We start from the raw sequence: 144179 nt of genomic DNA on the forward strand, positions 1-144179 counted from the left end.
ATGTTTCCCAAAGTGAACAGTAGTCCAGGAGGAACTACAGGGTGTCTGCTTTCTTTTTCTACTATAAACCTCTTGCTGATAAGTTGTCATTCATGGAAGCTCACTTTACTACAAAGCTGTAATCCTCACTGTTTGGAGGGGGCAGTCAGTATAGGATGATTATTAAAGTGACAGTAAGTGGTCCTAAAAAAATCTTGTGAATAACGAAAATATTTTATGCAAGTTCCCACTACTGCAATAAACTGCAGTTTTGGAGGGAATTTTTTTTTAAAATTCTCATAAGGGGAAATCTGATTCCTGTAACAGATGATTTTCTTATGTTAACGTTATAACGTGGTTGAGTGTTAGTTTTCCCGATTTGATTCTTATAAGCAGTGAATTCTTATGCAGTTTAATTCAACCTATTGGCGATGATTGGTGACTTGGTGTTAATTAGTGATAGCTTGCATGATATTACATTTTGCAAAAAAGAAAAATTCCTACAATTTTACTTGAAAATGAAAAAATCCCTATATTATATTTCTAAAAACACTTTTATATTTATTTTTGTATGGAATTTGGATCCACACGAAAACCTCCCTGATTGTCATTCTCCAAAACTGACAGTCATGTTAAAAATATCAATTCATTGAATCACAGTTTAGAATCAATACTGTTCACAAAATTTAACAATTATCTTCATAAATATGCTCGTTAATAAAATAAAAGAAAACCACATAAAAGTACATCTCTTTGAAAATAGATCTGAAAAAACTCTTCCCCCCCCCCCTGAATTCCCTTTAATAATTAATTTGAATCATGAATAAGATTAAACTAATTTTTTCTGATTGAATATTTCTAGAAAGTAGACTGTATTACTTAATATTCAGAGAACTTTCAATTTATTACAATTGAGAGTTCCTCCTTCAAAAATGTACAAAGAAAATTGTTGATATTGCAAGAAATACTGTAGCTTCTAATCATGTAAAGATACAATATATATTGGCTCTGCGCATGAGCAGGTCGATCAAAATGTTAGCTATATGTGCAACTTTGGATTGATTTTCAGTTGATTTTAAATTACTTTCGTGTTTTTCAAAAAAGTAAATTCTGAACCTTTTTTAAAAAATTCCAGTTTACTATGTTGATGAAATATTTGGTTTGGAAAAAGTATTAATGATTTTTTGCCCACCCTGTGATTTTGATGCTATGTCATATGCAGTTTCTGTCATACCCTAAGCTTAGTCACGGTTTAATTTAATATTATTTTTTCTACTTCAATTTTAGTTTCTAATTTTCTTATAATTTTTGTGAATTTTTACAATATTTTGAATTGAAATTTGCTTTTATTCAATGATAATAAAATATTTCTCTGAGTAAATTTAGTGTCTTAAGATTTTCTTTTAGATGCTATTTTTATTTATGAAAATTTCTCCCCCAGAGCCTTGATTTATCTTCATTAGGGTAATGTTAATTGATTTTATCATGCTCTTCAAGACTCTTTTATTTATAAAATTTTGATAATTTGTGGAATCCTGAAATTACCCTGATTTTCACATCATGGTATTTTGGTAACATATTTGGTATTTATCACTGAAAAATCAAAAATTTATTCCTGAACTTGTCATAAAAAGTTACCAGTAGTGCGGAAATAAAAAGGTTGATTTTTAGTAGGTTATTTAAAGGTGAATATGTCTTCGAAAAAAAGTTTATTAAACACACAGGGGGTGGATGAGAAGTCTTGGACACATTTTACAAATTAATAAATCAACCAAATGACATTGAAAAAAATGCTTTACACTATCATTGCCTAGTTTTTTTGATAAACTATAAAAAATATATTCAAATTTCACTCACAAGTTGCACTCGATGCATAAAAATGTAACACAAACCATGCATAATTAATGTTTATGACAATTTGTGTTATATATATTAATATATAACACATATATACTGCACTTTTCAATATAAGCTTTTTTACTCGGACTACATATAAATGGGTGAAAAATTGCTCATGTTTTAATATAGTTTTATATAATGTAAATTGTTATAAACATAAATTATATACTGTTTGTGTTACGTTGAGTCTTTCATTTTATAGAACCAATTGTGAAAGAAACTCAAACCTTTTTTTTTTTAACTAAAAAAAAAAACCTCTTAAGCCATGACAAGTATAAACCGCACCTTTTTATATCAATTGGTTGATTTATTATTAATTTTTTAAATCTGTTCAGGATTTCTTGTCTGCTCTGTATGCTGAAGGTAAAAGGCACTTTGTTTACAGCTAATTAATAATACTATTAATTTGCTGTACTTCTGTTTCACTGCAGAGGTATAGGACACTAATCACTTTATAAAACAAGCAAGCTATATAGAAAGACACATGCACAAAATCAAGTTTAAACTACTCTCCTGTAAAATTTCCCTTTTGTGACACTGCCATTTACCTCCAGCATACAGATATATACAGGGGGCATAGGTAACAAGGCACATGGCATTTTACTGGCGAATTGTTATCCCAGAAACTTACTTCTATTTAGAAAATGTAACTGAATAACCTGTGAACCTCAGATACGTGATGTTTCGAGGGCTTATATTTTTATAAAATAAAGAAAACTATTTTATACAGACACCCTGTGCTCTCACTAATCAAAAGTGTTTCCCCTATCTGTCCCAAGGCCAACAAAAAAAAAATTTGGCATTTTCAAGAGTAATATTTGAAGAGAAAAAAAAAGCAAAATAAATGGGGGGGGGAGCATTTTCCATCATAACTTTCCTGATTTTTAAAATTATATTTTGGTGAATATTGCATTTAGAAATGTAAAATTTCTTTTGTTGGCCTCAGGAGAGAGAGGGCAACAACTTTCTAATTGGGTTTTTTGAGCACAGGGTGTCCACAAAAAAAGTTTTTATCTTATAACTATACAACCCCTTGCGACATATCTGAGTACTATGTTATTTAGATGCACCCTGTATACTGAAAGTACATTTAACAAAAGAAAACGGTTTCAGTTTTCAAATTATATTTTATTTTTACATTAACAAAACATACTCTGAAAATTCTATGCGAATTACAAAATTTTAGATTTGAAATTAACCAAACCTGAAAAATAAAGTCTAATTGAATATATGTTTGATATTTACTCAATCAGAAATATTTAATGAACATGACAGATGAAGGATAAAGTCTCTGGTACTTGGTACAGCAGCTTGATCACATAACACAGAGCTATACTCTCATAGGTATCAATTGCTTTTAAGAATTTGCTGCATCTGTCTGTTATTTCACACAACAACCCATTCTCCTGACCCATTATGATTATTGTTCACATCATTTGAATCAGCAGTATCTGATCGTTGTCTCTGCTGCGAGTTCTTTTTCATTTGCAACTGGTGCCTCAAGTTATCACGCAACTGTAATAAGCCTTCCTAGAATAAAAACCATTTTTTTCTCCCTTAGAATGAAATCATCAGTTTACAAGCATAATTTGTTCCATAAACATGCACATAATCCAAAACACTTGTATACTGAATTAAACTATCCTAACATTAGTTCAAAATTTTTGCAGTCTTGTAAAGCATTAGTTAAACCAAATTGTTCATAACTCAAAGTTTTACTATATTTGGATATGCAGTATAAATGATAAATGTAACAAAACCTAAGAATATTTACCTTCTCTTTTCTCAGTTGCAAATATTCTTCAATATATTTACTTGACTCCATCTGCTCTTGGTATTCCTTTTGCAATTTGGATCTTTAAATATAAAAGATCAAGAAATTGTGTACTGAAGATACAATAATTCTCTGAAATTACAGTTATTTAAACCCTAACTTATGATCGAAACCGATTTTCTTGAAACAAAGGAAAAAGCTCTAAATATATATACACAGTCAAATTTCTCTATCTTGAAACTGATGAGACCAACAAAAATTTTGAGGTAAAAATTTTTGCGTAAGAAAAAAACATGTAAAGAAAAAAATTTTTAATTGACAGAAACTGAAATGCTAGATGTCACTACATGCTTATTAAATTTTTTTTGTCAAGTTACACAATTAATATTCAATTGCGTAACTTGTAAATACTCAGAAGTATATTTAATTTTTTTTTGTTCAATGCAATTTTTATTTACATACTTTATTTAAAATATGTAAGCTTACAGGGCTCCCACTCAAAAAGTATGATGGGGGTGGGTATCCCGCTTAGACAACATAATCATAGCATAACAAAAAAAAACCCAAAAAAATTCCACTATTATTTTTTTCATACCACTATTTCAGTATCCTATAAGATTGACTTCGGTCAAAGCAAAATGACAAAAATGACAGTTACGAAAACAATTTGTGGCCAGAACAGTATTAGCAACCACACATAATTATTTTCTCTGTGTCCCTCCTCACAAAATATATATATATTTTTTAGAGTCTTCCACAGTCCAGTGTGTCAACTCTCTTCGACAATGCGCAGTGAATTATGATGCTCTTTCGAGACCTTTTTCAAAAGCACAGGGCTAAAAATGTAAATTACAAGCTCAGATGTAAATAAGTCAAGGTGAACCGGATGGTTTTACTGCGTTGCTATCTATTTTTTAAAGGGATTTGTTTTCATTTTACTGTTCAATACCAATGTAATCGTTTTTGAAAAATGCAACTTTCATTTCTAGCTCTTTGTTGAATGTTATAAACATTGTTTAAGCCTCTGCATGCCCTAAAAATACAGAAGACAATTAAATGCTATTGGGTAGCATAAGAATCACCAAACCTAGAACAGGCCTATGTATCCAACTGCTTAGGCAAATGCACCATGATTTTGAATGATGAATGTTAGTTACTGTCCAAGACCATGGAAAGTAAACATAAAATTATTTTTTTCATCCAGACAGTAATTTTTAATGACTACTTTACTTGTTGAACCCTCAAACTAAGCAAATGAAAAATTAATAAACCAAATGCCCCCTCCCCCCCCCCAAAAAAAAGGTTGAAAACGATACCATTTCTGCTTTGGCAGAATCATTAATTGTAGTCTACAAAATTTGTACTGTTTAGCAATTTATCTATGATTCCTTGCTCAATTAAAACCAATTACACAAATTTTGTAGATAGGATTTGGTAAAAAAAGGACAAAACCAGGACATTTTACCGAAAAGTAAGACGAATGGAAGCCCTGAAGCTTAGGATTTTTTTTTGGATTTTAGTTTTATTGGCGCAAGGACCAATTAGATCAAACTGTGCCAATGTAAGCTTAGATTGTTGCATATTTGTTACTCTTTGAGCCAGTGGAGAACAACCTCATCTATACTAGCAAGAATTGTAAATAATTTGGGCCTTATTTTCTCAATTTGCTCCTGAAAACGATGCATTTTTACAGCATGTTCAGCATTCTTTACTGTCACTTTTTTATCTAATTCTTTTGTATCATCATCTGCTGTATTTTCATCACCCTAGTCGGCCATACATTCAGCAATAATTTTGGTTATTCAAGTCAAAATGAAATTTTGAGATTCAAATGTTTTTTAATGTTGATGGGCATAATTCTTATGTCCTTAGTATTCTTAAATTTCATCTTCAGCATTGTTCTGAGAATCTGTGGAGTTTCCAAATCATTAGATTCTAGTGGTTGTGAACCACTAGATCTAATCCATTGCTGTGGCATCACAGTCGTTAACCTCTACCCATGACCCAACCCATTAGTTTTATTCATAGTTAAGCCCAATATGCTTATCAGTTTTGCGTACCTGTGCTATAAGCATAAGGAGATACAGACTCAATCAAAAGGAACCGGTGATAAGCAAGAAGTTGCCCTCTCCTCTGTGTGCTACACTTTTTTTTTTGCAGAGGCATCTGATCATAATGGGTTGCATTACCATCACAAATATCCTTTCTTATCAGTTTCTTTCACCTCCAAAAAAGAAAAAAAGAACAGGTTTGTGCAAAAAGAAAAAGGAATATCAGTGTTTTCTTCTTACTACCATCATGGCTTGGCCTTCAAGGTAAAGAGTTTTTGGGGAAATGCTTTGAGACAAAAAAGTGAAAATGCATTGATTTAGTACAGTAAATGCATGAATTTTTTTCTTTTTTGAGATATAACTGTTTGAGAAAAAATTGTTTCAAGAAAGAGATTTGACTATATATGGATGGCCCAGTTCAAAAAGGCAATAACTCAGCATCTTTGAGTTACGCACGCCATGAGAATGGTGAAAATGCCTCTTCATATTACACAACAGCAACAACTCCTAACTCTGCTTATATGCTTCCTACTATAATTAAATCTGAGTGGATTCCCATTCAGTTCCATACAAAGTGAATATTTAAAATGCAGGTATCTCAAAACATAGAATTTTGAGTTGTCTTTTTGAATTAGACCATTGATATATGAGCCAAATTCATTAAGAAGAAGAAAAGTATGGAAATAAACAACATATGAACAAGTAACCAGAACTGTTAAAATTCTGATGTATAAATATGTTTCCAGCACTTGCCAAATGACTGCAATCAATAGAACTAACTGTAGACAATATACACAACAGAGGGTGTTTCTCCAGATGAAATATATACAGTTTGACCTGATAAGGGACACCCACTGGACCGAAAATTTTGTCCACAAACAAGGAGTATCCTGGATAGTTAATATCTTGAGGCCTGTTGACTTAATTCAGTAAAGTTCAAAATGTCTGTTAAAGATATCAGCTAAAGGAAGTGTCCATTCCAGAGGTTCTACAACATTCTATTTTTTCTTATCTTTCTTAATTTTTCCCCTTTCCTATTTTCTAGCCACCTTGGGCAATTTGCTTGTTGTGGCTTCAAAATTTTTATTTGCAACAGTAGAAAATAAATTCAGATAAACTCACTTGCGCTCTTTCAGAATGGAAGTCTCTTTTTTGAGTTCAAGATACTCTTCGGCAAGTTTGCGATGCTCTTCAAAAATTTCTACAGATTCTTTAACATTCTGCACTGGTTGTAGAGGCTGAACACATAAGAGAGAGAACGTTTAACAATAATATATACGGGATATATTTTTTCCTTACACAAAACTTATTTTATTAATATTTGCTTTTTCAAAAATGTTTATCTCTGGTGGTGAAGAGGAAGCACCTTATGATTTTTAGCAACAAAGCTTATTTAAAATTTCTCAAACTCCAATAAACTAAACTGAAATTAGATCACAGGATAAGAGAAATTGTTTATTAGGTTTATTGAATGGATTGATTTGCCAGAACCAATCGTGAGGTTCTTCAAGAATAATTAACATTTTTTAAAAATTGATTGAATATGTGTATAAGGTTGGGATTACACTAGAAAAGTTTGATAAAATCCTTTTATAAAACTTGAAAAATCTAGCAAATAAAGCCCATAGGTGACATTCAAGCAAATGTAACCCATAATCTTACTGGTTGAATTTTTCAAATTTTGTAAAAGAATTTTTAGAAAACTTTTAAATTGCCGAGTGCAATCTCGGCTTAAAGCTGGGATTATACTATAAAAATTCAATAAAATATCTTTTACAAAACTTGAAAAAACAACCAATAAACCTATTGGTTACATTTGCTCAAATGTAACTGATGCATTTATTGGTTGCATTTTTCAAGTTTTATAGTGCAATCCTGGCCTAAGAGTTTTATATGATCAACTTGAGTTGCATAACTGCTCAACACTGATTTTATTGCTAAAGATATTTCAATGATTTCAGGGTGACTTTTGGGCACTGATTCCGAATCTGACATTGGCTTTGTCAGATTGGCTCTAGTTCTTGAGATAAAGTGAAAATTAAATTTCCATAAGTCCTATATAAGCAACATACAGATCACATCGAAACTGTGTGATCAATAATAAACTTAAGATCAATACATATAGACTACTGATATCTGATGATGATTAAAATTTAATAATATAGTGAATAAAATATTTTGAAAGTACGAATTTGACTCAAAAATTAGTGACTGCTGATTACATTGAGATGTTAAACATATGCATCTAAAAAACTGGAATGATGAAAACACCAGTTTTCAAACCAAAAGCCCCAATACACCCTAAAACCATTAAAATTTTCTAACTTAAAATCATTATTACTATTTTTTGAGCAGTAGAGTGGTTCTTATGATCCTTTCTTTTCTAATAAGTTAATTTTTTCTCATAGCTAACTCAATAAAAATAATAATTAACCTGCAGTTTGGGATCCAATGAATAGTATGAATTTCCACCAGAAACTTGAGTGATATGATCCTCATTTCCTGTATTGGGAAGTAATGCAATTTTTTTATAACAATGATTCCAGTAAAATAATCATTCAAATTCAGCACTTATTATTATTAACTTTCAAATTTAATGTATCATAGATATGGAAGAAACGTTACATTATTGTGACACCACACCTTATGAAAAATTGCCTAATAACATTTAAAACTAGCAGAAATTGCTTTGCACATGAGTTTGGTACCTGTGAAAAATTTCTTGACAAAAGTCTAGTCTTTCTGTTTGGTAGCGAATGTTTCTTTTACACATATCAAAAGTATCCCTTTTAAACTAGAAAAAACACCTGTCACTGCCTGGGTTTCCACCATATACTAGGAACATTACAGAAATAATAAACCATTGCAAAAAAAGTCCTCTTGTCCCCGTGAGGGCAGAGATGAATTTTTTTTCCTAAAACATCAACATCTCTTCACTCAGCCAGTTTTCCATATCTGTCATATTAAAAAGTCTCGCCACAGAGAGCAACAGTCCTACAACAATAAATTATTCAATCATTACACTTCACTCATAGTTAGAAAAACTGGTGGCAGATGGCAGCACTACACATAACAAGCATTACACAGAAACAAACTTCATGTCAGGTTTCACTACATGTACATTCCAACATGTACCAATTCGTTAGAGGTTCCGCAGAGGAATATGGACGAGGTGCATATGTGGTTAGTAGTAGTATCTTTCATATTAACAAGGGAGAGTGACGTCGTTCATCATATGCCGCCATCTGGTGGTCCTGATGTCATCTGTGAGCTATTAGCGGAATGCTGCTACCATCCATTGCACGGAGCCATTCAGCATATACATAAGCTCTGAGGTGGGGAGGTTCTATCTGCCTTCATAGCTTCAGTTGGTGGAGCACTCGTCCGGCAAACAAGAGACCGGGGTTCATGTCCCTGTGAGGACAGAGATGAATTTTCCTTTCCTGAAACATCAATTTTTCCTCATTCAGTCAGTTTTCCATATCTGTCGCATTGCAAAAGGGTAAACATATTTGAAACAAATTGTTTGGGAACCATGGCAAACTAAGTAAACATTCTAACAGTCATTGTTGTGGCCCACACAAGAATCATTGTTTCCTCAAAGTTTGTAAATTTTAAGGGAAAGAAATAAAGTAGCAAAATGTGATAAGTAGAGCCCGGAAGTTTAGATACTAAAAATGCCTAAAATAGACACTAAAAAAAGACATTTATAATTTTTGGAAGGAAGAAAAAATAAGTGAAATCAAAGGTAGCAAGGGTCCAAAAACTAGCTGAAAAATTGGTTGCACTTAATCCGTCTGTTGTTATAGTTATAGTGACTGCATTATTATCCAAATTAAATTGTGATTTCAAATCCAAAATAAAATGTTACTAGACCCCCTCAGGATTAGGCCAATTCCAGGGCCACCATTTCCAGATATGGAGTCGGTAGAGAAAATGATCTGTGGGGCTCTTTCTTTGAGTTGCGAATAATTCTTGTTTATTTGTTGAATTATTTGAAATAATCATTATCATTTCTATAGTTGAAACATGTCTACCTTGTTCTACTTTTGTAAAAAGGATAAATTAATTTTTTTATTATATTACCATGTATGCTGGATTTCTTCAAGCACGGGACCCTGTGTGTCCGCATCTGTCACACACCCCTGAGGGCGACTCTTGTTAATTTAATAGAATACTAAACATATATGTTTAATAAATAGTCATGGTTGTTTGCAGTGCATTTATGGTGTAAAAAATCAAAGCAGCATGGGCCCCCAGAGCCCTGTCTGCTCCTACTCCACCTTGTGTGAGCCATGACATCAATTCAAGACATATTGGGACAACTATTGGTCCGCTATACACATACAACACAGTCTAATGCCTAAGCGAGATATATTATGTAAAGCCTGTGGGGAAGCAAAAATTTCTAGAAATAGAAATACAATTGAATGACCAACGTTAGTTGGATATTTGTTGAAGAGTTTGTTTGTAGAAGTCAAAGTTGTCATTATTATTCCAAAGTTGGGTCAACATTGAACCACTGCTATGTCGTGGTTCCTTTTTGCAATTTTGGGTCAACTAACGTCAGTCGTTCAATTGCATTATCAAAAATTTGTAATTTTCCTTTGCTTTTCTAACACGAGATGCATTCATCTAAAACAAAATCATTCACGTTTAACATCATCTGGTCAAAGCAAAGTTAATGCATGTCAACACCAATCTCTCAGATCACTTGTTCGTGTATAAATGGAGTTGGGCTTTCTGATGATAATTAACAATGAGTCAGAGATGCCTCTGGATTCTAATTTACCTGGGTTCCGGGACCCAGGTTATTTGAAAAATCTGGGTCCTTTTTGAGTGAAAGTGGGTCCCTTTGAAAAAAAAAATTTATCTTGAAAAAAATTATGCCCCCCCCCCCCCATAATTCATTGGTATCTCTATGAATTTTCTTCCAGCGTGCCCCAGGTCTTTGATCACCTGCTCATATTTCTTCGTTGAGACTGAGCTGTGTGTCATGTTCTGGGTAAGAGAAGAAGTTATCCGTGAATCAAGTAATTCATTTCTCCCTTTCCCCCCCGGAGATCAAAAATTACAAATATTTTTGTAGAGAATTAAAATATTGGAATAAAATTTCTTTTATACTATCTGTGAAGAATTAGATACTTGTGCTCCTCCAAAAGCCGATTCTGCTTACACACCCATGATTTTAGCGATGCGAAACGGTGACTACCGCATAGCAGCTAGATGACAAAACTGTGGATATTCAAGGTTGAGTTTTGACAGATTCGGTTTTTTCCCACGATATCGGGAAGGTTTTACAATTTGAACGGGTGTTCCAATCCTTTACGATTTAAAAAAACGTGCATTCGCAATATTGTAGCAACAAGGCGAATTTACACCGTATAGACGCTGTCTTTGAATGCCGGCCGATAGCCGTGAAAGTACCGTAATTTCCTGTATATAACCGGAAGGGAGAAAATCTGCAGGGTAATAAGAAATCTGAAATTTGAAACTTCTGTACACGTCCCCTCATTTAGGGAAGCAACTAGAGAGATCCCTCATCTTATTCTTCAACAACCCATGTGTATATCAAAACAGTACAGTGTACAAAGTAGTAAAACCAGTTTTTCAATGTCGCGTGATCATGATCTACGGTGAAAAGTGTTGGGGAGAGGTTTTTCTCTCTACTTTTTCTTCTTAGAACTAGGAAAGAACGCGTCCCGGAGGAAGCGTGAACAAAATGTTTACACATCCTTTTCCGAAATTCCGGGTATTTGACGCGTTATAGCGCATCATTGGGATCTCTGATGAATGTTTGAAAAGAGTAATTCCTTCGAAGTTCTGAATGCTCAAAATACCCAAGTTTTACATATTATGGCCTCAAATTCACTAATAAACTTAAAACTGTGTTAAAATAGGCATTTATGGCACAGAAATTTAAAAAAAGGCATTTTTACCAAAAAAGTTTGAAAATAGGCAAAAAAAATCATTTATGGCATTTTGCCTGAACTTCCAGGCTCTAGTGATAAGTATAAAATGCAGACAGGAAGATGACTAATTATAATACTGGAAAAATTTTACACTCACTTTGTTCTGTAATACTTGTAACAGGTGGATAGGAATTAGTTGACCACTTTGTACTATGTGAGTCATAAGAACCACTTCTTCTGTGTCCTTATCAGAAAAAAAAAATTGACATACATTCAATGAAGAAAAATCTCAATGCTGGGAAAGAAAAAAATAATTTTTCATGGGGAGCAAAAATGTCCTATATAGCAGTGCTCTTCAACCAATTTTACACCTGCGGGCAGGTTAAAAAACATTATATAATTTCAGACTGGCTGAAATGGGATAAATAATTTGCAGACCTACCGGTGAACAAAACAAATAAAAACCAATACCAAGACAGTATTTGATTCGTTAAATCTAGGATTATGAACTGCTACATGAATTGGACAAAATGGTTTGCAGACTGACAGTTCAAGACCACCGTCGTATACCATAATAAAATCTACAATTATATATGTAGTTACTAGCTGTTACCCCATGGCTTCACTCATATGGATTTGGTAATTTGAAAATTATTTGGCAATGATCTCTCCTCCCCCAATATAACATTTGAACACCTCATGACCTCCTTGGGGGTGGAATTTCGAGAAATCCCATTTTAGTGGGTATCTACATTATAAAATATAATGCAGACTAAATTCAATATTTATGGCTTCAGCAAATTGCTCCATATAACCTTTGAACCTCCCTTAGAGGGTTGAATTTTGAAAATCTCCGCCGTAGTGGGTATCTACATTACAAAATGAAAATACTGACCAAATTTCATATTTATAGCTTCAGTGGTTTCAGCTCAGTGCCATTCCTCTATACAACTTTTAGACTCCCCTTATGACCCCTTTAGGGGTTGAATTTCGAAAACTCCTTTTTAGTAAGTCTTTACGTCATGAAATAAAACTACTGATCGAATTTCATATTTATAGCTCTAGCTATTTCAGCTTTACTATGATGAATCAGTCAGGGCAGGTCATCTTATATATAGATTTATGGTGCATATACAAAGGTTTTATGAAGCTGTTTGATTTATATATATATACATAAGTTAAATTAAATTATATAGCAAATTAAAAGAATTATTTAATCATTTATTTATATAGCTATATACTCAGTACTTGCACAGAAGACATGATTCATACTAAATCAATTAAATTTTTAGGCCAGACAAACTGAAAGGTTTGTTAAACTAATACTGCAATTAAAGTCTATTATTTATTCAAATACAATGCCACGGCAAAACGCCCAACGAGGTAGCCGAGAAAATATTTATGCAATATTGTAAGCGGAGACCTATACAAAACAATGTGTCAATACAAATCAAGATAGAGATATTGCTTTATGTCATACAAAAGAAAAAGTAAAATCTAGCATAAATGCTGTGGAATCAGATCATTATTTACCTAAATGTGGTTGAGGCTTTACACTGATATGACTGAAATCTGCAGAGTGCCTCTTCTTATCATCTTTGGAAAACGCACTGGGTAAGTCTGGAGGACAAGTTTGCATAGCATCTCCAACGGTAAACAATTGGTTTGTTGCCTCCTTTAGGGAAGGGGGAGGGGGCATGCAAAAAATAATATGACCATAATGTGTTAAAATTAATGTATTAAAACACACACAAATATTTAGAAGATTTAAAGCATCTGAAATCTTTTATTTTTCTGTTTCACAACTCTGACCATTATGTTTGAGGTTTGCTAGAAAATATCATATCATAATTGTTTGTGCGTAAACAAATGCAGCTAGGGAGATGTGGTTTGGTGCATGTATGTAGGCAATCTTAGTGCACATGCTTAGATTTTTTCCTGCCTGTACACCACTTATGAGTTAAGAAGTGCAAGTCAGTGCCATCAGATTTTTGGTTTTTGACAAAATGACACTGCATTAAATTTTATGTAAAATTTGGCGATTCCCAAGTGAAACGATCTGAAATTTTCAACAGGCTTTCTGAGACAAAGTTATGGCACCACACAAGTAAAGGTGCGGTACAACCACTTGAAAGATGGCATCACATCAGTGGAGAGTAAAGCATGAAAGCATGTTCTGGTAAGCTCTCAGCATCCAGATACAAGATCATTATTGACCAAATGGGGATCCTGGAGACCCAAATGGAAGATACTCGAATCATAATTAGAAACTTGCAGACGAGGCAAGCATCAGCCTATGATCCATTCATTCCATTTTGACTGAGGTTTTAGGCATCAAGAGAATCTCAGCAAAGTTTGTGCCTAAGCTGCTAACAATCAAGCAAAAGCAACTCCATTTAGAGATTGCACAGGACATGCAGGAGACTGTGAATAGTGATCCTAACTTCCTCAACACGGTGATCACTGGCGATGAGTCCCAGGTTTATGATCCAGAAACCAAATTACAGTCATCACAATAGAATCATCCAACATCCCTGAGGTTAAAAAAGCAAAGTGTGTCGTGAATCATCAGGAGTATGCACCATCATCAGCAATGAGTAGTACTAAGAGGTTCTCCGTAGCCTTCCATGATGTGAGATGCAAATGGCCGTACCTGTGGCCAGTGAGAAGTTCCATCACAATAGTGCACCTGCCCACTTGTCACGTTTGACACAATTTTCTGGATAAACACATGTCTGTGCTTCATCAGGATCCCTACTCTCTCAACATGACCCCATGTGACATCTGGCTTTTCTCCAAGTGGAAAATTTCAGTTCTGAAAATATTTCATACAGAATGCGATAGACCAGCTACACAGACCTCAAAAGAGGCATTCCAGAGCTGCTGCTGATAATGGAAGAACCATTGGGAGAAGTGTGTGACAGCTCAAGGGAACTACTCTGAAGGAGATTAGTACAAGATTATCGTATCTGAATAAGAGTATTTTTTAAGACATAATATCCTATATTTTTTAAGCAAAAACATTATTATTTCTTTTCCTATAACTCCTTTGTGGTCGTTGATCAAGTTAGCACTGATTCTACCGACCAAACTTCTTTCACATTTCCTTAAATGTTTTGTCAATGTCTATTTACTCTTTGAAGAAAAAAAAAAGAAAAGCTTGCATACCAAATCATTTACAGTTTGAATGGTTCGATAGCCACTACTTCTAGTTTCATCATTATACGAACTGTCGTCAAATATCATATTTTCTTCATCTTCATCCGAGTCAGACACTGTTGATTATAAAGAATTCACAATCAAATATAAAGAAAATACAGAAATACACTCTACTGAATTAGAAATGATCAAAACAACCTTTTTTTCTCTCTCTCTTTCTCTCATTTGAATATCAAACTCATTTAATTGTTATATAAATACTTTATAGTGTGCAACATAGGATAGCTAATGTGTGTCTAATAGACAGGTCTGAACATCACTTTCACTGTGCATTTATCATCATAAATCAAGATCCCGATTTTCATTGATCAATTTTAGCATTTTTACACCTAAATTTTTATAGAAGCATCTTCTCATACTTTTCATTGCTGCACTAATGCTTGGCTTGTTTTTGTTAACTGGCTGACAATTTTTGATAATAATCATTGATAAACTAGTCACTGCAAAATACTAAAATGCTTGCAATGTCTGTTTTTATTGAAAATTTAAATTTTATCAGAAAAAAACAGACACTTTCTAGTGGCCAAAAAAAATTATTATATACAGAGACTTATGCACTAGGGTGCTTACCTATTGGAGAGTACATTAGTTGGTCACCAAAGTGATTTTGATTAGCTATTGCAGGCTACTTAGGTGGTTTTGCAAAAGATTGTAGAGCTCAGCTAATGTGAATAGTGTTGGAGTTTTCTTTTTTAAAATTTTAAGTAATGTAATGAGATTTTACAACAAGAGCCAAGATCATGATTCCCAATAGCACCAATCTTGGTTCGACTATATAATGTTATTAACCGCTTAGCGTCCAGAGTAGGAAAATCTATGTCCCAACTAGGATACTCTGGTTGGAAGAATGTTCAGTTAAAAAAAATTTAGACAAAGGAATCTCTGTTTCTTGTTAAATGCCAGTCATTCGTGACATATTCTTACAATAGGTTTGAGTTTCTCCAGACATCAAGTGACTCCAAGAGCCACCTTCAGCCTGCAAGCTCTGGGGTGAGAATATATACTGTAAAAAGTTTATTGCAATATGAGGGTTCTGAGTCTAAAGTCTGTTCTTTAACAACAGCAACCATGTGACAAAACTTTTTTGTATACATTTTCAATCACACACTTACCTCTATAATTCAAACAAGTGAGAGGCTTCTCAGCTCCTTTGAAATATTTACACAGTTCTGTCAATTCATCAACAATTTCAGCCATTGATGGCCTAGTGTTTGGATCTTTAGCCCAACAACTAAAATAGAAATCAATAGATGTAGCATGGATGACAGGTAATCAAGATTAAATGACATATACATGTATTATAGATATATATAAAATGATATATCTATAATACATAATTTTGCAAAGTTTGAACCATATACTAAATAAAAAACTACCAAGGAATTAAAAATTATGTAATACCATGAATTAAGGTAAAGAAAAATCCACAATAAGCATAGAAAAACTTAAACACACATTTAAAATTCAAATAAAACCCCCTGTTTTTTCCCCCAGTGTTTCCCCCTTCTAAATAATTCATCAATACTTTGCACGAAATTTTTACATTACCTTGTCATAAGCCTTTCAATAGGCTTTGGACAACCTTTTATCAATGGTGGCCTTTTGCCTGTAGAAAAAAAAAAAAAAAAAATTGAGCGTTAATACCATGGCTGGATAGAATTCACACCACCATATAATCATTTGACATGAATAAATTAATAAACTGTACTCGGGTAATCATTACAAAGGCGATGTATCATTTCCTTTGATATCAAAAAAGAAAATGCTGAATGCTTAGAGAAATTGATGAAAATTGTAAATAATTTGATAGCAGACGAAATATTGGGTAGAATGTGTAATCTTATGGGCTTTGAATAAAAAAGAGCAATGCATACAATGGCTGACTGGTCACATTTCTGAACTTGTGGAGACCAGTGATAAATGGAAATGTCAGACAGAAAAGATAGACATTTCTGTATAAATCAGACATTGTTCGGTTGATCAAAAACTGGATGATCAGGCCAAATGAACTACAAAATTATCAAACCCAGCTGATTACATGTTTGAGTCGTGAGCAAATATACTCAGTCATTCACATAAATTGTTCTTAATTTAGAATTAGAATTTCAATAGATTCAATTAACATTTGTTTCTCATAGCTTTATTTTTTACTTTTCTTTTATCAATGTTTGAAATCATTTGCATAGATTTAAAAACATTAGTTATTCATACACACTGAAAGTCTGTTATAACAAGAGCTCACGATTAAACAGTTCTTAACCCTTCGTCTTCCACAGACCCTTTGTGCCATTAAGATGAAGGCCAAGGACCTCCCTTTGCCAGTAAGATAAAGGCGATACAGACACCATCTGAGAATAATATTCAGTATATGCTTCAGTATATACTGTTTTCTGTCCAAGCACACAGACACCCTTGAAAACTCTCCCAGGTTAAGAAACACTACAATAGAAAGAAGAACTGTCGTTATAACTGACTTAGAAATGATAAGTATGACTAACACTAGCTCATTGTACAGTGCATCGCAAATCACTTGAAATATTGAGATTCTTGTTATAAGCCATACTGGTTATATCAGACTTTCACCGTATTTTATGTACATGAAAAATTACATAGTTAGCACAATTATTGATGTCTTTGCTTTTTTTCACATTTTATCAGCGTAAATTTAATAAAATTCAACCCAACACCTTTTGAATTTAGGGAATTTAAATTTAATATGTGTTGATATGCTATGTATAAACTTACCATTATGAACACCCCACATAATTCCAAATGCGTTGACACATTCATTATCATGGAATGGCTTCTTTCGTGTAAGTACTTCCCACAAAATGATTGACCAGCTAAATATATCACACTTCTCACTGTATTGAGAACCTGAATTTAAAAATTAAATAAATACTACTCGAAAAAATATATTTCATAACCAAATTTAAATGGTAAATAAAATTGGACCACTGATCACATATTTTGTGCTATACAGTGAAATCTCACAACAACAATACTCGATATAAAATAAATCTCCTACAACAATACTCGATATAAGATAAATCTTCTACAACAATACTTGATATAAATTTCTTACAGCAATTTTTCACAAGGCTTGGAAATGCCTGTAGTCCAATATTAAACTACCGCCTCTCGATATAAGGATATTCCCTCTCTAGTGATAATTTTTCTTGGTTCGTAGAATATTATTATCAAGATTTCACTGTATAAGCTTGGCATTAGATCATCTCATACATAAAATCTAGACTATGGTATATTTTAGACATCAGTACTTTGGGTCTCCCGCTGTGATCAGGATATTGTTATCACGTTTAACTTGGATGCTCAATATCGGAATTGCATTTGGCATCTCAAACCTGGAGCAATTTCTAAACAGTGCATAAGGTGGTCAGGGAAGTTTGCTACCTCTGTTTTAATATGGCATTGCATCAATGCTAAGAGCCAAAGGGAGGCTTTATATTTTGAACGGAAGAGTGATTTCCGATGGGTATCAAGAAATTCTGAACTACTGTATGCTATCGTTGGCCGAAGATTTACTGGATGATGATTTTATCTTCCTAAAAGATTGTGGATCTTGTCATATTTCAAAGAAGGAAGAGTGATTTCCAATGGGTATCAAGAAATTCTGAACTACTGTATGCTATCGTTGGCCGAAGATTTACTGGATGATGATTTTATCTTAATAAAAGATTGTGCATCTTGTCATATTTCAAAGTCAACCTTGGCTCAAAGAAAAATATCTGAAGTTGATTCCTTGGCCATTGAATTCACCAGATTCTAGCCCTACAGTGAATTTTTAGGGTTGTCATGAAGCAATACCTTCAAACATTTACCCCAAAGGACAAAACTCAACTTCTGGCAAGTTTGAGGACCATGTGGAATAGTATCAGTAAAAATGACTAAAAAACAAATGAATAACATGAGAAATCGTTTACAAGAAATTATTAAGGCTAAGAGAGAGATGTTACAAAATGTTTAATAACTCATTGTTTCCTTTATGTGAGTGATTTATTTTAATTTTTGTAAGATTATCATAATTTTGTGACTTTTCTGAAATGCCAATTTCTCTAATATTTGTAAAGTTCCAATTTTTATTTGTCTATCACATTCTTCTACAAGGCATGTAGAATCATTCAATGTAGTTTGAAAATTGAGAACATTCTAATTCCAGTGAAATAAATATAATTTGGTAATCATGTAATGCATTTTTTTTAATTATTCTAATTGTTTGAATCAGAGCTGTAGTTGCATAAAAGTAGGACTGGAATCACCTAAAATTTTGAACTGTTTAATCAAAAATTTTTAATTGATTAATAGAACTATAGATCAAATATTTTTCATAACTATATAATATTAATTGCTGCTATAAAAAGATACCTCATTCATTTCATGCACCTATTTGCTAGATGTAAACGAATATAGGAACTTCACTTATCGGAGCAATTTGATATGCTGCACATATTTTGTCAAAACTTGAATTTTGTTTTTTTTATCAGTTTTATAAGGTTAGTCACAGATTTTGAAACTACTTTCAATCATACTATATAGAAACTCCTACCAAATGGTACATGTGAGGAGAGGAGCTAATGCTTCCAAGAATATGAAAAACTAATGTAATAGTGGGAACAATAAAGTTTGGTCCCACCTTCTGAAATTCCCATCGAATTCAATTTGAAACTGAAATCATCAGTTTTTGTTGAATGAACTTGTAATTCCCCATGCTGAAAAATTTGATCAAAATATTGATTTAAATATTTTAAAATATAGTCACTTATTCAAAATGTCATATAAAGGTACATAATTTAAGACATCTAATTCGTTTCATTCAACAAATCAATATAAATGAGAAAATTTTTATGCAAATTTTAATCAGATTGATCAATTCAATTAACTCAACTAAACTTTTTAATTGTAATTAACAACTGATTGATTAATTCACCCTATTGATTGAACCAGCCCTACATGAAAGTATAAGAAATCTAGTGAAACTTGAAAGAAAACCATTCAACCCATGAGAAAATGACAAGTTGAAAAAAAATTCAATTGTGAAAGAACTGATGTAAAATTCAAACAAACGCTTGAAATAAGGTCTCAATATTCCAAGCAAAACTATACAGCATATGAATAAGTTTCAGTTACAATAAGCAAGGCAATATCTATCCACCATTCAGTAAAAAAGTTTAAGCAATCATAAATGAAATCAGACCGTTCTACAAGAGATCGATAAAATCAACAAAAATAAAAAAATTTGTCTAGAAAAATTTTCTAATAAAAAATTCAATCACATAAGTTATATACCTTCAAAGACTTCAGGTGCCATCCAAGCGGCACTTCCTTTATTATTTGTCATTAGGGTATGGCAATCACAAGCAGTTCCGAAATCACATATTTTCAAAACTGTTCCACAATTGACTAGAAGTAAACTGTGAAATTTTTGTTTTAATTGCACAGATTCAAAAATTAATTAATTAAGAAGAAAATTATCTTCAAGTTTACCGTGCACATGAAACATGAAGTTCACACATACATATAAAGTCAATAATATACGCAGCCAAACTCTAATAACTTTTTAAAAGTATGGATTTCTTAAATAATTATAACCTCTCACATGTAATATATTTTCCAATATATATTACTCTACAAACTGAAATCAGTAATTTCAATTTTCAATAACTTGACACAATATCAATTGGTGGGTAACAGTTCATAACAAAAAATATTAACATAAAATATGATCATAACAGTTCATAAAAAATTTCACATGTTTATTAACATGGTTTACATATACACAGCAATCAACAAGTATTTCATAGAAATCAAAGACATCAATACACATCATGGCTTGTCGCTCTGAGTGGGTATAATAGGTATAGCCAAGCCTGGTTTTTGCCAACACACACAAATTTTTAATCTATCTATTATAGGTAAGACTGAATATATCACCTCTTTGTGGGGGCCAGGTTTGAGTACCCTGTAGATTTTTTATGGGTGCTTAATATAGAGAATCACGTCACATACTAGGATGCAATTGTGCTATATTCATGAAAAAAATAATGCTATTGAAAAGCAAATTTAAGAATTTCAATTTTTAAAGAAAATAATGAAAATCCATAGCCCTTACAGATTCAAATACCTATTATAGAATATTTAGATGATTAATTAAATAATGGAAATTTCTTTATGAATTTTATATACTTACTTGGGAGGCTTAAGATCTCTATGCACCAATGGTTTAGGCTTCATATTATGGAGATAAGCAACACCAACAGCACATTGCCGAATCCAGCTCATTGCATGAGCAGCTGTGTATTCTACTCCCTTTGAACAGTGTAAAACTAAGAAGAAAAAAAAGGTTTACTAAAAGAAATCAGAGAAATTAAAGAAGAAAAACTCACGGAAGTAATTGTATAACTGTTTCTCTTTTTGTGTATGTAGATCAATTTCACATGCTAAAATGTCACAGTGAATTGAAATGAGCATTTTACAATGTATCCAAAATACTCATAATACATTATAAGTTCTTTTATCATGCAACAGCTACAAAAATCAAAATAAAACAATACCTCAGCTAAAGAACGCTTCAGCTAACAAAAATTCTTTTCACGGTTTCTCAGCCTTGGCTAACAAATACGGATCCGCTTAACAAATATTTTTCTTGATATGGTTGTACATGCTAACCTAACACAATCACGTTCTGATATGAAATTTTACACAAGGATTAGTCACTCAAACCCTATTAATTTTTGTTCACGAAATCACTTTCCAGATACATCTCCATTTCTCTTTCATAATATTTTTGAATCATTTCACTTAAAACAAAAGATTAAGCTAAGAAAGAATGTACTAAAAAAGTTTATAAATATTTTCAGGTGCACATTTAAAATTCTTGACATCAAACTATATAGTTTAGATACATGTTCTTTCAGTGTAAAACTCAGCATTAAACTGAATGGTCTGGACATTCTAGGAGCTTATCTTTTCCATCTGCATAAATGAGTCAGGGAATGGAACCACCCCCACCGCATAGATGGACAGCAATGAATTCTACTGAGTTACATAGTGTAAAATGAAAATTCTCATATATCGAATTGTGTCATTATTTAGTTTTGTCTTTTTGTGCTTTTTTGGGTGTTTTATAAAACATATCTTTAAATTTTGGGCAGTATCTGGAACGAATGAAATAATTTTCCATAGAAACATATGGGAAATCTTGTTTTGGCTAACGACGGTTTCAGCTTAGGAATGAGATTCTGGAACAAATTATCTTAATTAACCAAGGTATCACTGCACTGGTGCAAAAACATGGAATGAGAAATTGAATGTACCATTATACAGGGATCCACCTTCAGCATATTCCATTACGAGGCAAACCTAAAATTAAGAAAATGACAGCTCACTATTATGACGTTAAATGAAATCATAAATTCTGTGAGTTCACAGCTTTTAAATTTTATTAAGAATTAAAATATCACAAATTAAAATACCAAATTCTGTTATTGTTAAAAGGAAGGATCAATTAAAATCAATTAAAAAGGATTAAAATTTTGTTCAAGTAAAAAATATATATATAAGTGGAACCTTTCTTCCTTTATCTTTTATCACAATACAATCTGTTTCTATATTAAACTCATTTACTACATGCTCTATTAAGGTATCATACAAATATAGCTTTATTTGCCATAACGTGGTAATGGAAACATTCTACAAGATCTGTGTAAACACAAGAAAATTAATAGAAAAATTAAGTATCCACTTAGTGCCTTCAAACACCATATTTGACGATTTCGAACCAAATATATATATAAATTTAGTTTACTCTTTTTTTCTCTCTTTAATAATATATAAGGAATGAGTCAGAACTAAAAAAAATTATCTAGTATTAACGTTTCATGCCTATCTTGTATGTGGAAGCTGAACTGTATCATAAGATATTTGTAACGACAACTCATGAAGGTACATTTTTTTTAATTACAATACATAGTACATATGTTTCATCGAAAACTTATGTCAACTTCTGAGTTAAATAATTAGCAGAAGCAAAAAATTGGGTTTTTTTTCTCTTTCTTTAATGAATAAAAATACAGTGCACGCAGCTTAGTGTGATCACATCAGGATTCAGGGTTTCTGATAACAATAGATAACTACATCCAAAAAAAAATCCTGGTTGCAAGTATGATGACCATATGTCCTGTTTGGTTGAATGGGACACATGGAAACGGCACAACTCTGTTCTTCTTTCCAACGTAACAGGTATTTCAAAATTTTGAATTGCACACTTTATTTTTTCAATTGGTATAAAATGGGATTTTCCCCTATTTTAAACTAAAATCCTTTTTCTATTTAGAAATAGTAAGAGGTTAGAATGGAACTGTCGAACGTGTATCACACAGTATGGTACATTTTATAATGTATATATACAGTAATTTCTATAGATCAATTTGTGAAGGTATGTCTTCCTTCCAAGGAACTGTGAATGTAGTTAGCTGGAAGAAACTGGCCATGAACTGAAGAAAGGGACTTTATTTTACTTCACACGTCTTCACTATAGGATAAGAAATTGCAGAAGCGTTATATCTACATGGATCATAGAGTCTACTACTGCCTGAATAGGACATTTTGAACCTGAGTATGGAAATATTTGTTGATAAGGGAGTTTTTGATTTTCTATGTAGTCTTGCAGATTGATAATTATAACTTACAGGGGGAAAAAAGAGTTTGGTTCAACCTTAGTTTCAAAATGTACAAAAAACATTTATACCATATAAGTCCTGATAACTATAAACAAATTTTCTTTTCCATGATATATTTGGACTGTCCCGTACTTGTATTACATTATCCATGATTTTAATAAGTGACGTCGACTGTATTTACTATTAATGTAAAAACAAAAACTTACTGGCATTTTTGTACAGGCACCATATAATCTCACAATATTTGGATGGCTGACTCGAGATAGCAACTGAACCTGTGCAAGAATTAATGATACATATCATGTTAAGCAATCAATTCCTTGTAGCAAACTCATTCAATCTTGAAATTACATTACTCAAAAATAATATGTTAAAAAAAAGGCAATAGTTAGGCCACATTTTCTTTTTTTAAAAATCAAAGACCTTCTATCAATCAATGATATTGTATGATCAATGAATGATGATGAAATGGATGTGTAATTTCCACAAGGTGAATTATCCTATATGTATAATTCAATTTAAAAAAAAACTACATTGTTTTAACTCATCATGAGGTCCCACGTATATTTGAATCTACTTGGCAAATACATGGTCCAAAAATTCCATTATACCAATCTTTTTTTTTTTTCGGTTTTTAAAAATTACATCTTTAAGTGTCATATTTAAGTATAAAATATGGTTATATATAAGTACCATACTTTTTTATCTAAAAAGAGTTGATTCCTTGGCGGTGTCATTTTTTGAGAGATGCTGAAATTTTACGTGTTCAGAGATTTATAAAAACGCACCAAACTGAGGGAATCAAAAATAAAATTTAAGGAAAAAGACCTATTCAACTTTGCTAAGTTGAAATTCTATCTGTTTTTGATGACAGTAATGCCAAGGCAAACTGTATATTGTACCCTTAATTAACAATTTTGGGTAATCAAAAAAATCCCCTCTAATTAATTGCATTGCTATGTTTATGTATTGTTTCAATTTAAAAATATGCTAACAGCACCTATTTCCATCCGTGTTTGTAAAAAAAATATATTTCAATACGTTATGGGGGATGAACCATAGAGAGTTAAAATTACATGGCTTGAGCCATTAACCATCTGCCATGGTTATACCACCACATCATTTTAAATCACTTTTTATGACTGCCAATGACAAAAACCATCTTATTTATGGGGAAAAAAAAAACAGGCACTTCCCTGTTAAAGCAGCCTTCTAGAGAAAGAGGAACTGGTTTGTTTGATAATTAAGGCTAATAAATGTCAATTTTAATCCTGATTTAACCAGTCATATGGCCAATTAATTCTACTTTCTTCTCTTTTTTAAAAGTTTGACGCTAATAAATATATTTTCTTGATTAAAATTTTTTATGAATACATTGAAACTGATTTCATCATGTTCTTAAGAGTGTTTTTAAATCATCAACAAAGAAAATTATGATAGTTGAAATAATTAGTAATTAATTTTCAAAAGTGAAATAATTAGACCGAAAAATCGTCATGACCACATATGCTGTCCTGGCGGGATGACTGGTTAAAATGAAAAATCGTCCAGTTTCTTTCTTGCCAAAGCTATTATAACAGGAAAGTACCAAAATAAATTTCACATCGTTAAGAAAAGTCATACTTCCACAATGAAAGCTTTTTTCTCTTGCTCAGTCTCAATCATCTTGACTGCAACATCCAAGTTCCGCCATTTGCCTTTTCTCACTGTACCAAAGTTGCCTTTGCCTACCACCTAAACAAAAAGTTGATAAAAGAATAAAAATAAATTATCTATTATCAGTAGCTTAACATACAATTAGCCCATAACTTTCAATTACAAGGTTTCTTTTTGTTTTCAACATTGTATCAGTATCTAAAACGGTGATCCCCAAACCGTATGCTATGAGATTAGCTCAGTAAAAATGAATATTCTTTTCAGAAAAACTACTTGGACCTTCACAGTACCATAGAACCCCACTAATTCAAACTAATTGAGACCAGGAAATATTCGGATTACCAAAGTTCATCTTTTCAACATGATTTTTTTACATGTAGGGGGGGGGGTCATTCAAGTATTACATCAGCATTGATGGGGGAGGGAGGAGGTTTTCGATTTGCTGACTTTTGATGGGAAGGGGGGTTGGATGATGCTTACGTAATCAACCAAAATTTATGAAGATATGAAATATTCTTAATGGCATCTTATTCGGTGCGCCAAAAACGAAAAAAACCTTTTATTGGGCACCTGAACTAACATTCTCCCTATTAAGTGCGCTTAATAGGGAGAGTATAATTAATATACAAATACAACGCCACAACAGCAAATTGCCCAATGAGGCGGCTGACTTAAGAACATCATGGATCCCCGAGCCATTTTTTGGAGGCCCTACCTACTACTACTACACCACACATGCACCCCCCACACTTAAGCCCCCGTGCTCTGGAACTGTGCCACGCATCACTCAAGTATCCGTAATTATGCCACGGATCACTTAAGTAAATTGAGAATGTTCCGCAGGTAATTTGAGTGATGTAGAACCGCACTGGAGGCCCCCCTCTTAAGTGCTCTAAAATTGGGCCACATGTCACTCAAGGGATCTCTAAATGTGCCACGGATCATTTAAGTGTTCTGTAACTGTGTCACGAGTTACTTAAGTGATCTTAGAATGTGAAAGTGATCTTTGAGGCGTACTTCACTGATCTGAAAATGTGCCACGGGCCACAAAAATGCTCTGGAATTGTGCCACGAGTCATTTAAACAATTTGTAAATGTGCTGCTTAGTTCATTTTTACAAAATTGGGTTTGGGGGCAAGCTACATCAGATAACCTTCAGGGCCACATTTGGTCCGCAGGTCGAGGGTTTACCATATATGGCTTATAGGGTGGGGCGCAATGAATCCATTCCTAAAGAGAAAATTTGAGTTCTTTCTTACCCTTCAAATAGCATTGAAATTATATGTTATTACAACTAATTTCTATTACAGGTATTTTCTTTTGAAATGTTTTTTTTCGTTAATTTTTTGCAATAAAACAATAATTTTTTTTGTCTGGGGGGGGGGGCGAATGAGCCCCATGCCCTCCTCTCCTGCGTACGATTTGGATCCTACCAATATGCGTTACGAGGTAGGGAGCAATGCTGACACGAGTGGGGTCAGTTTTTTTTACTTTTACTGATGGGGGCTGACGTGAATTTGCTCACGTAACACTTGAACAGCCCCTAAGATAACAGTTTGACCCGAGTACAGTCCTTTAGGCACAAGATGAGGTTTGGATAAGTCACATCATGTTGGATGATTTTATTTTTTTCCTTTTTAGATAAAGCAATTGTGCATCAAGAATCTTTTGTTGGCGATTGAGCTTTCACATTTTGCTTTTCCTAAAAAAGAATAGATATCACTTACCCAAGTCTCAAATCATGGTTGGAGAACTATGCATATCTTCACTACTCAGAAATACAGAACAGCAGACTCTTGATTATCAAACACAAACAATTATAGATACACTTTATAATTGAGATGAAAAAAAATTCTTTAAATCATCACAGGACTGAGTTTTTAAGCACTGTATTTAACTTCAATATATTTTGTAACTGCAAGTTCATTTTTCGAGTTGTTTTGTTATAAAACATAATTATTAGGTTCGCAATGTGTAAAATTATACCATAGTTTGACGTTTAATTGGCTTTTTCCTTAACCCCCCCCCCCCCCATTATCGGGTATTTACACTTATACAATGTTCTGCCGGTCCGTTAATGTCAGATGAGCGAGACTCTACTATGTAATACAGTTTTGACCACTCATTCCAAAAGTTTGCTTCTCACGTGCAGAAATGGGACACCTGCAGAGGGCCCACAAATTTTCAGGGCCCCAAAATTGGCTGTCTTTCACATGTTAGGTTCAGTCCCCCTTTCCCCTGCATATGCCTCTGCCACAAAGACTATATATAGGGGGGGGGGGGGAGGACCTAAAAAATTCATATTTGGCCAGAGCCGAAACTTATGAGGAACAGGCCCCACTTATTCCTCTAAATTAACCCCCCACCCACAAAAAAATATGTCTGTGTCTGAGTGACACTTTTGGTTGCTCACATGCTTTCACACCCTCTAAGATGTTTTCATCTACAGTTCACTAGGTCACTCTCTGGGTTGCTCACTTGCTTGCACAGTTTTGGTCACTCGCATGCTTGCACTTTCTCTAGATCATTCTTTGGTCACTCTGGCATGGGCTCTTTTTTTATCACTCTTGTGGTTGTGCACTGACCTAGTGTCTCTATCGGTCACTCACATGCTTGTATACTGTTTTGTTAACTCATGCTTACACAATCTCTAGCTTACTCTTGTGATCACTCTTACCTAGTCTTTCTTTTTGTAACTCACATACTGAAACACTGTTTTCATTGCTCGTATACTTAGTTCACTCTTTTGGTCACTCACTGAGTTGTCCCTCACTCTCTAGGCAAATCCGATTTATGGTTCTGCTACCTTTATCTCATTTTACTCTAATTTTCTTGGCCACTTATACATCAAATAGCCCACTTAGCACCCTGTAAATATGCCTCTGGTTCCTACCGCACGTATACCAAATGGCCGAGTGAAAATATACATGGGAAGAGTGTCCTAATGGCAAGGCTATTGCCAGAGACTTTTTTTCATGAGGGATTTCTATGAAAGCATTTAATTGCTATTGCCATCATTTATTGCAAACTTGTGAGGGGTGGATCAGGTAGGATGTCCAGGGTGACTGTGTATGGGTTGGGTCTTTTTCTTATTCTGAGAGGGAATTTTTTTTGTTTTGTTTTTCGAGCTGTTAGATTAAAAGTTCAGATTAGTAGGATTTGAGTGCAATAACTCTTATTTTAAATAAGACGCTTTTGCAAATTTCCAAAGATGGCCAAAGTCCATGCCAACCACTGAAAGTATCAATAAAAAGTGATACTATATGATAGTATCCATATAATTATGTGTATTATCTTAGTGAGAGTAAAAACTTTGTTTGTCGTTATTTAAGTTATAAAATATACAATTTCAAATGAGAACTATCAAACTTACTCCTTCCAGTTTGATTTCATTGAAATCAATTTCTTCGACAAATGATCTACTCATTTCCATGATTGCCGGTAATTAGAGGAACTGGTTTTTAAGTTGAAACAAATTATTTGATTAACCTCGTAATTATCTCGATTACTTTTCATGTGTGATCATCATAATCTCCCCTTTTATATATTTTTCAGTCCATATATATTCATTCAATGACAAAAACTTATTAAAAACTAAATAACAAGTCATCATTTGTTATTTTTAAATTTGTGGAATTCTATAACAATCTGATATTGTTTAGCTTCTAAAAAAAAAATTAAAATATACACTAAATAACTTTATTTTGTCAACACATCATCATAACGTATACACAAACACACAGTTACAGTTACAGTTACAGTTGAATTAAGCAGGGCTATCGGCTGCAGAGACCATTCCCTGGCTGGGAGAGAGAAGTGTGAGGTAGGTAATAAAATAAAGAAAATTGAAAATTCAAAACAACAACAGTAGTAGATTACTACAAAAACAAAAAGAATGGAAATGGGATGATATGAAAAAGAAAATCTTCAGATCTAGGGGACGATGCTAGATCACTTTTGTGAGTTATGAGATGTAGTCCCAGGATGAGTGTGTGTTTAGGTTGGAAAGGACCTCAAAACCAGAAAGAAATGTTAAATAAATCTTTTACTTAACGAAATGAATTTTTCGAAATGACCAATCGATATACGGAGGTTGGACGCCATGAAGGTAGGCCAAGATTTAATGGGAGGAGAGGACGCAAAAAAGGATGGAATGCGATGACGCATGAAGCGGGAGCAGTTGAAAAGAAAATGGGTCGCAGTTTCCGGAAGTTGGCAGTGTGAACAGAGAGGGCTGTTAACTTTTTTGATGAAAAACAAGTAAGCATTAAGAGGCGCTCTATCACAGATTAACTTGTAAAAGAGGCGTTCAAATTTTGAATTAGAGAAGAGATGAGAAATCTGATTACAACAGTTGAAGAAAATTTGAAAGTCAGGAATAGTGGAATTAAGCGAATCAGATGTATATTGACGAAATGAGAGTCGTAACATAGATCGTAGGTCCTCTGGATAAAGAGCCGGCGTTACGTAAGGACTGGGAGAGGAGGAAAGCGAACGAACATAGCTGTCAATAGACTCGTTCAAATCTATCCCAGAATGTGCAGGGACCCAAATTAAAGAGATATGGCAGGTATAAGAACAAACCATTAGAAGTTGGGAATAAAGGAGGTGGATGACTGTGGGAGAGTGATTGGAGAATTCATTAATCGCATGAAGAACTGATTTAGCATCCGAAAAAAGGACCACGGGTTGGCCCCTGGTGGGGATAAATGATCTCAAGCCCATAGTGATAGCTAGAGCTTCTCCTGTAAATATAGAGGAGTGAGAGTGAATCCACCATGCTCTCATACTATTCGTAGAGGGGCAAAAAGCACCGCAGACAACATTAGAATTTTTAGACGCATCAGTAGCGATGATGATCGTTGAACGGTCTAAAGATTTCAAGAAATTTTGAAAGAGGATGTTGATTATATTCTTATGTCTATGTTGTTGAAAATCCAGGTCATCAGTGACAACCGAAATTTTGTTCGAAATCCAAGGATAGAAAGAGTAGATTGGTCTGAGAGTTTGGGAGAACGAGAAATTAAGGAAACTGAAAAATTGGGAAAGTCTGATTTTCAGTTTGGGAGCAATATGTGAAAAAATTGAATTGAAGTTATCAGCACAGCCTTGAGTAGGAGAAGCAGCAGCCTGAATACATGCAATTCCATTTCTAAGAAGAAGAATTTCCTCCAGAGTGGGGAGTGCTAAAATGGTACGCATCTTGAGTATTCTAGTAGAAAGTGGTAGGCCCAAGGTAGCTCTCATTGCAGAATGATACATAGTATCCAATTTCGAACGGTTAGTTTTAGCTGCATTTAACCATACTATGGAACCATATCCTAAAAGAGCTGAAATGATGTTAATGAAAATAGGTTTCACAATAGAACAAGGAATATTTCTGGAAAAATGGTGAAGAGAACGACAAATATTGAGAGTGAAAGTGCAACGAGATCTGAGATGATTAATTTGTTTTTTCCAGATTAAAGAACGGTCTAAATAAATACCTAGGACTTTAAGGTAGGGATCAAACGGGATACTATTTCCATTGATTTGGAAATTCGGAACATATGAAGTGGGATTCCGAGATAAAATCGTAAAACGAGATTTCGAAAGCGAGATGGACAGACCACTGTCCTCCGCCCACCTAAGGATACAATTAATTGCAGACATCATACGAGCCTCCATATAGGCTTCACAGTTAGATTTATACATGATGAAAATATCATCTGCATACACAAAAAGTTTAATGTCGGGCGGTAAGTAGGTGACAATATCAAGAGTGAAGAGAGAAAATAAGATAGGAGACAATGTTGAGCCCTGTAATAATCCTGAACAAGGTGAAAACTTATTGGACGGGCAACCACGCCAGTGAATGAAATGATCCCGTCCACCCAAATAATTAGATAACCAAAGTAAAAAGCGACCATTCAAACCCATTCTCGCCAGTTTATGTAACAAAAAGGAGTGTTGGGTTGAATCATATGCTTTATTGATATCAAAAGCAAGAAGATAACAGGTCTTAGATTGGCGGAAGGCATCTGAGGTATAAGAAACAATATCTCTGAGACAGGCCTCGGCAGAGGTTTTTGGACGGAAGCCGTAGAAACAGTTTGGAAAAATTTTGAACCGTAGGCAAATCCAATTAAGACGAAACAGAATAATGCGTTCGAAAATTTTGTTTATGGAATTGATCAATGTGATAGGGCGAAAAGAACTCGGATGCGATGGGGATTTGCCAGGTTTTTGAATAAAAATAATTTTACCCTCTTTGAAAGAATATGGAATTATGGCAGAAGTCCAAATCCTATTGAAGGCGGGCAAAAATTCCAAGCCTTTAGCAGAGAGATATTTAAAAGCGTGAAGAGGAATGTGATCAGGACCAGGTGCAGTAGATTTTCCGGATCTTATGGCTCTGCGAAGTTCCTGAAAAGAGAAATCCGCATCTAGACATTGTTGAAAACAATGGTGGGGACCAGTGAATTGATTCGGAGGAGGGAGGGAAATGTTACACAAACACACAACACAAACATTCCATCTCTCTTTTATATCATTTTAAAGCGGCTTAGCATCGTCCCCTAAGCCTGAAGACTTCTTCTCCATCTCATATAACATCTCCATCTGCGTTTGTTTCGTCTGGTTTGTGTTTTTTTTTTTTTTTTTTTTTTCTTTTCTTTTTTTCATACCCTTCTGAAGAAGAAGGAAGAATGGAAATTGCTGAAATTTCTATGTGTTCTGTGATTGTTGAAAACTCTTTTGTTAGTACATTTTTATAACATATTCTATGCTCTTTGTGGAAGTTTCTTTCTCTAACAGGGGATGGCCCGAAGGCATAAAGCCCTGTATAATTGAAGAAGAAGAAGAAGAAGATCTCTCTTAAATTAGTAAGGAGCAAGGGAATCATAATTTAATAATTTACAGAAGTATCAATTATTTATGTATATTGGATATTATAAAAAATTTTAATTGACAACTATGAATAATTTTATTTTAAATATCTGTATTTAATCAATATTTTGCCTCAAAATTAATTAGTTTCTAATTTTGTAAAAGAATTTAAGAAAAACACAATAATGATCTGGCAACACTGCGATTGCCTTACGCATGTAAACAAACAAAACAAGGGTTCTTGGACTAGAGTGTGTTTAATGTAATGTATATTTTATTACGGAAATTTTAATGTAATTAATGTTTTCCTAATGACTGTAGACATTCATAAATGCGTGATTTGTATTTTGGAAGAATGTTTTTATTGATTTAGAATAATTGAAAGGGTGTGTTTATATGATACGTTTTTGAAATCTCGTTGAGTATATTTTTCCTTGTTCTGATCATTGCACCTTCAAAGTTATGCGTCAGCTGCGTGATTACCCATTAAAAGAATTAATAAGTAATGAGAAAAATTGTTTACCATAATTTCATGGTTAAAGAGAAGAAACAATCGCAATGACCTTAATTATTTAATATGAAAACTACATGGCTATATGTATGTCACAAGATTTAAAGCTCGAGAAAACGCTTATGCGGAAAAAGTAAATAGTAAAATACGGAAAAAATCCGATATAACGTGTACTGCTTATAACGAGGGATTTGCAAGTGATTGTCAAATAACTAATGTTGAAGATAAAAAAAATATTCTGTTACAGCGTGTTGAAAATTAAGAAGCATTCGCTATAACGTCAAGACTTCTCAAAAAAAGCTATTTTTTCCTTCTCTATTTGTAAAAATTACTCTCAGATGCTTTGAACAATGAATGGATATAGAAAAATCAAATTGTTTTAACCCCTTCCTAATTTGCACATGGGTTATGTGATAATATTAAGCCAGGTTTTCCTAGGAGCAGGTTTTTTTTGCATTGCTTAAACCAAATGGAACTTTTTCACATTGGCTGAAGTGTCCAAATTTATCGCACTGTGGGTGTTGTGTTTTTCACCAGCTGTTATGTTGTCTTCATGTTCCAGTCTGAAGAGAAGATTGGCGAAATGCGCTCTGCACAACACATTTGACTACTCCGGCAGCAGTTGACCAATCACATCCAATATAAAGCTCTGGCATGAGGCATATTGTGCTCTGTAGGAAAACAACACACTGCTTTTCCTATTGGGAAATAGCCAGCATATCGTTCTGAGTGATTCACATTACACGTGATGCAAAAAACCTCTTTCCTGGAAAACCTGGCTTTGTTCAACTAGGCCATAGAACTTTCAGTTTAAAGTCGTTTCCAAATGACTAAAAAACAATCTTGTTAAAAATACTTTCTGATTAGTGAGAAAATGTTGATTAATTCATTCAGCCATGGAAGTGATATAATACTATGCAAAAGTGTCTTAGAAAATTAAATTGTATGAAACCAAATATTCAATTTCTTGACTAGAGTTCTGTTCATTCATTAACGTTAGAACAGAATGATCTAAAATATGTTTTAATGCTGGTAAAGTAGCCATTTTCTACAGTTTTATAAGCCTAACAGAGTAAAATATGGAAATTTTCCTTATAATGAGAAGTCTGTTATAACAATTTTTCTTGTGATTGTGAACTGTCGCGAGAAAAACAACAGTGTAACAGACTTTTACTGTAGTAGCTGTTATTGATAGCAACTGAAGAACAATATGCGTAACTCAAACAATAAGTTAGAAACAGGATTGAATAATAAGTTATGTCAACCTATGAATCTTTATTTATTGGTTTTACCATTGTGTCAGTTTCTTTTGAGAAATCATGAAAAACAAACAAAGAAAATGCAGAATTGATGTGGCTCCACTGAGCAATGACTAAAATTGACAATGGTTGATTGAGTCTGAACAATGTATGGCTAAAATTTTCCTACATGTGCAGTGGCATTTTGTGCTGCACCATGTTAATTGGTTTTTACAAGTAAACTACTGTATTTCTCAGAAAAAGTGCTGCAGTGCTCAGAAAAAATTGAAATATATTGGCAAGCTTAATATAAGTCCTATATCTGTGTCTCTTCAGCATTTTTCTGGAACAAAATTTAATCTGATCCATTTGAATGCTGTTTACTTGCATTCTACAAACATATATTTGTTTAAAAGTGCTTGCAAAACATTAAAAGCTAATTTTGAATCATTTAAAAAGTTTAAACAACTTAAATGTGAATGTTATTTATTGATGTTCATAGGGAATTTTGGAACGACTATAGTACTACCCCTTTGTGGCAGCCTGTTGGTGATTTTTTTTTTCTTTTGTGGGAAAGGGGTCTGAAAAAGCACATCACATTCTCCTAGAGTGAAACAGACACAACAATAGAAAACGGAAAAAACGATGACAATGTTAGAAACAAACAAACAAAATTCTTTAGACTAAATGAGGGTCGAGATTGAAAATGAAACTGTGTTAATACAGGAATGAGGTTAAAAATATAACATCCTTGACTAAAATTGGGATTGAGATTGAAAATTAAAAACAGTTAAAAAGAGAAAAAACCATAAGAAGAGAAAATGGAAAAAATAACCTACTTTAAAAACCATTTGCTTTTGTGCGCAACATTGTTATTTTAATAATTTTGTTCATATATTTTTGTTCTCTGATCAAACACATAAGTACCAGGAACAATGTCTGACAATAATAACATTCCCAATTGTATCAAGAGAATATTAATCTATAATGTGCTTATGTTCTCCTTGGATAACTCAGAAAATCTGTCTGATAGATCTTTTAATTTGCGACTGGACTGGTCAAACCTGCTATAGTTGGTCACCTGAATTATGAAGTACTTTCACAAGTATCAAAAATGTTACATATACAGTAAAACCTTGTTAAGTCGTCACCCCGGTTAAGTCATCATTTTTCTTCAGACCCTTCCAGCTCTCATAGACCACAATGTTGTTAAACCCTCGTTTACTCGTGGCTAATTTCAGTTAACTCGTCACTATGAAAATATTTGAGAAAGTGGAACAGACTATTTTTATGGCTCCCATTTAAAAAAGAGCTTGTTAACCGCATTGCCATCTGCTTAAAAGTCACCGTAAAGTCCTATGTACCCAAATGGAACAGTTTAAGTAACGAAAGTTACTCTGGGGAAGTTCATTTGCCGACTAAGGTTTTTGGAACGTTGGGGACTGTTCAAGCTAGATCTCACTTCTGCATGGGCTCTACTAGAGAAACTGGAAAAACCATGAGACATCCAGGCTCTGTCGCAAGAAGCAACGTAAGCACTTTGCCCCCCCCCCCCCCAGGGCACATCTCCCTCCGGCAAAACCAAAATTTATTGTTACGTCAAAGATTACACATAATGCAAAGAAATCAAAAATTATGTAAATCAAAGAATCAAATTAATCAAGTTAAAGTCAAAGTGCAACGGGCACGGATAATAAATAGTCATAGAAAGCATGGGCTCTACTAATTTAGGGCTTGAAATTTAAACAAAATATCTTTGTTGAAAAAAATTAGACATTCTTTCCGAAGTGTGTTGAGGTCTTCTGTTTACTTTTCCCTGCCCAGGGCCCCTCCACCAAGTCAAAAGTGTTCGAGATTGCTTTGTAGTTGTATCATGAACTACTGATGAAGAATTAAAATACTAAAAAATATATATATATATTAAATTAGATGTCTATGTAAAATTAATGTGCAATAGAGAGTTCTATTATGAAGAAAAGCTACTTAAATCCTTAGACTAACAGTTGCTCTGTTGGTCTAAATTAAAAATTACTATGTAGTATAAATCAAAGTGTACAGTACATTTCACCACAATAATTTAAGTAATAAGAGATAAAAAAGATAAAAAAAATTGCTATTATTTATTCTTTCGCGATCTATAAATTTTATTAATATTGTTATTTTGATTCATACTTTAATAAATTTCACGTAACTTTAAATTTATACGATTTTCGCAACATTGCCCATTGAAACTGACACCACTCCGCTTAAGCCGGCATAATTTTTCGATAACTTGAGGTGACAAGTTATCGAGGTTTTACTGTAGTTCAGTATCTTTTGCTCTAATGAATACATACATTAAATTTTATAATTTTCTAGTTCCATGAATAAGTGGATAGCATGGCAGATGAAGATGAAAAAGATGTGAAGAAACATGTGTCTGAGCTGAAGATCGATGAAGTACTTGCTGACTTTTTCATTAAAAAGATGATTAAGAAAAAAAAATCATCGCTTGAAAAGAAGAAGAAACATCGGAAAAAGACTAAGCATAAACGCAGCCGTTACAGCTCATCATCTATCAGTGGTTATGACAGTGACAGTCATAATGAATCAAGGACTAAGAAAGAAAAATATAAACGAAAAAGTAGCCATCATCATAGTCGAAGCAGTAGTATTGACCATAATAAAAAAAGACTAACGTCGGACCTCAAGAAAGAGAAATCCGGGGATCAAAATTTCATCAATCAGGATAGTTCCTTTCAAAACGTAAGACTGTGTGACATTATTCTACATATTTGTTTTTTTGTAGTTCATAAACATTCCTTTTCTTTTCACACCATAAATTAATCTCATTTCATATTCTTAGTGGGAACAAAAGGCGGGAAGAATGACATTGCCTATATCAGCTCAGCTTTAATCAAAATAGTATTTTCAAACTTTGGATTTTTACATGCTATTAGATGTCATGTAGTAATTTAATACAGGATGGGCAAAAACTCCGTAGAAACTTTACAAATTCATAAAAACCAGAAAAATAACCGAAATAAAAAAACCGTTTGCAGGGTTAACATTGCTAGGTCACAGGAATTTTTTTAAGACAGAAACTCAAAAAACAGCTGATAGGTAGTGCTGACGTACACAAGTCAAAGAAAAGATATGCAAATAACAAACAGAATGCCTCCAAATCGTTTATTACAGCAGTATGTGTTCCACATAACCACCACCACAGGGGATAACACATTGCAAGCGAGTCATAAATCCAGCAATGGCAGAGTGCAGCAGGTCCACATACACAGTTTATAACGGTGAACTGGTTGTGGATTAGGTGCGCAAATTCTTATAACCATCTCATTTTCATTTTTTTTTTTTTTAAATAACGTGATCCTCACGTATTCCCAAGGGATCAGCATGATCCCTCCAAGGAATTTGTTAGTGTTAGTAAACATCCATGCCCGAACCAGGATTCGAACTCAGACCTGCACAGTGAGAAGCTAGTTCCCTAACCACTCGACTGCCAGGCGACATATTCCCATCGAAGTCACTCATACCAATGCCACCTATTGGCTGAGGTTTTTTTCCAGTCTTAAAAAAATTTTTGTGACCTTGCAAAGCTAACCCTGCAGCCGTTTTTTTTATTTCGGTTATTTAAGTTTTAGTCAGGACAATACACAATTTTCAGAATATATGTTAAAATGTTTACCAACATATCAAAAGTGTCAATAAGTTCTGCAAAAATAGAAATGTCCAAAATTATTTTGTATTTTTTTTTCTGAGGAATAAAAATTCTTGGAAATAGGAAATTTTCTCTCTGTTTCTTCTAAGAAATTTGTCTGGCATTAAATTTTTTTCCCTGATTTGTCAAGCTCCAGTATAAGAGCTAAATTACTTTTCCGTAGACCTTATTCAACTAAGTCAATGTTCCTCTCGTCTCTAATCAGTATGACTCTACTTTCAAGTTCTCAGCAATTTTTTTTTTACTCTAATTTAGGAAAACCAAAAGGTAAAATTAATGTCCGGCAAAGAAATATCACCAGGAGGGAGTAAAGATCATCTCTCTAGTCATAATTCATCGAAGAAAACCTGCGAAATAGAATGTAAAGGGTTTAGTGTAGTACATGATGAAAAATTCATTTCATCTGAAGTTCATGAAGAGGATTATGGTACGTTTGGTTGCAGTTTACCTCCTGATAACATTACAGACAATTTAAAAAATGGTAATGACGGACATCACGAAACTATAAAATCAAATATCCATAATGAAAAAGATAAAGATGGATTTGAAGTTGCTCATCATGAAAATTCTTCACCTAGTGCATCTGGAAATGTATCATTTGTTGAAAAGAAAATTCCAGATACTCAAAATGCTAATGATGCTGTTAGTTTGTCAGTTGCAATCACCGAAAATGAGTCTTTAGAACATGAAACAAATACTAAAAACGATAGTTCAAATAAATCGACAAAACAAGAAAATGTACAGAACGATTTGGATTCTGGCAATCCCAAAGACAATCTATCAAATGATCATGACACTACTGACAATAAAAAAGGAAAACGTGAGAAGTCAAGGCATGATTCAGGATCATCTCATGCAGAAAGACACGAGAAGAGGAAAAAACATTCAAAGAAACATTCCAGAGACTCAAGTCCCAAACGTTCCCGGTATCACCATCATCATAATGATGAAAGACGCAGGGAAAGGAGGAGACATTCAAAAGACTCTACACCTGAGCGATCTAGAAGCTCTCACCACAGATATAGACATGAGCAAAAGAAACGTAGGGACAGACACTCAAGAGATTCATCTTCAGACTATGATCATCGGGAAAAAGGCAGAAAATCCAGCAGGGACAGGTAAAAACCAATGTTTTTTTATCTTTCAATATCTTTAACTGTTTATTTTCATGTTTTTTCTTTCATCTGGACTTTGTATTTCATGATTACATTTTCAAAAATTAGTCAACTTGCTCTCTACCCATAAGTTATGGATGCAGTAGAATCCAAATGATCTGGGGGATAATGGGTCCAGAGCTATGTCAAACTTGCAACACTCCATGCTGCTGCATGAGCAAACAAAGAGCCCAGACCCATAGCTAGAAATTTCATTTGGAAGGGAACTAAAGTGATAGAATGATCGATTTGGCCATCTTTCCTCTTTTTCCAGTAATTTTCCCACATTTTGGAGAGGGGGGCCAGACCACTAATCCTCTTCCCCCCCCCCCCCATCCTCTCTACGGCCTTGCAAGAGCCACAACTTGCATATGATTGTAATAAATGATTGTTACATGACCTGAAAAGGGGTGAAGAGGGAAATTGGACAGAATGAATGATGAAAAGGAGCAAGGAGCAGGCCAAGTTATCAATAGTGGTAGTACATTACGAATGCATTTAGTTACGATTGTTTGAGGGCAATAATTAAAAAGAACAATTGCTTGTGCATTGTGGAAAATGAATGTTGCTTTAACATGTAATCAACAAAAATTCACTTTATCCAATCCAATCTTCTTAGGTCTAGGCTGTGCTCAATTAACATAAATTAGTTTTAAAAATAAGTGCACGAAAATCATAATAAAAACAAGACATTAAATTGCTTCTAAAACAAGATTAGGTACTTTGCATTATTTTGATCCAATTGCTAGTGAGGGCATAGCATGGGCATTGCAGATCATGGCGACAAACAAGCTGAAGTGATAGAGATTGTACAGGATCATCAGTGGATATTGCAGGTATTAGAGCAGTGGTTCCCAAATGGGGATGCGGGCACCACTAGGAGTACGGGAGAGCATTTTTAGGGGTGCGAGATGGAAAAAATTTACAACATGTTGACTGATTATTCAGGAAAATTTAAATAGTGATAAAAATTTAATTTATCGATTCCTAAAAAAATATCAATCATACTAATATTTTGACTCCTGTTCGCAAAAATGTGTTGTACAAATTTTGAGCTGTAAAACTACCGTTTTCAATCAGCGATCGTACTTGTTTTCCAGAACTGAGGAAGAAATGCCATTATTTACCTAAACTACTTCAATAAGAGAAAGAATTCATAGAAATTAATTATCGGATATTTAATATAATCAATTATAGAAAAAAAACTGAATTTTCTTACTTATAAAAAACTTATCATCCAATGGGGGTGCGGGAAGGTAAGTCACCTGGCTCTAGAGGGGTTCGGGGGGAAGAAACACATTGGGAACCACTGTATTAGAGGCAATCAAGCTGAAATGATGAAAATTGTCCAGGATCATCAGTGAACACTGCAGACTTTGATGAACATCAAGGTGAAGGAATATAGATTGTCATTTCGTTATTGTAATTACTGCATTATGAAATTTTGATGAAATACAGGTCTGCATAATACGGGATGTGTTTTTTAAGTAAGTACCATTTTGAAATTCTGCCACTGCAGCGCTGCGGTTGGCGTTCTGCACACGCACGCAGTGTACCTACATCTGTTGACAAACCACTAGCGCATTACGGAAACATTCGACCATGTTTAAGTTTGTTTGTGAATATTTAAAATGCCTCCGCAGATTAAGATTGCCTCCGACTGTTGGCAAACCACTAGCGCATTACGGAAACATTCGACCATGTTTAAATTTGTTTGTGAATATTTAAAATGCCTCCGCAGATTAAGATTGCCTCCGACTGTGAAATACGCGCTGTGATTCGTTTTCTTAGTGCCGTGAAAGCGGCTGAATTTCATCATGAGATCAGTGAAGTTTATGAAGGAAACATTATGAGCGATGTAATGGTAGGGAAATGTGTTAGAGCTTTTAAAGATAGCTGCACAAATGTCCATGATGAGGAACGAAGTGGGCGACCTTCTATCATTATTGAAGATTTGGTGCAGAAAGTTGAAAAAAATTAAGGGAGGACAGACGCTTTATGATTTCGACATTATCTATTTCCTCAAATTTCCAGAATTGTTCTCTATGAAATTGTGACAGAACGCTTCAATTGTCGAAAGTTGTACAATCAAAAACAAATGGCGTGGCATGTTGAGTAATCGGATCGTTTTGCTTCATGACAATGCCCGTCCACATGTGGCTAATCGAACCAAAAATCTCATCGCCTCATTTCGTCGGGAACAACTTGATCAACCTCCGTACAGTCCCTATCTAGCACCCAGTGACTACCACATGTTCCTGCATTTGAAGAAGCATCTGGATTGGTCAGTGCCATGACGACGATGATGAGGTCAAAATCGCCATGTTGCAGTGGTTGTCAAATCAGGGGGCAGACTTCTATGAGGATGGGATTCTAAAGCTGGTTGTACGATATGATAAATGCCTTAATATTGGTGGAAATTATGTTGGAAAGTAGATTAAGGTACAGGGTTTCATGTAAAAAAAATTTGTTAAGGAAAGTCAACTTGTTTTATTTTTATTTCAAAACGGCACTTACTTAAAAAACATGCTACATACAAAGAGCAAATGGTGTAGCCCAAGAACTGACCTTTTTCGTGTATGGGCTACATAAGTACCATATTTTAATGTGTATAAAGAACCTCCTGAGTTTTTTTGGGTTTTTAATTTGGAAGAAAGTGTATATCAAAGGTATTAAAAATAGATATTTTTTATTCATCACAAAGACCCTCTTTAAATTCCTAATGACTGTCATCCAATGCATCACAATCAGCTACATAAACTAGTTATTATCATCATCACTCTTCTGGTAAATTGCAAGGAATTGAATAATTTGTTAATATCTGTGATACTAACCGGGCAGAAGAAACCCCCCTTATTTTTGGGGGACTCAATTTTTTGGCAAAAGCGGGGGGGGGGGGGGTTTAAAATACAGTAAATATACATGCACAAAATTAGATTGTCATATTTGCTACGGTATGACAATGATCTTGTTGTAATTTGCGAAGAGAAAGACTTGATCTAGTACATAGTTTCTCAAACTTTTTATTTCACCATGCCCTTCTTCAATTTTTTTTTCTCCCATTGCCCCCAAGTCATGCTAACCCATAGGATCGTATACCCATAGCTTCTACCCCCCCCCCCCCACAGAGTAGTGATGATGGGCAAACTGCTGCCCACCAAAGGTGTTCCAGTAGAAAAGCATTGATATTAAGCTGCCATGAGCTGCTTGGGATTTATTTTTAATTTAGCACAACAGAATAAAAAAATCCCAGTGATGTATTGACTTAAAATATTTATTTCCAACTGTAACATGATTGTACTTTGAAGATTGTGACATGCAACTTGTGTGCATGTAAACCAAACATCTGATCAGGGGAAAAAGCAAGTGAGTGAGTATTGCACAGCTTTTCATACTCTTGGTGGCTGACGTCATATGTTGCACAGTGTTGCCACAGATACCCTCAACACAACGGATACCTAGGCTGACCATATTTCCGTCATAAAATGCAGGTAACAGGAAAATCAAGATCCATATTTGTACACAAATTATCATCAAAAAATTGTCAAAGACAAGTAAAGTTGCCAACTATAGCTGAAACTGCTGAATTCGCAATGGCATGAAGTGGGGAGCTTCCACAAGACGCAGTGAGTGAAATTTCGTGTAATTCACTAAATAAAATGCATATATGACATGAATGTCGCTCTCCACTTGTTAATACAAGATATACAGAAGACTGGATGTTGTGAAGATATTTATTATTTGAGATGTTAATTTTTTAAGGAAGGAAAAAACTCATCTCTGCCTCTACCGGGAGTCGAAAATTAACATCTCAAATAATAAATATCTTCACAACATCCAGTCTTCTGTATATCTTGTATTAACAAGTGGAGAGCGACATTCATGTCATATACACTGCTGGCCACCGTAAATGCAACACCCTGAAGGAAGCATGCAAATAATATGAAATTTACAACATGCATTAGCGGAGGTGCGATATGCAAATGATTGGAATTTCAGCGCAGACGCACATCACGCGCGCCTGTGGCGCCACTTCAAAGCGCTATTTAAGGCTTGGAGATTTGGACGATTTGAAGTACGGCAATTGTGTTTTTCTTGTGGTTTTTTCAAAAAAACGATCAATTATGCCTCGTAGAAAACAGCGATCATCTTTTGATCAAGTATCCGAGTTCGACAGAGGAAGGATAGTGGCCTACCGAGATTGTGGATTATCTTTCAGGGAAATCGGTAGTCGTGTTGGACGAAACCTAACAACTGTAATGCGGATATGTGAACATTGGATGCAGGCGGGTACGACGGACCGATGTGTTCGATCGCATCCACCTCAGTGCACCACTTCACGTGGTGACAGGCGTATTGTGCGTATGGCAGTGATGGATCGCTCAGCCACATCACAAACCATAGCACAGCACATTCAGTCTGTACCGCATCATCCAGTGTCTGCGCAGTACCATTTGACGCCGTTTACAGCAGAGTGGTCTGTCCGCAAGATGTCCATTGCTTCATCTACCCTTGACGCAGAACCACAGACGTCTCCGCTGCCCAATGGTGCGATGAAAGAAGGATGTGGATGGCACAATGGAATGAAATTGTCTTTACTGACGAGTCACGCTTCTGTCTGCAACACCACGATGGTCGGGTTCGAGTCTGGAGACACCGCGGAGAGAGGATGCTGAACAGCTGCGTTATGCACCGCCACACTGGTCCTGCACCGGGTATTATGGTATGGGGCGGTATTGGATATCACTCTCGCACTCCTCTAGTACGCATTGCCGGTACTTTAAAAAGCCAACGCTACATCTCCGAGGTGTTGGAGCCAGTTGTCCTTCCTTACCTTCAGGGCTTGCCCACAGCCATATTTCAACAGGATAATGTGTGACCACACGTGGCATGCATTGTCCAAAGGTTCTTCGTCAATCGCCAGATTGAATTGCTTCCCTGGCCAGCTCGCACTCCGGATCTTTCGCAGATAGAAAACATGTGGTCCATGGTTGCTCAACGATTGACCCAGATTACATCCCCAGCTGCCACACCAGATCAACTTTGGCAACGCGTGGAAGCTGCTTGGTCTGCTGTACCCCAAGAACACATCCAAAGTCTCTTTGAATCAATGCCGAGGCGTGTGGCAGCGGTGATCTCCAACAATTGCGGCTACTCTGGCTACTGATTTTGGCAGGAACCACACTTCACAGAAGTCTATAAATTTAATCATTTGATGCTTGGTCAACATGTTATCTACAAAATAAATATTGTTGTGATATCTCTTGTCTTTCTTGGTGTTGCAATTTGGGTGGCCAGCAGTGTATATAGCCCTCTGGTGGCTCGTCGTCCATGAGCTATTAGCTGCTCGGTTTCACCGTCCATTGCACAGTTCTGTTCGGCATATATATACGCTCTAGCGAAGGAAAATCTCTATCTCCTCCGTAGCTTAGTGGTCAGAGCACTCGTCCGGCAATCGAGGGACCCGGGTTTGACTCCCGGTAGAGGCAGAGATGAGTTTTTTCCTTCCTTCCTTAAAAAATTAACATCTCAAATAATAAATATCTTCACAACATCCAGTCTTCTGTATATCTTGTAAAATGCATATGCTTGACAAATATGTGACATGAAACATATGACTATATTTAATTATGATATAAATTATATTATGATAATTATGACTAATTCATGAAAAAAAAAAAACGTAGTTCTTGATTTCAAAAGTTCAAGTGAGCATCATTGAAAATAAGGGAGAAAACGGAAAATTTTATAAAAAAAGTTGGGACATCCAAAATTACGGAAATGCCCCATAAATTACATGTCACACGCACGCATGGTCCAACTATACATACAAGTTTCTGGCCCGTGAGCAACAGAAATGCTGCATATCTGGCTTGCGGATTGAAGAGTTTGCGCAATATTTGGGAAACACTGATCTAGTACATGTGAAGATAAATGGTTTTTTCCCCTTTAATCTTCCACAGGTATCAGAGTTCACATCGATCACCATCACCAAATGCCCAGAATAAGTTTGACAAGGCTAAACTTCTTGAGATAGCCAGACGGAATGCATTGTCTCTACTAGAAACAGGAGCTCTGCCTGAAGTATTTCAATCTGAAGCAGTCAAAAAGGGAATCAGCACCACACTTAAGTCTGGTGGAAAATCGGTCGAAGAACTAACTGGTTAGCTTTATTTTCTTGTTGAACTTATTTTTTTTAAATCCTATTTTGATTTCACTTATTTTCTGCATCTTGAAATAGAGTAGTAGACTGCAGGTAAACAACAGCTTAATAATTTTTTTTTATGTATTTTTCTCTAAAACAAAAAAGTTCCCGTGAAATTTCTACTTTTCGAAAGAAATGATTGGAATACTATCTGATGATTAGAATATTAGGTGTTTATCTGTGATATGATTAACATTTAATTTAAAAAATTGTTTTGCTCATGAATTTCTTTAAATTTCATCAATTTCTGTTAATGAAATTAAATTACAATTGTGTGAAAATCACAACAAAGTAATTAGGTACCTGGAAATTTTTCAGTAATAATTGGCTACTGAAGTGTATTTACAAGGGTATTTAGTAGTCTATCATCCAGCATGGCAAGCTCAGAAAGGTGGGAAATTTGGAGAACAATTGGTCAAGTAATTAGTAGAAAGGCAGAAAAAAATTTGTCTCACCCACCTAATCTGCCTCTGTGTAGGTCAGTAAGTGTGGACCTAACACGTGACCTAGGGAGTTTGTAAGCATGTGAAAGGAATAAAAGAGTGACCTAGAGAGCAAGAAACCAGGTCATGAGTTATAGAGTTTGCAAGCATATGAGTGATCAAAAGAGCGATTTAGAACGTGTGCAAGCATGTGAGTAACCAAAATAGTGTGCAATCATGGGAATGGCCAAAAGAGTGACCTAGAGAGAGAGAGGACCAGATCAGGAGCATGTGCAAGCATATGAGTGACCAAAACAGTTTGCAATCATGGATTAAAAAAAAGAGTGACCTAAAGAGCGAAGACCAGGTCAGTGATTGACCAAAAGAGTGACAGAGAAAGTGTTTGAGCATAGGAGTGGCCCAGAAAGTGTGTAAGCATAGGAGGGATCTCGAGGGACCAGGTCACTGACTGATAAAGTCTGCAAGCATGTGAGTAACCAAAGCAGAGTGACTCAGGGACAGAGGCCAATCAGGTTATAGCCCAGGCTGGTTAATTTGAAGAGTGAGTGCTCAAGAAAATTAGGCTAGAGTGGGAGGAAGGTGGCAAAACAATAAATCCGCCGCTGCTTGACTGTATTATGTCAGAATTGTAAGTGATGTATGACTTTCAAATTGGTAATGTTCAGAAATTTTTCAAAGGAAAAGTAATTTTTTTATCAGTAAAAATTATTGACAAATTATCCTGAGGAATTCAATTGATGTTTTTCCTGGATCATCTTTTTTTCATTGAATTTCATAGTAATCAAAAATTTTGTTTTGACTTGTTTATAAAAATTATAACTGAATAATATAGAACTAGTCTCATGTGGCTCAAATGTTTTTTTGTTTTTTTTTGTAGAATTTTGTACTGCTTTGTCCAAAAGAGAAAATAATCCAGATGATCCAAACAAAGAAGGGACTGCTTTAGATGAAGAAATGCCATTTATACGTAATCCTTTCAAGCTTAGAGAAACATCTGAAATAAAGCTAAATATCAGAGTAATTTTTTTTAAGTATATAATTTTGAGTTTTTACACCTTCAGTCTTGTGTATAAAAATCTGGGCTCCTGGCGGTATTGATTGATTTAAGATTGGATAGATGAAAATGACTATGAGACGAAAATTTTTATTTTAACCTTTCCTTTTATCCTTTCAGAATTCTGTTCCTATTCCCATAGAATCTCATGCTGAGAAAGTAGCCAAAAATGTGAGAGCATTGAGTCAGCAGTTTCCAGTTTCTAGTGGAGATCAGCATCGACAAAAAGAACTGGAATGGATTCCAGTGGAGAAAGAGGAGGAGCCAAAACCAACTAAAGCTTTGAGCTCTAAGCAACACAGCAATGTGAAGCCAAAGAACACATCTGTCACACCTCAGCCTGTTGAGACATCACAACCACCACCTCCTCCTCCTCTACCAATACCAACTGATTCGGTTTCTGATCCAGCAGTTACAGCAACATTCCAGACCACCTACCCAACCCATTTATATAATCAGCCAGTGACTCAGCCTGAAATTTTAGTCAGTTCCTATGATATTACTATAGGCCAAACACCAGCCCCATCGACTAATGTAAGAAATTAATTTATTTTTAATGTAGTTACCACACAGTGTTTTAAGTACATAGAAACATTATTTGTCACGCTTATAAACCTTTACAATGCATTTTTAAGTACTTCCTTGGATGATGTATAACAGTGGTAGCCAATAGCCATTGTGCGGTTATCATGCTGGACTTTCATCATTAGAATCCAGGTTTGAACTCTGTTGGCAGTATAGTAGTGGTCAGCTGAAGGTAGTTTCCTGCGGTTTCTGAACTTCAAGGTGTGAATGCAAGTGGTCCCCCCCCCCCATTTAAAAAATCTCTTCACAGAGAGCAGGCAGATCTTCAATAGTATGCGTACATAACATAAAAATTAAAACATTTGCCATTTGTACTTCAACATATTGAAGACAGGTGGCAGCACTCCAACAAGGGACAAAACAAGGCAACATAAATATGTTAGGGCCATGCATATACATACTTACACAGCATATTCCTATATGTGCCGATTTGTTTGAAATTCCACAGAGGAATGGGTATGAGTTACATATGCAGTAGTAGTCATGGTTGCCATTATCTTTATCATAAATCTTATATGAGAAAATTTATTACTGAGATGAATGAGGGGAAAAAGTGTTTTCTGACCGTACCATATTTTTACCAATAGAAAGCAGCTTAAATACATTTCTTCCAAGTAAATAATAAATTATATGTTATTAAGTCCAATATTGGCCATTGGCATTCAAGCTGCAGGATCAACCAAAAGGCAGAAGTCCCAATTTCCCGGTTAAACATAGGACACAGTTGCTTTACCAACTCATATCTTTTATTACAAGAGAGTCAACCAGAGTTCGTTGACCATTGCTCATGCTTCTATATGCTCACATCCCTGGCATCATTTTACTGCTGCTTTTGGTCACAATCATCACTCGATTCGTGACATTTTATCCTATCAGTGCAATGCATTTCACATTTTTAGATTCATCTAAGCCGTTGGTTTTTACGACAAATGGATAGTTTTCTACATTTTGTGTCATTGTTTTTATACAATGCATCTGTTTCATTACATACAAATTATTCATCATTTCATTTTATTTTTAATTAGTCATTTGGTGCAGCTTGACCAGATGGATCATTGCACCAAAATAAAACACCAAAATCCAATCCTTCTCAGTCTGCAGTCCATATGTGTTTCTATTTTCTTTTATGAATACCTTTCGCAGAGTAACATACGTTATACAGCGTAGGTACACATTATGCATCCCTAAGCCAGACTTATGCGAGTTTACTTGTCCATGTCAGAAAAGTACTTAATGTTTCTTTTTTAATATGTTGCCAATTTATTGTGTAGAGAGCATTTCATTGGAATTTTAAATTTCTATAATTGTACAGGAAGGTAAATGTTCGTTTATGTAAATTTTTATATTTATACAAACATACAGAAGAAAATAATGTTTTTGTTTTGAAATTTCAGTGAGCAAAACTTTTTTTAAAATTTTATTTTTTTACAAAAGTGATGAGCTTCAAATTAAGTATTGATGACAATCTATTGATAATAGTCCGATATCAGGTATTTTACTTTTTCGGCAGTGTGTGTATATATACAACAATAATGTTATGCTCTCCCATTATAGAACATAAAAACTTTTTCATAGACCTTTAAACATAATGAAAAGCAACTCTGCTGCGAGATAATTATTCTGACACTTTATATAATTTGTGAATTTTTTACATCTTCTGTCCATCTCTTTTAATTTTATGCGTTAAATATCATATTTATGTGTATTCAAGTATACATAGTTTTGTTGTTAATCGTGAGTAATTTTTCATTATTAACCCCTTTATGATCATTGACGTAATATTGTGTCCAAATGCCAGTGGAATAAGTTCAATCTAGCTGACTGTTTCTTCATCCTCTTTTTTCCTCATCACGAAGCTTTATTGTAATCCTATGTGAAACAAAGTTGTGTATGTTCTCCCTCTCTCTCCTCCCCAGCTTTTCTTCCCCCTCCTCATTCTCCATGGCATTCCTCACCCCCCACATATAACGTATCTTTCTCAGAACTAATCCTTCTATTATATACTGTACATGGAATTGAGAAATAGACCACATAGGTGAGTGCAAAAAAAGCAAGGTACTGTACATCTCTTATCTCTCTGTAACTCTCTTATCTAATTATCTACTGTCTGTACTGTTCCTCCCCCACCCCTTATTGCTTTTTTCTTTCCCTTTTTTTGATGTGCGAACAAGGCTACCATATTTATCACATACACATCTAATACAGATCATTGAAATTTATCGCCATCAACTTGTACGGAAGAGGTTAATTCTTAGTATTCAAAAATGGCCAGTAAAAAGGTATGAAAACCAGTGAGTTGTGAAATCATAGAATAAAGTAATACTTCGGCTTACAAACTTTGGCTAACAAAGATTTTTTCAGTCTCGGCTAACGAATACAGATTTGGCTAACAAACATTTTTGTTGATCTAACACAGCCACTTTGTGAGCTGAAATTTCACGCAAATCATCAGAATTACTATCACTCGCCCCAATTAGTTCATGTCTGCTTCGGAATCAGTTTCCAGATATACCTACTTTTCTCATTCATAATGTTTTTCAACTATTTCATGCCAAATAAAAGATTTGGATAGAAAATGCTTTAGAAAGCTGATAGAAAATGCTTTAAAAAAAAAAGATGCCTAGACTTGAATGTTTTCAGTGCACACAGTAAAATTCTTGACATCAAACTGAATGGTCTGGATACATGGTCTTAGCGTCTTAGTATTTGTTAACATTTATCAAATTTGAATGTATTAAACAATTTTCCGTAGAAACCTATGGGAAATCATGTTTAGGGTAACAGATTTTGGCTTACGAATGTGTCTGGAACAAATATATTTGTTAGCTCAGATATCGCTGTACATACAACAAAGAAATTTATTAAAATGTGTATGTTTGAATTCTAATTGCAATAGAAATTGAATTATAGACATCAAATTTTAAATTAATGGGGCATTTTGCTGGTAAATTAATAAATTAAAAAGATTCTTAAGTGATAGGATTTAATACATCCATGATCAATCTTCAACACTTTTATGGGGTTTGAATTATATTTGTGAAACTTATGTTTGAATTAGTTTTTAGTTTTAAAGCCATTGAATAAATTGTAGTACATTTCGTAATTATTTTCTTTCAGTCAACTGATATCAATGACATCATAACAAGGAGATTCAAAGCCATCGTGAGATTAAATGAGAATCCCAATGATGCAACAGCTAGGATGGATTTGGAGCAAGCTGAATTACAGGTTATTAGCACAAAATCTGATACTTTTAACTGTGTTGGTCAGTAAAAAATTCTGTTATTTGTCTAGAAGATACTTCTGTCTCTTTCTATTTATCCGAGAGGATTTTTAATTAACTGCCACTTGGATCTCCGGGAATGATTTTTTTTTCTTTTCTCTTAGGCACAGTCATGGATACAGTCCCAACAAGTACCTGGCCAGTTCACAGGTAGCACAAATGCAAAATTTTTGACAGTGCAGCAATTATGTGGACCACATCCAGTATGGGTGAAAAAGGTTTGTGATGGTACAAATTGATTATCGTGATTCTATAGCTGTGTGTATCATTTTTTCCATTTGTCTTCTACGGTGGTGATTTTTACCAATGCCTTTTTTTTGCTTTTTTAAATCATACAATATTTTTATTACAAGGGCATCTAGCCTTATCATACTACAGTGGTTTGCATTTCCAAATCACTCTAATATTAGAAAGTTTAAAATTACTAATTAAAAAAATATCAATGATTGGGTGCCACACAAAAAGAGCTTTAGAAAACATGTACAGAAAAATTAGTATAGATAGAAATGATTTGTAGTGCATAAATTCAGCCTCACTAAGAAATAAAAGATGAGCCAATAACTATAGAAATTCAAGTAGAGAGAATTTATATATATGTACTGTATTCCCCTACATTGTCCGGCATGCTGTAAAAATCAGGGATACCAGTTTTTTGAATATTGAAGTTTGGTACATTCCTGGCATGCTGGAAAGAGCGAGGTTCAATGAGGATCATAGAATACATTTAAATGATCAATATCAATTTATATTAATACTTAATAAATAAGAAAATCGGAATAAAATAATAGTTTTTCTCTTAAGTAAATGTGTTTTGTCAAGGAATTTGATAACAATGATGAAAATTGATCATTTACTTATTTCTCTAATTTAGTTACCATCAACCTTGATACAAAGTATGAATACTGTATTTTGCATGTTTTTCTGCATGCTGATATATTAAAGAAATATGCTGTTGCTTTTGTATTGCAACATCATGTTTTGTGGTAGAATATTCAAATTTTTTGTTCTCCTTATTCCAATTTTGAATTCATGATTTATGCAAAAGTATGCTGCAATCTTATATTGTTTTTATTAAACTCATCTAATCGATGCGAAATTTTTTGATAAATCAATATTTGTTATAGCAAACATAAAGCTCTAACAATCTGAACGTAATTCATACAACAGATTGAATCCTAAAATGCAGAGGAAAAGACAAGGTCCAAATCAGCAAGTTAATGGATTTTTAGAGTTTGGAATATCTAAGAATTATCCAGACTCTGTTGCTTGAAATTTTTGGTATGCCAGAAAATATGGGTATTCCAGGCATGCTCGTCTCCCTCATTGTTTCCCCGGAAAATGCTGGTCTTCCTTGCTGTTTGCCAGCTAATGCAGGGGGAATACAGTAATTTTATAAATTTCAGATATTAAATACATTTGCATCACCCATTATGATCACTGAATAGGTAAAGATCAGTGGTATCAAAAAATTTACCTCAAGTAGATTGTGCACAGATATATTTTTTAGCATTTAAGTAAATTATTCATTCATACAATTTAGATTTATTGTGTGTATCTATTACCTAAGAAATTTTAGAAAAGTAATGATGATGCAGATATGAATGCTCCATTTAATCACAGGATGTTTTCAACACTGATTGTGATAAGTGATAACACTTCAAGAATTATTTCCTTCATGATTTCTCTTGTGACTATGTGTAGTTTGAATTAACAGTTCAATATTAGTTTTAATTGAAAATAGTTAACCTCCTTTTGTAAACTTTTTTTTGTACAACTACCATACTGCTACTTTTTTTTTTCAGTTCAAATTTCTGTGCATTAATGATTCAATATCTGCATCCATTATTTTTCTGAGAAAGTCATGTCATATTTCTGCTTCTTTCTGCAGCAAGCTGTCATTTGGCTCATTACAACTTATTAGCCTTATTATATGTGAGTGCTGCATTGGAATATGAGTTATTTCTGTGTGGCCTTCAGGTGTATGTATAATTTTTTTATCAACTCTTACATCTTTCATGAAAATTCAAATGTTTTATTTCTGGTGCCATCTTTGCAATCAATTAATGAATAAAATTACTTCCAAAATAGATTTGTAAAACAGTGATTAAAGATTTCCACTTTTTTTGGAGACATGTTTGGATTGTATGTAATTGATATAGCTGAACCTCTTTATTAAAAAAAAACAATTTCTCTTCACTAATTCAATATAATTTTTCATACTTATCTCAGTGCATTTTTTCTTCTGAAATGGTAATTGTAAACTTTTTGTGCCAAGTGAATCACTGTGTGTATTGGCAAAATACAAGACATTCTAATGCAGATGTTGAGATATTCTTTTGTGCTATCTTTGAAAAAAGAATAGCAGTCTTTTGCTAAATCGGAGGAATATAGTCTAATCTCCCCTCCTGATTATAAGGTAATGAAACAACAGTCAGGAAAGGAAAAATTCAGCTGTAGATCCTCGCACTCAAACACAAAGTATGTATTAGAAGTTGAACAAAGGTTGAATTAGCCCCCTTTTTTTTTTAAATTCCGATAGGTCAGTTTTTCAGTCAGATTGATCAGTTTCTCATCTTCATTTTTCATGCTAATTCCTCCCTTGTATACAAAACTGCATTATGAGTCTTTGAACCAACTTTGCTTCTTAACCAAATTTTTGCTATTAATGCTGCAACATTGAAAACAAACCTAAAGGGGTGATGAAGTTTTGTCAAACCATTTGAATTACAGTCATTCCTCATTAAATGTATTATCTTCCTCAAAGTGAATTATTTTGATATCATAAAAGTGGTGAAATATAGTGGATTTATTTTTTTGGCGGTTCTTGCATTTACTTTTTATTTTCATATTCATTTCCTCAAGGTTTTCTTTTTAAATCCTTTGTTAAATCTGAGCTACCGTGGAAAACCTGCTTGTTAAAGACGTCAAAATTGCTGTACAGTTAGCATTGTACAAAACCAAATGCATTAATTTGCACTTTAAATCCAGATGAGCTTGTTATGAACAGGTCCAACTGTAGTCAATTTGATGGTCTTAGAATTTTTATTTGCTTAAATGTGAAAAAAGAAGGAAAATCTTAAGATATGTTTATATATTTTCAACTTGCTTTCTAATCATCACATTTTCAAACAACTGTCATTGCGCGGATCAATTTATGCTATATATGAACTGGACAGGTCAATATTCATGATTAAATAGCGTATATAAATTGCTGATAGGCACCAAATAAAATAATTTGGATTTTTGTGGTTGATTTAAGAGAGAGAAAAAATTAGTGAAATGATAGCTTGTTGCAGGCACTGTTTCAAATCAGCTTACGGAAAGTGTGTACAGTTGTGAAAAATCAGCGAGAATATCTCTTCAGATTCTTCATCAACTGCCGTTGAAACAAGTTTGAAGATATCCTACTGTGGTAAGGTATGAGTATTGTAAAAAAATTATACTACCCTTTTGCAACAGGGTTGCATATTCTTTTGATGATGATTTCTATCCATTATTGTGCTCAAAGTGATATAATTATTTTTATAGATGTCATTTTTGGCATATAAAAGGTTTTTGTGTCTGAATACTTTCCTATTTTTAAATGCTGTAGACTTCATCATGGATTAGATAACCACATTACATGTTTGTTCATAATGATTGCAGTGGTTTTGGCTGATTAGACAATATGTTGTAATAGTTTTCATTTCCTTCACTGAAATCAATTCATCAATCACTTAATCAATTAGTTGATAAACAAAATTCACAGTTTCACGTGTATTGACCTTATAAAAAGGTTTATCGTAATACATTTTGATGTATCACACAAAAAGGAGCAATACCAAAAACCTTCATCAACACTTTTAGTGACCAGGAAGTTCAGAATACCAATATTATTTGATGTCCCTGGAGGAACTAAAATATGTGACAAGTTTAAAAATATATTGAAGGATAATTTGAGCCAAAATATTGAAAAAATACATTGTTGTAGCAGTTTCAAAATCTCCTAAAAAATCGTTATAGAGGGGCTTATCATTGTATCAAGAGGCGTTTAACATTAGACTATAGGAGATTCCAAACAAGATTTGAAAAAACATCATTGTAGAGAGATTTATTGTTATGTCATGTATTGCTGTAGCAAAGTTGTACTGTATAAACAAAATTTTTCCCAGTATTATGATTTAGGTCCATTCCATACTTTGAGAAAGTGATAATAATATCCAAATAATAACAATAACATTATCTGTGATTCCAATAAGTGGTTCCAATACTGTAGCTGTAAAATGACTCATTATTGTGTCCAAATAACTTCGACACAAACGTTGAATCATGATTCATCTGGATACACTGGTGTATGCAAGGGGGAAAGGGTTGAATAAAAATTGAAAAACCCTTTGAAGATCCTTTGTATGTTACTGAGTATATACAGTGATCTCACTTATACACCCTCTCATTTATACAGTTCTCTCAGTTATATGACTGTTTTCTGAGCTCCTGGCCAAAGGGATAGGAAAATAATTTTCTTTTTCATTTATAAGACATGTTGTGATGCACCTCTTAGTCATAAGTTGCAGAAAGTTCCGATTTTTTTGTTCCCCCTCCTTTTAAAAATGATTTTTCCATTAGTCTTAACAGATTTTCAATGAAGAAGCTTTCATGTGTAACTAAACGTGTTATATTTGTTTCCAAGAGCATATTCTCTTCTCTCCTTGGAATATCCCTGTTAATGATTGACTGGTCATCAATAAGAATTTGTTCCTTATGAAGGTTTTTCTCCATTCTGTACAATGTTCATGGTGGAATTCTTGTACCCACACACACCATCACCTTGTTCAATGTGGCTTATCAGTAACAGTTGACCAGACTCCTTCACAAATGATAGGGATTTCAACTGAAGGGGTCAGTTGAATTGATGTGATAGGATTAAGAACTTGCAACCAATAGCAAAATGTTTTAGAAAGATGGCACATTTTTGTTCTCCTAAGAGGTTACATTTCATGCTTGACTACTCATTCCAGCTTTCCTACATTTCCCATACATAAAATAGGTAAATGAAAGCAATTATTGATTCACAATTCAAAATGAATGAATGTTTGATGATAACTGAGTTTGGAGGGCTACAAAGCATTGCATCTGAAATGAATATGACAACATGAAGAGATCAACGCAGAGGATAATTGGAAAACAAAAATTCAGAGACAGAAGAAGTTTTCGTAGGACTAGAAACTCTTTGTAATTTTTACACTACATAATTTTAGCAACTAACTCCTGATTGTTCAGATCGAAAAGACAGCTTTCCAGGATAGATGGCAAAAAGACAGTTAAATTTCAAGTTGCTTTATATGATTTTGATGAAGAAATATTATCATATGTTCCGAGAATGAAATCAGAGAGTATTTATATTATAAAATTTAATGCACTTGCATCTGTCAATTTCCATGTCATAGATATTTTTTGAGTGCATCTTTTCTTGATTTTCACTAAAATGTCTCACTTATCCATCTTTTTTTCCTCGTTTCCTTGTACCAAGGTAAGTTGGTAAGTCTGACAGATGCTTTGTAAACATATCATTTTGGACATACATTTCTGTGAATGTTGACATTTACGTACTCCAATTGGTAAAATCCTGTTTTTTTTTAATGAATTAATTAATCATCATGAATTATTAGTCCCTCTGATGCTAATTATTCATTAATTAATAGCTTGAAATGAGAAGATTTGCTATAATTTACATCATCACTGCTAAAAATTTTATTACTAAATTTTTCAAAATAGGTGCACTGAATGGTTGGCAGAATTAATTAATCAGTTTATCAATTAATGATAGATATTAATATAAGCATCAGGAACTTATACGCTCATGATAATTTATTCATTAGTAAATTATCAATTAATTAATTATCCGAGTGAAACACTATACTGTGGGAATTCCACAAAGAATAGTTGAGGGTTCCCATGGCCAGCAGGTATCTTAGGGGCGCGATAGCCCAAGGTCGATAAGATACTTGCCCTAAAGTACCAAAGGATGTTTAGAGGTGTCACGAGTTCGATACCCGGTTTGTCCTTGTCAGAAAACTTTCTTGACACAAGGGTACAACAGAAACAGCGACATGACTGCAGAAAAAATTGCTACTGCAGGAAGTCCCCCATCAAGGGGTTAGCGACTGTGAGTATAAAAAAAGGCTGCCGTTCGGAATCAGCAATAAATTGTAGGTCCCGGTCTAATTAGTCTTCGTGTGCAGAAAATGACCGTGGTGTGACAAAAATGATTGAATGACCCATGGCCAGCATCTCCTATTTTGGTTTTATGTAATAAATTTCTTTTATCATATCGGCTTAGTGCAGGAACCAATAATTTCATAATGGTTAATTGATTCATTAAAAAAAGGCTTTAGCTGATCGAGGTGGGTAAATGGCAGCATTAATGTCATAAGAGTTGGTAGTGACGCAACCTGTAGAAGTTGTTTATATACGGAAGAAACAGCTACTCACTTTCTTTGTGAATGTGAAATGTACTCTGCACATAGGTTTCAGCACTTTGGTCGTGTCATTTGATTGAACCATGGGAGCTTTAAGACATTCCTATTAGATCTCTGCTGAACTTTGCTTCAGCTACAGGCCTGTATTAAAGACTTGTATTTTTTTTTTTTGGGGGGGGGGGGAATAGTGCAATAGACCTCTGGTCACAGTGTTAGGTTCAGTGGAACCACCCACCCATAAGTCTAAATCTAAATGGCAGCATTTAGTGAAAGTCTGAAATAGAAACATTCACAAGCATTTTTCCTACTTTTACCAACTTAGCTTGGTAAAACCTTGGTAAAGATTTTCATGCTTCCAGACTTTTACCTCGTAACATATCCTATATATATGTACAATTTTTCTTTTTTTTGCTGATTGTAATACAACTATACATGCAAAAATTTCATGCTTTAAAATTCTACAAAAAATGTATTGAATCTCTGTAGCATAATTTTCCATTGAAACGACACTTTTTTCTGTGGTTCCCAACTTCAAGGCGCGAATGCGAGTTGCTATCGCCCTTAAAAATTCTCACTACAGCGAGCAACAGGCCTATAATGACCAGTGCCATCTTAAGGCATGGGCCCACCCCGGCAACCTCAAGAGAAAATAGTGCCTCACAAAAATGAGATCTGGTTGAAATTTTCGAGAATTCACCTGGTAAGGGCCTCGGAAAAATCACTTGGCCCGGGGGCCCATGATGCTCTGAAGACTGCCCTGACAATGATGCAATCATTCAATCATTACACTTCACTCATAGTTTAAAAAATTGATGGCAGATGATTGCACTGCACATAACACATTATCCAGAAGCAAACTTTGCGTCAGGTTCGCTACATATAATGCGCATTCCAACATGTATCAATTTGTTACAGAGGAATATGGACGAAGTGCATGTGTGGTTCAGTAGTGAAATGACAAATTCTCAAAATGAATTGATATTTTTTTGAAGTCAGAATTTTTCATCTTGCTTATACCCATTAATTTCAGGACACCCTGACAAAAGCAGCGCCAGTCACTGAGGGAAAGGGAATGAGCCTTCTTAAAAAGATGGGTTGGAACCCTGGCGAAGGGCTCGGTAAAAACAAGGAAGGCACTCTGGAACCTCTGAGCATCAACATAAAAACTGACAAGAAAGGTGAGATGTGTTGTTTTTTTTGTATACTGAATCTACTTTGATAATTTAATTCAGATTTAATTGATAACGATAGTGTCTACAGGGTGTTTCAAAAAAACATTGCAAAAATGAAAGAGAAATTCATTCGTACGATAACAATCCGAAATGACATAGGAACTTAGGTGCACAAATGCCATCCAGAGCCACTACAAGGAGTTGTTGCATCACAAAGTTTTAAAGCAATCCCGAACTCACACAAGTGTGTGCACCCAACAGCAACCATGTAGTTGTAATTCTGATGACATAAATATGTTAGGGACCACACATACACTCAAGACACATTCTGGCGTATATCAATTCTTTAGAAATTCTGCAGAGAAATGTGTATGAGGTGCACGTACAGTTAAGTAGTAGTAGCAACATAGGCAGAGATAGACTTGGTAGTCTGGGGGGGGGGGGCAAGATGATGATGATGATGTCAATTGATATATACATTAGATCAGTCCACTCCACTTTTGATGCTGGGGGCAATGTCCCCCCTCCCTTCCTCGTATCTCCACCCATGAGTAGCAAGCATGCAGTCCATGCAGTGTCGATGTAATGCTTTTTGGCAATGCAGTAAAAGCACAAAGATCTATAAAAATGCTAAATTAATTGAATAAAGTACATGAGACAACAGCTTTTTCAAAAGTGTGCTTTTGAATGGTATCAAATTGGTACAAAATGTGTACTGGAAAAAAGCAAACACCATAATAAAACATCTGTTTTCCCAATGTTAATGTTTGTATCAGAAGACTCCATTTCAGCACTTTTTGCATTATAGATAGATATTCGTAATGTTAGATATTTATTAGTTAAATATCTTTATAGCAGTCAAAATGGCCACTACCATAGTTCTAGGTAGAACTTCATTTTACAAACTAAACTAAGAAACCTAGAATATTCATACTTTAGGAATTTAAGAGCCTGAACAAGACAAGAAAAGTCATAAAATTTCAAGTACCTGAGATAAACTGTATGGGTGTAATCACATGTCAAAATAGGTTTGTGTCAAAATGATGCTTTCGTTCTAGTATTTATGACTGTGAATTTTTTTTTTTTTTTACATTTTGTATTTTCATACTGTATGTAAAAGGTATCATTGCTTGAACATATTTGCCAAAATCCGTTGTTTCAGTGCAGCAAAGTCTTGCATCTACTTGACGATGAGTAGTAGATCAGATTTTACCAAACTTTTTGATCATTGCCCCCTCCCCACTTTCTTTAGAAATTTTTTCTCTCACCCCCCCCCCTCCCCCAACGCAAGTTAACCCATAGGATCCTGTTATAACCCCCTTCTGGACCATTCCATTGTCCCTTAGGAAACACTGCTGTAGATAGTCGCACTAAGGCTTCTCCTCAATCCATTATAACGCAGTGTTAAGGTACTCCAATGCCTTACTAGCTGATGGTCCCACATCTGGTTTGGTAGCAATGTTGCCGTTATCAGTATGTTCTCTCACACTTAAAATTAGTTCATTGTCACAGAGAATTTGGAATCCGGGGTGGTGCGTAGAATCACATACCAGCCACTCTCCTACATCCTCTGCACTGCACTTGGAATAGCCAGGAATTTTCACTATGATGTCGCTTATAAATTAAACTGCCGCTTCATCCTCCTTTTCACAGCCTTTTCTCTCTCCTTTTAGTGTGACCACTGAAAGTGATGAGACTGGTGACTTATTATCTGTGTATTTGTAAGCTATTGAATAGCTTACCCCCCAGGTGGTTGTAAATTCTAACACGATTGATATGTTTAAAGAACAATATGATAAACATGTTAGGGTAAATCGAGAAGCTGTCCATACTTAGAATAAAACAACCATAAATACATTTTATAGACATTGTATAATATTTTATCATGTGTATATATTGTTTGTAGTTGCATTTTTAATTGGTTTGCTGTATTTTAGAAATATATGGCATCCATATTTGTTATGGGCATATTTTTCTCAGCCACCTTGTTGGGCATTTTGACTGTTATGGCCTTGTATTTGTATATTGTTATGCTAGCACACTTTTTTGTCATTCACGAAAAAAAACTTTTAAAATGTTGATTTTGCTGGTTTCTTTTTTTTTTCTCCTTAAAGCAATCCATATGGGGATAAACTGGGATCTGTGGATAATTGGAATTCTACTATATAAGTTTTTATTTCATTCAAAATTAATCTCAGAATCTAAACACAGAATGTGGCAGCTCAGAGTGTAAAGATGCTCGCTTACAGTGTCAAAGGATGTTCTGAAATATTCTGACTTTGATATCCACCCAGCCCTTATCAGAATCTTTCTTGACACATAGGTTGAACACAAATGTTGACAAGATGTTGCCCCCCCCCCCTCCACAAAACATTTAGTTAGAGTAATAATCTTTCGGCAGGAGACATGGGGGCAAAAAACATTGCCATTCAGAATCTGCTGAAAACTGTAGGTCTTGGTATAATTTGCCATTGTGTGCAACAATAAATAAATCACCACAGTATGTAAAAATGATCTAATGAATCTAAATACTGTAACCCTTCATCACACACATGTTGAGTGACAAAGAAAAGTGACAACTTTATCTTTTGTAGTGTCAGTTGAATTTTCAAGATCATCCAAATGCTAACGAGGAGTGTTGCAACAAGAGGCTGCTGTATAAAAGCATTACCCAATTGGAAGCGCCCATTTGAAGGGAGGCGATGGGACAAAAAAGGTTGGGGAAACTATGATCTAGAATCTAGATCATAGTCTCCCAAACTTTTTGTTCCATCGCCCCCTTCATCAGAAATTTTTTCCTCTCATCGCCTCCCAACTGAAGTAAACCCATAGGATCCTATGTTAAATCAGTAGGTTCTATTGTCCCCTTGGACCATTCCATCGCCCACCAGGGGGCGATATTGTCCACTTTGGGAAACGCTGATCTAGATAATCAATGCTAAATCTTTTCGAACATGTATAAAGGGTTCCCAGTGACCTGGAGAGTCATGGAAAATGCAAAATATTTGGCAAAAGTCACATGGAAAAGTTCTGTGAAGAAAAAAAAACTCGACAAACAATAATTAAAAATTTGTAAAGTTTAGATTTCAAATTATACAGGGTGGACGAAAAGTCCTGGACACATTTGAAAAACTAATAAAAAATCAACCACTTTTGCAATAAAAAGGTTTGCACTAAAATATTTATCCTGGCCTAGTTTATTTTTTCCAAATTAAGAAAAATTGTTCAAATTTTCACTTGTAGATGGCGCTGTGTCAGGAGAAACTTGCAGGAAAAAAAAACACATAAAATACCACACAAACAGTTCATAATTAATGTTTATGATGATTTATGTTACATAAAACTACCACATTTCAATATGAGTGAGCCTTTGTAGCTTGGCCTACATCTGAATGGGTGGAAGAATGGTCATGTTGAAACGTGGTAGTTTTATGTAAAGCAAATCATCATAAACATTAACTATGAACTGTTCCTGTTGTATTTTATGCTTTATGTCCAGGTTTTTCATGACGCAGTGACATCCATGAATAAAAGTTTGAACAATTTTTTTAATTTGAAAAAAAAAACTGTAAGCCATAAAATTATTTTAGTGAAAACCACACCTTTTTTATGACGATTGTTAGATTTATTAATTTTTAAAAGACTTATGTTATTGCCCACCCTCTATTTCTTCCAGAGTTTTGGTCAGGAAAGTGTCCAAACAGATTTTGCTGAGAACCCTGATATAGCAAATTCAAAACATATAGCTGTGATATTGTATGCTTAACGCAGAGCATAAGCAAAAGAAAACAACTCAAATAATGTCACATATTTCATCATCAAAATTATAAAAACTATTCGTCTTATCTCTAGGGTTTCTTGCCCAAGGTGAAGGGGCACCTCAGAACAAACCTTTACCAGTACTTGGCGATATCAGTAGTAAGTGTAATTTTATATTTTCTGTGAGGCATAGTATTTGTTGGAGTATAAAGTATAGTTATTAAAACATAATTGTGGCCATGATCAACTGGCCAAAGTCACTGTGACCATATGACTTGTATTTCATGGCATGTCCTCTGTGTTTTTGGCAGTTATATAATATCTACAATAATGGGTATATTAATTATTAATCAACATTTCAGAAAAGCACCCAGTTTCAATATTGATGGAGCTATGTAGCAAGAGGAAGTGGCTTCCACCAACATATACAGTCGTTCTTGAATCAGGACCAATTCATCGACGAAATTTCCTTTTCAAAGTGAGTCCGTTATAAATGTCATTAGCATACAGAGTTTCTAATGATACTTTGTGTCATTAGGATTTCTGTATTGCAAGAACTGATAAAATTTTCTCACAAGAAGAGTTTTGAGTGTTTGAGACGTTATCAGAGAGAATAACATATTTGCATTAATGGTACTTTATTTCCCGAGCAGCTAACTCCTGTAAAAAAAAATATCATTGTACGTATTTCATGAACTCATTTCTATCCAAGTTGTTAATAATTTATTTTTTGCATCAAAGAGGGGTTTTTTTGTTTTGTTGGCTGTCCTTTCATATGCCTGATGGTGCAATCCTGCCAGCGTGTAATTAGCAGGGCTAAACGAGCTAAAAGTTGATAACCAGCAGAGGGTTAGTTTTAAGCTTTTCATACAAGACACAAACAATCAGATGGAAATGGAGATAAATTTTAGATGCAAAATTCAAGACCTCTGCAGGTAACTTACAGTGCAGGGAAGTACACTACAGAAGAACTTGATTATTCCTTGCTTTGAGTGTATATTATATGCTGAACGGTTGTCAATGACAGTACGTTGGTAGCCATCTGGTGCCAATGGCATTGATAATGTTCTCAGTTATGTCTGACTGTCCATTTTACAGTTTCATTTAGTGGATATATGCAACAAGGAAGGAAAAATTACCAGTGCTTCTGTAGCCTAGTGGTGTAGTGCACTCACTAGTATTACGAGAAGATTATTTGATTCTCTGTAGAAGACAAATTTTTTTTCCAAAATCCATCTCTGCATTGTATCGTTATCCGTACCTTGTATGAATGGTGGAAAGTGACACCATCTCTATCATGGCTCTAGGCCCTACTGATAGAAAACATTTACAGTCATACCTCGGTTCACAAATGCCTCAGCTTACAAATTTTTGTGTTTAATGAAGATTTCTTTTAATGATTTTTCTGTTTCTCAGCCAATAAACATTTTTATTAATATGGATGCACACGCTAACATAAAATAGACTACAGTGTATGTTGTTGTTGTAAGCTGAATATTCTGTCTAGTTGTCATCAGAATTATTGTCACTTGAAGCCGAATTAATGCATGTCCACCTCAGAATGTTTTTACTGATTTACTTCTCTTTCTGAAAGTTTTTGAATTTTTCCATGTGAAACAAAACATTCAGTTAATGAAAAAAAGGAGTCTATATTTCAAGAGCACAAACATTCGTAAAATGCAGTTGACTGGGTTGTGTTAACACCAGCTTTAGTTGACTGTAGCTGGTGTGTACATAGTAATAAAAAGATTTCTCTCTTCAGTACCTCATTTTCCTATAAATTCTCATTCATCGTATTTTGATGCTGTTCAGCCTTCAGTCAGTGTTTTCTGTTTTATAACACTCCTTGGTGTCTTAACCCTTAAAGTTTCAATCCTGAGATATCTCATCAAACGTGATCTGCTTTATTCTGGTCACCCCGAAATATCTTAGATTCTTAATTCTCTTTTATTTCCAATGTGGCAGTTATAATGTAGATCAGGAAAGTTTTAAAAACTGCTTGAAGGGTTAAAAAAAACATCTTTAAATTTTGGACAGTACCTGAAATGAATTGAACGATTTTTTATAGAAACCTATGGAGAATCACATTTTGGCTAATAAGTTTCTTGAAATTATCTTCGTTAGTCATGGTATCACTGTACTTGATTCTCACATTTGATTTTTACTTGTGGTCCTCTTAGAATATCTTAGTTCTCTCTCAGGGCTTGACAAATCCCATTCACCATGTCACCGTGGCGACTAGAAAATCAGTTTCGATGCAAAAAGTACACCTAAAATTTTCTAATGTGATTGCTAAATTGGAGTCTGAGGTAATACATACATTACACAATAATCATTTTTTGATATTGTTATGGGGGAGTTAATGAAGTTCCTGAAGAGTAAAAATAAAGCACTATTTAGGACCCTATTGCTGGAGCAAAAATCAAGCTTAGCTCCTAAGAAATTTTACTGGCACCTAAATATTTTTTCGATTGGTCAAGCTCTGTATTAGTTCGAGAAAACACTGAAAAAACACATTCATAACATAGCATTTCGATGGGACAAAGTAATTTAACAGTAGGCTTAAAAGGTGTTTGGGGAAGAGTGCTCAAAAAATCAGCTAACAATTTTGATGGAAAAGGGAGTGAATTTTTGAAGAAATCAGTGGCAAATATATTGGATTTAGATGAAAATGTGGACATTGTCCACTCAATTAAGGTAGAATTAATGAAGACTGCATCGAGTTAACATCTACTTGAAGTAGCTGAAAAAGAAAGAAAAAAAGATTTGTGCGAGAGTTGACAGCATTTCATGTGAGAAATTTATCTCTGGCTTTTAATAAAATGCATAGTTTTTTAAAAACTGAATAAAAATGCAACCAGATTTTAAAAAGTAGAAAGAGAAATCCAGGATGAATATTAACATGTGTGAGAAAAAAATAGACGCTGTTCAATCTTTATTTTGATTTTTTCCCTCTATATTAAAACAAAGTTTATGATGTAACCTCGAATCAGTGACAAGAAGAAAAAAATGCAATGCATTTTCCTTACTTCTAGGCTGTATATTTTGTTTTAAATGGGGCCATTTCCAACCTTTCATTCAGCGCAACTTATGCACAATGTTCGGAGAGGATCCAGTTTGTAAGCTGGGAAGTGGTTGCAAATCCTATTCCTCTATTCTGTTCTTTCATGTATATCAAGATTGTGAACAAACGTTTAATTATTGTAGTGTACAATCAATCCCACTTTGTATGACTTATTTTCATGACCCCCAACTCTAACTACAGTAAAAGTCTGTTATACTGAGTATGGCTTATAATGAGAATTTGCTATTATGAGTGATCATATTTTTTCTTTCTCTTTCTTCAAGAATTTTACATGAAATGAAGACTAGAAAGAGTGGAATTTTTTTAAATCTCTTCACCCTGTTCATAAGTGTTTATAAACGAGGCATGTCAGTACCTTCCCATAGATAAGAGAAGACCACTTCTGTATCTTGTTATTTATATAGGAGGTGGGAAAATCCATTTTATCTGTAGGTGTGTTAATTGGGCTCAACCTCTGGTTTTTACATCGTTTCCCCCTAAAAAATCCTTTCTCGGAATTCTTCGAAATTTGGACACACGGCAAAAAAGGTTTTAACCCTTTAAGCCCATAAACAGCTAACTCTAGATGCATATTTCAGCAAAAATAGTTTGAGACATCTTTCATAATGACAATTTTCCCTCTGGTTGTGAACTGTCATTATAACAGACTTTTACTGTAATTATCAAGATTTCCTGTTTTATGTATTTTCCTGCTTGCAACATTTTTTCATGACAGTTTTTTGAAAAATGTTACAAGTGGGATCTGCTGTATTTTCATTTCACAGGAATATTTAGCTTTGTATTCACTAAAAAACAATTTGCAGGTGGAAGTGAATAATGTGGAATATAAACCTGCTGTATCCCGCCCGAACAAGAAACAAGCAAAAGCGGAGTGTGCTCTCGTTTGCCTGCAAGCTTTGGGAGTTGTCTCAGATGATTACAAAATGGTTTGATAATTGAAAATATTCAACATCCATGCCTGTTTCATTTGAAGATGTTTTTTAGGGCTTTATTCATTTGAACGATCATGGATTAAAGATGATTTGTACATACTCAAATAAATGTGAATATTTTTCCCTTCATAAATTCAAAGAAAACAGAGAATCACTGTTCTTTATTTTTCGTGTATAAGTTTAAAGAAACATCAATTAACATAAATAAAATATAACATAATCAAAAAAAATTATATCAATATATTTGCCATAATGTTATATTTGAATCCTTTGACCCTGTGGCGAACATATTTGTAACACTATCATTAGTTTTATCACCAAAAAACGTGAGGCACTGGACAGAGTGTTCATGGAAATTCAAAACAGCTAGAGGCTTCAAGGTTTTCCAGCTAAAAATGCATATCCTTCCATCCCACCCACCCGTAACTAGTATCTTGCCATCTGGACGAATACCAACTGTGTTTACACCCTGAGATTTAAGTTGTATCTGTTGTTTTTTCACCAGCATCAAGTTTTCGTCTAAGGTCCAAGTCTGGATGTTTTCTTCGGCAGAACCACTAACGCCTCGCATGTAGTATTTGGGATCGAAATCAATGCAGAAGATTGGTTCCATGTGACATTTTAATTCTGAGACAACACAATCATCAGTAGTGTTCCATAATAGTAGCATGCCATCTTCATATCCACAGAGCATTAACAACTGACTTTTCATCTCAATAACTTTCAAACACATGCTCATCCCATGTGTTTGCTTTTTTGTTTCTGAAATCAGTGATCCATTTACATAACCATATTTTTTTACTTCGCCATCATCCGAAGGAACCAAAATATGAATATCAGAGTTCATGACTAACATATTGCAGTTACAAAAACTGGTCTCAGATGATGGTATCCTACCTGTAAGATTAAAAAAAAACAACTAGTTATTCCTTTATCAAACGCAATCAATCTCTTAGATTAGCTTATGAAAATCTGCCTCTCCCCCCCCCCCCACAAGGTTGGGAATTAACTAAAGTATTTGAACTTGTTTTGATTTTGTATCAGATACTTTACTGTGGTTAACTGAAGCAATAATAACTAAATAATCTACTGTGGGTCACATATAGATAGCAGGAAAATAAAATGGTTGGTATGCTTAATGCTTTGAAGGCAGCAGAAGCGAAAAACCACCTGTTCAGAAAATTTTTCCCCAACTGGGTGGTTGGCTGATTTTAAAAAATATTTTTTCTAAGAGTCAGCAAAGTTATATTAGACGGCAGTACAAAAAACATTTTTTTAATGACTTATATGTCAACAAGCTTTAGCTACAAGGGAGATAATTTTGTGGTTTTCTCATTTAATTTAAAAAACATATGATTCATAATCTGGACAAAACTTATAAACTTTCAGCTTCGTACTCTATTATTTGCTAAAATCATAAAGTCAATTTATATATATATTTTTCATTCACAAAGTTTTTAAGTGGTTTCATGGGTAAACCACCGCACACAAAGAACTGCAAAGTGTGGCGTTTTGTTGTTGCTATGCTATAATATGATATGTTTGAAAGTTGGGAGACTGAATTATGTGGTTTTAGGAAAGTTGGTGTCCTTCCTTTTTTCTGAAGAAAAAGACAATGTAACATTCACATACATAATAAAGATGTGCCTTTTATAGTACCAAAGAGGAGCCGGAGCCCTCACTGAAATAGCACCATGTGCAATACTTGTGAAGTTCCCAACTTCAAGGCGTGAATGCGAGCCAAAAAAATCTCTCCTTAATTTAATAAATTTTTCTCAGAAATTCTGGCCAAAATAGAGGCAGGGCTCCCACTCATCCTACTTCTCTACCTAATCTTAGCAATAAAATTTGTGTAATTGATTTTATTTGAGCAGGTAATCATCTATATATTGCCAAATATTACAAATGTAGATTGCAATTAATGATTCCGCCGAAATAGAAATTGTATGGTTTTTAAGGTTATTTGAGGGTGTATGCAGACAATATGGTTTATTTTTTCATTTGCTTAGTTTGAGGGTTCAACAAGTAGAGTAGTCATTAAAAACTTCTGTCTGGATAGAAAAAATAATTTTGTATTTAGTACTTCGTGATCTTGGACAGTAATATTCATTATTCAAAATTATGGTGCACATTTTGTTATAGGTGAAACAACAGTTTGCATTACAAAGCAGTTGGATGCATAGGCCTATTCTAGGTTTGTAGCATTCAATTGTCTTCTGTGCTTTTAGGGCATGCATAGGCATAAACAATATTTACAATGCTCAGCAAAAAGCTAAGAATGAAAGTGCTTCATTTTTCAAAAAAACATTACACTGGTATTGAACAGTAAAATGAAAACAAATCCCTTTAAAAAATGGATGGAAATGCAGTAAAACCTTCCGGTTCACCTTGACTTAATGCATATTGTGAGGAGAGACAGAAAAAATTCATCTGTGGTTGCTAGTACCTCATTTTGGTCAAAAGTTGTCCGTGTCATTTTGCTTTGACTTGAGTCAATCTTATAGGATACTGAAATATTGGAATTTTTTTTATTATGCTATGATTATGTTGTGTAAGGGGGTACCTTTCCCTGTCCTACTTTTTAGTCCTGCTTTTTCCAATTTTTCGAGTGAGAGCCCTGTAGAGATGAAATCCAAAAAAAAACTTCAATATAGTACATTATGAAATATCAGTTTTTTTTTTCTCATTTCACCCCACTACCTGAAGATTGGACTTCCCAGGAATTAACCTTCAACCCTTCTTTACAGAGAAACAAAAGAAGAAAGAGCAGGAATCTGTTCCTTTTTGTTTAAAGAACACAATAAAGCCATTCCGAATGTACATGGGAAGGTTTCGGCAATTGGTGTTGCACCAACATCATAAAACATGCTGTCCGCGTATTTAGATTTCAGTGAAAGAAAATTAAAAAACTTTTTTGTTCTTTGTTTTGACAACTAAAGAATGGCAGATCATCTGAAGAGAAAATGCTTTTCCTCAATTAGTGAAAAAATAACAATTTCGACAGAATTCGATAAAAATGTTAGATTCCTTGATAAACTCCTATCAAGCAATTTTTTCATGCATCCTGACTTTTATTCTTTAGAAAAGACTTACAAAGGATAAAATTGATAACATAAACCGAAAAGTCTTTTTAACTATAAACTATTTTAAAAAATTCAAATAATAATTTTTTTTTCTCGTATTATGATATTGGTCAGTTCCGTACTTTGCAAAAGTTATAACAATAATCGAATTATAACATTATCTGGGATTCTAATAAGCGATGTAGTATAAATTGTCATGTAAAAAGTAGGCCTATAATTTTGTAATTAAATTCATAGGATGTAATTTCTCTGCATTTTGTATGACTGTATAAGTCATATATATAATAAGCTTATATATATTTTTCTAGTCTTGTTGAGACTTAGAGATTTGACTGGATTATCTTATCAATAGAGAATAAGTTGAAAAGAATAACTATATTTATTATATATTCATATCCTCAGGGTTGTAAAATGTCTAGCATCAGCCCTGTATGACTATAATGGAGAAAACCACATTTTTTCAACTTACGTAACACAGACCATTCGCCTTCATGAAATGACCAGATATTGACGTAACCATTCCTTCCTTGACTCAGAACATTTTCTAGATGTGAAGAAAGCCAAACTATTATCTTTCCATTGTGACCAAATAGTTTATGGATGACTCGCTTAGTCTAAATGAATATGAACAAAATGTTTTAACGATTCAAGTAATCATAACACATCATAATTCTCTTTTAATGCAATCTATATTACAATTTTCACAGTACTCTGCAAAGATAGAAAACACAACGTGAAATAGGCAAATGGAAAAATTGTATGTTGGGTTTTCAGTTCCTGTGCCAGAAACGTTAACAACTTACTGAGAAAAGAGGACTTTTGTGCGTCCATTGAACAACCTAGGTAAATTTTCTCCCTTGAGAAGTATCTACTCCTGCTGTATAATAAATGAGCAGCACCCCAGATGCGGCGAGACGATAACGATTATGAGCCTCCACATGATAGTGTCGTGTTCATTTGGACTTTCTCTCTCTTCACCATTGCGAAGCTTTATAGTATTTGTTTGTTTTTAATAAAAAAATTCCGGATACACCCATCCTTCGGGAATGCTTCAATATCTCTCCGAGATGTAAAGCAGGGTGTGTCCGGCCGTCAAAGATCCTTCAATGTTCAATATATTTATGCTCTTATCAAGTTAATTATTATTATAATTATTTACACACAAAGTTATTCCATTACTCTTAATTGGAAAAAGTTATTGCTATAGAAATAATTGAAGTCAGTATACATTATCGCTATTGAAAATCCCTTTGGACTAGCGAGTATTAATGTTATACGTAAAAGACTATCAGTAAATTTTACAGTACTGATTGGTACTGTATCCATAACTTATGAGAAAAGGTACTAGGAATCATAGGTAAAGGGCCTTTTGTTCATTTTAAGATTAACACAACATTTGTGACCAAGGCTTCCAAGGAAAATGAATGACCAGAGACCAGTTGTTTTGGTTTTAAATGTGATACCAATCTGTTTGCAACTCAGTTTGGTACCAAACCATTAAAGATCGTGTTGTAGGAGGACGTATGTGGTAATCCTAATCTTATTCAACCTGAAAATAAGAACAAACAGGTGAGTTTTCTGGAATGTAGAAGGACGCATCGGAATGACATCCGAAAGTTGGTAACCCTACGTTAGGGTCACACATGCACTCAGAACACGCATCCCGGCATGCGTCGATTTATTAGAAATTCCGTAGAGGAATGTGTACGAAGTGAATATAAGGTTAAGTAGTAGTAGCTGCTGTGGTGTTTGAGTGGTCAGAGTGATGGGCTTGCACCGCGAGGTCCCGGGTTCGAACCCCACCGTCGCCACAGTGGTAGTCGGCTGAAGTTGATTTTCTATGGTTACCAACTTCGAGATGCGAATGCGAGCCGTTCTTCCCATTGAGAAGTCTCGCCACAGAGAGCAACAGGCCTACAAATGTTCAGTCATTACACTTCACTTCTGAAATACAGATGGTAGCACTGAAAAATCAAAACACAACACTAAAATACTGTTAGGGGTCGTTGAAGTATTACGTCATCATCAATGGGGGGGGGATTTCAGATTTGCTGACTTTTGATGGGAAGGGGGGGGGATTTGGATAATGCTTATGTCATCAACCACTTTTTATGAAAATATGAAATATTTTTAATGGCATCCTACTCTGTGTGCCAAAAACAAGAAAAACCTTTCGATAGTTTGTGGGCAATTGAATTAACATCCCTCCTATTGATAAGTGCCCTACAGAGCCACTTTAGTGATCTTTAAATGTTTCGCGAATCCAAGTGACCTGGAAATATGTCCGGGCCGCTTAAGTGCTCTGGCAATGTGCCACGCATCACTTAAATAATCTGAGAATGTTCCACGGGTAATTTGAGTGATGTAGAACCGCACTGGCCACTTAAGTGACCTAAAACTACGTCACATGTCACTCAAGGTGTCACGGATCGCTTAAATGTTCTGGAACTGTGTCTCGGGTCATTTAAGTGATCTGAAAATATGCCACGGGTCGCTTAAATGTTCTGGAATTGTATCACGGGACACTTGAGCGATCTGTAAATGTGCCGTTTAGTTTATTTTTACAAAATTAGGTTTGAAGAGGGCAGGTCGCATTAAGTAACCCCTAGGGCCATAATTGTTCCGCGGGCCAAGGATCTTTATGCGATTTATCATTGTATGGCTTTAGAGGATAGGTCGCGATGAATTTATTAAAGATAAATTTTGAGTTCATAGCCTTCAAATAACAGTGAAATTAACACAAATAATAATTATTATTATAACAACATATAAAGGTATTTTCTTCCGAAATTTCAATTAAAGAAATTTTTTTTTTGCATTAAAAAAATAAATTTTTGATCATGGAAAGGGGGCACGAGAGAACCCCCCTATGCCACCCAGCGTGTACGTCTCTGATCCCACCAATATGCGTTAGGATTCAGAGGAACAGAGCTGATGATGAAATTTTGCTGACAAGGGGGGGGGGGGTCAAAAATGGCTAAAAATTTGCTTACGTAATACTTGAACGGCCCCTTACCAAAAATATTGTAGCGCAATTTCTGAAGAACCCCTCGGAACAATAATCTCCTGTTGCTAAAGCGGAAATGTCAAGATATATGCTCGAAGCTTCTAGATTTATCTAAAAGGTTTGCAACGGTGGCAACACAAAACCGGAACTATAGAAGAAATCTAGAATTTTTGTCGTATCTATAAAAAACGGTCAGAGTTGTTGGATAGGATGCTCAATAAGAGAACTCTGATCTGGTTAGCGTGTATCTCTGCTTGTAAATACACGTAAAAATTGTTCTTCTGTAAATAAATTTGTAACGTCGTTCAAAGTGTTTCCATCCTCTGCTTATTTCAAGGACTTATGAGAAATTATCCAAAACAATACTCACCGTTAGGTACGCACACTTACAATTCCAGCACAACTCGCTAGGTAGTAAATTGCCCATGGCGATAGACCTGAATTGTGCTCAGTATGAAAGAAAGAAAGGGCATGGGCGACTGATCTAATGTATATGCATGTATATGAAATGACATCATCATCGTGCTCCATCCACCCCCGTACACTTTCAAGTCTATCTCTAGAAAAATCATGATCTGCTATCACTAGAAAAATCAGCAAATTAAAACCAAACCTTGGTATCTCTACTCAGGGCCGCAACTAAATGCTTGGTCACCCAGGCAAGTGCGCATTTTGCCAAAATTTTTTAGAGAAAATTTTCGCCCCCTCTAGTCCAGCGCCCGAGACCTACCAGCTCCTCGTTTTACAGCTAGATGGATAATTTTTACCAAATAAATGGCCGGAAAAAAAGACCGGATCTATAGTTGGATAGTTGAAAAACAACTTGATCTCTCTTAAGACAACAATGCAAGTGAACCCCCGGGCAACTTCCGTCAACGGGCACTTTTGAAGGAAAAACGGAACAGGGCTTCAATGTATTACACTATATATTAACGGATACTATCAAAGCCTCCTAGAAGTATCTAGGAGGCTTTGATACCACCCTTTAGCGTAGAAAAATTTCGGTTCCATCAGTAGCCATTATCGAGAGGTTCTCCCGAGGAAAAAAAAGCGTGGTTTACTTTATCTCCTGGGAGAGAACTAATTTTTTACCTTGAGGTCCCATAGAAATATCTCTCCAGTTTTACTGCCCGAAATGAGAATCGATGTCCGCAATGAAGTCATCCATGAAGGCGAATGAGAGACAAAATGTAACGCCGTGATATCGGAAGCGTGATGCCTCAATATGAATTTAGGCTCCGGTGGAGCAGGCGGCCCATTCATTATTTGTGTCAGGTTTGTTTGTAAACATTTGAATGCGCGGGTACGGTTAATTAGAAAAGAATATACATATCAATGCTGCTTTGATACATATAGTCTCACGCATAGGACAGATGTCATTGTACCTGTATAATATTAAAAAATGATTAAGAATCATTTAAAAGCAATATAAACAGTTTCTCTATGCAAAAGTTTTATTTTAAGTACTAAATTATGTTTCTTTTACACTCCTGAGAAAAGTAATTGTATTATGAAATATTTTTAAATTGTTGGTTGAAGACGTCTGGATTTATGTCTCCCAGCTGTTTGTTTACTTACACGTTGTTTGGGTTCTCAGTAGGTAAGGAGGATATTAATCATTCAAGTCGAGTTGTTTGGGTTTTAAACCCCAGGGCAGACGACAAGGGCATTAATTTTATACTTTCTCGTTGATTGGGTCGTCGTGAAGCCCAAGACAGGCAAAAAAAAGAACGTTAATTCTGTATTGTATTTGAACACGTGTTTTTGATAATTGTCACAATGGTCTTAGAAAACGATGGCTACAAATTCTGGCGAGAGAATCTGCGTTCAGCGAAGTATGTCCTCGCACCCATGGTGGAGCAAAGTGAACTACCGTGGCGATTGCTCAGTAGGAAATACGGCGCCCAGCTGTGTTACACTCCTATGTTACACGCTTCCGTGTTCATCAAAGACCTCAGGTACAGGACCGAAAACTTGGCGTCATGCGAAGAGGACCGGCCACTTATCGTTCAGTTCTGCGCCAACGATCCAGAGACATTCGTAGAAGCTGCCCTCCTCGCACAGGATCACTGCGAAGCCATCGATTTGAACTTGGGTTGTCCGCAGACCATTGCCCAACGAGGGCATTATGGGGCTTTCCTCGAGGACGAATGGGCCCTTGTCACAGACATGGTCTCGACCGCCAGCAAGCGCTTGCGTGTCCCTCTCACTTGCAAGATCAGGATATTCGACGATGTAGAAAAGACTGTCGCTTATGCCAAGATGTTAGAAAAAGCTGGCTGCAAATTATTAGCCATCCATGGCCGCACAAAAGAGCAGAAGGGGCCAAAGACTGGATTAGCTAGTTGGGATCACATCAAAGCCGTGAAGGCCAATGTAAAAGTTCCTGTGTTTGCAAATGGCAATATCCAGTGCCTAAAAGATGTCGAGGACTGTCTCAGAAAGACTGGTGCCGACGGAGTCATGATCGCTGAAGGTAACCTGCACAACCCAGCTTTGTTTAAAGGCGTTAGTCCAGCTGTGTGGGATATGGCTGAAGAATATCTGAGTCTTGTTGAGCAATATCCTTGTCCTCTATCGTGCGTGCGAGGTCATTTATTCAAACTTTGTCATCATTGCCTGGTTTTGGCGGAAAATCATGACATAAGATTCAGGTTAGCATGCTCAAAATCATTGGACGAATTCCAAAGCTCTGTGAAAGAGTTAAAGGCACGTTATGAAAACAGAATCGGGGAAGGTATAACCTACGGGAAATGCTCTAGTTTCAATCTTCCGCCATGGATATGCCAACCATATGAGAGGCCTTCACCAAAATCTACTGAAGAAGTCGATTTGATGTCAACCAATCAAAAAAGAACGAATCCAGAAGAGACTGACAAAGAGTTTTCTGGTTTATCGAAAAACAAACGGAAGAAGATGATGAAGTTCCCCAACAGGGGTGTCAAGGAGAAAAAAGTGTACGAAATATGTTCTTCGTGTTGTAATCCGAGGGGACTTAAATGTGCATTCAGCATGTGCAAATCTTGTTGTAAGAATAAGACTTCCGTAGAGTTTTTAGATTGTGAAGGACACAAGTATTTTTATGAAAATAAGAAAAATGCATCTGAAGTTGAACGAGATGCATTATAACAAATTTTATGGTAAAAATAAAAAAATTGTTTGTTATTATTTATATCACATTGGTTGTCGTTATGGATTGTTACTTGTTACATCCAACTACAAAGTACTCATACGTATAATTAGCGTTATTTGTGTCTCCTCCCGCCCCACATTTTGTGAATATACTATATGTATGTTGACAGTAAATATTTATGTTTTGGGGTATAGTCATAAACTTGTATTGGGCGAGAAGTCTCTGGCCACCATGTTTGTTGAGATATGGGAATTCGGATGGCTTTGACCAGCTGATAATGAATTAGATCAGCGGTTCTCAACATTTTTGACTCGCGGAGCCCTTTTTAGTAAAAAAATTCTATGGCGGAGTCCCATAGGCCCATTTCTTAATTATTTATCAAAGTTACTGATTTATTTTTACTGTTTAAAAATATTTATAATTATTATTTTTTAATTTTACAGGGGTTTTTTTTCGTCAAGCGGCCACAGAGCCCCTGGAGAGTGCACAAGGAGCCCCTGTTGAGAACCGCTGAATTAGATATACAATGAATTCATTAATACATAATCAATTTGCTGACATCTATCATTTAAATATAGTTGATAATTTTTAGTTTGCTTTCCAAGTACTAGACAGCAGCATGGGTCCTAATTTGGGTTCGTGATTCATTAATAAAGTTCTCAAATTAGTGCTGGATAGATGGCAGTAAGAGAGTACTTCAACTATCCCATTTAGGGTAACTGGATTCAAAAACAAAGGACGCCTGTGTGCACACACCAATGATATGTCATTTTCCTTGATTTCCACATATTGATTAAAAAAAAAAACCCATCACCACAATAATTTTTCCTAATTAAAACAACTCGGGTGTATCGCCATGCAAGGCCGTAGTGATAGGGAGGCTGGACTTGGGGGGGGGGTCTTTTCCGTCCCCCCCCCACCCCCCGAAATGTGAGAAAATGACCGAAAAATCTATTATTGTATCACTTTGGCCTCCCCGAACGAAATTTCTGGCTACGGGCCTCTCTCCCCATGGGCAATTTACTACCGACTGAGTTGTGCCGGAGGTGTAAGTTGTACATGTGTGTACCTAACAGTGAGTGCGCAACTATAGTGTTACGTCTTATTTTTCAGTGCTGCCATCTATATGTCAGAAATGAAGTGTATTCTGTTTTCAGGGGCGCGGTAGCCCGGTCGATAAGATACTCGCCTAAAGTACCAAAGGATGTTTAGAGGTGTCGCGAGTTCGATACCCGGTTCGTGCTTTTCAGAAAACTTTCCTGACACAGGGGTACAACAAAAAAACGGCGACTTGACCGCAGCAAAAAATTGCTACCGCAGGGAGTCCCCATCGAGGGGTTAGCGCACCAACCTCTCGACGAGTATAAAAAACAAGCCTGCCGTTCGGAATCGGCAATAAATTGTAGGTCCCGGTCTAATTAGCCCTCGTGTGCAGAAAATGACCGTGGTGCGACAAAAAATTATCAAATGATCAAACTTATATTTATAGAAGTGAAGTGTAATGATTGAATATTTGTACAGTTTGCCCTGCTGTTGCTCTCTGTGGCGAGACTTTTTAACGGGGAGATCTCTGCTTGCATTTGCTCCTCGAAGTTGGGAACCACAGAAACTTCAGCCGACCACCACTGTGGAAACCAAACCCGGGTCCCCGCGATGCGAGTCCTCGACCACCACAGTGGCACTAAAGCAGAACTGCTAAAAAAGAGCAAGGAAAAAGGAGCAAGTAACAATTTGTCTCCATAATGAATTGTTCCTACCGTCTGATCAGCATGGACGGAGATACGGGAGACTCATAGGGAAGCGTTGCTTCCCCCCCCCCCCTCCAGCGTCAAAGACGAAGCCGACTGATCTAATGTATACGGGCATATATCAGGGCCGTCCCTATTCTACCGGTAGAATAAAGACGGCCCTGCATATATGAACTGACATCGTGGCCCCCCTCCCCAACAATGATCTTTGTGCCCCCAGAATCCCTTTGAAGTCTGGGGGGGGGGAAGAGGATAAACTTTAAAGTTTATCTCCACCGCTTATGTTGTGCGGATCAGTTTTGTTGCTGTGTGTACCCTTAGGTTTTTTTTATAATTATTTTTTTCTGAGGCCCTCTATCAGACTAGACATGCCTGCTTACCACAATTGACATGCTTAATGTCAAACATATCCGATTATCACGAACCCACCCCCCCCCCCCTTCATTCTAGGTCGTCGGGACGTGCCCGGGTGGGCCCCATGCGTTAACACAGCTTAAGAGCATCATGGGCCTCCGGGCCGGGTCATTTTTCTGAGGCCCTACCTGGCGAATTCTCGAAAATTTGAACCGGTTCTCATTTTTGTGAGGCCCTCCTTTTCTCGAGGTCCCCTGGGCCGTGCCCGAGTGAGTCCAATTGTTAAAACGACACTGTTCGAGAGTATTTGCCATAGTTGATTACTTGATAACCATAGGAATCAGTATTAAGCGTTTCTCGCATATATTCTTATTCTCTTTGTTTCTGAATGGGGGAGGTACACACACACACACACCCTCTCCACTCGAGTTTACGGCAACTAATGTTTTTGAGCAAACAATGGTATTTTCAAAATGGACGTTGCGGTTTTCTTAAAGTGCTCTTTTTTCCGACTGTCTTTTCCATATTATCCTGGGGCAAACCGGACCCAGAGTGGGACAAGCTGTGATGACTACCTAGAATAGTATTTGGCCCTGCTTGGAGGCAACTTGGGTTCTTGTATTCTGGGAATTTCGATAGGAATTGGAAAAAGCGTGTAAAAATATGTGGAAAAAAAATCGAGACATATTTCAGACTAAAAAAAATATCCAGAAACCTAAAAAGGCTTTTCCTCCACGATTGGCGCTTTTACTCTCAATGCAGTGTGATAGTATAACCTTGTTGTACGTGTAATTGCGCATTAGTTTCATCCACTATATTGGCAAATTTATCACCAGATTTTTATAGTGTTAGCCAAATGAGATCTACTTGAAATTTTTTTTTTTAACCAAATCAATACTTTTTGCCAAAATGTGGTAATTTGTTCTCTTTCACTATCAAGTCAACATTTTTTAGGGAAGGTGCATACAGTGCGTTCTGTTTTCTACGCGATCGTTTTTACACGCTGTCGTTTTAATCAGATTACATATTGATCAATGAAACAGGACAATATTTTTTGAGTTATTTCATTATCTCATCGAAACAGTCACGCGTAATAAACTTCAAAGAAGATTGCAAAAATGGTAGCTTGACGAAGGTGACTTACGTGGGTTTAAACAGCATTCGTTGGTCATTTTCCCGTTGCTGTTATCAGCGTCGGGATACCCCCCTTATCGCAAGGTTGGTGAGTCTTGTAGTTGTTGCTACTACTACTTCACCAAACACTAACTCTGGCCATATCGCTATATTGCAATTTACTGCCATTAGTGAGATGGGTTGGAAGTGAAGGCGCTGTCTATCGGTGGTCGCCTCGAGTTCGTTAGGGAAATATCTTATCTATATCCTCCCTTGGGTTCGAACCCGGCAACTTTGGTCACCTATGCTTTCCTGTCATTGATATAAGATAATAAAACGAATTATTGCCGTCTCGTAAAGCCGGATATGCTTGGTAGCTACCGTTCGGTGTTAAGCGAGATGGCTCTCTCCGACTGATATTTTATATTATACAATAAGATTTTCGTGTTGGTTGTTTGTTGTAGCCTATGTATGTATATAATATGACAAAGTGTAAGATAACAGAATGCAGAGAATGAACCGAGCACGTCTAGGCTCTATCGCTATTGAAATTTAATCACAGTGGTCATGAGACCGTGGACGTGCCGACGCACATTTAGTGTAAGATAACAGATGATATGACAGCCCCCCCCCCCAATTGCTTCTTAAATATACCTTCATTCTAAAAATGTGCGTACATTCATCCTCCTTAACGAAAACCCCGGAACTTTTCTCCAACTCCCAAATCCATATCGTCTGTAATCACCACAAAATTCGTTAATCGCGACAAAACCCAATTATCCGGGAAAAATGTTGTAAAAATCGTGTATGTTTTTTGACTCAAAATAAAGTATTCCGGACTCTGCCACGAAGCTGGGCTGGTGACTTTTACCAGTTTTATTTCTTCACTAGCTATAATACCCGGCGCTGCTCGGGTTTTCTTCAATGAGGCTGTTAGAAACACGTGATATCTCCCTCTTTCTTTGAGGGACATGCTAACCGTGTCTAAGTTAACCAATGTGGCGACTTCCTGTGCGACTCATGAAATAAACAAATCTAGATTTAAAGAAACATAGAAATGAATATATACTTTTCTTTCCTTTTTTAAGGGGTGCTATGTATTTCTATTCCCCCCCCCCCCTCCTCAAACTTCAAGTTAATTATCTGCCTATTTCAGCTTTCAAAAATACTTAATTAAAGCTGTGGAATTTTTTCGATGTACTTTTTACGGGCCCATAATTAATTTTAAAACAACCTAAACTGTATGAATTGATGCAGTTCAATATTAAAAGATAATACGGAGACATTAATTTTTCATTCTTGAGAAGATATAAATAAAAAGTTGAAATCAATGTTATTACATGAATACCCAACTCAAAAGTAGGTCCGGCTAATTACTTCATATTCAATATCCTGGGCTTCGTATATCTCTTAGCAAACACAATATTTCAGAAATCAGGAATTCTTTACAATTTTTAAAATTATTGATGTGGTGGAAAACCCAACCAAATTTCAGCATTTCTACAGTAAAATCTGCAATTTTAACAGTGATTTCTATGGAGATCACCCTTTTCCTGACCCTCAAAGCGATGCTGATGATGATTATAACGTCTATTCAAAAAGCCTCATTACTGAGAGTATTGAAATGTAATTGTATTCAATAGTAGTATTGTGTAGTATTGAAAGTATTGGCAAACCATTATAAAGGCATAAACTATTATACATATACATATACTAACAAGATTAAAGAAGTGACAAACCGTTGTAAACGCATAAAACACGTCTGAAACGCATTGCTAGGGAACCACGGTAACCAATGTAAACGTTCGGAAAGTGATTGTTGAGGCCCAAAAACCATTGTTGCCGGACAGTTTTTTGCCCATTTGGGGCATTTGCCCTGGTCTGACGAAATTTTAAAGTAGCCTATCGTTCAAGTCGGGTTCCATTTGGTACATATGCAAAATTTGGCGACGATCGATCTAAAATTGTAGATTTGTATAGAGAACATACACACACACACACAGACAGAAAATCAATTTTATATATTTTATTTCTTCATAAAAAGGGAGGGGAAACCCATTAAAACAAAAATTACGTAAATCATATCTACGAACCGTGAGCCAAAAAAACATAAGCATTTTATTTTACTCTTAACCAACTGATTGAATGAAAAATGTTAATTTCAATTTTGAAACTGGGCAAAGTCACCCCAGTTGACGATACGCGTACTTTCGTTTTAAATGGTTTTATATATAATAATTGGTTTTCAACGTTAGAACCTTAACCACTTGTCTGTCTTGCCCGTTTCAGACACGGGCATTCGATTCTTCCCGAAACAGACTTGCCCGAGCTTAGCATGGGCATCATAATTTTTGTTTCTACAAAAAATTAAAATATAACTAAATCTGCGCAAATGCTATGGCTTCATGCAACAATAATACTAATAACTAGAAACATGACACTACCCAGACATTTGTCCCCGGGAATTTCACCCTGGCCATTTCGCCTGCCCTGACCATATGTGCGACCCGGTGAGTGACCAAACGAGTGACCCCCTATCAGTGATCAAGTGAGTTGGACATTTACCCTCCTGATATTTCGCCTGCCTTGACCGTATGAGAGAACATATGAATGATGGTACAAGTGACCAAGTGAGTGACCGTATGAGTAACCAAGTGAGCTGGACATTTATTTATTCGTGACAATTAACCTGCCCTAACCGTATGAATAACCGTACGAGTAAACATGGGTGCGAGTGACCGTATGAATGATCGAGTAAATTGGACATTTTAGCCCCCGATGGTATTTTGCTTGCCCTGACCGTGTGAGTGACCCTATGAGTGATCAAGTGAACTGGAAATTTACTTCCTTCGCATTTCACCTGCCCTGAACGCATGAGCAATGGTATGAGTGACCGTATAGTGAACGTATGAATGATTGTATGAGTGACAGCATGATTGACAGGTAAGTTATTTCATATCGGCAGAAATTCACCGATTGGCATTTCACCTGCCCTGACGGTATGAGTGACCGTAGAAATGTCCGCAGGAGTAACAAAGTGAGTGAAAAAGTTAAGTGAACGTATGAATCATCAAGTGAGTGACCTTTGAGACCAAGTGAGCGATTACGTGAGTTGGACCGGATATCTCATTTCACACCCGACATTTCGCCCCTTGTGTAAATGTTAGGTGAGTATGCGGCAGAAATTTGCACTAAACATAATGTCTATTGCTGAATATATATTTATGATGAAAAATTTCGCTGAAGCGTAAATTTGGGAACAACTATTTCATACTTCACAGCAAATTCTAAATTTTTAGGGCCCATTAAAGTACTACATAACCACCCATAACAGAGTGGATGAAGATGGGGATCATCTTCACATGCACTCACCCGGTCAATCATTCGGTCTCTCACTTGATCACTCATATGGTCACTAACTTGGTCAATCATACGGTCGCTCACTTGATCACTCATATGGCCACTGACTTTGTCACTCACGTGATAACTCATATGGTCACTTGGTCATTATTACGGTCACTCATACGGTCAATTGCTTGGTCACTCACGTGATCATTCACTTGGTTATTATTACGGTTACTCATACGGTTACTTGCTTGGACTCACTTGGTCATTATTACGGTCGCTCACATGGTCACTCACACAGTCAGTCACTCATGCGTTCAGGACAGGTGAAATAACAGGTGAGAAAATTTCGTGGGCGAAACGTCCCTGGGGCCAAATGTACCGGGGCAAAAACCGGCTCCTAACCAACAGACGGCAGGTAAGATCATAAGTGAATTTTCACTTCATAGTAACGTGCTGCCATCTAATGTCAAATTTGAAAGTGACTGATGTGGTGATGATGAAGTTTAAAGTAAAAAAACTACATTCTTTATTCCGCTCAGTTCCTTATAAACAAAGCTCATAAACTGAACTGAAAATTTAAACTGAAAGTTCGGTTATTTTATTTGAGCATAAGGAAACGTCCAAAACAAAGCGCCTCTGAATGAGCAGACGACAGACAAGAAGTCGGTTTGTTCGGTTCCCTACAAGCTAAGCTCACAAACAGAACTGGTAGTTCAAACTTCCAGTTCAGTAAATTTTTCGGAGCACAAGGAGACGTCTAAAACAAGGAACCTGGAGAGAAGCAGACGACAGAGATTCCGAGGCTTGATTTATATACTGTTGGTGCTGCCATCTAATCTCGAAATTTCAAGCAATTCATGCGATGATGAAAAATAGAGAGAGAGAGAGTTCTTTGTTATTTTTTAGCATAAAATGTTTTTATGAAACGAAAATTTCGGTAACGAAATTCGTATATTTGCAATAATCGATTTTTTATGTAGAGAAAATAATTATTTCTTTCCACAAAAAAATTCGGACAATATGGATGATCGAACAAATAAGTGAAATTGTATATAACGTATGCCTCCTCCCCCCCCCCCCCCCGGGCATCAAGAGAAGAGGTGCCTCGGAAAAAGGACACGTAGTTGAGCCTGCCCTGACCTAAGGCGACCTGCCTGACCTGCCCTGACCAATTTACAAACAGGTCCACAGAGAATAATTTGGAATATATATCGAAATCACAATTCACAAGAGCACTCATATGTTTGCTATCAAATAATTACTTAGTTACAATGCAAACCTTTGTTTAGTATTTTATACAGACAAACTCTAAATTTGAAGGGATTTTTTCCCCCTCCAACATATGCAATTATTCACAGCATATAAGAAAAATTCTTTACATTTTCATTAGATTTATTTTCATCATGACTCTACAACTGCCATGTTTTCTCACATTACAAGGGTACCAGAAACTAACACTTTTTTCTCGAATTAAGACTTTGTAATAATTATCGAATACGTACATATGCATACTGCACATATGCCTCGCTCAGCCACTGGACTGCGTTGTATGTGTGTATAGCGGACCGATGATTGTAACAAGAGGTCTTGAATTGATGTCATAACTCACACAAGGCGGGGTAGGAGCAGACAGGTTCTGAGACCCATGCATATTTAGTACTCGATTAAATTGACGAGGGTCGCCCTCAGGGGTGTGTGACAGATGCGGCCACACAAGGCCCCGCGCTCGAAGGAGTCCCGCATTCGTGGTGATATGAAAAGAATAGAACAGCACAGCCATATAGAAATGATAATGATTATTCCAAATAATACAACAAACAAACGAGAATTATTCGCAAATCGAGAGAGCCCTCCACAGAGACCCCATCTGCTCTACCGACTCCGCGTTTGGTGATGGCGGCCCTGAAATTGGCCTATTTCTGAGTCTAGTAACATTATATTTTGGGCTTGAAATCAATTTAAGTTGGATAATAATGCAGTTATTATAAACTATAATTAAAACAATAGACGGATTAAGTGCAACCGATTTTTCAGTCAGTTTTTGGACCCCCTTAATACCTTTGTGTGTATTTAAGTTATTTTGTCTTCCTTCCAAACATGCCTTTTTTTAGTGCCTATTTTAGGCATTTTTAGTGCCTTCTTGCCAGCGTATTTCGATCATTTTTAGTGCTTGAACTTCCGGACTCTAGTCATATCTAATTTTGAGACTAGACAGCATCAGCACCAACAATTTAAATCAAACAGTGGAAATACCCATTTTACGTGTTCAAGCTAGGGTCAGTGCCGTCTTAACGCATGGGCCCACCCGGGGGCCTCAAGGGAAAAGGGGTGTACCCTCGTGTTATTTATATCAGACAATATACAGGAAAAACCTATTTATATAATTATGTAGTTACTGGATGAATTCAGCGTCGTCGTCCCCAGTATAGATGTACATATAGATGTATATAGGACATAGGAGGTAGTGACCAGACCCACCTGCTTCCCCAGTTGAACTATCTATAGTTTTTTGCTGTTCTTGCTTTGTGTGTCCACTACAGTTGACACTGACAATTTCATTCTTCGTTTGCGACATATGTGTTTGGTGAAAGGTGCGCATTTTGAATCGCTTTTGAGGGCCGCAACTAGGGGGAAGCAGGTGGCTCTGGTGCCCCGGGCGCTGAACCAGAAGGGGTGCCGAATTACCCTTTAACTGCTTACTGCAAGGGAATGCCGGCTTGTCCCGGGTGACAAATTATCTGGTTGCGGCACTGAATGCGAATGCAACTGACACCACACTAAAAATATATATTTAGTATATATATATATAATTCTAGTGTGTGGTGTTGATGAAACGAGGGCTGCTTGCATTACCCACTATGTACAGCCTACTTGTGGTAAAGTTTTTTGCAGTGCCATCTATCGGCGCAATTTGTAACTAAAATTTTGAGGTTCTCTATCAGATTTTCTTACGGTTTTTTTAATAAACATACCATTAGTTTCATGCTTCTATCAATCACGTTTCCTAGTTATTTATTTTCAGAGTTAGGGGGTCCTTCGTGAGACACCCGGTATATCGCTACTTTTCTCTTAATTTAACCTTATTTTTCAAATGCCTTTTTTTTATAGCATCTTTTTCCGAAATTTCAAAAAGTTGCATATACAGTTCGGTACATTTATAACATAACCCGGATATAACAAAAACCGTGGATGCAACATACGAATGTGAAATCCATAAAATTTGGCCCATTCACCTCTATATATTTTTACCTCTGTTATAACATACCCTCCGCTGTATGCCTCTAGGGGCGGGACAGCAATATATATGATTGATTGATTGATTATAACATACCCTGCTTAAAACATATAAGGGGTCATTCAAGTATTACGTCAGCATCGATGGGGGGGGGGTTTCCGATTTTCTGACTTCTGAAGACAACGGGGGGGGGGGTTGGATGATGCTTATGTCATCAACCAACCTTTATGAAGATATGAAATATTCTTAATGACATCTTATTCAGTGCGCCAAAAACGAAAAAAAATTTTAGTGGGCACCTGAACTAACATTCTTCCTATCGATAAGTCCCCTACCGAGCTACTTTAGTGATCTCTAAATGTTTCACGGATCCTTCAAGTGCTTTGGAAATGTGTCCGGGCCACTTAAGTGCTCTGGAACTGCTCCACGCATCACTCAAATGATCCGTAATTATGCCACGGATCACTTAAGTGATCTGAGAATGTTCCGCGGGTAATTTGAGTGATGTAGATCCACACTGGGGGCTCATCAAAAAAATAATTTTTTTTTCGTTTGGGGTGAGAAGGCGCACGAGCCCCTATGCTCCCCCCTCCCCACCTGCGTACGTTTCTGATCCCACCAATATGCGTTAGGAGGTAGGGGTCAGTGCTGACGGAATTTTGCTGACAAGGGGTGGAGAAAAAGGTCAGAGTTTTGCTGACAAGGGGGAGTGGGTCAAAATGGCCAAAAATTTGATGACGTAATACTTGAACGGCCCCTAACAAACCAAAAGAATGGTCTTAACCAAGAAAATAACCCAGATATAACATACTGCAAAAACCTCTGGAAAAACAGTCGAAAACAGACATTTTTGTACAACACTTTTATTGTTATAATTTTTATTGTATAGCTTGACGTTTTCTCACACAAAAAGACCTAAATTTTTTCAATAATTTTTTCGTTGCCCGAATATTTATCATCAACAGATGGCACGGAATATGGGACTTTAGAGTTTGACCAACCTGTCGATGGTAAATATAACTATTTTGGCGATAAAAGTTTTGGCATTTAATAAAATCCTGTCTTTCTGTGCAAAACTATCGTCTATGCTTTTCGAATGATTGAATTTTTATTTGTTTTTATTACTTTGCGATCTTTTTGTTCGTGGCGGTGATTAAGGAACAGTATTGTTGTAAATCAACTCAGTCACTGTTGAAAAGCTCTGCTAATTCAAGTGTATTAGGGATTGATGAGTGCATATAAAATTCATAAACACCAATGTGGTTATTTTTTCTGAATTTTTAAATTGTACAATATTGTAAACTTCAAAAGGAGAAACCGTTAGTACGTGAACTCCAAAAAATCATTAACGTTTCCAAAAGTGTCAGCATGTTGTTGTATATCTTGCGTTTTCTAATAAATTTCCAAAACTTTTCAGATATCAATCAAAAGCTATATTCGTGCTTATTGAACGACAATATCAATAATGCATATATGTTATTGCTGCGTAAGCTAATTTCAACGTCTCGCTTACATAGCATACACGTCGATTATTACAAACACTTCTCGAATCACCTGGGGGCTTTGTTATAACTGAACACTCGACTGTATTCACATCTAACATCAGAGGGGAACGAAGTGATGCTCGTGGTTTCCCCTATCCAGAAGCTCACAAGTATTGACCAAAACTACGACTTTCCCTCTTGAAAAAGTGTAAATTACTTAGATTTCGCTAAAAGGTAGTAAAAAATTAAATTTTATCATTTACTAGCTGATACCCGGCGACGTTGCCCGTCCCGTAAAAAATTTATGTACGTATAGCTTATTAATTATTTCTTAATCAAAAAAATTTCTGCATCAAGTAAAAAAAAATTACTTTTATTTTTAAATATTTTAATAAAAAACTTGAGACAATCGCTTGTGGATACACAATAGTTTTTGTTTTTCCGTCTGGTGTGTAGATGCACAAATTTTTGGGATTGCGAACAGGCGACGAAAAGCTATCCGTGAGAAATACAAATAGGTTCATTGCTGTCACTGCTCCCTCTCCCTCCGCCAGACGAAAAAAAAAAAATTTTTTTTAATGTAAAAGAATATTTAAAAAAAATTAAAATTTCGAAAGAAAATGCCTCTATATGTAGTTATAGTCGATTTCTGTTAATTTAAATGCTATTTGAAGGGTATGAACTCAAAATTTCTCTTAAAGAAATTCATTGCGACCCACCCTTTAAGCCATATATGGTAAACCCTTGACCCGCGGACCAAATGTGGCCCTGAAGGTTATCTGATGTGGCTTGCCTCCTCAAAGCTAGTTTTGTTAAAATGAACTTCGCGGTACATTTACAAATCGCTTAAATGACCCGTGGCATTTCCAAAGCATTTAAGTGGCCCGTGGCACATTTAGAGGTTCCCTTGAATGACATGTGGCACAGTTTTAGAGCACTTAAGTGGCCCCAGTGTGGTTTCACATCACTCAATTTACCCGCGGGACATTCCCAGATTACTTAAGTGATCCGTGGCATAATTATGGATTACTTGAGTGATGCGTGGCACAGTTTCAGAGCACTTAAGCGGCCCGGAAACATTTCCAGAGCACTTAAGCGTTCCGGAAACATTTCCAGAGCACTTGAAAGATCCGTGAAATATTTAGAGATCATTAAAGTGGCTCTGTAGGGAACTTATCAATAGGTAGAATGTTACTTCAGGTGCCCAATAACTATCGAAAGGTTTTCCGTTTTTGGCGCACCGAACAAAATGCCATTAAGAATATTTCATATCTTCATAAAGGGTGGTTGATGACGTAAGCATCATCCACCCCCCGCTTGTCATCAAAAGTCAGCAAATCGGAAACCCCCCCCCTCCCCATCGATGCTGATGTAATACTTGAATACTTGAATGACCCCTAGGCAAGCAGAACTATCTGGCGCTTCCCGAGTTTTCTTCAATTACTGGATTGGAAAAGAGACAAACCATTATAAAGGAATAAACTGTTATAATGGCAACATTAAAGATTTGACAAACCATTGTAAAGGCATATATGCACGTCTGAAACGCATTGTTGGGAACTCCGGTAATGAAAGTAAACGTTCCGAAAGTGATTGTTGAGGCCCCAAAACCATTGTTGCCCGACAGTTTTTCGCCCATTTCGGGCATTTGACCAGCTCTGACGAACTTTTAAAGTAGCCTACGGTTCAATCCCGGACCTGTTTGGTATATATGCAAAATCTGGCGACGATCGGTCTAAAACTGTAGATTTGTATAAAGAGCATACATACATACTTTCACATTTATATATGAGATTCGTCAAAATTGACAAATTTTCTCATTTATCGGATTTATTTAGTAAATTTTGCATTCACCGCGGTTATTTCTTAAATACGAAATTTACGTATCCCTAGTTATCACTTAAGTATCTTATATATAAATGTGAACGTACGTATGTATGTATGTTCTTTATACAAATCTACAGTTTTAGGCCGATCGTCGCCAGATTTTGCATATATACCAAACAGAACCGGGATTGAACCGTAGGCTACTTTAAAAGTTCGTCAGAGCTGGGCAAATGCCCGAAATGGGCGAAAAACTGTCGGACAACAATGGTTTTGGGGCCTCAACATTTACTTTCGGAACGTTTACTTTGGTTACCGTGGTTCCCTAACAGTGCGTTTCAGACGTGTATATATATGCCTTTACAATGGTTTGTCACACCTTTTATTCTGTTATTATAACAGTTTATTCCTTTATAACGGTTTGTAACTTTTACAATCCTCCCAGTAATTGAAGAAAACCCGGGAAGAGCGCCGGGTATTTCTGCTAGCCTATATACAGGGTGCCTGCTAAGTGCTAATGCGGCCTTTATCTCATCAACCGCCCATCGTAGATGTACAGTTTCACTTTAAAAAATGCTTAAAAGGCGTTTGAATAATATTCGCTGCACAAACTGGACGTATGACGTCACTAACAACAGAGAACAACAATTACGACGACAAAACTCAGAATAAAAATGTTAAACGCCAGCTGATGAACTCAATGCTTGCCTCAAATCATGAACGCTCTGACACGAAATTAAAAAAATATTATTATCCACCAACATACGAGTTTCAACTGCAAAATTACTCAGCACTGCTATCATTTTCACATCAGTTGATCAAACTTGGCAATGGATGAATTCCTGTAGAGACCCAAGAACTGGACTGATTACGTTCCCAAATGGATTTTACCAATTGTTGAACTCAGTTCAAGAACTTGGAGACAAAGTCTTCCCAAACATTCAACAAAATCACCAAAACCATGAGTGACTGTGAGAGAACGATTCTTGCACCGAAAAATTACAGTGTGAGCAAGGTCAACGAAAAAATCCTAAAAATTAGTCCAGGAAACTCCACATCTCACAAATCGGTTTACACTGTGACAGACACAGCGCAGACAGTTCTGTATCCTGCAGAATTTCTGAACTCTTTGGATATTCCGAGTGTACCACCGCACAACTGGAGTTGTATCGGAGCACCTATAATGCTTTTAAGAAATTTGGAGACACCGAGACTCTGCAATAGCACCAGATTCTGCGTGAAGAAATTGTACAATTACATCATTGAAGAAACGATTCTAACTGGATGTGCCAAAGGAGAAGACGTCTTCATTCCACGTTTCTCAATTATCAATGAAGAAATGCCATTCACTTTCAAGCGATTACAATTCTCGATTCGTTTAGCTTTTGCCATGACAATCAACAAAGCGCAAGGCAAGTCGTTAGCAGTGCCGGGTATCAACCCACTCCCCAGCGCGACCCAACCCGCAAGGGTAAAAGGCTTATATCCCTGGAGGGACAGAGCGTGGGTCGTGACTGGTTTGTCGGGCATCAACCCACTTGAGCCCTGTTTTTCACACGGACAGCTTATCGTCGCCTGTTCGCCTGTTGGTAATCCCAAAAATTTGTACATCTGTACAAATGTAAGGTCATTGGAAAAATTTTAAATAGTATCTCAAGACACTTCAGCGGCTCTCCAAAGTGACGTGACTCACTGTTTCTGAAGCACAACTTTATTAATAATTTCAACAAATTTTAATTTTCAAGATATGTCGTGACACTCCCCTTTGCTACCTTATTAACCACTTCACGTTCAGGCTTTTATCAACACATTTGGACAATCTGTATTTGAAGTACCAGCGATTAGTTTAAAAAACCTGGTTTCCTTGTTCGCATGTTAGAAATAGAAGGGAGGAAAAAAATCAGAGTGCAGTAGATTTATTTCCCTTTCGTGGGTAAACCACATTCTTCACCCTCTCCTACGAGTGTCCTCTTTATTTTGTGTATATACAATGGAACCTCTCCTTACGTACTATTAAACCAGACATGCATCTTGACCATATTCCTCTGCGGAACTTCCAATGAATTGGTACACGTTGGAATGTGAGTGTTCGTGTTGAACCTAGCATAAAGTTTGTTCCTGTGTAATATTTGTTATGTGTAGTACTACCATCTGTCATCAATTTTTCTAACTATGTGCACGTGAAGTGTAATGATTATACAACGATTATGTTTACAATAAATTTATGCGTACAATAAAAAAAAAATTATACCGTTGTAGGCCAGTTGCTCTCTGCGGAAGGACGGCTAAAATAAAGTATTGGGCACTGAGATTTATTTATATACATTCTCATATATCGAAGACCATTTTTAGCAGTTAAGAAAAGCGTGACGCGAGAGGAGGAAGACTCGCCTTGCGAAGGTGTTTTCGTGTCGTTGACTAGTTTTTTTTCGAACCGCATCTTTATGCGTGACTCGTGATTCATCACTCATCTCTCTCGATTACGTTTCACCTTTAACGAAAGCGTAAAGAGAGAATTTTGGACCAATAGTACAGTTCAGTCATTTCTGGAACAGACTGTATATAGATAACATACAGACATGCACAGAAAATCAATTTTATTTATACTGTAGATAATGAAATGAATTTTTACAAATATTAAATATTAACTCATCGCGCGAATAGAAATTTGACATTAGATATACACAATTTTTTCAACAATGTCTGTTTACTCTTATTTGAAGTTGATATGTAAAAACATAATGGTCATCACAGCGGTGGTCGTGTGATATGTGAATTCGCATTGATTGCATCTCTTAATATCGAGTTTGAAACCAACTGTGTTTGCGTTTGATGTTTTTTTCCCGACAGTTCACGGCAGGAAAGTAAAAATTAACGTTATTAACCTGTAGCGTGTTTCGTTATTTTCTCCCTTTTTTTCAATAAAACACATTTTTTCTTCCCCAGCGAAAATTCACTAATAGTGGAGCATGGGCCCACCCAGGCACTGCCGAAGGGCCTCGAGAGACGAGGGGCCTCAGAAAAATGAAAAGTATGTAGTTGAATTTTTCGAGAATTTGCCAGGTAGGGCCTCAGAAAAATCACCTGTCCCGAGGGCCCATGATGCTCTTGAGACGGCCCTGATCATGAGGGGCAGCTATTTCTTTTCGGCGTAATTGTGCTTTAATAATCTGATGCTATGGGAGGGGGTGGAACGAAAGGGAAATCTATTTATATGCAAATATCATAACTCCATATGTCACCATAGCTCCCATCGTCTTCAAAAATAAGCCTTTATCGATCGAAAACATTTCGCCTACGGAGATCCCCGATTTGAACCCATTCATTAGGGTTAAAAATGTAATGATCAGCTGCGAGTGGGCCGTATCCGAATAATCCCGAGCCTCTGCGTAGTGAATCAGTATAGGTTTTAGGTCTTGAACTTCTCTCTTCACGTTAGCAGCAGTTACCGTCGTCAAGGCGAAACAGAACAGAGCATTCGCGAAGTATATGATCGCCGCCATCAGGTATTCTGTGAAACTCAAGATGTCATTTGACCATATCATGAGGCTGAGGGTAAAAAAAAGACCGTTTACCGTCATAAGGTAAATTAGTGACAGCAGTGGAGACAGAGAAATCTCCGTTTTACGAATGGCGCGCGAAAGTTTTCTGAACGTGGCAATGTCTTGGACAAGATCGTCTATCGTCAGAAAATGTCTATTCATCCTTCTACGTAATTGTTTTCCGTACTCATTCAAGGTGCAGCTGATGATCACGAACATGCTCGAACAGGTCAACACGATCAAAGTGGACGTAGTTATGCTCTGGATAGACATAATATTGTTGGACACCACAGAAATCTGGTAATATGTTAGACCCCATGCCCCGAACAAGCTCGTATAGTTGGCTTGAGGTTTGTCCATCACTTCGACCACGCCTTTCATCATGATAAAAACAATACTGAGACAAAACGCCACGAACACCACGGTATGATAAATCAGTCTGCGGCGCATTGCGTCAAGTATCTTCGGGTGCAGATCCATGGACAGTCGGCAGAATTCTTCGAAAACGCGGAACAGTCTTCGCGAACGAATCACCACGACCCATCTGAGCAACACGCACGAAGAGTTATACAAAATGTACAAGATAAAAGTTACTTTGTCGAATACCCCGTAGTATACGAATATCGGGCACGCGAACACGACGAATATCGCTATAATTCCGCTCACGATGTCCCACAGTTTCGCTGCGGTGCAGTAGCGCACGTTGTTACTTGCAGCTGCGGTTTCACCATCGCTTATGGATACCCCCAACGCGTAGAAGCATGGCAAAATAGGTTTGAAAGCTGCTCTGAAAGCACTCTTCTCGTTTACTCGCTTCCATTGGCTTTTGGCAATATTTTTGCCGCGGTTCATCGAAGAATTGCGTCCGCTGTAAATTTTGACGTCGTCGTCTGTGAAAAAAGACATTTCTACAACTCTTTAATCCCACGAATATTGAAGTCTGTCCCTTCAGACAGGTAGGTCTCTTCAAAGTTTCTCCTATAGCTCCATACAAGAATCTCTTATAGAAATCGAGCGAAGAGGGTGAACATGGTATGGGAGCGTTCTACATAGCTCTTCCGATAAAGTATTTGTCATTACTGAAACGACATATGTGACTGGTGATGGGAACCGAACATTTTGGATCGATTCGAATAAATGAATCAAATTTATCCTATTATCCTAAGGGATATATTCCCAGGAGCTCTAGTTTATGCGAAAAGCAATAAAAACCACGTCTGATACAACTATATAAAGTCAGTAAAATTTCCAAGAACCAGCTGTTATTCCCGTTTTCCACATAGGAGACGGATTATTGGCCTGTCATAACTTTATTACTGGGAATATTACATTGTTCCTCATGAATAATGCAACTATAATGGTTCAGATTGAAAAAAAAACGATTTATGCACGAAACGAATTACGGATAAATTTAAAATTCTAATCTGGCATCGATAAGCGCAGAAATATGTTATTTATTGAACTTTTTTTTACATGCAATAATGCATTCTCGTTATTTCATGACGGGGGGGGGGGGGGACGGAATTTGACATCAATAAGAGATCGGACCGTTTATCATATCGAAATTTGTATATACGTAAAGTGAAGGCCATTAACATTACGGATTTATATTTCGGAATTTTGTGTTTCTCCCAGTACGCACTGTAAGCTGCGCTAAAAAACAAAACATGAAACATTTATTTGTTTTGTGTTTTTGTCCTTCTTTCAATGAAATATATTTTTTGTTCTCAGGCATGCAGCTAGGATAGGGCAACCGGGGTTTCGAGCCAAATATGGAGGCCCCACAAATATTTCTACTTATTTTGTATATTAATAACCATTTCATAAGGGGGGGGGCCCCCAACGAATAGTCTGCTTCGAGAAAGCCCACTACGGCCCTGGTTGTTTCCCCGAGCAGAAATTCACCAAAAGTGGAAACAGTATTCTGGAGAAAACAGGAAGAGGAAAAATAGATTTTTTTTATGTGCTTGGAAATACACGATTTTATTTGCACAAACAGGTTTTAGCAATTCAATAACAATAGAGAGCGTGGTATATGTGGAGACTGGGGGACGTCTGTCAGTGACATTTAGTCTGTCATCACTTCGAGGTGCGAATGCAAGCCGATCTACCCGTTAAAAAAGTCTCGCCACAGAGAGTAACACGCCTACAACAGTAAAATCTTAAATAATAACACTTCACTCATAGTACGAGAAATATGTGGTAGACGACAGCACTATAACAAGCATTACACAGAAACAAGCTTCACATTAGGTTCACAACACGGACACGCACATTTCAACATGTACCAATTCGTTTGAAGTTCCGCAGTGGAATATGGACGAAGTGCATTAGTAGTAGCAGTAGTAGTGAATATTCATCATCGATTTTCGGTAGGTAGCGATTTTAAGTCAATTCAATTTACCGATGAACAAGTATTTGTTATCATTTGTTTCTAGTTTTTAAACAAGGTCTCGTGTTCTTCTGTTGTTTTTTTCAAGTGAGAGATTTTAAAACTTCCTATACATAGGGACTCTCTTTTCATAGATGTAACTTCGTTGCTAAAAGTGTTGCGTCAAAGCCACAGGTGCTCGAGCACCCCCAGTATTTTTTGGCATACGTTCAAGCACATCAGAGATGATTCACGGTGTATAATATATACTATATTATTAATTCCCAAATAAAGTTGCAAAGTCTGATAAATATGGACAAATAATATAATATATATATTATACCATTATATGCAGTAAAACCTCGTTAAGTCGTCACCGTGATAAGTCGTCACTCTGGTTAAGTCGTCATTTTTCTTCAGACCCTTCCAACTCTCGTAGACCACAATGTTATTATACCCTCGGTTACTCGCCGCTAATTTCGGTTAAGTCGTCACTATGAAAAAGTCTGAGAAAGAGGAACAGACTATTTTTATGGCTCCATTAAAAAAAGAGCTTGTTAACAGCATTGCCATATGCTTAAAAGTCACCATAAAATCCTATATACCCAAACGGAACAGTTTAAGTAACGAAAGTTACGCTGGGGAAATTCATTTGCCGACTAAGGTTTTGAAACGTTAGGGACTGTTCGAGCTAGATCTCATTTCTGCCTGCGCTCCATTGGAGAAAATGGACAAACCGCGAGACACCCAAGCTCTGTCGCAAGAAGCAACGTAAGCACTCTGCCCCCCCCTTCCCGGGGGGGGGGGGTGCACCTCCGGTGGTTTGCCGGGCACCTCCGACGAAACCAAAATTTATTGATACGTTAAAGATTACATATAGTGCAAGGAAATCAAAAATTATGTAAATCGAAGAATCAAATTAATTAAGTCAAAGTGTTTGGGGCACGGATAATAAATAATCATAGAAAGCATGAACTCTACTAATTTAGGGCTTGAAATTTAAACATAATATTTTTGTTGAAAAAAAATTAGACATTCTTTCCTAAGTTGAGGTCTTCTGTTTACTTTCACCTGCCCAGGGCCCCTCCACCAAGTCAAAATTGTTCGAAATTACTTTGTAGTTGTATCATGAACTACTGATGAAGTTACACTAAAATTAAATTTGATGCATATGTAAAATTAATGTGCAATAGAGAGTTCTATTAAGAAGAAAAGCTACTTATTCAAACAGTTGCTCTGTTAGTCTATAAATTAAAAATTACCAGTATAAATCAAAGTGTATAGTACATTTCACCACAATAATTTAAGTAATAAGAGATAAAAAAAGTTAAAAAATTGCTATTATTTTTTCTTCCGCAATCTATAAATTTTATTAAGTGTCATTTTGATTCATACTTTAATAAATGTCACATTACTTTAAATTTATGCGATTTTCATAACATTGCACATTAAAACTGACGGAAATCCGCTTAAGTAGTCATAATTTTTCGATAACTTGAGGTGACGACTTATTGAGGTTTTACTGTATTTATATTAGGTATAATATATATAATATATCACGGATAAATAACTAATGTATAACGCCAAATAAACTGTTAAGTCCTAATGCGGCCTTTATCTCATCAACAGTTTGTCGTAGAGAGGCAGTGCCGTAACTAGGCAGGTGCAATAGGTGCACTCGCACAGAGCTCACTTGGAAGAGGCCCAAGAACGTGGCAGAAGTGGCCTAAATGCAAATTCTTGCACAGGGCACAGGAATGGCTAGTTACGGTACTTGTAGAGAGAGAGAGAGGCATAGTTCTAATTTAAAAAATACTCCTCTCATAAACCCCCCCCCCCCCCCCACGCATTAGCGAACAAAATGTTTTGGTTCCGTGGGTGTCCGTTATCGGGAGGTTCTACTGTAGAAAGTTGATGCCTGTCTCTCCCTAGGCCAACAAAAAACATTGTTTCTAATTGAAATATTCGCTGAGATATTTGAATACAGTTTCGGAGAAAAATTGGGAAAGAACAGCATAAATGAGGGAAACAATCGTTCTCCGTTGGTTTAAGCTGTGCTTTCCCATCTTTTCCTCGATTTTTTAATTAAATATCTCAGTGAATATTGCACTTAGAAACGGTGTTTTTGTTTGCTGGCCTCAAGAGAGACTAATTGGAAGTTAGAGCGCACACAGGAAGGCCATATAAAAATTAAATCTTTTTCATTTTATAACACACTTTATTTTCACTTTCGAAACTAGTACAGGGTAATTTTTGAACACACTTTGAGTCTTTATTAAAGTACAACTATGCCTATCTACGACGAACAGTTAATGAGATAAAGGCTGAATTATGACTTACAGGACAACCTCTATAATAATGAATTACCATATGCCATCCTGGCCCACTCAACATTTCCCACCATCTCGATAATAACTATAGAAATATTAGGTTTGAGCTCCCCCCCCCCACCCCACCCTAGTATTTTTGAGCCCTTATATTTTCAACACATTATTTTTACGACTTTGCACACACATATTTGTACTAGATATTATAGTACTGTACAGTATTAGATGAAATGATTTAAAGGGGGGGGGGGAACTAATTTTAGTTTCCAAGCATAGGCGGAGATAGACTTGGAAGTCTGGGGGGGGGGCATAATGATGATGTCAATTCATATATATACATATATACATTAGATCAGTCGACTCCACCTTTGACGCTGGGGTGGCACTGCCCCCCCCCCCCAAGCACCTCCGCCCATGTTTCCAATAGCTAATAATAATAGTTTCCAAGTGCAATGGATGCAAATATGCGTCTAGGACAACAATAATAAAAATAAGTCTAACTTTGATGAATAAATAAAAAATAGGCCTAGGGACTCCGTCATAGAAATCATACAGGGTGTTAACTATCGACCGCTCAATAATTACACACGTGATTCCTTGTGAAAAACTAATAAGTAAAAGTGTTTTCCGTTTTTCGATCTGACCTATAATTAATGAGTTATAACGCTTTAAAAATTTATGACGTCACTTAAAAATCCGGCCAAATTCACCAAACGTACACCAAATGTATAACTTGGCGTTTTTTTAAACTGCACAATGATATAACCCTATGCCATCGAGAAAGTAAACCAGTTCCTTTTCCATTTTTTGTTGTTGTGTGTGCACACTTTTCAAATTTTTAAGTGGGTGTTAATTATATTAGGATTTTATAAGGTTGCAGAGATGTTTTTTGAGTTCATCCATAAGATTAAGAAAAGCTACTGCCACCCCGAAAATTCTGAAATTTTGCTGAAATGTGTTACTCGCCATGTTTAGTAAAATGAACTTCGGATTTCGAAGTTAACCCTAGTATTTTTTGAAATAAATATTGAATATTTTCTCATATTTTTGAAAATTTATACATTTTTTCAAACTTTAAAATTCGTAAAATTCAAACGGATGATCAAACATCGAAGTTCGAGATTCATCTCACTAAAAAATGCCATATAAATATTTCTGCAAAATTTCATAATTTTGGAGTAGTATATATATACACAGATAAACCATTCTGATCTGTTGAAAAGCTGCGTTATGGCGCCCCCTGGTCATTATTTGTATCTGCAAAACATCTTTTTTTCTCAAATTTATGCAAATAAATAAAACCGAATGTTTAAACATTTTTTTGCAATCAATAAGAAATTTATTCTTTTTTTTTTAAGAATAATTTTTTTTCTTTCATTTTTAAGTTAATGTTCGTCTTCCTGAGCATTCACATTTCTTGGGTAAACATTCTTTTGGGTAGCCATAAAATTTCTGGGGTGTACTACCCTCAGCTAATGATGATGCTCAGTGCAGTCATGATCATTTTCAGAAATGTTGCCAGGGTAAATTCCGGAGCCAATCCATCGATGGATCATTCCACTGGCCCTGTTGTGCGCACTCAAGCTGGGCAAAACGCTCCAAGGTTTTGGCCACCAAGGTAACAGACCAAACAATACATTTTCATTCGTATAAATTATACAGTGAAAATTTCGCCGTTGTTAGTATTGCTTCTTTCGTCAATGTAGTTGACCTATTTACAGGGACAATATTTCGAAATGAATTTTGTAGTAATCGGTTAATCAAATTTTTTTTTTGGTGAATAAATTATTAACGTCGATTTAAAAGGGATGTCAATTAAAGCACACATTTGTCGGTGCGAGGAGTTAAAACTATGTAACTTTTTTGTTCTTGGCTCTAAACAGCACTATTTCCCCAAATACTTACGACTAAAAGGGCAGAAAATTGTACTTTTATGTTTCAAACTTTGCTTTTGAATTGAGGGAAGTGAATTTTTGTTATTTTCGAAGTCAAATAACACTGAAGAGTAGGATTGTGTGAGTTGTAAGGAAGTATCAAGAAAACATTACGCGATAAATGACAATTTTTACTAGAATTGCCAGTTACTGATCTCACGAATCACATAGAGATACCCAAGAGTGACCATATTTCATTGAAAATAAAGCAGGAGGTGCAGCCGATCGTTGCCAATCGATCATCAATAAGGTCAAAATGCCTCCAAATCACCAAAACCAAAGTCAGGCCAAAAGAAAACAAAATAAATGCTGATATGAGACCGAAAATCTGCAGGTATATATCCAACGGTATAATCGTAGTCAGTCTCTCTTTATTGTGTAATGCAGTGAGTGATTCCCAACGTGAGCATCAACGCCCCCTGGGGGCGGTGGAATGTTCCGGGGGGGGGGGGCGGTAGAATCTACGGGTATAACATAGGATCCTATGGGTTAGATTGCGTTGGGAGGAAAAAAAAATTCTGATGAAGGAGCGGTGGGACAAAAAAGGTTGGGAAACTATGGTGTAATGCGATGTTACATTTTTTCAAAAAAAGCACCAACATTATACTTCCGTACTCATTTTGAGCATAGAAGGGACTCTGCTGGGAAATATTGAGATGGCACAATGTATATATATCGGTGGTCGCGTCAGCTTCGGTAAGGTACATATTATCCAACATATCTATCCAAGTTGCACACAACTTTCTTATCTAAATGATAAACTAAATGATCACTTTCCATGAATATACCACACACATCTTGCTCTTTTTTAAGACCACCGCGAGACCTTTTTCTAAATTTTTCGGTTTGCACAGATTCTATTCCGTAGTAAATTCAAATTACTGTTTAGCGTACGATGACAGCAATTCATTTTCAGTCATTCATCCACGCCTAATAATAATACAAATTTTTAATACAAATCCAAAGTGTAAAATACTCTTTTGATTGAAGGTTAGATGGCACGCGCGACGCGAGAAAAATTATTTTCTGAGCAGTTTATTTTTTAGTTTTCTAATTGGTGTGTTGTGTAATGGATTCAAAAAATACCCATTGGTCTTCTCTTCCATTATTCTCAGGAACTCAAACATCATGAGCTCGCAACAGTGGCAGCAAGGCAATATTCAACCTACGATGGCTCCACCTACGTACTTTGATCGCCCGGCGATGGTTACAAGATCCGGTTTAGAGTATAGACCAGCATCACGAATAATTCGCATTCATCCGACCGTGTAACCATGATGAAACTGAAAGACGTTTTGGACTTTGTAATCGAAAATCTGGTTGTTTTTCGAATTTGAAGTTTGGACCTGTTTTATCATCAACCATCGTCATGAGTGAAATTTAAAATTATAAACTAAACTTCGAATTAAAATTTATCCATAAAAATAGTTATCAAATGATTATTATATTTCTATAACATGATAGATTAAGATTGTTTATGTCAATCGGTCCTTTTTTTTTTACTAATTTTCGAAATACTCCATGGACAGAGGTGAGGTGTACGCAGGGTGTCAGGGGGCCCGTGCACTCCCTTCCCCATTCAACCCGACCGAAAATTAAAAAGATTAATATTTCTGTAAAAAAAATAAATAAAATATCGAAAGAAAATACTCTTTCTCTATGCTATATCAACCAATTTCTGGAGAGTAGTAACTCAAAATGTCTCGGAAAGAAAATTTTCGTCCCTGCCCCCAAGCCTTTTGTGCCCTCTACAAAGATCGATCCTGCGTACTCTCCCCCCCCCCCTCAATTAACCGACCCTTTATTTTATCCTTGAAAAATCCAAATTGTAGAATCGAATGCTTTCTATTTACGAAAATCAGTTGTTCAACACTATCGTTTGATGTTAGTTCTTGGACAACGTTTAAATGTCAAACATTATAAGTTATTTGCCTTTGAAAAACGTTCGTCATGTACTTGCCCGAAGAGAATGGTTTCGAACTTATAATTGTGTACGCATCTCAAGGAATATTTTTCGAATGTTTCCGCTACAACAATGTCCAGCTCGCGACTACATCCTATTATATGAAGGATATTGAGAGTGATCAAAATTTTGAACGGAAAATACTTTCTTATTACAGAGCAACTTACATCAAACGCTTTTTGACGAGTATAGACTACACGAAAAAAAACCCAATTTCCAACGGTAAAAATCATGGTCAACAATGGATGGACCAACGACAAAACATGGCCAACTTGACAGTGACTGAGAGAGATAGATGGCTTTTTCCCAGCTCGAGATATCAAGGAAACGTCACTGGAGACATGAACCCGATATCTCAGCTCGAGATATCGGGGTCATGTCTCCAGTGGTGTAGATGGTAGCATGCTTGCCCGGTATGCAAGAGGGCCTGGGTTCGAGTCCCGGTGGAGACGTGATGACTTTTCTTTCCGAGTTTACCTCAGCATAATATCGGGAAAATCTGTTTCCTTGACACTGACTGTTAGAATCCAGTGTGCGCTTGTACATTTTCCGTAAGAAAAATTACTTCTATTCTGCATAGAATTCACTGTAATGTAACACGTGCTACTCGGTGTTTGGAGGAAACTATTATACCTCGATCATTGTAAAGCTTTAAATATGGTATTAATCCCATCAAAAACATTTCATGTAAAAACTTGGCTTTAGTTTTTACATGAAATGTAAAGTCTCGAGATTATTTAGCCGTAAAAAGTTGTGATATCTGATTGTAGAGCCAAGTCTAATGCTGTTATTAACTGTGTTCACAAATCTCCCCAAGTCCGTACACCTTTAGTTGAAGAACATTTTAGGATTTGGCAATTACGCAGCACATATTACATCTTACTATGCTATGTAAAATTAAGTGAACGCTAAAAGTACAGATATCCTTACGCGAACAGTATCTGATGGAATTTGATTAATGGCGTCAATAATAAAATGTAACTCCGACCGACACAATCTCGAGCTGCATAATTGCCAAGGGGCCGTTCAAGTATTACGTAAGCAAATTTTTGACCGCCCCTCCCTTGTCATCAAAAGTCAGCAAATCGGAACCCCCCCCCCCATCGATGATGACGTAATACTTGAACGGCCCCTATACAGTCGAATCCCATTTTAACGAATCTATGAAACCGGAGAAATCATTTCGTTATAATGAAATTTCGTTGTAAAGGAATTCCAGGTGTTTGCATGGTTTCTATGTAACCTTATCTGGTGGATTAGGAAAGTGGTCGTTAAAACGAGATTTTCGCTATAACGGTATTCATTAAAATGGAATTTGACTGTACTTGTAGAATGGAAATTTTTATATAATCTTTAGTTCTGTTATAGTTTTTTTTCTCCCCGAGGTGACTGCATTGAAGCTATAACAGCAGTGGTGTCAACATTTGCATCTGGCATTGATGAACAATAAAATGTTTTCTCACTTCTCCGAAGGAAATGGCATTCGGGAAAAGTTTTTGTTGGACACATCGCACGGCCCGGGGGCCTCACAAAAATGAGAAGTGGTTGAAATGTTCAAGTATTTTCCAGGTAGGGCCTCAAAAACATCACTTGGCCCGGGGGCCCATGATGCTCTTAAGACGGTCCTGCTTCCCCCCCCCCCGCAAATTAGACAAGGAACTTCGGCAATTTGATCTGAAAACAGTCCTTTTTATAATGATCATGTCCTTTTTACTTTTATAAATTTAGGAAGGAAACAAAAGGAAGAAAGGGTGTCTATTAGCTATTAAAAGCCTGTAATTCTGAATTTCCTCTAAACTTTTCAGACAGCCATTTTTTTGTATTTTTGATACTATAAATATTCGAAACGTTCTTTCCATAAATGTAAAAATGCTTCAGGTATAATCCATTAAAAAGGTGCTGGTTATATTCGCCATATTTTTTTTGCTATTTTAAGAAAAGTGCATCATCTAAACTTTTGAGACAGACAGTAAGTGAATGTCCGTTGAAGGAAATAACAGTTTTGCATCTTCTTAGAATAGAGGCAATTATACAAATAGTTCTCATTGTCAATTAATTTCTACTTAATTTTCTGCCTTGAACTTATGGCTAAAAATATATCTCATTTAAAAGGAATTTTTATAATCTTCAAAACCTTCATTATAAAATCTTTAACCAACCAAAATCTCATCGAAGCGAGAATATTCTCTAATTAAAAATTGCCATTATAAGGCGATTATGGCAAAAATTATATTTTAAATGTTTCAGGCAAAGAAAAATGAATAAGATATTTCAAATATAAGCAAAATTACTAATTTTTTTTCATTATTTAAAAGAGAAAAGAATATTCTTCCCTCACATCTCTAATAAATCAATAAAGTTTTCCAATCATTTGAATTCGACTACAAATGAAGACACACAACTACATTCTTACATAAAAGTTCTTACACAATAAAGACAGAAAGAAGCAAATCCCTTTAATGAATGAGGAGAGGTTTTATTTGGCTTGATTGATATATTACAATAATTACACGCAAAATAAATTGCATTGGAAATTGAATTTAAAAAAACCCAACAAAAATGTAACTACGGAGGACGCACAAAATATGCACGCACGCACAACAAAGTTTCGTTGTTAAGTTAAAAACAAACTTATATCTAGGATATTGTAAGTATGACTATTCCCCCCCGAATTCGAAAGTGCTTCAGAATTTGAACCAATCGAATGATTACTGAATTATTTCATTCATACACGATGAATAATGAATACTGTAATCCTTAGGATAGATAAATTATGAAATGAATTTACTTCTCAAAAATTGGAAAACTATAAGCAGTTTGCAGACTCCTTGAGGGAAAAAAAGAAAGAAAAGCTGGTACGGAAATTCTTCGATGCATGAAATTATATTCGCAACAAATTTATGATTTCTTATGAATGCAAAAAAGAAAATTATATCCTATTTACTAAAAATATATATTTTGTAAAATATTTCTCATCAGAAATTCTAAGTTTTCAAATCATTCAAATTTTTTCATCAGTTACAAATTAAGGATATTTTCAGCCAGATATCAAACACAATTTGAAAACAAAAACTTCTAGAAATGATACAGCCACATAATTTTTGTGATTTATCTCATCATTTCCCTGCTCCTTAACGGGAATGATAATTAAAATTGTCAATCTGCAGAAGAGCCTGGGATAGAAGGAAAAACAAGAGAAAAATATACAGAATTTAATAGATCACGTAGAAGACAGCGGAAAAGAGTAAAAAATAGTTTGAAAGAATACCAAAAAGCAACACACCCAGACACAATAAAACTAACACAAGCCATTGCCTTAGACCAGCAGTTCTCAACCTTTTTTTGACTCACTGAGCCCTTTCTGGTATATAATTTCTACGACAGAGCCCGTAGACCTATTTTTTATTTATTCATCAAAGTTGCAGACTTATTTTTATTATTCAATTTTATTATTTTATATTTGTAATTATCATTTTTTTTTCAAATCTAAATTTTTTTTGAGCGACCGCTGAGACCCTGGGAGTTCACACGGAGGCACCAGTTGAGAACCGCTGTCATAGATTAACACATGAGACTTAGATTGAATAAAAGAATTAGCTGGTCACCATGGCATGAGAAATGATATCCCGCCATATTATTGATTCAAACAGAAGACTCTTGAAAAACAACAATTTAACCTAGAAAGCTATACAACATGGGTGCACGAATTTCAGCTTACAGGGAAATCTGGCATATTTCAAAACTTTATCTGGTCCACGAAGAAATTTTGAAAAATATCTCATCATTAAAAGAAAAGTATGATTTTATGTAATACCAGGGATCCAAGTGCTACTCATCCATTTTGGAGCAGAAATTTTGAAAATGGGGCAGGAGTGGAAATGGACTATATCTGCAATGTAATGGGTCCATTCAAAATTTTTATCTGCCACTGCTAAAGCCATGCAATACTGAAATGACAAAATCAATTGTTAGACTTTTTGGTGGTGGTGGTGGTGGGGGGGGGGGGGGGGGTTATGCACTGCAAAGAGATTTTCGGACGCACTCATTTTCACACTCCGATCTGCACAGACTGTCAGACAGGCACCCGATTCAGGGGGCAATGAGCTAGGAAGGACGATCAGGTTTGTTTAGGTTTGCTCAATTGTACCGTATTTTATGGGCCACACCGATTTTTCTCATAGCACCTATCTGGATCTGTGCCTGTTGTTGGAATCAGAAAACTAGGCTGCACTTTTAAGACCTGCATCACAAAATGGGATTGGCACAAATGTGCAGGGGTTCGGCACACCTTGTAGCAAGAGAATTTTGACGCAGCTCTTGCATCCCTATGAGTGAGAAATGGAATTATACGATGCATTATCGATATTTATGCAATGACAGCTACACAGAAAGTACCTCAGTACCAATTGAACATGTTTAAATTGATTCCACAGTGTTTTTCATCGATATCACTAGACAACAATGGAATTGCACATCTGACATGAAAATATACAATTCCAAATGGTTTTTGACCTGCTGAACACTAATATTGCCATTAAAAAAGTTTTATTGGCTCTTGTTTTTAAGACATTGCCCTGTTAACAGTTGAAAGTGATTTACCAGCATTATTGTATGTTGAAAAAAATGGTAAGGATTGTGGAACAATGTTATTGGAGAAAATGGTCAACCTTGACGATGACTGACCACCGTTAGACAATTATAAGAGATGCTTCTTATGTACAGTACAAGCGTAATGCAAAACGAAGTACATGTCAGATGCCTGTAAAAGAATAATTATTGTGCTGTAATACACTTTTTTTTGTATGATTTGTGTTGTGCTTTACACATATCAATGCTATGTTGCTAGTGAAAGTTTCTATACATTTATTTTTTTCTTTCTCTGTGATTTTACATATACTTATGTTGTGTTTCAATGTATTGTGCTATTATATGTGTACTAAATGTATAATTTCAGAGAAAACTAACCAATCCAGCTTTTTACCGGTCAAATTTGTGTTCAGTGCACAAAATTACAAAAAAATATTACAGGGCTCCCACTTAAAAGAGTAGGAAAAAACAGGATTAAAAAGAAGGATGGGGGAGGGCACCCCCCTTGACAACATAATCATAGCGTAACAAAAACAAATTCCTAATTTTTTTTCTTTTTTTAAGTTTCCCCCCCCCCATTAATTTTTTTATAGCACTATTTCAGCATCATATAAGATTTTGACTCAAGTCAAAGCCAATCAGAATCACCAAACGTAGAATAGGCCTACATATCCAACTGCTTTGTAATGAAAACTGTTGTTTCACCTATACACAAAATGTGCACCATAATTTTGAATGATGACTGCTAGTTACTGTCCAAGACCATAAAAAGTACCATAAAAGTTTTTAATGACTACTCTATTAGTTGAACCCTCAAACTAAGCAAATGAAAAATTTAAAATGAAAAAAAAAAAAAACACCATTTATTATGGTCCACATATGCCCCCAAATAACCTTGAAAACGATACAATTTCTGCTTTGGCAGGATCATTAATTGCAATCTACAACATTTTAGTATTTGGCAATATATAGATTATTCCCAGCTCAATTAAAACCTATTACACAAATTTTGCATATAGGATTTGGTAGAAAAGTAGGACAAAAACCAGAAAATAGGACAAAACTGAGAAAGTAGGACATTTTGTAGGAAGAGTGGGAGCCCTGATATACTATTTTTGTTTCAGATACAGGAACTTTGTAAAAATTTGTAGCTTAGTGCATTTAGCCACCGCTGTGGTGGTCGAGCGGTCATAGTGAACTCGCATCGCGAGGCTCCAGGTTTAAACCCCCCCCCCCCTGTTGCCACAGTGGTGGTTGGATGAAGTTGGTTTTCTGTGGTCTCCAACTTCGAGGTGCGAATGTGAGCTGATCCTCCCCTTTGAAAAATGTAGCCAAAGAGAGCAAGACCTAAAAATGGTACAAATGTAATTCAATTCTGAAATGCAGATGGCAGCACTGAAAATCAAACATAATACTAGATACGCACTCAGACTGTTAGGTACATACACTTACGGCACAACTCACTAGGCAGTAAATTGCCCACAGATGCCGATAGACCTAAGTTGTGATCGGTTTGAAAGAAAAGAGAAAGTGCATTTAGCCTGCAAGTTAATGTAGCTCTTATACAGCACACAAGAGTAATCCTGGGTAAAATATGGTGGCCTGTGAGCCAGAAAGTATATGCACCCATGCTATAGAAACTTATTTAGCACAAGTGAAGACGAGTAATATTGTGGGGAATCAAAAAGGACGGGAATATTTGACTAAAGAAACAGAATTTACTCACCATTCATTTCCGTGTGTTGCATAACCATAAAATAAATAAAACTTAATGGGCAAAATTTAATGAGTCCCTGAAAATATTCAATGAGTGTCCCGATAAATGAAAATGACTGCAAAGATTAAACCTGATGTGTTTTTCAATTATTGTAGAAGTTTATATATGCCATTAGACTCGAAAACTGATTACAAACTTGAAGAAAATTTTCAACTTTTTCATATAGGAAGAAAATCGTTACACTTTGAGAAAGAACATAGTCACCTTGGACAACTGAGCAAACAACAGACAAGGATACAAAAACAAACAGACCACAAAGCTTCTTTTCCTTTACATTGTACAGAAAAGGGAGGGGGGCAACCCAAATGTAACCAGAATGGTTCTTTGGTCTTTCTACATGCTTTCGCCACTAAATGCCTCTTGTGGAGGAAACCTGCATCAGTCTGCAGATTGCTGTCCCAGAATAAAATCATGCACCAGTCGGTTTAGCAATGTAACTAGGAAAACCAGACACATCCAGCTCCCCCATCTTACGAACGCTCAGAGAGCGTTCTTGTCAATTTAAGCATGTACTGCAGGCCCATCACTAAAGAACGTTTCTGATTACTTTTGGGTAACCCTACCTATTATAGTATTACACTGTGATACAGTTCCTCTTTTGCTGTCAGCTAGACATGTGATCAAAAATGGTTATGTTACGTTACCTTTCAATCAAAACTTTGCGCTATACAACTGGTGCCGATGACGACGACATTGCAGTACACGATCATTAAAATTCCACTTCAGTACACACTATCAAAATGTCTTCAACGACATATCACAGCAAACACATCGTTCTAATTTGAATCTACAAATATATACATCTCTTGGTATCAAAGGAAGAGAAAGTGAGTGCTACCATTTCCATTGGGAAACGGTCAAATGAGCTCACAGCTTTACACATGTTTAATAGAGTTCGTGTGGATAGTTGTATTAAAAAAACATTCGAATTCACAGAATGGAAAAATTTCACTGCACACCAGTCTCCGAAATGAGGCCCAACTCGTAACCTCTTGCATAGATAAACAGCTGCTTGAACTCTGAAATGAAATTTATACATTTATTGAGACAAATGTAGAAAATTACTCAAAAATAAATAAACAATAAAGAACATTCATTTGATCATTTTTGTCACACCACGGTTAATTTCTGCACACGAGGGCTCATTAGACCGGGACCTACAATTTATTGCCAATTTCGAACGACAGGCTTGTTTTTTTTATACTCATCGAAAGGTTGGTGCGATAACCCCAAAATGGGGAACTCCCTGCGGTAGCAATTTTATCTGCGGTCATGTTGCCATTTCTGTTGTACCCCTGTATCAGGAGTTTTCTGTCAGGACGAACCGGGTATCGAACTTACGACACCTCTAAACATCCTTTGGTACTTTAGGCGAGTATTTTATTGACCTGGGCTACCGCATCCCAAAGAACATTCATTTGCACGTTACAGCGAGATACCTCTGCTAATGAAGACAACTTGTTCTGAAATCACATTCGCTAGCTAAAACATGATTTTCCATAGGCTTCTGTGGAAAATCGTTTAATTCCAGGAACTGCCCAAAAAATTTCAGAGTAACTTAAATGAAACACTAATGGGCGTATTCACAGACAGAGTTTAAACTACAATCATGCGCAAAAGGATTGAAAGTTGACACAGATTGGTTGAATATAGGATTTTAACCAATCCGTGTTGATTAGAGATATCCTTTAACCTGCGATTGTAGCTTAAAATCTGTCTGTGAATACGGCCGGCCGTAAGAAGCACTACAAAAAAGATAGAAACTGACAGAAGGTTAAGATATACAACTTCACAACTGGAGAATTTAAAGGAAAATAAAAAAACATCCCTTTTTATTTCAAACCATAGTTGCCAACTTTGGAGAATGGGGAATTAGGGAGAATTTTTTTTGTGCGGATTCAAATTTTACACAAAAATAAAAAAAAGGAATTTTTGGAAAACAATGTAAGGATTTTTCATTAACAAAAGTAAAACTTTCAAATTTTTATCCTTTGTAAAAATGTGACATTGTACAAACCATCGTGATTAGCACCAAGTCGCCAATCATCAGCAACCATTAGGTTAAATTACCTGTCATTACCACTTCTTAATCAAATTACAGCAAAAAAAAAAAAAAAATCCACCCTCGGGTCCAAAATAGGACAGATGATCAAAGCATATAAAAATCATCTGTAATTTCAGATGTTGGAAGGCTGAATAGAAGCTGGCTGTTTGGTCCCTTTTCCCCCTCCAGGAAATGAAATATATTTTTGTGTTATTCGATGCAAAAGTGACAATTTACATCATGATTGTGACATCACTTTGGGGATTAAAAATATTTGAACCCCGCCATCACCACAGTGGTGGTTGGCTGAAGTCGGTTTTTTGTGGTTCCCAACTTTGAAATGCAAATGTGAGTCAATCTCCCCACTAAAAAGTTCACCATGGAAACCAACAGGCCTACAACAAAACAATTTTTGGTCATTATATTTCGCTCATAGTTTTAAATATAGATGGCAGCAATATAACAGGCATTACACAGAAACAAACTTTACATTAGGTTCACAGCACATACACTCACAGCTCCTAGCATAGCCCAGGTCTTCTTTGACCACCTGCTTATTCAGTACCTTTTCATTGAGAAAATGTGGCGGGCCATGATCTAGTTAGGAGGAAAAGATTAAAAACGAAAAAAAAAAATTTGTTCCGGGTAAATTCTTTATCAATAATTTCACCCATAAAAGTAGGGATTTTTTTACAATCGCGGTTGAAATTCTGGAAATATAAATTTTAGGGGGTCTGGCAGATGTAGTTAAAAATTCGGGAGCCTCCACGAAAATCTGGGAGATGGCAGCCATGCAGTCCGACTTTTGAGCCATAGTGAAAAAAAAGTATGTGAGGTAGTGTGACATGTGATTTAGTAATTGAGCCAATTTTTGAGCAAAAGTGTGACTCCAGAATTATCCCTATAGCCAATCATTGTTCCCTATCTTGCGTTTGTTTTCCAACAATTGCAGACTACTTCAGCTGCAAACCTGTTCCCTTAAAAATGGAAGACGAGTCCACTTCACTTTTTGACGCCTTAGATGCACTTCTGTGTTTAAAGAAAAGTAAGAACTTACCAGGGATGTGTGTTTGTGGTTAACAGTTTTCTTTCATTTTTTCCTAACACTTCATCTTACTTTGTGATGCGAAAACTTAAATGCAATTCTGCCTACTAATTGTTTGTAATCATATTTTTGACTGTAAGCTTGCTGTGATTGGCTGGATCTTGATTTATAATAAGCCAAGTGCCAATACTGATTTAGGACTGGCTGAGAGAAAATGTTGGCTTGTGATTGGGCGATAGCGTAATTTGAGATCAGCTTATTTTCAGATGGAATCACTTTATGTGCAAAAAATTGGGAACTAGATTTATCTTAAGTCTTTTTTTTTGGTGGTAGTAGTAGTTTTCATGCTTAAAAATTTGCAATTTTTAGGAGAATGCGGCCACTTAATTGATTCGAAAACATGTTGCGGACAAATAAATTAGGTGATTTGGGGGCAGTGATCACTCAATTGGTCTGCAAATATTCTGTGAGCTACTTAGGTCATCTGTAAATGTGCCATGGGCTGTTTAAGTGCTCTGGAATGTTGATGTGACCTGTAAATAAGCTGTGAGTCACTAAAGTAATCTGAAATTATGCTGCAAGCCATTTAAGTGATATGGAACTGAAGTGCAAGTCACTTGAGTGATCTGGCAATGTACAGCTTAGCTCATTTTCACAAAATTGGTTTGAGGTCAGGGCCATATGTGGCTCGGGGCCATGGGTTGAGAATGTATGTGTTAAACAACAACTAAATTATCTCCTTGTTTGAGAATCTTTAACCTTCTTCAATGCCTCCTCACACATGTCTAGCTCCTAAGCTTCTCCCTTGATTGTAATGTCAATGTTAGAATTAGACTTTGCACCAAGTACATCATATTTTATAAGCACTCCTGCTGTTTGATCATTTTGTCGCACTACGGTCATTTTCTGCACATGAGGGCTAATTAGACCGGGACCTACAATTTATTGCCGATTCTGAACGGCAGGCTTGTTTTTTATACTCATCGAGAGGTTGGTGCGCTAACCCCTTGATGGGGGACTCCCTGCGGTAGCAATTTTTTGCTGCGGTTAAGTCTCCGTTACTCCTGCTGTTGAGAGAATTTTCTAGATAAGTTTTGAATCTAGAACTGTCTGTAGAAGCAAACAAGGGTTTTAATTTTTGAGAGTGATCAAGTCTATTAGAAAAATATTTTGGCCTAGAGAAAATGCTGGAAATATCGAAGTTTAGATTCCATGAAGACAGCGTAATCAGGAAATAAGATGGTGAGTAATTTAAGAGGCTGAAAAATTAAATTCATATTCACAGAACTTGTTCAGAAACAGACGCAAAGAAGGACTAACAGTCATGAATAAAGTGGGAAGATTTATTTTGGATTGATTCTAGCTTCAGGGGTGCAAGTGCCCCTCATCCATTTTGGAGCAGCAAATTTCATTTTTGGAGCAGAAATTTTGAAAATGGAGCAGAACTAAACACGAACTATATCTGCGATATAGTCGAGAAATTTTTCTGTGAAATGCCCATAGTTTTGCCAAAAATGGTTGGAACAAATAATTCTAAATAAATTTCAATTCACAAATTAAAATTCATTAAAATTTTTTCTGAATTATCTTATCTGTCACTAATAAAACATACATTAGTGAAATGATGAATAAAAATTATTAGACTCAAATTAAGCAACATGCATACTGAAAACCTAGACAGCAAGAATTTCTGCAGCTTGAACACCAAAATCTTATTCATCCTGATATAGCAAAAAAAGTGTGTGCAGAATATAATAAGAGTTTCCGTGGAAAATTGGCTTCTCACAGAATTTAAAGGAATTATTAAATTTAAAAGCAAAATGCAGAAAACGAGAAAAATATAAATACCTTATTTACTTAAACAATTTCTCAACCTAAAATAGCATGTTAATAGATTACGAATCACGAGTCGCTTTCAGAAGTACAGTATCTCAATGACAATTTTTTTCCAATTTTTTATGCTCTTGAACATAAGATTGTGTATGTCTTATTCCATTAAAGCATTGGATGGACAGATTTTTCAATGTTTAAACAGACTTTCTTTATTTGTTAACAATGAACTCTCTTTCACTGTCTGCGTTACCATATGCTGAAGATAAAAAAGCCTTCACCAAAACTGGCAAAATTTTGAACTTTGGGCTGCTTTCAAAGTTACAAAGTTTGAATATGTCTACCCAATATCTATCTCTCTATTCTCTGAACTGATTTCACTTCTTGTAATTATTTGCATTGTAGTGCAACCCATTCATCACACATAATCAATAGTTCTGTTGGTGATACAATGTTAAACAACATTCCAGCAATACGTGAGGGAGTAATGTACCATCCCAGCAATGCACGAGAGGGAGTGTAAAAAACAAGAAAGGGTGCAAACATTTCATTCTCTCCAACAACATGTTTTGGAAAGGTAGGACATTAATATATAATAGGTATCTCACAGAAGTTATGTAAAATGAGCATGCTCCTAATACAAACTCCTTCCTCTGACTATTGTTAAGAGCATGCCCCTCCCCCACCAATGCAGTGGCGGACCGTGCGGCCATATTGGGCGCCGCTCAAGGGAGTTGAAAGGGTGGAAAAAGGTTTGTCGACCAAAAAAACGTGGTCAGTAGCGCCAAAAAAAAAGGTTCTGCATGGGTAGAAAATTTTTTCCCTCGAGCCGGCCCTGTTCACCAAATCTGGTTTTTCGCGATGTGAAATTGTTACGATCGGCAACCGCCGACGTTACCACACGACCTCATAGTGGCTAGATGAGAAAACTATGAATATATTAGCTGGAGTTTTTACAGATCCTATTTTTTCCCAAAGATCTCGGTAATTTAAACGAGTAAACCAATCCTCTTTTCGATGTATGCCGTCTTTAAACACCGGTTGGCAGCCGCGAAATTACTGTTATTTTCAGTATATAACCTATAACCAGCAGGAGAAAAAACGGTCTCCGAAATCAGAGAATTTGGCATATTCATTCAAGGACTTTGATAGCCCGCCGGTTATACCAATAACAGTACAGGACTTAATACTTCAAGGTAGTATAACTACTTTCCAAGGTCACGAGATAACGCGATTGTGGTAGATGGTGGGAAGTGAAAAAAAAAAGAAGTTTCTCCCGCCCCCCGTATCTTTTTCCGTGTCTCGGAAAGAACGCGTCCCGTGATCAAAATTTTCATGTTTCTTTTTCCTAAATTAAGGGTATTTGACGTACAACAGTGCATTAGCGGTACCTCCGCGAACCACAAACAAGAATTGGCGCAAATGCGCAGGGATTCGGCGCCATGGCGCACCGTGTAGCAAGAGAACCGTTTCGGCGCAGCTCTTGCACCCCTGTAGCTTGTCAATATTACTTGAGCTGTAAGGGTCCCAGATTTCGGATGCATAGAAAAATACAGGAAAAATGTAAGTATGGTCTAACATTACAGATTTTGAAATTAGTGAATAATAAAAAATTACCCAATTGCGACAAATCACATTTTTCAAAATTAATTTTTAAAATTCACACATTGATCTCCCCTCGTTACCACATCTAAAGCATATCTGGCAGAAAACATTCAAGGATATATATACATATATATGAAGACGAAAAACGTTCAAAATTGTAATTCTTTAATCCATTCAAAACATGATTTAATGAATTGTTTTTGATACCTTGGACCTTTTTTTTTGCTTTCACTGTGATCCTGATTTAAATGAATAAAACTTTTGGTTTCACACGAGTCGTTAAATCATGGTTCAACTGTGTTCCCCCATTGGCAAGGGAAGACATCTATATTGAGAGTATTTAAAATTCTCATTTGTAACACCTTTGAGAGGAGCGCAATAACAATGATATAAGAAAAAATTCAAAGAAATAGAAGATTGTATTAGACTTTTAAACTGCATATCAATACACATACTTTTCACTAAAAACAGAAAAGTAAATTATACCACCTTGTATTAATCATCTATCATATGGTTTTGAATGCTTAACGTATCTTCCTCTTCCATAACTTGGAGACCTACTTTTCCTCTTGTACCTTTTTGGAGGAGAGCGTGAAGTACTGCGTGAGTGACTTTTTTTATAATCCTTCCTCGATCGCTTATAATCTTCGCCGTGATGTTTGCTGCTGCTGTTTCGATGATGATGGTGACTCTCATAATAACCATGTCTGGAATCCGGGCTATTAAGTTTACTTGATCTAGACCTGCTTCGGCTTCTTTCATGTTTACTCCTACCATCATAGCTCCAACTTCTTCTCCTTCGCCTTTTGGGGCTATTGTGAGAATCATGATGCCTATGTTTAGAGGATTTACTATGGCCACTACTATTAGAGCTTGAACTACTCTGGCTCTCATCCCTATCCTTCCCTTTGTTTTTCTTTTTACTGTGTGATGTCTCTCTTCTGCTCCTAGCCCCGTCACGTGATTTAGAACTGTCTGAACTCCCGTGCCTAGAATTTCTATGCCTGCCCTGTTTCCTATGCGAACTTGAGCTTCGGTATCGAGACTTACTCTTTTTAACAGAGCGGGACTGCCTTTTTTCACCGCTTCTATGGGACTTCCTGTGACTTCTATTCGAATGGCTACTTCTAGAGAGTGAAGAGTGACTGTCACTGTCTGAATCTGAAGTGTCACTAGCAGATTTAGAAGCACTTCTGTTAGATTTTGGTTTCGCTTGATCAACATCTTGCTTGTGATCATTCATTTGGTTCTTATCATTCGAGGACACTTCCTGCTCACAAGACTGAGGAGGGAGTTCAGCAGTAAATTCAGTGGGTGTTGATGCTGGTGGGTATAAACTAGATGATTCATTTGGCTCTTCTGGCTGAGGCAAAGGAGCATCTCCATTATTCAATGGAGGACTATTATTGCTTTGTTCCAGAGTGATATCTGAAAAGGAAAATTCATATTTGCTCATTAATATGCATGCACTACACATGATATTTGAAGTGATTTACATAGGATCTTATCTCTCATGGTAGGGGAAAAGGTGGTGGCGGTGGTGGTGGTGGGGGGGGGGGGTTTGAAGCATAGATCAAAAAACAAAAATTCTCTGATTATTAATAAGAATAGTAAATCGATTTAAGTATGGAACAAACAAATGAAAGCAAATAATTGCCATTTATTAGAGATAAAAATGGTCTGCAATCAAAGTGTCATTTGAAGATCATTGAACATTTAAAATTTTAGTAAAATAAAATATTCACTATCGGTTTATGAAATTTCAGAAGAATCAATGAAATGAAGTATCCAATTCATACAAATTTATCTCATGATGTAAATAAACCTTCTTACTGATGCATTTTTTGAGAAATTAGGATAATGCATAGTTTGCACCCAGTGACAAGCAAAACGCTTCTGAAACTGGTACATTTGTTTCCATTCAGAAAGGAAAAAGAGATGTGTATATTGTTCTTGGCCAATGCGTTAGTATTCTCAAGTACAGTGAAATTAGATTATAATGACACAACAGCTACAACATTAATAATTGGTGGTCCTGGCTGATTCCCATAAGAAAGAATGATGTTAATGAATCTTGCCCATAACATTGCTAAATTTAAGGTCGCTGCTTTTTCATCAGTCTTTTTTCAGTAAATTCCTAGAATTAGAGCTCAGCACATTCAGGTAGGTTTGTTTGTTATTCTACTGGTACCTAACGATGAAAAAAAATTACATGTTTAAAGCTCTGACTTGACCATCGATATGTGACCTGTAAACGGAACATTCGTTTATTTCCCCGTAATTGCTTTTCTTCACATTTTTTGATAAAAATGTTTCATTTTCTTCTATTTTCCACACAACAAAGTTTTTTTTTTCAAAAACCTTTACTTAAATCATAAAGGAAAACAATTTGCATATAATTTAAAAACTATACTGTGATGCATATGACTATGTATAAATATTCATTACACATATGCGCCAGGCTCAAATTTTTTTACTGTCCAGAGCTATTTATAAGCAATAATCAACAATTCCACTGACGATTGGCAATACTGTTCTCATCTCCAGAGTTTCTAAGTGAATTTCCTGCACTTTTCTCAATAAAATATGTGGCCACTCCAATCATTATGAAATTTCAACTTCATGCATAGCATTTCATTATATCTGATTATTATATTATTGGCATATTAGAGGCAGTTCAAGTATTAAGTAAGCAAATTTTTAGCCGTTTTTTACCCCCCCTTTTCAGCAAAATTTTGTAATCCGCTCTGCCTCATTAAATTCTAATGCATATTGGTAGAATTAGAGACACACGCGGGGGGGGGGGGGGGGGCACAAGCCCCTCAATGATCAAAAATTTATTTTTTTAATGCAAAAAAATATTTTTTCAATGGAAATTTCGGAAGAAAATACCTTTATATGTTGTTATAATCAATTTCTGTTAATTTCAATGTTATTTGAAAGCTATGAACTCAAAAAATTTATTTTCAATAAATTCATTGCGACCCACCCTCTAAGTCATATAATGATAAATCGCATGAAGGCCCAAGGACCAAATATGGCCCTGGAGGTTATCTGATGTGGCCTGCCCTCCTCAAACCTAATTTTGTAAAAATTAACTAAGCGGCACATTAAAAGATCGCTTAAGTGTCCTGTGGTACAATTCTGAGCATTTAAGCGGCCCATGGCACATTTTCAGATCACTTAAATGACCCGGGAAACAGTTCCAGAACACTTAAGCGATCCGTGACACATTTAGAGATCCCTTGAGTGACATGTAACATAGTTTTAGAGCACTTAAGTGGCCCTCCGTGCAGTTCGCATTCTCAGATTATTTAAGTGATTACGGATCACTCGAGTGATGCGTGGCACAGTTCCAGAGCACTTAAGTGGCCTGGACATATTTCCAGATCACTTGGATCCCTGAAACATTTAGAGATCACTAAAGTGGCTCTGTAGGGCACTTATCAATAGGGGAATATTACTTCAAATGGCCACAAACTATTGAAAGATTTTTCTGGTTTTAGGCACACAGAGTAAGATGCCATTAAGAATATTTCATAAAGGGTGGTTGATGACGTAAGCATTATGCAAACATAGAAGAGTTGATCCATTTTGCCGAAGAACATTGAGAAGACACCAACGAATGAGGCAAACAGCAAATTGGACCCCTCCATCAAACTGCACCACCTCGCCGCTCACAAAGAAAAAAGAAACTGATCAACTACAAAGAAGACTGACTGATAGCACAAGACCAGTATAATGTCATGGAAATCGAACGATTTAAATTGAGGATGAAATCGATTATGAATTTTATCTGATTTATTATTGATTTCAGTATGTGATTTAGGACTTTATATTTGAATTAAGATTTAATATGGAATATATAGGATTATATGTTTGATTTCCGATTGTATACGTAGATTTGTGATCTCGCAATTGATTTTATACTTAGATTATGATTTTACACTTAGATTATGATTTTATAGTTATGATTGTAATGTATATTTTGTAATGTATGCTTTTTTATGAATAAATTGCCAGAGGTATCCAGTCCATGTGGACAATGAGCCGATATTGCCATATGGCGATGTGGCCTGGGTATCTTTCGGTTTGACGGACCCCTCCATCGATGCTGACGTAATACTTGAATGGCCCCTTACCAATGGGTCTGCACAGACTTATTTCATAGGGTCCTATTTTTTGAAAAAATAAGTAATTTTATGGGAATAATCTGGTTAATCTATCACAAAAGAAATAAAATGACAAATTAATGGTTTCATCAATTTTTATTTTGTAAAGGGTCAGTTTTTAAAATCCAGAATTTTGTGAAGGGTCCTGAAAACAAACCAAAATTTGGTTGGACAAGCCCCAGATTACTCATATTTAAAAGTTCTTGGCTATGCTATCCTTGGTCGTACAGACAACCCTGTTATCACTTAAAAAGTTCAAAGGAATTTGGGATGTCGTTATAGCAGAGTTTGATTGTCCACTATCATCAAACTTCATGCCGGTCAACCATGATAGATTTGCAACCTTCACCTCAGCGTTTACACTATTCAAACATTAATAGACATGCTACAGCCTGTTACCCTAACAAGTATGATAGTCAATAATCTTGACCAAGTTTGCAAGTGACAACACTCAATTTGGTAACTGCTGTGTTCGGTTAACGGCCCAGATATTTAAGGTATCCCAACTACCTTTCTTGTCACTTTTCTATAAAATGGTGCTGGAGTGAACTTTAATAATATTTTTGATAGAAAGTGCCCCAAAATAGTGAAAATTATAATATATTTTGGACTACCTATGCCACTTTCAATGAAAAAGTAATTTTTGTCAAACTTTAAGCAAAATTTATGTAATTTCAGGGATACAATTGCAAAAATTTCCAGGAATGAAATGTTTTGTTATTCTCACAGTACATTCAGCTAGTAATGGTGCAGGTTATGAAATAAAATTTAAAAGGACTATATGGTATGCTCATAAATTACACTCAAATCTGTTAATGTACGTGGGAATTTTTTGAATTCCACATAGCGTGTATAAAACACTGTAATTATACCAATACACATATTATGTAATTATACAAATAGACCTTAGATTTTCATTCATATCCTTAAAAATATATAGCAGAATATCATATTAAAATTTTGTAATGATACAATGAATAGATTTTTGTAAATCATGTTTCAAACTCAGGTAAAATGCCAAAAATAGCATTCTTCATAAAATGTGTTTGAAGTTTTTATTCACTATTTACTTGTACATAAAAACGAACACTAAAGTGGACGTAGCTTCAGTTCTAAGTGTCATATGAACAAAACAAGACCTGTTTGGGAATCACAAAAAAAAAAAAAAAAAAATCAATATTTTCTTCCAAAATGACGTTTCCAACGTAGTCAGATACCTTAACCAGTCAAGTGGTTAAGACGGCATTTACCGTTGCTGATATACGTAATGGTTTGCCTACGACGGCATTTGCTGACACTCAGACTTTTCGGTCTTTTTCACATAGGTATGATGAAATAATTTCTCATACATGTGCTGCCATCTCGGTACAGCCATCCTTTTATTTTATTATCTCATCACTAGATGGAGTTGACAATTATATTTCAAGGTCTGAGATTATTATTACTATTATCTTTGTCATGTTTTGCAAAGCTCAAAAGTCACATTATGACCGCTCCTCCCCACTTTTGGGGTGTCATATTATGTCTCAACACATTCGAGCTATAAAATAACATGCTATAAAAAAATATATTAATATTTCAAACTTCCAAGAAAAGGGAAAAAGCACCCGCATCTTCAAAAAAAAGTGGGCACTGCGGGTAACGCTCAGAGAAATTAGTTGGACAGTTGACTGGTTAATGAACATCTCATATAATAATGTTGTAAATATCAGAGCTTGAAAAGGTGATGGTGTCTTGGAGAGTTTGATTAGATTAAAGTCAGAAGCTTGAAATGAAAGGGAATTAAATTGAAAAAATACCAAAAATAATAAGCAAACCTTGTGCTATTTTACTTGATTCTTTCCTTTTCTGTTCCTCCTCCATAATTTTTTTCTCCTCTTCCAAAGCTTGCCTTCGTTCTTCTTCAATTCTCGCAAGGTCTTCAAGTATATGGCGTTCCTTGATAGCAAATTGCTTCTTCTTCTCTTGGATTCTCTGTTGAAGCTCTTCATCGGAAGTAGAGGTGTCCTCATCTTCATTTTCGGAACTGGCTTCGCTTTGGCTGTCATATCCAACAAGGCTGCCTACAAGGGGAAAATAAAGAATGCAAAGAATGAAAAACAAGTATTTCTCCCATGAAATAGAAGTAACTTAAAAGCTTGTTGAGTTTTGCTTAGATCTTTAAGGTTCTATTTTTCAAAAGAAGTCATTTTATATCTTTAATGGGACAAGACAGGTAAGATCGAATTACAGCAAATGACATCTCAAAGAATAAAAATGTAGCTTGAACTTTTTGATATCAATGTGCTTTTATTTCCCATCAACTTGAATGGTGTGTTTGGGACACACCTGCTTTGATGTAGCATGTATGATTGCTATGCAGAGGGAAAAAAATTAAACTGATGTACAATCCAGATAAAAATGTTTTCCCACTTTGTACAGCTTATTTTTTGGTCTAAACTCTGATTCTCATAAAAATTTTCCATTTAAGGTGTTTTCCTGCTTGCAGCACTTTTTAATGGTGGTTTTTTTTATTGTAAAAAATGTTATAAGTGGGATCCACTGTACTACATATGGACTTTCAAAATGGATGGAATCTGATTGCTGGCTATTATGTATTCATGAAATGGGAATTTACAGTTGTTTTGTATGTCTGTCAGTTTTGGTTACACAACATTCGACGTGACTCAAAATATATCACCGAAGTTACATGATAATTTTACCTAACAATGAAATCTACTTTATTTGATATTAAAAAAACTGAAAGAGATAGAAAATCAACCTCTCAACATGCTCATTTATGTGCATGGAACAAAAAACTTACCTAAACCCACCGTAGAAATAGACCGAAGAGCCGAAGATGAAGCCAGCGGGCGAGCTGAAGCTTTAGTGATACACATATAAAAATTTAGTGATGGAACACATCAACATATCAAGTAATCAATGTTTTGTAGAATAAACAGGATCCTAAAACACAAACTGGTCAAAACATTAGATCGGAAAAATAATAATTAAGCAATGAAATGGAAAAAAAAATCTTATTAATGAAATGCAGATTGTGAAAGAGAGGATAGTGGGTTTGTCTACGTTAATCTACAGGTTTGTTTTTCGTTTAAACTCTTAAAACTCAAATTATAGGTTATTTTTGGGACAGAAACTTTGAAGATATATAAAATTTTCTAGAAAAAAAAAGGGGGGGGGGGAACAGTAAAAAACTCTTTATTATATACCTTTTCCATATTTCTACTGTCAATTTTTAATAGTTAAATAATAATAAAACAAATAAAAAGTAAAATAAAGGTTTATTTTGATTGTCTGATATCATTTGTATTGAAAAACTTATTTACAACACACAGCTAGTAGCTTTTTGTATTCGTTTTATCACCTTTGTTTACATATCAGTCATTTCATGTTTTTGTTCACCTCTCTTACAGAGAGTTTGGTGTGCTAACAGCTTCAGGCAGGACATTTCAGCAATAGGCACATATACTATGTAATCCACTGCGTTAACTTGCAGAGAAAAATATGGTAACAAAGTCTGGATTTCACCAGTTACTTTGTGAATCCATCCTTGATGTGATCACAATGTAAAATATAATTTATATACAGGGTGAGCAGTCCCTTGGTTGCAAATTACTGGTGAACCGTTGATCCTACAGACATACTTTGAATTCAAAAAAGCATTAAAGTATCCGAATAATGTGAGGACCTCAGGTATGCCATTCATATTGCAAGGGGTTGTATAGTTATTCAAATAAAAAAAATTAACTTCTCATATGGACACCCTGTGCTAAAAAACCCAATTAGAAGGTTTTTGTCTTGTCTCTCCTGAGTGCAACAAAAAAATTCCTGGTTTTAAGTATAATATTCGCTTATATATTTGAATTCAAAAATCACTGAAAATGCTGGGAAAGAGCTAAAACTAACAGACAAGCTCATTATGCTGTTCTTTCCCAACTATTCTCTGATTTTTGAATTCAGATATTTCGGTGAATATTGAATTTAGAAATGTTGATTTTTTTTTTTGCCTCAGGACAGACCAGGAAATAACATTCTAATTGAGTGTTTTAAAGACAGGGTGACCAAAGTAATTTTTTAATTTTAATAACTATAAAACTCTTTGCAATATGAATGACATATCTGAGGTCATCACCTTATATAGAAGGTCGACATGTTATCTGGATACTTTTTTGAATTGGAAATATGCCTCTAGGACCAACGGTTCACCAGTAATTTGTGGCCAAGAGACTTAAATAATCATCCGGTATACTACAGTAAAATCTTGGGATGTGTGCTGATTTTACATCAAAATCCCTCTTTAAAAAGTTCCAAGTGAATGCAAGTATCAAATTTATTCAAATTATTCATGAAAGTTTTTCTTTCTTAAGAATCATTCTCACAATAAAACCCACAAAATGTTCACGACAAAACCTGAATAAAAGAAATTTAATACTATGCGAATACTAACAGTGATTAGCATTTAATTGCTGTCACTCATAACTTTTGATAATGTGGTAAAACAAAAACATTAAGTATCACGAAAAGTAATTGCAAATAAGCATCTTGTTCACTGATGCTTGGAATCGTTAATCTCTTTATTCTATCTCAGTTCTTTTTTTCTTGCACATAAAATCGGAAAACTGCTCAATTTCACTCAAGACTTCACTCTGGATGAAATTGATGTGATTGGACTAAAAATGGTGCAATTTTTTTATCATTCGAACCTTAACTGTGATGTATATTAATTAACAGTTCTCAACATCTGTAAACATTTTGTACAAAGTTTGATAATACACTTTTAAAAAATCTCATACGTTTAAGACAAGTAACTGGATTTAATTTTTTTTCCAAGACAAATGAAGTAAACATTTGCAATAACTCAAGGTAAAATAAAAGTTATTGATGGGAAAATTTTCAATTTAGCTAGCCAGTAATAAAAAATCAAGTAGCTTATTATTTTTTTCAATGCAATAAAACCTCAATTAACCAAAAACATGTGGCTAGCCCAAGGTTGGCTAGGGTTAATGACGTATCGCTTTCACTGTTGCACAAGGAGTTTCCGTAACAAATAGAGTTGTTGTCAATGAGTTGTCTCTTTTTAGCAGGATTTAAACAACTACCATATAACGTTCACAGTGAAATATGCAATATAGAATGCATGGGAAAAAAATTATCAGAGACTGGAAATGAGACGAAACAAAAGGTGAGATCTATGTTCAGATGGAGTTTGGAAAAAGGAAGGTATAAATTAGAAAAGGCCAATTTGATGCACTTGAAGCTTTTTGTTTTGCCACCGGAACTGGTACTGAATGGAAGAAATTACATCTGAAAAAAATTTTAGTTTTCATAGAAAACTGACTGAATCACCTTAATTAAATTGTCTTTGAGAGGGGATGTATAAGCCCTCTAAGTATATTTTTGACTTAGGCTGCGATTACATTATAAAATTTTTATAAAAAATCTTTTATAAAACTTGAAATACAACCAATAATAATAGTGGTTACATTCAAGTAAATGCAGCCAATAGGTTCATTGGTTGGTTTTTTCCAAGTTTTGTAAAAGATCTTTTACCAAACTTTTGTAGTGTAATCCGGTTGTAGAGCAATTTAAGTGGGTCTTAAACAGTCTGAAGAAAAAGAAAAAAAGCTATCATCAGCACAATTAATTTACCTGTAATCGGTAGGCATATATTTTTAAAAAACAAAACAAAAAAAAAAACAACTATTAATTGAGATTCTTGATCTAACTCCCTCATTCAATTGAGATTCTAATGTAATTTATAAAAAAACTTGCATTTCCAAATAGGAACAAACAGAATATTGTCCAGAACATGGATTACCCACTTTTGAAAAAATTTTTCACTATCATGAAAGTGATGCATTTTTTATTTTTTTAATTGTCCATTCCTAAAAAATCCAGATGCCACTTACCGGAAATTTTGTATTACAAACGAATATTGACACTTAAGTGACCACAAAATATAAATTAATCACAATAAAAAATATTTCTGACCAGTAACGGTATCTCAAAGTACTAGATTTGCACTGGTCTTGTTATATTGGAGGTGGAATCTATAATTCTTGTAGATTTATCACATTATCCTCCGATGTGCACGAGTTAGAAAGAAAACAAATTTGTCTCAGCTTTCTTTCCTAAACTACACAATTAAAAAACAATCTTGGGCATTACTACTTGTAATTCCCTACACTAACTTCTTAAGATAGTGCTATGTCAAAAAACCGCATTAAGTGAGTGAGATACTTTTCTTGGTGGCAAGCAATCACACACTACTGAGGGTTGCAAATAATTGGTTGTCTGATTATTTTTAGTTATAATCATATAAGAATTAAGCATTATTTTTACACAAGGAACATATGATAAAAAAACTTTACTAAAATAAGCGACATTGAATGTAAAATATTAACTCCATACATGTGAAATTACTCTTTTCAAGTTAATTTCAGATGCCGATTAATTACATAGGTAACTATTCAATGTGACAAAATTATAGGAAAGGCTAAAAGATGGTCTAGAGCTAGAGGGAAATTAATTTTGGTACTCATTTCTGAATAGACAAACAAATTGGAAAATGTCATTTTAGCATTTATGAATTTTGATCTTTAAAATGGTAATATTTAAGAGCAGATAGGTATCACATACATTCAAATGATGGTAAAATTTTGGTAACGACAAAAATTGTTATCTAAGAGGGACAAATTAATGTCTGATTTAGAAAAGGCGAAAAAAAAATTTCTTTATATTTTTGTATCTATAAAAATTGCTTTCCATGCAAGCCAGACATTTAAAACCACTCAATCATAAATGTTTTTCGCAATATTTGTAACACAACACTGGCTACAGTAACAGGTATAAAAGTTCGAAAGACACAGGTCCATGCAGACAAGATATATTCGAACAAGATCAAAAGATGGCACTCAACATAAGATTGAGAAATTCAACACTAAATTTAATAATTTCATGGCACATATATTCTGCACTTTCAAGTAAGTGATCTGGAAGACCATGCGAAGTAATTCTAATTCGGGATACAACAGTTTTCCATTTTCGGCCATAAGTTTTTTTGCTACTGCGCTTGATAAGGACATGAATGTACCTTTAGAAAGAGCCTTTTGATAAACTTCACGAGCAACACTGACCATTTCTTCGGTAGTTACAGACAACAGGACTTCTGTTAGCATTCTACGAACTCTCAGCATCTGTGGGGGAAAAATCAAAAGGGGAGGAGGAAGGAATCGGTTGAATATGAGAAGAGTTTAGAATGTAATGTTACAAATTTTTCTGAAGTTTTGAAATCATGCACAAGCCAATATTATAGAGTTTATTGTAGTTTTTTTTTAAACGAAGTTTAACACTTATTCTTCCATACATGCAGTAAAGCCTTGGTTTAGAAGATTAATAGAGGGACAAGAAGTGTCCATTAAATTGTGAATGTTATTTTTGATCATTTTTGTCACACCACTGTAATTTTCTACACATGAATGCTAATTAGACCGGGATCTACAATTTATTGCCGATTCCAAATGGCAGTCAATTTTTATACTCACACAGAGGTTTCAATTTTTATACTCAGAGAGGTTGGTGTGCCAACCTCTTGATGTGGAACTCCTTGCGGTAGTAATCTTTTTATGTGGTCATGTCGTCGTTTCTGTTGTACCCATGTGTCAGGAAAGTTTCTCACCAAAACTAACCGGGTATTGAGCTTGGAACACCTCTACACATCTTTTTACTTTAGGCGAGTATATTATTGACCCAGGTAATTGGCTGGTTCCCTCATGCTATAACAATCTACAGCAAGTACAGCAGGAAAAGTTAAAAAGAAAGGAAACCTCATTGGCACTCAGCAGCACCAGACTCACCTCTGAAGATGCCAGCAGCAGCTGCACGAGAAAAGTCAAAGAAATCTCAGGGTGTTAGGCCATGATCTGCTATAAGTTCTCATTCTCAATTAGATGCCAGTCTGACTATTGCATATGCCAACACGATATATCTTTATCAATGTTAACAGTAACAGCAAAATAAAAGATTATTTTTAGATGCATGAATATTCAGTGAATCAATTTTTGTGTTGTTTCTGATAAAATCTATTATTACCCAGTGATGCCCAAAGCCTAACAAGCGAAAGGATGCCATAGCATATAGAAAATTGGTATCGGTACATCAAATATTCCACATGTGATTGCTAAATTGGAGTCCAAGAACAACAGAAAATTTTCTATTTCATAACGCCGCATCTTCAAGCATGTGAAAAGGTCATGAAGTCCCAGAAAAAATGTTATCCAGGAGTTTTTCTCGAGGAAAAAACAATGGTTGACCTATAAGAAATTTGGGTGACGCCTAAATTCTGTTTCCATTTGTCAAGCCTTGGTCACATCATTGATGTGCCATAGTGCATAAAGTTCCCAAAATTTTGGAAAGGGACATAAAATTTAATCTTGTAATTTAAAATCACCCTTTTACCGAAGTAACGAACAAGATTTCCCAACAACCTGGGTTCTGAGAACACTGGAGAGTCCGAATAGAGCAACTTCAACTGAATATTGTTGCATTTATTATAATAAATTGGAAACTACAAAATAGCTCTATTTTACACTATTAGGATATAAACTAAAGAATATATACAAAGTAAAATCTAACCCAGGCATTCCCAAATTACTTATGCACACTGCACGATGCAACCGTTATTAGAATTTTAAACATCTCATGTCCTTCCTTAATCTTGAGATACTTTTGTGATACCCAAAAGTTTAGTGACTTACCAGTAAGAAGTCATAGCTTTCATATCAATTTCAACAGAATTTTATCAGGGTGTAATGGCACAAGGTTTGGCTGTCATAAATAATAGCTACTGTTCAACTCCAATCACCAACATCACTCCCTCCCTCTACATTATTTATAACTCTGTGGAAATTGGGTCATAAAAAATTTTAAATAGTTTTCAGGTTCTATTTTTGTACACAAACTTATGTTTGTAAGCAAAAAAATATTTAATATAAAAGAGGACACAAATTTTACTTTAATCATTTTATTCTGCCCACCACATCTTCCCCACACAAGAGGATTTCATTCACAGCCCAAATAGCTACTCAGAAACTATCATTGATTCGACTTGTACATAAATCTTTTAAAGAAATAGTTGTGCTAACAACTGAACCCTCTTTTTTTGTCTATTATAATAACTTATACATAGAATATTGAAAATATCAATATAAAATTCAATTCATTTACAAATATAGGTTGTTTTGCCAACCTATATTGGCAAAACAACTTGCATTGAAAACTTGCAACTTGCTATTGAAAAACTTGCATACAAGATCTCGTTGTTTTTCTTCCTCTGAACGTAAATCTAAGAAAGGCACTGTCACTTCTTTGGCAGCATCAGTTTTTTCCTCCACTACTCCATTATCATCCTGCGTGGGTTCTTCTTCGTCTTCCTCCTTTTCACTATCACTGTCCTAGGAAACGAACAAAAATGTAAGAATTTTTTAATACAATTGAAAGAAACACTTGTTTAACCTTTAATGTCCAGACAGGGAGTACGGGTATGTTTTGGAGGCTTTTGGAATGGGAAGATGATGAAAGCTCTTTTTGGGAGAGGGACTGGAAAGACGGGTCAAGGTTCCATGGGGGGGGGGGGTAGGGAAGTATGGGAAGAAACAAAGTAGTCAAAATCTAGAACGAGTCCACTTTGAGAAGAAATATTTGAGAATTTAGTTATTTTTTATATTCCTGTAAAGCAGCGGTTCTCAACCGGTGTTCCGCGGAGCCCCAAGGGCTTTGCGGCCACTCAAGGAAAATAAAAACAGTAAAATTAAAAAAAATTATAAACATTTTTAAATAATAAAAATAAATCAGTAACTTTGATGAGTAACTAAAAAATTGGCCAAAAAACGGGGCTCCGTCATAGAATTTTTTTTCTTAAAAGGGCTCTGTAAGTAAAAAAAGGTTGAGAACTGCTGCTGTAAAGACACGTAATGATCTTTTTGTTATTTCATAGAACCAAACTGATATACTACTCACAAATTTGCTTTTTGATGGTAGTGTAGGTGAATCTCCATAATTAGCAACGCCGAGAACATCTTTATTTGATGAAGTTTTCTTAGCCTTTTCCAATCGTTCCTTTTCGGACCTTTCCTTCTCGAGTCTCTTTAACCTTTCTTGTTCCATTTTTTCAAGACCTTCACGTATCCAAGCAGGCAATTGTTTACGCTTTGCTGCATCTGATAACAGAATACACAGCCAAAACCTTAATATAATGAAATTCTGCAACCAGATAGAAATAACTTACAATTGCTCCAAAAAATGGTTACTGCTAAATCAAAGGTATACTAGACCCTCTAGCAGATTGATTAGAAAATTTCTGAACACTCTTGACTAAGCAAGCATCCTGCTAACTATAACAACTCGTGCTTAATGTAATTTATTAAAACAACTTTGAATGGAGTGTATAAGAGAAAAAAATCATTACCTAAGTGAGAAATATCTTCTTCAGTAGGAGCAGGGGTAGATAATGAAGAGGAAGAAGGGGCATGAACTGGCTTTTGTTTCTTTTTGAAAAATGTTGCCGGTATCATAGGAGTAGCTGCAACTTGCGACCAGTACTGGTCATACATGTCTTCTGGCGGTGGGTGTGATGGATACATAGGAAATGGCGGAGGAATATATGCCTTCTTTGGAGGCATCTGAAAATATAAAAATGCAAGGTGCATTCCATAAGAACTGAGAGCAAAATCATTAAAAAAAAAATATCAAGAAATATAGTTATGACAAAAAATAATTTACTCTTTTTTTAAAATATCTTCCCTCAGATGATATATGCAATGTTCCTCATCATTCAACCCACTTTTCAAAGTAAATAGAGAAGGTTTCTTATGGAAGCTGCCTTAGTGAACCCTGCACAGCTGAAATAAGGTCCAGCATCTTCATTGAATTTTCTGCCGCATTAAACTTTCTTCATAAGCCCTGTTTGCATGTGCAAGATTGGGGGTTACTCTGGTGATTATTACCTGCATTGCAACTTTTTTCCTCCGGGGAAGGGAGAGAAAAGGAGGAACAGAGATCCCTCAAAAGAAGTCTACCTTTTTTTTGTGGAGGAATGGTGGGTGACCACCTCCCCATAATCCTTTGCACAGCGAAAACTGCTCTCTTGTCAGCCGTCTTGAGCCAACCACTTCCATTCAACCCACGTGACTTCCATAAAGAAAGGAGGAATACTGGCATAAACTAAATGCCATGTAAACAGGTTGTAGCAAAATCCCTGTTACCGGTATAACTTCCCGGGGTATTTTATTTCCCATAGCAAAGCTATTTCAACTGTTTCAGGGGCTGCTTTGCCCATGACAGCAAAGTTTCATCATACAACTCATTTCATTTCTTAACTTTGAATCACACCTCCATTGCTGAATGAAAAGAGAACAGTTCTTTAAAAACTGCTTAACTTGGAAAATAGAATCATCTGCCTTGTTTAAAATATTGATTCATTCTCTTTAAATTAAAAAAAGTAATCTGCGTCTTTATTATTCAGTTTCACATTGTTGTCAACTCGAGAAAAAACTAGTTTTTATGGAATGCTCTTTAGACAGAAAAAAAATCAAAATCTTAGAGAAAATTGCAAAAAACCACTGTGAAGCCTCGAACATAATATGCTTGTATGCCTATGAGAATTCACCATACATACAGACCCCAAAGCAGAATGTGCAAAATCTGCGACGTACGTCGCAGAACAATTAGCGCTACTGCAGAAGAATTTGAAAAAAAAGTGCAAAAAAACACTATTACATGTATGGAAATTTTTACCGCAGAACATTTCCAGTCAGGAGGGATCGTCGCAGAACAGTGCTAAACATTCTGCTTTGGGGCATACAGAGTACAAAAAAAACTTTTTTTTCCTTTCAAATATTTAAATGGACAATAGAAATTTCCATTAATTAATTACAAACATAAATAAGAACCAAAGAATTAATTCAATAAAAACTGGGGAAGTCAATGAAAAAAAGGTAGAATATCAAGCTGAGATTTGGGAGGACTTTCCCTTTCTCCTAAACAATAGAACAAAGAAATCATATAATGCTGAAGCAAAATATCAAAACAAACAAGGATTTTATTTCTTACAGGAGGTGGTCCATATCCATAATGCTCAGAAGTATGGTTATAGTCGACAGTCTGCATGGCTAACGTTGGAGCCTCATTTACATGGCCATAATCAAAAGTCTTCTTCTCGTTTGGCAACATTGGGCCAGAGATATCAACTGGAACTGGTGGTGGCATTGGAGGTGGCCACACTCTTTCGTCAATATCAGCAGATGCTGCAGCCCTAACATCCCAGTTTTGCTGCCAGTAACCGCCGCTAGGATTTGGTGGAAATGGACCACCTGAAAAAATAGTTTTACTTAAATACAACTTTGATTTTACTCAAATAACAAAAATATGAAATAAAAAGCCATACAAATATGTAACAATCTAGTACAGTCATACTTTGGCTGACTAAGATAATTTGTCCCAGAGTCATATTAGTTAAAGTGTAATTTCCTATAGGTTTATATGTAAAATTGTTTGATTCGTTCCAGGTACAGTCCAAAATTTGAAAATAAGTTTTATAAAACACTATATATAAGCAGCACTATCAAAAAATAATACTTAAAAACTGCTCAAAGGCAGAACTGAACACAGTTTCATAATTGAATGAAGGAGAATAAAGGGGGATGAGATACTTTTTTTACTTTTTAACCATGCCCAATCCAGGGCTCTATCAACTATTGTCAATAATGATGAGATACTGAAGACCTATTCGTAAGTTTATTTTATACTAACTTATGAACAGAAACAGAACCTTAAAACAGTGAAGGACCCTGAAATATAGAGAACAGACAAGGTTCACATCAGCAAATTCAATCGATTAGAAAGCAGATATCTAAGAATCTTCATGGAATCTGCGACTCAAAGTCCCAGCATGGTTTATACTCTTTGGAAGTAAAAAAATTCAAGGACTATTCAAGCACTTTTCCAGTCAAAATTTCAAAATTCAAGGACATTCATATCGCACTTGATAAAAATTTTGATAAAAAAAAATTAAATTAATTGCATTGTTTAAAATTTATATTCAACATTTACTAATTTTTAAAAAATATTTTGAGTTTGAAATACTAATTTATTAAAGATATGATTTTTTTAAAACAATTATAATTCTCATTTAAACTTGCAGACAATGTCAAGTTCTGAAAAGGGGTCTTACATTTAAAAAAGTCATTGTATTCATGTTGAATACCAAATCCTAACACTCCGTTGCTCAGTGGAAAAAGTGAGTCTGTTCACTTCACTTCAAACATCATGGGTCAGACTCTTCTGACCACGATTTTTGAAATGGGGGGGGGGGGAGGGGAGGGGGGTGTTTCAAAATTTATATGAGGCAATCATGGCACTGAGCTGAAATTGTTGAAGCCATAGCCTAATTATGAAATTTTGTCAGTATTATATTTTATAACTAGCTACAATACCCGGCGCTGCCCGGGTTTTCTTCAATGAGGCTTTTTGGATCATGCGATATCTTCCCTCTTTCTTTGAGGGACATGCAAACCGTGTCTAAGTTAACCAATATGGCGACGTCCTGCGCGACTCATGAAAGAAATAAATCTAAATTTAAAGAAACGTAGAAATGAATAGTCCCCCCCCCTTTTTTTTATGGGTGTTAGGTATTTCGATTCCCTCCCCCTGAACTTCAAGTTATCTATTTCTGCCTGTTTCAGCTTCCAAAAATGCTTAATTAAAGCTGTGGAATTTTTTCGATACACTTTACGGGGCCCATAACTAATTTTAAAAACATCCTAAACTATATGAATTTATGCAAATAAATATCAAAAGACAATACGGAGAACTTAATTTTCATGCTTGAGAAGATATAAATAAAAAGTTGAAATCAATGTTATTACACGAATATCCAACTCAAAAGTAGATCCGGCAAATTATTCATATTTTTAATTTTCTGGGCTTCGTATCTCCAAGTGAATTCCATATTTCAAAAATCGAGAATTCAATTTAATTTTTAAAATTATTGATGTGGCAGGGAACCCCCCCCCCCCCACTAAATTTCCGTATTTATGCAGTTAAATCGGCAATTTTAATAGTGATTTCTATGAGGATCACCCTTTTCCTGACCCTCAAAGCGATGATGGTGATGATTATGACGTCTATTCAAAAAGCCTCATTACTGAGAGTATTGAAAATGTGGCAAACCATTATAAAGGCATAAACTATTATACATAACTGGCAGCATTAAAGAAGTGACAAACCATTGTAAAGACATAAACATGTCTGAAACTCATCGCTAGGGAACCACGGTAACCAAAGTAAACGTTCGGAAAGTGATTGTTGAGGCCCAAAAACCTTGTTACCGGACAGTTTTTTGCCCATTTGGGGCATTTGCCCTGGTCTGACGAAATTTTAAAGTAGCCTATCGTTCAAGTCGGGTCCCATTTGGTATATATGCAAAATTTGGCGACGATCGATCTAAAATTGTAGATTTGTATAGAGAACATACACAGACACAGAAAATCAATTTTATATATATAGATGTAGATACCCACTAAGACCGGATTTCTGAAACTTCAACCCCCAAGGGGCTCATGATAGTTTCAAATGTTGTATCGGAGGAATCATCTCAAGAGTAATTTTCAGATTACCAGATCCTCATGAGTGGAGCCGCGGGTAACAGCTAGTAACTTAATGTAATGACTAATGGTAAATTAAAGGGATATTTGTCACGCAAACTTGATTTTTAAAATAAAAACGGCAGTTTTCAATCAAACACAATAAATATTCATAAAATAAAATAATGAATTTTGAAATAAACGTTTTTGTACCATGGTCCATGGGTCCATCAGAGCGTTTTCCACTTGCATCAGGTAAAAAAGATTCTGTGTTAGGGGGATGAGAATGGGAATCTCTCATCTGTGGGGGAAGAGGTTGTTTATGTGCATAATCATCCTGCATGTATGATGGCCCCTGAGCCGGCATGTGTGATGGCTGTGATAAAGGCTCTTGATTCTGCATCTGGATCCATTGTTTGGCAAGTTGAGCCCAATCAACTGCAAATTAAAAACATGTTAATAAAAAGCTAATTCGAGAGGAAAAAGAAGCAATTATGAATATCTCTTGAATGACAAAAAAAAAGAAAAAAAAAAAGAAAACATATGAAAAAATATGAATATGAAAACTTACTCTCGTCATGAGGAACATTATTAAACATTGAGGGCTGAATAGCCCACTGGCTCCATTGTTGCTGAGCGCTCCACATATTATAAATTTAGTGCTTAAAAGAAAAGGCAGATTAGTGACGTCAAATACATAAATTAGTTCGTGGAATTAGGGGAGTCGTAACTATTGTGAATATAATGAAAAAAAAGATACATCAATCTATATTTGGCAAGAAATCAACTGTTCTTTAGCAAACATACGAATTACAATTTTGATTTAGCACAATGAAAATTTTTATGAAATTTAATATTCCTAGGGACAGACGTCTGAAACAATTTTAATCTCACACATCCCCCCCTCTCTACAATGAAGCAAAATTGAACACTAGCCGAATATCCTAGGGGCCAAGCATTTTTTTTTTTTTGCAAGAAAAATTGCCAAAATGATTTTTTAGGCTTTTCCGAGCCTAGATGATCTTTCACAATATTCGTGGAAACGCGTATATAAATTTTGCTTTGTCCTGAGACTCAAATTTATTCATCACATACAGAAAACTTTAGGCCCAGATGGTAAATTTTTAGTTTACATGGTAACTTGGGATTTGATGTGCCCAGCAATATACACTCATTGCCATAAAAATTTGTGCACCCAGAAGAAGTCGTCAAAATGAAACGAAATTTTACACATGTAAGTACTACGTTGATATAAGTAAGTGATTAGAAAAATCCAAGAAAAAGGATCATTTATTGCAGAAAAAAGTACAGATGAACAGAAGTTTTAGTACTCTGTTGGACCCCCTCTAGCGTGAATGCACGATGCGATACGAGCGGGCATTGAGGCATACAAGTTCCGTATGATGTCCTGAGACATCTCGTTCCACAGTTGCTGTAAATGCACCTCTAGTTCGACCAACCTCGTAGGGTGTCCAACTTGCCATCCCAAATGATCCCAGATATGCTCGACTGGTGACAAATTTGGGGATAGAGCAGGCCAGGGAAGGGTGGTAATGTGGCAGAGGCAGTCTTGTGACATCCTTGCTGTGTGTGGCCTAGCATTGTCTTGTTGAAAAACGGCTCCTGGGAGCCCTGCCATGAGTGGCAACACATGTGGCTGAAGGATGTTATGGACGTACCGCTGGGCTGTCATTGTGCCATGGATCAATATTAGGGGTGACCGTGTATCGTAAGCAATGACACCAGCTGTGGGAGCGGTGTGTCGCTGTAAAGCGAAGGCAGGATTGAAGCGTTCACCATGGGGCCTCCACACACGAACACGATTGTCATCACTGCTCAAGTTGAATCTTGATTCATCACTGAAGACGACCTGGTTCCATTCCATTGCAGTCCAATCCCGTCGTGCTCGACACCACTCCAAACGGAGGCATTGGTGGGTGGGTGTCATTGGCAGCACACGTAATGGGTGCCGCGATACCAGATGTCCTTCAGCCAGGTGCCTTGCGATGGTTCGGGAAGACACAGGGGCCCGTAGTGAAGCTGCTGCCTGTGTCTGGATAGCGGCCAATAAGGCAGTTGGCTCTATGCGTGCGTTTCGGATGATGTGACGGTCTTCTCGACGACTGGTCTGTCGAGGGCGTCCCGAACCTGGTCACCGTGTAAACGACGTCTCTTCTGTCCACTGGTCCTAACACCTCCTCACAGTAAAATCAGAACGACCTAGTTGACGAGCTACTCGCCGAGCTGACCACCCAGCTTCCATCATCCCGATGATTCTTCCCCTATCAAACTCTGACAGCTGCTCATATGGTCTTCGACGGCGGTGTAACGGCATGTCTACCTCAGCATTTCCTTTCCAAACGATTAAATACACTCCAGCAAGCTCTGCTTACCTGTTTTATACTCCAAAGAGAACGAAGTTCAACGCCCTCTAGTGGCATTACGCAATCACGCTGCATTTCTAATCATTTGCATATCTGCCCGACATGTACCTTCAGGCCAACTTTCGTTTCGATCCCACAATTATTTCTTGGTACGCAAATTTTTATGGCAATGAGTGTATATATATATATTTTAAATAATTAGTTCAGCACAAATTACCGAAATTTTCCTTTCCAAATTATAACTTTTTTTAACTTAGCAATGTTTTATACTTAATTTATGTCTACTAAGGTTTCAACAGCTGGCTGACACAAAGAGGAATTTATATTAGATCCTGTTTTTGTGAAAATTTTCCTTATTTCTGTGAAAAGGGTCATAAATTTTGCGAAAAATAAGTAATTTTGTGGGAAGCAAAATAATCCTGTTAACTCATCACAAAAGAAATGGAATGCCAAATTTATATGGATCCATTAACTTGTATTTTGTAAAAGGTCAGTTTTTTCAGATCAAGAATTTTGCGAAAGGTGGGGAAAGCGGACAAAAATTTTAGATGAACAGACCCCTGAACATGGACTAATTAAATAGAAGTTCTGCAGAGGAATGTGCATGAGGTGCACGTCGAGTTAAGTAGTAGTAACCTAGTGGTCTAGCACGTTCATCAAGTAAGAAGAAAGAGGACACGGGTTCGTTTCCCTGCAAAGGCTATTGAATTTTCTCTCTGAATTAATCTTCGCATCAGCCAGCTGTTGAAACCTTTGTATGATCAGTAGAGAGTGACATCATCTACGGATAATTTGCTTTTTGTTCAACGCAAAGTTGAACAAATCTTCTTGTTTCATCCTTAACCAATGTTAGAAAAATATATAGGCACTAGCAGAATTTATCAGAAGCCAAGTATATTTTTTCAGAGAAATAGAGATGCTTAAATTAGTTTTTCCACTTTTTAAAAATTTAATAACTTCTTTCTTTGTAGTAGACACGGCAACTAAATTTTCGAAACTTCTTTAGATTCTGATTTGATAATCTGTACATATAAAATAACACGACCTGAATTGACTGATTCATCATTGCTGAACCAAAATCGCTGAAGCTATAAATTTCAAATTTTATCAGTAGTTTTGTTCCATGACATAAAGACTCGATAAGAAGGGTTTTTTCGAAATTCAACCCATAATGGTGCCAAAGGGGATTCAAAGGTAACAGAGAAATCACAGAGCCGAAATTACTGAAGCTATATATATCAAATTTGGTCAGAAATTTTGTTTCATTACACTAATACCAACTAAGGGGTTTTTTTTTTTTCTATTGTAAATTTGACCACTAAGGGGATCAATAAAGGGGTTCAAATGTAACAGAAATTTCTCTGAGACAGAGAATTCTGATCTCGGAGAACCCTGAAACAGAAATACAAGCCGGAACCGCTGAATATAGTCATGATAATTTGGTGAGAAGTTTTATTTCATGACGAAAGGATTAAGTAAGAGGTTTTTCGAAATTCAACTCCTAAGGGGGGGTCATAATGGAGGTTCAAAGGTAGCATAGAGAAATCACGCTGAGCCAAAACTGCTGAAGCTATATTCATGAAATCTATCAGAAGTTTTGTTTTATGACATAAAGAGTAAGGTTTTTTTTAAATTTAACCTCTATCACCCATATTCACCAACACAGTTTGAACTACAATCGCAGGTTAAACGATTAGTGATCGACACGGATTGGTTAAAATCCTCAATTTAACCAATCAGTTTCGATCTTCAATCCTTTCACCTGCGATTGAAGTTTAAACTGTGTTGGTGAATATGGCAGTAAACGGGTCATTAGGGGGTTCAATAAGAGTGTGTCATATAGAGAAATCATGCCTAGCCGAAACCGTCAAAGCCATAAATATAAAAGTTTGTCAGTATTTTTGTATTGTAGAGAGTCACTGAGAAGGGATTTTTCAAAATTGAATCCCCTAATGGGGAATTTTAAGGTTATATGGAGCAATCATCACTGAACCAAAATCACTGAAGCCATAAATGTGAAATTTAGTCAGTATTAGATTTTATAATGTAGATATCCACTAAGGCAGGATTTCTGAAAGTTCATCCCAAGGTGTGGGGGTCATGAGGTGTTCAAATGTTATATGAGGGAATCATTGCCAAGTAATAAATAATCTGAATTTTCAGATTACCAAATCCACGAGAGCAAAGCTGTGGGTAAAAGCGCTAGTCACTCATAAAAATTTTTTAGTGGGCTACCATCGTGTCCAGGATTTATCAAGCAATGCCATTAATAATCTGTTTATTAATATATTTGCAGGTGCTGGACAAAACAAATATTTTCAATACTTTATTTCATTGCACATTATAGCTACAACACTCACATGATTTTCAATAAAACTTTAGTTAACCAGACTAATTTTGATATTTATATTTTAGAACCTTGACAAGGAGAAAAATAGACGAAGATTTAATTCCTACATGCATGAAAATTATTATGCATTCTGACCAGGGCAGTCTCATTGCATGGGCCTATCCAGACAAAGCCTGGAAGAGTGAGGGCGCTCAAGTACATATGAGAATAGCGAGATTTGGTACTATAATTTTTTAGAACAAGAATAGAAATTGGTAAGCAGATACTTGAAGCCAGGTATGGGTCCCAAAATAATACTCTGCCTGTGGTGGTGGGGGACCCATTGTGCCCTTAAAATGACACAGATTCTGACTATTCATAGGATAAATTGGAGATACATAGGGGACAATACTACCCCAGTGACAATGAGGAAACAGTGATTTATATATATATGCATTGGCATCATCATTATCCTGCTCTTCCTACAGCATTCTGAGCATATCTATGCTTGTGTTGATATGCATATAATGTGTTGCATAAATGATAGATGCTGGTGTGAATGATTGTTTGTGGTAGTGGTTGTTAACCCCTTTATTTTCGCAGACAAAATATTTCATCCAAATAACAATGGAATAAATTAAATCAAGTTCTGTCTTTCCTTTCTTCTCTCTTCACCCTGGTGAAGCTTTATTTTAGCCCTACAAATTTAAGGTTTTTTTTCCCCTTACTCCTGTTAGTTATTTCCTCCTCCCACACATAGTAAAAGAGAAATATACTGTTTTTCCTTACTTTTCTTGATTAGAGTTAGGTTAGGATAAGGTTATCACATTTATCACTGATTTATGAAATACAGATAACCTGACTTTGTTGCCAAAAGCTTGTATGTGAAGAAGATAAATGAAAATAGTGCTGATTAACTCTATAATACCCAGATCGCCCAAAGTCGGCCGAGTAGGTTAATGCCCATAACCGCCTCAAGTCGGCCCAGCTAGGGGGTATAGGTATGTTTTGGTGGGCTTTTGTCACCAACGGGGAAGAAGATGAAAGCTCTTGTCAGAGGCGGGAACGGAAAAGACAACTGCAACGCCCTATCAATGGGATTTTAAAAGCTGATGTACTAGAATGTTCCTTGAGAATGGACTAAGGGTACTCAATGCATTTTACAAAGAGATAATACTGTGAGGAAAGGGGTGTTTTCAGTACACAAATTATCTCCAGAAAATCCATTGAAATGAAAGAGTGAACGTCAATGCAAAGGGTGGCATAAATAGAAACTCATGGAGAAAGTGTGGGGGAGAGGGAAATTGGCCGAAATTTGGACGAGTCCACTTCGAACACAAAAAACTTGGTATTTTCACTACCCTCCCAGGTTTTCTATCTGGGCGTTAAAGAGTTAATAAGGCCTGTATATTGGGCAATGGTTCTTAACTCCTGGAAGCTTGGCCAATTTTACTTTTGTGAGGAGTGGACGGATCAGTCATACATATGACTAATGGGAAATAAATATAGAAAACTGAAACAGTGAACCCCCTCACGGCCTGGTTCGACTGATGTCAGGAAACTAGGCCTCTGCTGTTGAGAAACACTGATATAGTGGCATGAATAGAAACTCATGGAGAAAGGGTGGGGGAGAGGGAAAGTGACAGAAATTTGGACGAGTCCACTTCGAACACAAAAAACTTGGTATTTTCACGACCCTCCCAGGTTTTCTATCTGGGCGTTAAAGAGTTAATAATAGAGTTAATAATAAAGAGTTAATAATAGAGTTAATAATAAAGAGTTAATAATAGAGTTAATAATAAAGAGTTAATAGTTCACAAGAAAAGTGCTGGTTAAAAAAATCTTGAGTGTCCATAGATTTACATATGTGAAAGAATGTTTAGGAAAATTTTCAGTTTTCATCTCTCAGTAAAACTTGAAATAACAATTTATCTTTTGATGGTTTTATATATATATTAATTAGAAAAAAATATTTTTCTTCCACAAAAAGAGTACTTTTTTCCCCTTGAATGCCTGAGATTCAAAACTTAATTTACAAAACAAAAATTTTATTCATTTCATCATTCATGAAATAAATTTAATTTTTTAAATCACCTATCTTTAAGGAACAATAACAAGGAATAATTGGTTTTTGTTTTGATTTTAATGTTGTTCCTATGGACATGGGTAAGTCAACAAAACATACAAGAAATTTTTTTCATGAATTTTGCGATTGATATCTCTAAACTAAACGATCAGAAGAAGAAAATAAGAGAAAAAAATGTAGAAAATCAAATCTTAATTCAGCTGGTAAAGGGTACACGCATGTATGTATACATAAAATTCATGTAAAATAAAGCATGCCTCATTAAAAAGTAATAAACACATGCAGGTCTATATAAATTCAGTTATGCGAAATGATTAGACCCATAACTTTAAACTGCACAGGGACAACTGGGTCATCAAAGGTTTCAGAGTGAGCCCTTAAGTACAAGCTTATTATATCTGCCCAGGCTTTAATGGAAAAAAATTGAAACATTAGCCCAATTTCTAAACCAAACATTTTTTCAAGAAAGAAAAACTGTTGATTGGGCCAAAAATTAACAATTACTTTATCAGTTCACAAATTAACAGTTAACCTACAATGGAAAACATTTCTACTGGCCAGCATTTCCGTAAATGTTACACTGTGTGGCTGCTCATTATTCCATAAGTAAGGTGAATGTCAACTATGTGACTTATTTACTACACCGCATACATACTAAGAAGACTGGCACTGTGGGCCTGAGCAGTGGAAGCAATGACAAGTACAGGCCGGCAAGAGCTCCAATGATTGATCTTGAGAGGAAATATGATCTTTCACCACGTCAGCATCAACAGATGTAACCAGTGTAAGGGGAAATCTAAAAGCACATTTACCTTTCTTTCCTTTCAAATCGAGCAAACCTCAGGTCTAACGCCATGGAAAATTTATTACCCAGTGAGTTGTGTCAGAAGTGTAAATGTGTGCATACCTAACAGTCTGAGTGCACATCTAGAGTGTGCTTGATTTTTCAGTGCCACAATATATATTTCAGAAGGGAAGTGAGTGAAGAGTATTGATTGAATATTTGTAGTTTTTAGGCCTCTGTGACGAGACTTTTTAATGGGGAGATCGGCTTGCAAAGCACATTTACCTGTAGAGACAAATCAGGTCATGACAATACGTATCAAGTGTGATTTACTCGGCTATAATTATGATTGCCCCATTGGCTTAGATTGTTTATATTTTATTTATCTATTATGATTCCAGATTGACGATTGCTGATGTTTCAAGATGATTGCATCAATTTATTTATTTTATATTTGTTGCTTTCATCTGAGGTGACTATGTCTGATTTTAATAAAACTTTCCGGATGCACCGATCCATCGGGAACACTTCGATATCTCTCCAAGATGGGAAGCAGGGTGTGTCTGGTCTTCAAAGGTCATTGCAATGGAATAGTCACCATAACATGGTCATTGTAACAAAAGTGAATGTATTTCTGTTGAGATTTTTACTGATCAAGCATTTTGCTTTGAATCAGACTTACTTGTTTTCAAATTGAGCACAACTCCAATTTATCGCCACGGGTAATTCATTATAGAGTAAGTTGTGATGGAAGTGTATGTGTGCGTGTGTTTAACAGCCTGAGTATAAATCTAGTGAGTATTGTGTGTGAATTATAATACTGTCATCTATATTACTAATTGCGAACAAAGTGAAATGGGTAAATTTTTCATAAAGATTATCAGAGCTAATGTGAAGACACTTTTTTAACAGCAAGCAATCGCTGCTTTCGCGGCAGTCAACCCAAGATGGCAGACAAAGAACGCATATGCGCAATAAATACAATTTATTACACGAATTAATCGAATATGTGATAATATGCAATAATCAATAGAAATATGGAGGGTAATGTGGAAAAACTATGAAAAATAATACACAAAATATTGATTAGATTGGTAAAAGGTTGTCAAAACTAGCAAACACCTACAACCTATCAGGGTTTCTAATTCTGGTACAAAAAAAAAAAGTCACAATGTTGGCACTGACCACGCTTGTGGAAAATTAACCGTATAATGACCAAACCAGACTGAAAAAAAAAACAAGATTAGTGGAATTGTTTGACAGGGTTTGAAATATGACAGTTTTAATTATTTTTGAATTGGCATGATTGAAGGTCGCCAAGTTAGCATTCACCTTATGGAACATAGCCTGTACATATGAATGCATCCATATATATATATATATATATTATACACAGATAATCCAGTCACACAAAACGATTAGAACCCTGTGCCTAAAGTTACACAGGGCAACTGGATCAAAACTTTAGATTCCCCTCTGCCCCTACTAGTAAGCTAAAAACAGCCTGGTGGCTTATCTCTGCCATGGGGGTCCCAGCAACATACTTTTCATCCCTGTTAGAAGACACATATACAAACACAAAAAATAAAATAAATTATGGACGCAAGACATAGCATTAGATTATAACATAAAAATCACGTTTCTTTCAAAAACAACAGCCATAATATACATTGGAAACCACGAGATGTATTACAATGACGAACTACAATATTATAAGGCAAATTATGTTTGTAATTGAAACCATGGCGAATCCTATGTTCACGGCGAATGTTTCAAAACAAGTAAATATCAATTTGTCATATCTAACGGCCGTTATGTCATGATCCTTACCATTTCAAAAACCACTCAAATATGTAAACCAATATTGACAGATCCCGGTCAACAATTAGATTTAAAAATGATAAATGCTTTCACATATACATCTAACTACAAACAATACCAATGAGCCATTAACATAAAACTCTCAAACATGTTTCAATCAACTATCATTGTATGTGAGGAACACCAGGTATAGCGTTCTTCGCCCATCAATATAACTCCCGTACTATAAATCACTCTGAATTATTTTATTTGGTAAATTTACAATTTTTCCATATGGAAGAAACTTTATAAATCAAAAACAAAACAGCTACTGAAATAAATTCATAAAAATATATAAAAATAATATTTTTTATCAAAATTTCGCGTTTGATAGGGATAATTGCCGCAATTTACCGTGTAATTCCTAGTGCCCTTTTTTTTTGGCGCAGATATCGCATGTTTACTGAATTAAAAGTCAATTGAAAGATGTTTGACAGTTTGAAAACGCAATTCGAGGAGACTAAACAGAAGCTCCAAGATGTCGAAAAAACGATCCGGAGAATTACGGGTCGGGATCCCGATCTATTTTGCGGCACGTCCTCGGGAAAGTAAGCATGTCCCAGCAGCGTACCTCTGATGCTATATCATCAAACTTCTATATCCATGATGCATGTTTTATTTTCCTTTAACAAAGTATTTGATTTTTTTTGTTTTACGTCATCTCCATTGTCATGTATTAAATGTGAACGAAAACAAAAGTGCCAATGGCCATATGAACTAGCTACCATTGTCAACATACACAAATTAACACTCTGTTTCTCATTTCTCAAACTTTTCCAGCCCAAGGCCCCTCGGGACAATATTTCCTTCTCACCCCCTCCCCCCCCCCCGTTTTACCCGAGGCCTCATCTGTAGGCATAAAGTTATTGGAAATATTGAAAGCGCTCAGAGTTATTGAGGGGCCTCACACCTAATATTTCCATAGGCAATGGAGGTGATGGCATATGTTTGGGGAGAAGGTGGCTTAAGCCCATGGGCTGGGTACAAGTTCATGCCTATGCCCTCATCCCATATTAGGAACAGCTATAATCTCTTTTGAAGATTTTTTTTATTTGGTGAGAAAAAGCTGGAAAGCATGATGGGAAGTTGCCAAGAGGGAAACATTAGTGCTTTCAGACGCCTTTCTTGTCTAAGAAAATAAATCTCCAATAAAGGATTATACTACAGCAGTGTAAATGATAAAACATCATAAGAGATCAACATTAAAAATAAAATATCCTAGACTATAGATACAAGATTGAGATTGGAAATGAAACAACATATAAAATGAACAACAATATGATTTTGGAGTGGAATATATGAAATATATATACATAAAATTTGATATCTCTCTTTTGAATAATACAATGGTCTTTCTGGTTGTATAAATATTCTTTGTAATAAAAAAAAGACCCGGACTCGTTTTTAAATAATAAAACAATCATGGCATAAAAGTCTCTCTAGGTTCAGTTAATGAAAACACAATTGTGCAGTATTGAAACTCCAAATATTATGGTTAGTATGCGAACTGAGTAATATAAAAACAAACGTACAACCTGAGAAACAATGATGTCTGAAACGAAATAATCCAATAAGAAAAATCAAATACTCTCCTTTGTGGAAAACGGTATATATATATATATATATATATATACTGTACAAGGAAGGAACAAAAATAAAAAGCAGTTTTAAATCATTCAAACACCATGGTGAATGGTGATACAAAAGCATATTATAACCAGTGCCCTCTGTGAGGTGATGTCATTTAACAATAAACAACAGAAAAAATGTGGGATATTGTTCGCATAGCAACCGTCCCCTCCTGTGAATATGCCTTCAATCCAGTCTCTCTCTTTCTATGACAACCTTTATCCACGGCTCCCCCCACAATGGTCGTGAAAAATAACTACATAGCACTTGACATACAGACAATCACCAATGTCAACAGTTCTTAGCAACTCTCTTGATGAAAGTTGACAATGCTCTTAGGAGCTACGATGCTGACTTTGAGAAATACTGCTTTAACTTATGGATTTTTAGAGATGTTTCAAGTTCAATATACCTAGTGTTTGTCAGAATTTGTGCAGTCACAGAACGGTAGATGGCAGCACCAGCAAGAAACGAGCACAAGTCTGACAATATAAGTATGTTAGGACCACACATATACATACACAACATGTAGATTTGTTAGAAATTCTGCGGAGAATATATACGAGGTGCATGTACGCTTCAGTAGTAGTCACAGAAAGGTGGCTTTAAAAATTAGGTACTACAGAAATGATTTCAAACAAATTGTATATGCCTTCAATGTGATGAGAGGGAAAACAATGACGCTGAAAGCTGTCATTTGGATTCGGCAATAAACCAACCAGTCTAATTAGCCCTTACATGCAGAAAATGATCGTGGTGCGACAAAAAATGATCAAATTATCATTTATATGTATATATATATATATATATGTTCTTTTGTGTTGCAATTGTGATCATATACCAAGATTATTTTTGCATTATTAATTTATTACATCTTGTGATTTCAACTTTATTCCATTTTTTAATCTTGTGCAGTGGGAAATTCTGGAATGATACAGGCAAACCAAATTTACTCCCACGTAAAAGAGCAGCGCCGTTCTTTCCGAAGTAAGTTGAGTATAAAGGAGTATATGTTTTTTTTAATACTTTTTTCAGGTTTATTGTTAGGGTCTATTGCAAAATAATGAACAATCAAACAATCATATTCTTAACCATTTTATGATCAAGGACGTATAATATTGCTTCCAAACGCCAGTGGAACAAATTCAAAAAAGTTGTTTTCTTTGCTCTCTTCTCATCGCCGTGAAGCTTTGTTGCAACCCTACAAAAAAAAGTTCTACTTCCGTGAAGAATCCTTCTACTATATGTATCTAAGAGCGAAAGAGAACAGGTAGGTGAGGGTGAAGAGAGAAATC

The 144179-nt window shown here is 35.7% G+C and overlaps 6 protein-coding genes and 1 non-coding gene across 14 annotated transcripts in view; 4 read left to right on the top strand and 3 right to left on the bottom strand.

The window, feature by feature from the left end:
* Positions 1-2988: 2988 nt before the first annotated feature.
* On the bottom strand, positions 2989-28934 carry Tak1 (TGF-beta activated kinase 1). Its single transcript, XM_089245770.1, has 16 exons — positions 28563-28934; positions 25157-25267; positions 23740-23808; positions 22169-22214; positions 21043-21178; positions 20142-20266; positions 17580-17711; positions 16383-16440; positions 15947-16065; positions 14784-14890; positions 13149-13290; positions 11773-11859; positions 8138-8205; positions 6826-6941; positions 3653-3734; positions 2989-3408 (listed from the first exon to the last, which is right to left on the bottom strand). Exons 1-16 carry the CDS (start codon positions 28620-28622, stop codon positions 3265-3267), a joined length of 1602 nt encoding a protein of 533 aa, XP_089101896.1. The 5' UTR covers positions 28623-28934; the 3' UTR covers positions 2989-3264.
* A 3321-nt stretch (positions 28935-32255) lies between these two features.
* Positions 32256-65780, top strand: LOC149074698 (uncharacterized). 7 transcript variants are annotated; one of them, XR_016194302.1, is made up of 12 exons: positions 32256-32318; positions 36164-36550; positions 37773-38635; positions 44635-44834; positions 46197-46336; positions 46494-46907; positions 50076-50186; positions 50346-50459; positions 57730-57877; positions 61548-61789; positions 61993-62108; positions 65519-65780. XR_016194302.1 is itself a non-coding variant. In XM_089245771.1 (12 exons), the coding sequence occupies exons 2-12, from the start codon at positions 36185-36187 to the stop codon at positions 65645-65647; spliced, it is 2667 nt and encodes an 888-aa protein (XP_089101897.1). In that variant the 5' UTR covers positions 32256-32318; positions 36164-36184; the 3' UTR covers positions 65648-65780. The 7 variants fall into 7 exon arrangements, 5 of the variants coding, with proteins under 5 accessions (XP_089101897.1, XP_089101900.1, XP_089101901.1 ...); XM_089245771.1 differs by having other exon boundaries at positions 61724-61789; XM_089245773.1 differs by having other exon boundaries at positions 32269-32442; positions 61724-61789.
* A 13-nt stretch (positions 65781-65793) lies between these two features.
* LOC149074699 (guanine nucleotide-binding protein subunit beta-like protein 1) lies at positions 65794-73020 on the bottom strand. The gene is made up of 3 exons (XM_089245777.1): positions 72830-73020; positions 69200-69344; positions 65794-66544 (listed from the first exon to the last, which is right to left on the bottom strand). Exons 1-3 carry the CDS (start codon positions 72998-73000, stop codon positions 65883-65885), a joined length of 978 nt encoding a protein of 325 aa, XP_089101903.1. The 5' UTR covers positions 73001-73020; the 3' UTR covers positions 65794-65882.
* A 278-nt stretch (positions 73021-73298) lies between these two features.
* Positions 73299-74903, top strand: Dus1 (Dihydrouridine synthase 1). Its single transcript, XM_089245778.1, has one exon. It carries the CDS (start codon positions 73517-73519, stop codon positions 74864-74866), a length of 1350 nt encoding a protein of 449 aa, XP_089101904.1. The 5' UTR covers positions 73299-73516; the 3' UTR covers positions 74867-74903.
* Positions 74904-100491: 25588 nt separating this feature from the next.
* TRNAT-GGU (transfer RNA threonine (anticodon GGU)) lies at positions 100492-100565 on the top strand. Its single transcript has one exon. It is a non-coding gene; the product is annotated as a tRNA-Thr (tRNA).
* A 5903-nt stretch (positions 100566-106468) lies between these two features.
* Positions 106469-141391, bottom strand: LOC149074702 (arginine/serine-rich protein PNISR-like). 2 transcript variants are annotated; one of them, XM_089245779.1, is made up of 12 exons: positions 141226-141391; positions 132384-132474; positions 132026-132250; positions 129282-129541; positions 127639-127852; positions 127191-127390; positions 126482-126625; positions 124267-124369; positions 119977-120036; positions 118991-119236; positions 113491-114429; positions 106469-107496 (listed from the first exon to the last, which is right to left on the bottom strand). In XM_089245779.1, exons 2-11 carry the CDS (start codon positions 132457-132459, stop codon positions 113501-113503), a joined length of 2457 nt encoding a protein of 818 aa, XP_089101905.1. In that variant the 5' UTR covers positions 132460-132474; positions 141226-141391; the 3' UTR covers positions 106469-107496; positions 113491-113500. The 2 variants fall into 2 exon arrangements, with proteins under 2 accessions (XP_089101905.1, XP_089101907.1); XM_089245781.1 differs by having other exon boundaries at positions 107363-107496; positions 119006-119236; positions 141226-141364.
* A 221-nt stretch (positions 141392-141612) lies between these two features.
* Positions 141613-144179, top strand: part of Pnn (desmosome associated protein-like protein pinnin) — a 12355-nt gene continuing 9788 nt past the window's right edge. The window contains exons 1-2 of the mRNA XM_089245782.1: positions 141613-141803; positions 143800-143871. Coding sequence (XP_089101908.1) covers positions 141682-141803; positions 143800-143871 — 194 coding nt within the window. The 5' untranslated portion in view covers positions 141613-141681. The remainder of the gene's footprint in view (positions 141804-143799; positions 143872-144179) is intronic.

This window comes from Pholcus phalangioides, unplaced genomic scaffold (assembly GCF_987345545.1).
Source record: "Pholcus phalangioides strain wild (caught in Gottingen) unplaced genomic scaffold, Ppha-v1.0 ptg000016l_1, whole genome shotgun sequence".
NCBI classification, from domain to species: Eukaryota; Metazoa; Arthropoda; class Arachnida; order Araneae; family Pholcidae; genus Pholcus; species Pholcus phalangioides.

Excerpts from the sequence above, each read along its gene's own strand:
- Dus1 (XM_089245778.1), top strand. The coding sequence starts at position 73,517 with ATGGTCTTAGAAAACGATGGCTACAAATTCTGGCGAGAGAATCTGCGT.
- LOC149074698 (XM_089245771.1), top strand. The coding sequence starts at position 36,185 with ATGGCAGATGAAGATGAAAAAGATGTGAAGAAACATGTGTCTGAGCTG. Across the intron at positions 36,551-37,772 it reads AGGATAGTTCCTTTCAAAAC|GAAAACCAAAAGGTAAAATT; the intron begins GTAAGACTGTGT and ends ACTCTAATTTAG. Across the intron at positions 50,460-57,729 it reads ATCCAGTATGGGTGAAAAAG|GACACCCTGACAAAAGCAGC; the intron begins GTTTGTGATGGT and ends CATTAATTTCAG.
- LOC149074702 (XM_089245779.1), bottom strand. The coding sequence starts at position 132,459 with ATGTGGAGCGCTCAGCAACAATGGAGCCAGTGGGCTATTCAGCCCTCA. Across the intron at positions 129,542-132,025 it reads TGATGGACCCATGGACCATG|GTGGTCCATTTCCACCAAAT; the intron begins GTACAAAAACGT and ends CTATTTTTTCAG. Across the intron at positions 126,626-127,190 it reads TACCATCAAAAAGCAAATTT|GACAGTGATAGTGAAAAGGA; the intron begins GTGAGTAGTATA and ends TTCGTTTCCTAG.
- LOC149074699 (XM_089245777.1), bottom strand. The coding sequence starts at position 73,000 with ATGAATGGGCCGCCTGCTCCACCGGAGCCTAAATTCATATTGAGGCAT. Across the intron at positions 69,345-72,829 it reads TATTTCTATGGGACCTCAAG|ACTAAGCGAGTCATCCATAA; the intron begins GTAAAAAATTAG and ends ATATTCATTTAG. Across the intron at positions 66,545-69,199 it reads AGGCGAATGGTCTGTGTTAC|GTAGGATACCATCATCTGAG; the intron begins GTAAGTTGAAAA and ends TTAATCTTACAG.
- Tak1 (XM_089245770.1), bottom strand. The coding sequence starts at position 28,622 with ATGGAAATGAGTAGATCATTTGTCGAAGAAATTGATTTCAATGAAATC. Across the intron at positions 11,860-13,148 it reads AAAGCCTCAACCACATTTAG|GACACAGAAGAAGTGGTTCT; the intron begins GTAAATAATGAT and ends TTTTCTGATAAG. Across the intron at positions 3,409-3,652 it reads TGCAACTGAGAAAAGAGAAG|GAAGGCTTATTACAGTTGCG; the intron begins GTAAATATTCTT and ends TTTTTATTCTAG.